General features: G+C 39.5%; 1 protein-coding gene across 1 annotated transcript; it reads right to left on the bottom strand.

The window, feature by feature from the left end:
* Positions 1-64118: 64118 nt before the first annotated feature.
* DNAJC15 (DnaJ heat shock protein family (Hsp40) member C15) lies at positions 64119-142975 on the bottom strand. The gene is made up of 6 exons (XM_032402952.1): positions 142798-142975; positions 115033-115084; positions 111993-112066; positions 102998-103074; positions 93989-94059; positions 64119-64341 (listed from the first exon to the last, which is right to left on the bottom strand). Exons 1-6 carry the CDS (start codon positions 142900-142902, stop codon positions 64271-64273), a joined length of 450 nt encoding a protein of 149 aa, XP_032258843.1. The 5' UTR covers positions 142903-142975; the 3' UTR covers positions 64119-64270.
* Positions 142976-144179: the final 1204 nt, after the last annotated feature.

The raw sequence follows: 144179 nt of genomic DNA, 5'->3' as shown, positions 1-144179 counted from the left end.
CCGTGCCAGTCTGATGGATGCCTTCAGAGGCATTTCTGCAGTATTCAGCTGCAGAAACACAGACCCAACTGGACAGCTTTCGAGGAGTGGCCCAATGTGACTAATCTGAAGGACCAGACAGCCTTCTGTGGCTCCTGAACCACCGACAAGTGTCCTCCCTGCAGTTGCTGAGCTCGGAGGAGCAGGCTTCCGCACCGGCAGTAAGCGACTTCGGGATTCTGGGCACCCCACCTGTTGCTGGATGGCAGGCCTCAAGTGGAGGTGGCCATCTGTTTATTTCATGCCCTACCCAGCCCTTTGAAATTCTTGGAATGTTGGAATGGAGGGATGCAAAAAGCTGGAAACTCCTGGAAGACGTAATCCAGGAAGGGAAGTGGTGGCTCTCCCCATTTATGTGATTTGTAAACTGGGTGATGACTTCCCCAAAAAAACGTAAACATCCTGTAATCTTTTCTTTCTTTCTTTTTTTAATGTCCTGCGATCCTATTTTAATAGCAACCCAAGAGTTGGCCTCTAACAGTTCAGGATGTTGTAAGGGCCTCATGGACTGGGCGGCTGAAACCAACGAAACATCTGCAGTACTGAGGTGGCTAATGTAGTCTGACCTGAGAAAGATGTGAATTACCTCATATTGTTTCATATGATTTCAAATATTATATTTATTTTCCCTTACAAACTGCTGATATTCAAGTTAGCTTCAGGGTCCACCTTGTGTTGTACACATATAACATTTTCGAAACCATATATAACATTTTCTATGGTTTGGCTTGCTTTAGAATCTTAAAAGTCCAAGTTCCAAGTTCCAGCCCCCCACCCCCTTTAATTTACCTTTTCCATTTTGGTATCATCTATTCCAGCATTTTAGAGCAGTGTAAAATGTAGGTGTTTTTATGTTGTTTACTTACTAAACGACATTTTCATGAAATGGCCAGTAGTCTGCCAAGAATGTAATATGTAAATTTTATAAAAAATTAGAAGTAGAAATTTGGTATGTCATTATACATCAATGGCAAACTAAAGAACAAATGCCTTTCCTTTGTCAGAAAGGGGTACTCTCCAGCTGATTGTTACATGCAGGCCCATTATTGTCAGATATATATCTGGGCCTGCATGTAACAATCAGCTGGAGAGTACCCCTTTCTGACAAAGGGCTGCCCGCATATATATATGAAGGCAGAAACCACGGATGTAAATGTAAAATCTCTGTATCTCTAGTAACAAACTGTGTGTGTTGCGGGATGGGGGTGGGTTAAAACTACCGTGGGCCAGACAAAACCACTGCAGGCCACATTTTCTCTGTAGGTCACCAGTTTGCAACCTCTGGTACAGACTCTGATTATAAAAGGCTAGTAGTTTAACAGTCAACTTCAAAATTAGGATATCATCATATACTGTAACTTTTTGCAGTTCTTTAAGCAGGTATGCTTAAAGTATGGTATACCCTTCTCTCTTATAAAGATGTAACAGGCTTCGTTACTGTTTTTCCCAAGGGGTTATGGAAATAAATATCTGAGACCTGGAGGGGAGAACAAAACAAAACAAAAAAAGACAAAATGTGATCATCTCAACAGATGCAGAAATTTAACATTCTTTCCTGGGGAAAAAAAAAAGAAACCCTTTGGTCAACAAAGAATAGAAGAGAATATCCTTTATCTATTAAGGACTATCTATCCAAACCAACAGTTATTATCACAGTTAATGGTTACTTTTTTAAAGATTTGGCTTTGAGATTTGAAATGAATCAAAGATGCTTGCTATTACCACTTAAATTCATATTTTAAGACACATTCTAGCTAGTACAATGAAGCCAGAAAAAGAAATATGTGAGTTTTAGAAAGGAAGAAATAAAAAACTTTTTCTCACATTTTTTTCCTCTTTTTTTTTCAGAAGGCAAGATTATATGTGTAGAAAGTTCAAAGTACAAATGCATTCTATTAAAAATTAAAATCACATTTATAAGGTGCAATTTTCATGGCAAGTAGGCCAACTGTCATAGTTAACTTTACCTGTCAACTTGACTGGGCTAAGGGATGTCAAAATAGCTTGTAAAACATTATTTCTGGGTGTGTCTGTGAAGGTGTTTCCAGAAGAGATTAGCATTTGAATCAGATTGCTTAAGGATCTCCTTTACCAAATAGGGCAGGCATCATTCAATCCTTTCAAGGCCTGAATCACACAAAAAAGGTGGAGGAAAGGCAGATTTGCTCTCTGAACTGAGACATCCATGTTCTCCTACCCTTAGACATCAATGCTTCTGGTTTTCCAGTTTTTGTACTCACACTGGGACTTACACCTTTGGCCCCCCTATTCTCAGGCTTTCAGATTCAGACTGACTACAACACCCATTTTCTTTGTTCTCCAGCTTGCAGACAGCAGATGAAAGGACTTCTTGGCCTCCATTAACAGCATGAGCAAATTCCTAAAATTTATCTCCTCATATGTATCTATATATATCCTATTGGTTCTGTTTCTTTGAAGAACTCTGACTAATAGACCAATTAATCATACTTCTTTACACCAGCCCCACCGCCAGAAAAAGGAAAATAAAATTTAAAAGGGATTCCACTTGCAATAACATCCAAAAGCATAAAATATCTATGAAAATAATCTAACAAAAGATATGCAAGACCTCTACATAGAAAACTATGAAATTATTACTGAAGGGAAACTGAGGAATATCTAAATAAATGGAGAGATATATACCACATACAGATACTAAGAGACTCAATATTGTCAAGATGTCAATTTCCCTAAACTGATTTAGTAATTCTGTGCAATCTAAAACAAAATCCCAACCATTCTTATTGTGTAAATTGACAAGGTAATTCTAAATATTACATGGAAATACAAAAGATCAAAAATCAGTCTTGAACAGCAAAAATATTAAAGTGCCTACTCTACTGGATATTGAATATTAAATATTAAGAGAGTGTGGTATTGGGGCTAGGATAAGCAAACCAATGAAATAGAATAGGGAGTCTAGAGATGACCTACATATATAAGTATACTTGATCTTTGGTGCTATTCATTTCTATTCTGTTAGCAAAGAGTTTTTTGTTTTTTCATTGAAAAAGTGTTGAATTTCTACATCTGTTGAGATAATCATATTTTTCTTTTCTTCTTGAATATGGTAAAATAAGTTGGCATGAACTTTTGTAGGTTTGTACCTTTCTTTACTATTCTAAGAATCTTTGTCTAAGATCACGTAGATGTTATCCAATGTTCTAGAATCTTTATGTTATCTTTTTAACACTTAGATCTATGATCCATTGGGAATTGATTTGTGTGTGGGGGGTTGGGAGAGGTGTGAGTAAGAGTCAAGTTTTATTTTCTACATGTACCTCCTACTTCCCCAGCACCATTTAACTCACTACTAAGCTAACTGAACAGACTTCGTGGCCACACATAACAAAAAAATATAGTCTTTACAAAATTAGTTCAGAAGTCAGGTAACATATACACAAGCAACATCAATAACAAGTAGCACGGGGCACCTGGATGGCACAGTCAGTTAAGCATCCGACTCTCAGTTTCAGCTCAGGTCATGATCTCAGGGTCCTGAGATCAAGCCCCACATTGGGCTCCACAGTCAGCGGGGAGTCTGCTTGAGGATTCTCTCTCCCTTTCTCTCTGCCGCTCTCCCCTCTAAAATAAATAAATCTTAAAAAGTAATAAATAGCAACAAGAACAAACTAAATCTCAAGTAGGAGGGAGAAATTGATTTTCAGAGTTGCCACATCATTTTATTTAAAACATCCAATTTTCAACAAATAATTATGAGATATACACAGAAATAAGGAAGCATGACCCATAAACGGGGAAAAGAGAGAGCAATAAGAAGTGTCCCTGAGGAAGCCCAGATATTGCACTTAATTAGAAAAAAAAAAAAACTTTACAATTAGGTATTTTAAATGTGTCCAAAGAACTAAAGGAAACCATGTCTAAAGAATTAAAGGAAAGAATAAGGATGATGTCTCACCAAACAGAGAATATCAATAAGGACAAAAATTACAAAAAGAACAAAATTCTAGAGTTGAAAAACAGAAAAACTAAAATGAGATTTCAGTATAGGGCTAAACAGCTGATTTGAATAGGCAGAGTAAGAATCAACACACTTGAAGATAAGTCAATGAAGATTATCCAGTATGAGTAATAGAAAGAAAAAAAGAATAGAAAAAAATGAATAGGGGGCACCTGGGTGGCTCAGATGGTTGAGTGTCTGCCTTCAGCTCAGGTCATGATCTCCAGGTCCTGGAATCGAGCCCTATGTCGGGCTCTCAGCTCAGCAGGGAGTCTGCATCTCCCTCTCCCTCTCCCTCTGTCTCTCCCCTTGCTTGTACTCTTTCTGTCTCTCTCTCTCTCTCAAGTCAATAAATAAAATCTTTTTAAAAAGAAATGAATAGAGACTCAGAGAAATGTGGGCCACATCAAGCACATCAATATATGCATAATAGGAAACCCAAAAGCAGAAGGGTCTAAGTTCATAAGAGAGATTGGTCTGTAGTTTTCTTGTAATGTCTTTGTCTAGTTTTGGCCTTAAGGTAATTCTGGCCTCATAGAGTGAATTAAGAAGTATTCCCTCTGTTTCTATCCCCTGACAGAGATTATAGAGAATTAGTATGATGCTTCCTTAAATGTTTGGTAGAATTTACCAGTGAACTCATCTTGGCCTGGTGCTTTCTGTTTTGAAAGGTTAATTATTGATTCAATTTTTTAAATAGATACAGGCCTATTCAGATTGTCTATTTCTTCTTGTGTAAGTTTTAGCAGATTGTGTCTTTCAAGGAATTGGTCCATTTCCTCTAGGCTATAAATTTGTGAACACAGAGTTGTTCACACTATTCCCTTATTATCCTTTTAATTTCCATGATATCTGTAGTCATATCCTCTATTTCATTTTTTATATTAGTCATTTGTGCCCCATCTCTTTTTTTCTTAGCAAGAGCTTATGGATTTTATTGTTCTTTTCAAAGAACAGCTCTTGGTGTCCTTGATTTTCTCTATTGATTTCCTGTTTTTAATTTCAATAATTTCTGCTCTAATGCTTATTTCTTTTCTTCTGCTTGCTTTGGATTTAATTCTCTCCTCATTTTCTGGTTTCCTAAGGTGGAATGTTAGATGATTGATTTTAGATCTTTCTTCTCTTCCAACATATGCATTCAAAACCAGACAAGGACATTACAAGAAAAGAAAATTACAGGTCAATATTCCTGATGAAGATAGATGCTAGAAATCCTCAGCAAAAGACTAGCAAACCAAATTCAACAAAACATCATATATAGTGTGATCAAGTGGGATTTATTTCAGGAGTATAAAGATGATTCAACATCCATAAATCAATCTGTGTGATACATTAACAAAATGAAGGATAAAAATTATATGATCATCTCAATAGATGCAGAAGAAACATTTGACAAAATTCAACATCTGTTCATGATAAAAACTATAAAAACTTAGATATAGAATGAATGTAGCTCAACATAATAAAAGTCATATATGATAAGCCCACAGTTAATACCATACTCAACAGTGAAAAGCTAAAAACTTTTTCTCTAAAATCAAGAATAAGACAAGGGTGTCCACTCTTACCACTTCTGTTCAACATAGTTCTGGAAGTACTAGCCAGAGTAATTAGGCAAGGAAAAAATAAATAGGGGCACCTGGGTGGCTCAGTCGTTAAGTGTCTGCCTTGGGTTCAGGTCACGATCACAGGGTCCTGGGATCGAGCCCCGCATCGGGCTCCTTGCTTGGTGGGAAGGCTGCTTCTCCCTCCCTCTCCTACTGCCCCTGCTTGTGTTCCTGCTCTCGCTGTCTCTCTCTGTCAAATAAATAAAATCTTAAAAAAAAAAAAAAACAGAAAAAAAAAAAGGCATCCAAGTAAGAAAGGAAAAAGTAAAATTGTCTCTCTTCACAGATAACATCATCTTATATATAGGAACCCTGAATACACCACCAAAACACTTAGAACTAATGAATGAATTTAATTAAGTGGCTTGATTCTAAATCAACATACAAACATACAGCATACAAAAATCAGTTGCATTTCTATATATCAACAACAAACTAGCTAAAAAAAGAAAGAAAACAATTACAGTCACAATAATATCAAAAAGAATAAAATACTTGAGAAATAAATTTAACCCAGGAGATGAAATATCTATGCACTGAAAACTACAAAGCATTGATAGAAGAAATTAAAGAAGAAACAAACAAATGGAAAGATAAGCCCTGTTCATGGATTGGAAGATTTAATACTGTTAAAATGTCCATACCACCCAAAGTGATTTACAGATTTAATGAAATCTCTATCAAAATTCCAATAGCATTTTTCACAAAAAATTCTAGAAGTCATATGGAACTAAAGACCCTGAGTAACCAAAGTAATCTTGAGGCAAGAAGAATACAGCTAGAGGCATCACACTTCCTGATTTCAAAATATATTACAAAATTTATAAAAGCTATAGAAACCAAAACAGTATGGTACTGATATAAGAACAGACATAGAGACCAATGGAACACAACACAGAGCCCAGAAATAAATCTACTCTTTATGGTCATTGATCTTCAATAAGGGTGCCAAAAACACAATAGGTAAACGATAGTCCTTTCAATTAATGGTGTTGGAAAAACTGGATATCCACATGCAGAAGAATGAAATTGAATCCTTTTCTCATACTATGCACAAAAATCAATTAAAAATAAAGACTTAAATGTAAGACCTGAAACTATAAAAGCACTAAAAGAAAACAGAGGGAAAAATCTTCATGACAATGGTCTGGGTAATGATTTTTTTTTTTTTTTTCGGATATTACCCCAAAAGCAATAATGGACAAGTGGGATTGCTTCAATCTAAAAAACTTCTGCACAGTGAAGGAATCAATCAACAGAGTGAAAAGACAACCTAAAGGACAGGAGAAATTATTAGCAAATCCTGTATCAGATAAGGGATTAATATCCAAAATATTTAAAGAAATCAAACAACTCAGTAGCAAAACAACTAAATAAACCAATTTAAAAATGGGCAAAAGACATAAATAGACATTTCTCAAAAGAAGATATATAAATGGCCATCAAGTATATGATAAGGTGCTAATCATCAGGGAAATACAAATCAAAACCACAATGCAATATCTCCTCACACCTGTTAGAATTACTATTATCAAAAAAGTAAAAGATAAGTGTTGGTGAGGATATAGAGGAAAGGGAAACTTGTACACTGGTGGTAGAAATGTAAGTTGGTACAGCCACTATGGAAAACAGTATGGAGATTCCTCAGAACTTAAAAATAGACCCCTCATATGACCCAGCAATCCCACTTTTTGGTATATGTCCAAAGGAAATGAAATCACTACCTTGAAGTGATATGTATACACTCCCAAGTTTATTGCAGCATTATTCACAGTAACCAAGTTCGAGAAACTTACCTAATGTCGATAGACACATGGATAAAGAACATGTGGGGGTGTGTGGGGGTGTGTGTGTGTAATAAATGTTTGGTTTGTTTGTTTGCTATGGAATACCATTCAGCCATTAAAAAGCAGGAAATCTTGCCATTTATGAGAACATGAATAAATCTGAAGGACATTATGCTAAGTGAAATAAGCCAGACACAGAAAGACAAACACTGCATGATCTCATTTGTATGTGAAATTTTTGTAAGTTGCACTGATAAAAGCAGAGTAAAATGGTGGTTGCCAGGATCTGGGAGATGGGGGTGATGGCCGAGATGTTAGTCAAAGGGTACAAAGCTCAGTTGTGCAAGATGAGTAAGTTCTGGAGATGTAATATACAGCATGGTGATTATAGTTAAGAGTACTGTATTGCATACTTAAACTTTGCTCAGAGAGTAGATCTTGTGTTATCACCTGTGTTAGGTGATGGATATGTTAATTAGCTTGATTGTGGTAATCATTTCACTATGTATATGTATATGAAAGCATCACATTTTATACCTTAAATATACACGATTTTTATTTGTCAATTATACTACAATAAAGCTAAGGGGGAAACCCCCCACAGCTAACCTCATACTTAGCAGTGAAGGCGCTTTCCCCCTATAATTAGGAACAAGAGAAGGATGTCCAATCTCACTACTGCTATTCACAAGCAATCAAAGAAAAAAAATACATAGGACTCCATCAAAATTGAAAACTTCTAAAAGGACACTATCAAGAAATTGCAAAGATAACTCACAAGATGGGACAGAATACTGGCAAACTGTGTGTCTGATCAGAGCCTAATGTCCAGAATATAGAAAGAACCATTGTGAGTCAACAATAAAAAGACAACCCAATTTAAAATAGGAAAGCATCTGAATAGACATTTCTCCAAAGAAGATGTACAAGTGGCCAATAAGCACATGAAAAGATTTTCAGTATCATTAATCATTAGGCAACAGCAATCAAGTCGGAGTGAGATACTACATACCCATTAAATGGCTATAATTTTTAAAATGGACAATGATAAGTCAGTTTGTGGAGAAGTTCGAGCCATCATCATTGCTAGTAAGAATGTAAAACAGCGCAGCTTCTTTGGAAAACAGTGTAGCAGTTCCTTAAAACATTAAACAGAATTGCCATATGACCCAGCATTTCCATTCCTAAGCATATACCCAAAAGAACTGAAAACATGTATAATAAAAAAATTGTGGGTCAATGTTCACTGAAGCATTATTTCCAATAGCCAAAAGGTGAGCACAATCTAAATGTACATCAACTAATGAATGGATAAGCAAATGTATATCCATATAATGGAATATTATTCAGCCATAAAAAGCAGTGAATATTGGTAAATCCTACACTGTGGATGAATTTTGAAAAAATTTTACCAAGTGATAGAAGCTAGACACATCATACAACAAATTATATTACTCCACTTATATAAAATGTGCAAAATAGTCAAATACACAGAAGCGTAGATTAGTGATTGCTAGTGACGATGGCGGGGAGGAAATAGGGAGTGACTGCTAATGGATATGGAGTTTTCTTTTGGGGTGATGCAAATATTCTGAAATTAGATAGTAGTGATATTTTCAAAATATTATAAATATACTAAAAAATCACTAAATTATACAATTTTAAAAAGTGAGTTTTATGATACATAAATTATATCTCAAAAATGTATATTTTTTAGATGGTTATCAAGGTCTCTGTAAGTTTTCTCCAGAGTAAACATGTCCAGTCCTGTCAATCATTCCTCATACCATTAATTCAAACTTCTACATAATGGTTACTGTTTTTCTTTGGGGATACTCCTAAAATTTAATCTGAGGCAACTAAAGAGTGTAGTATTGATCTGATCAGTATAAAATAGAATGGGACTTATATCTACAGTTTCAGACTCTGTATTCCTTTTAAGATAGCTGAAGATTATGTTGTATACTTTTATCATGTTAACTCATATTGACCTTACTGTCATGTTAAAACTTGAAGTTATTTTTTAGATGTCATCCATTCTATACTTGTAAGATTGACTTTTTGGATATAAGTGTAGGAGTTTCCATTTGGCCGTATAAAACTTTATCTTTATTTTGGCCCATTATTCTACATTTTTTAGTTATTTTTTAGATTCCTATGTTACCATCAGGTACACAAGGTATCCCTTCCTGTTGCCTATCAGTTTCTAATTTCGCCAACATACTACCAGTGTCCTCATCCAGATCTTCTTTTTTTTTTTTTTTTAAGGTAGGCTCCATGCCCAGTGTGGGACTCAAACTCATGACCCCGAGATCAAGAGCCGCATGTTCTACTGCCTGAGCCAGCCAGGCGCCACCTCATCCAGATCATTAACGGGTAGAGAGCAAAGCCCGAGCCATGTCATATACCACCGTACCCCTTTCTCCAGATAATAGGCAACAGTTCATTGACTAGTGCTCTTTCAACATTTTTGTACATAAACTAGGATATGCTGTTGTAACAAATAAACCCTCAAATATCAGTGACTTAGCAGAAATGTAATTCTTATTCATGTCTCGGTCCAGCGTAGGTTGAACAACTCTCCTAGGCAGTTTGCCTCTATGCACTACCCAGGGAACTGGGCTGGTTTCCATCTCTAAACCATGCATGTGGTGGATAGGGCACAGAGAAAGTGAGCCAAGATTCTCACAGGAGATTTTACGAGCCAGGTTTGAAAGTGGCCTATATTACTTCTGCCCACATCCTATGGGCTGTATCAGTTACATGGCCTCCAACTAACTGCTGGGAAACATAGTCTTTCCATGTGCCCAGGAAGAGGAAATAGTACTGATGAGCATCTAGCCATAATTTCCTTAATATAATAAAACCTCCCTCTTTCAAAGATGGCAATAACAAGGGACTTCCTGAGTGGGAAAGGGTGAATGACCCTTTCAGCCTTACTCTTCTCTCCTTAGGTTCTCCCTTCCTTTGGAGCTCTTTCATTTGCATTACTGCCATCACCACCAAGATGTCAGGGGCTGCTGAAACCCCTAAAATATGTCCACCGAAGAGAGACTCACTTTCCACCAACCCTAACAACGTGGAAGAGATGCTTTCATCAGTTGAGTTAGATGCAGTAGGCCAGCTTGTTCTTTCCACGGTCCAAAGGAATTTGGTGATGACTCCACCAATTCACAAGTTCTCTCTGCTGTGGATTCTTGGCCCCTCCAGGCAACAAAACAAGATGATCCCACATTGACTCTTTCTTGCAGGTGGTCCCACATCTGTTCTAAATAGAAACACTCCTGGATGTCTTGCCCTGAAGAACTATGAGAATATTTCCTGATAAATCACCTCATCTCCAAAAAATTGATATCTGGGAGGCCCTTCTCTTTTAGGGGGACATCCCAATCCCAGCTTCACAAGAAATGTAGTCTCACCTGTATGGTCTTAACAGGACAATCATAAGATGACCACATGTTCCACTTAGGGGCAGGTGGGATGATTCTAGGACAATTCTTTGTTGTGTGGAACTGTCCTAACAACCAACATGACATGCACCCCAAACAACTCCAGCCACTGAGTCTAACAAAAATGATTCCACGATTGTTGTATGTGTCCGAGGATCCACAACTGAGAATCACTGGGATTTATATGTAAATTTACCCAAATCCAACCCTTCAAAGAAGTGGATACATTTTCCCCCAGTGTTTTTGAGAAATAATTGACATACATCACTATATACACTTCAGGTATACAGCATGATGGTTGGATTTACGTATCTTGTGAAATGATGACCACAGGAAGGTTTGTTAACATCCAGCATCTCATATAGATCCCATAAAAAGAAAAGAAAACAAAAATATCCTTGTGACGAGAACGCTTAGGATCTGCTCTCTTAGCAGCTTCTCTAAACCTCATACAGCAGTGTCAGCTACAGTTGTCATGGTGTACATCACATCCCTAGTACTTATTTACCGAACAACTGGAAGTTTGTACCTTTCAACCACCTTCCTTCGATTCCCCCTCCCCAGCCTCCTGATTCTGGTAAACACAGATCTGATCTCTTTTTCTATGAGTTTGCTGGGATTTGTTTTTAGAGTCCACATATAAGTGAGATCACACAGTATTTGAAAGACACGGATACTTTAGCCTTCAATACCATGCATTTGAAAAAGGAAAAGAGGCTATTTATTTTGTTTCATGTGCAAAGAAGGAAACAGCACCATCAAATGCCTTTCTCCTACTCCTCCCCCTCTGTCTTCAAGACAAAATAGATTTGCCGGCTGATGGATGTGGTGTAAGTGACCATTCTTGAACTGTGATATGATGCTTCTGGATTCCTATTTTCAGTTGCTTATTCTATAGGAGAAATAAAAGGAGTCGAGTCATGGCATCACCTGAACAAACAGCCCCCACCCCAAAAGAGACTTCTGAATCAGCAGCACCCCCAAACTGAGTCTTCTTACAGAGCCCCCCTTCCTGTCCATCTCTCTAGGGCCAGCTCGCCACTGGCCCATTTCCCTTAAGGCCTGTACTGCAGATTGGGCCCTTCCTCATAGGCCTTTTCAGAGAACAGGGCTTCATTATTATTAAATCAATTGATTAAGTGATTGTAACATTTAGTAATTAATTTTTAAAAGATTTTTTAATTTATTTATTTGAGAGAGAGAGCAGAGCAGATGAGAACATGAGTAAGAGGAGAGGGACAAAGAGAGAAGGAGAAACAGGCTCTCTGCTGAGCAAGGAGCTCAACGAGGGGCTTGATCCCAGGACCCTGGGATCATGACCTGAGCCCAAGGCAGATGCTTAACCAACTGAGCCACCCAGGTGCTCCACATTTAGTCATTAATTTAGTGACAATGAGAATTAAAACATTCTTATAGCCAGGGTATAGTAACATGTCTGATTCATATGTGTATAAAAGCTTTTCTAAAGCCAGAGCATTTTCAATATGACTTTTACTTTTTTTCTTCTTTTGAGGTGAGATAATCATGATAATCATAACAGTATTATATTATAGCATAAAGTCCTCTGAGGACTGGTTTTTATCTTGCGTCATTTTACTAAGCCATGTGACTGTACCAACATGCGTTATTCCACCAGGCTATCATGAACAACTTTGTCAAATGTCAGGCTAATGTCCATGAGCACTTGTGTGGCATTCCCCTAATCTGGCCAGTATGTTAACTTTTTCAAGAACAAATGAAAACAAAGGCCATATCATACAAGCTTAAAGCTCTTCCAAATTTAAAAGCACACAGTAAAAACCAATCAGATATGGCTTTCATATGACCTTGGAAAACTCTTTATATAACCTTTTCTTCGCTATTATCTCTATGGGAGGCAGCACAGGCAGTGGATTTAGAGTCAGGAGACAGGCCTGGGCTTTGCCTCGTGTACCTAGTTGACCTTGGGAAAGTCATCTAATTCTTCTCTCCTTATCTCTAAAGATTAAAAAATAATGTTTTCCTTCTAATTAGAATCTAATTAGGAAAACACAATCCCCCTCAAATATTTACAACCAAGGGATTTTAATGTGAAGAATTGCTTACTTAGGTGCTAGAGGCTCTGAGACCCAAGTGATGTTACCATGTAAGGTAAACCACAGATTTGCAACAGAAGGAAGAGAAAAGGGCAAAGACACAGAATTCTCAAGTCCAGACACAGAAGGCATGTGTGGTGGGAGGTGGAGCCCCAGAGTAGGAACAGCCACTCACTGCTTAAATGGAGAAGCCCCCACCTCCCACCAGGGCTTCCCATTAGCCAACCCCCCACTGGAACCTGCTAACAAGGGAGAGGACATGGCCTGTAGGGTCAGGGCCCTGGCAGTACAGAGCAGAGCAGAGAACCAATGAGGAATAAGTCTGAGGGCAAACTAAGTACCTTTATAGGGTTATTGTGAGGATTAATAAAACCAGAAAATATATAGGAGTGACCTTTGTAACCGTAAAGCTTTACACAACACGACCAGATCTTGATTTATAAGATGCATTTCATTGAAAACATCAGGCACACCTCTTCCAATGTCCTATAACAGTTTCCCTTTACTTGCTTTCCAGTTATGGTTTTCTGCCTAGTTCTCTTGTTTTTTCGAGCACATGTCATGTCTTCCCTTGCATGACTGAGCTTCCTGAGGCCAAGTCCATGGATGATTCATCCTCATAATGCTCACCATACATTTCCTGTAGTAGATGTTCAGTAAGTATTGGAAAGAGGAAGGGAAGACAGGAGGGAAGGAAGGAAAGGGTAGAGGAAGGAAAGAAACATCATATCCAGGGGCGCCTGGGTGGCTCAGTCGTTAAGCATCTGCCTTCGGCTCAGGTCATGATCCCAGGGTCCTGGGATCGGGCCCCGCGTTGGGCTCTCTGCTCAGCGGGAACCCTGCTTCTCCCTCTCCCACTCCCCCTGCTTGTGTTCCCTCTCTCGCTGTGTCTCTCTCTGTCAAATAAATAAAATCTTTAAAAAAAAAAAAGAAACATCATATCCAGAAATTAAATTAACTTACAATATAAAAGATGACTCCCATCTTGGGCATTAATAGCATTTGAGCAGAATATTATTCATCAGAGGGATTGACCCAAGTGTTAGAGGATATTCAGCACCCTTGACCCCACCCATTAAGGGCCACTAACTCTGAGACCCACCCTCAGCTAAAGATGCTTAGACATCTCCATCAAACATGTCCTCAGGACAAGCTTAGGCATCCCTTCTCCCACGCTCCCAACCCACCATACCTCTCTTTGACCTTTTATTTGATTTTATGGTAGGATTATTCATCGTCTCCCGGTTGCGGGAGAGAGTAAATCAAGTATAAATGTTCTCAATACTCATTACCTACATGCAACACAAGAGCCATGAAGTGACTCAAAGGAAATTGGGGGAGTTGAGTGTTGTCATAAGAGAATCATTAGTTCAGACGAAAAGTACTTCCTTTGTCCTGTTGGCACAGGGCCATTCATCTATTCAATCAAGAAACCTATTAGTTAATTACTACATACCAGGCATTGTGTTAGATGCTGGATATATGGAGATAAATAGGGCAATCTCTGCTTGGAGTTTTTGATCTAATGATGGAGACTGAGAGGCAATCAGCAATTACAATATTTAAAAGCTTTGATGGTGGCAAAGACCTTAGGGACACAACTGACAAAACATTGTGCTCCATTTCCATTCAGGGACACTTTGAAAAGTCCTGGGCAATGACTTTGCAGACTTCCAGCAACTTCCCACCGTAGCCATGGCAGGGGCCCTTGAGGGCAGAAGGAAGCTGGTAAGCTGCCTGAGGTCACGGTGATACCTTGTGTTACAGCCAGGTTAAATTCAAGTCCTTGAACTGTGGAACAGAGAAACAGCAGATAGCCTGTGCCAAAGCACAGTCCATTTTACGACTTGACAAGATGATCCTTGTTTGTCTTTCCCACTAGGCCAGCTGAAACATTAGCCTCTCTGTTGCTTAATGATGCAGTTGTTATTGTTGTTTTCCAGAATGAAGTATCACGCAGATACAGACACGTGCGGAAAATATTTATGGCCTCTCCCAATGAAATACACATCCAGGCCAGCTCTTCCACTGAACGCATTCACTTATAAGTGTCACTCCATCCCCCATTTGCTAAGAAATAAGGGTCCAGGAATGGCAACATAACCCTATAAAGATGTGTAAAATGCACACTGTGAATTAGTCCTTAAAGATGAAAGGCTGTGTACTTGGAAGTACTTAAATCTTTGTTCAAACTTCAGATTTCTCCTGCTTGAGCTGTAGATGCTGAGTGTGATTCATCAGAGCCTCACTCTTGTTCAGGCTGCAGACATGCTGAGAAATGACCCAATAATCTCAGAGGAAGATGAGCCTATCCGTTCTCTGAATTTTCAGAAACTCAATACGTGTATCCACTAATAGAGCAGAGTTGTAATAGCTCTTGTGGTGGCCCACGGTGTCAGGGGGTTCCAGCCTCGGACTTGGGATCAATAGACACTGTACCAGTGACTTTGTCTATCTATTGATCAGGGCCTTGTCCCTCATGGGGCTTTATGTGAGCATCACAGAGTCCACATGTGTATGGATGCATGTGTTTATGGGTACTTGTGTGTGTTCCTCCTCTGGTATGAAGCCCTTATTCACGTAAACCTTCCAGGCATAAACAGAATAGGAAATTTATGCAAATGAGACAATAAAGAATTCGAAAGTGGTTTGTAAACTGTAAAACACATGCTAATGATAGTTGTTAGTTGCCATTTTGTTATTAGTGCCCATTTAAATCTTTACTTGTCACAACTAGTTATCATCATCAACATATAAAGAGGGGAATTTTTGATATTTTAAAAAGCTACAACTTGAGTTCCCCTTAGGACAACAGAACTATCTTTGTTCAAGAAAATACTGGGAATTTTGGGTGCAGAAGGTAAGACCCAAGGACTTTGCCCTAGGCACACAGAGAAACAAAGTGAAGAAAAGAGGCACTCAGTAAAGAGATGGGGAGAGGGCTGGAGGCTAGGGACTGTGGAGTTGAAAGAACTTTTCAGAACTGGCTGTCGATATTTACATGTAGGTTGTGTAGCACTGCATTATAAATCCCCCTCTCTGCCCTAAGACTTCAGGAAGTCCTCTGCATACACAGCCTTATAGATCAGAGGTTATTGGGCACAAAAGCAATCCGGGTGGCATGGAGCATAGGCGTGGCAGTGTAGAAGAAAACCAGAGAGCATGAGATGACCAGACAGTCCCTGGAAGTGGCCTCTTGTAGCTACAGCAGAAATCTGGAGCCATAGTTACTAGAAGAAATGTAACCTCACCCACAAGGTCTTTCCTTCTCATGAGGCAGAGCTAACAGTAACACTGTGTGCCTGGCTCTCTCCTTAACGATTTACTTGCAATAGTTATCGATTGTCACCCCACATTTATAAAGGTATTATTATGCCTATTTTACAGACAAAAAAGATAGAGAGGTTACGTCCTCTGCACAAGATCACACAGTAAGTAAAAAGAGTACCCAGTACTCTTTTTACTTACTGGGCAGATGGGTTTGGGCAGATGGGTTTTAGGGCCCATATTTTTTTTAATGTGCTTTAAAGCCAGTGTTATTTGAATCTCAAAGGCACAAGGATCCTAGTTGACATCTGGGCTGCAAATTCCTTGTATTTCACCTTTCAAACTAATGGATTCAGGGCTGTGCCATTTTGATGGTATTGTGAGTCTATTGGCTCTCTTGGAAACCAGTTATCAAATCAGGGCTCACAAGCAAGCCTTGGCAGCCCATGGAGGTAAGAGCCCATTGGGATGGCCTTGGCATGAAGGGCATGTGGCATTTCTATTTCTGGGACCCAGAATAGCACCGGCTAGGGTATGAGTGGGGAGCAGAGGAACTGACCATGGTTCAGGAAAGATGTAGACCAAATCCAATAAACTCCTGAGGAAGCCAGTTCAAGTTCCAAGATGCAGGAAGTGTTCACAACTAGGCTCCGTTTTTTTGGGTTGGAGTGATGGACTTGGGGAAGCTGATAGGCCAACGAGAGCAGTATGGGTCCCTAGGAGCCTAGAGTGGTCACTTGGTGGGGGACCCTGTGTGTGCCCACCCCCCACCCCCCAAGCACCAGGGAGCAAGAAATACATTGTGTCAGAGAGATATAGTTGAGCTAGGTCAACAAAGCCATGACGACCTGAGAAGGAAAGGGGAAAACAAGAGTGGTAGGTGGGCCACGAGAGAGAGAAGTGCAGGGGTGCAGAAGTACAAGCTCTTGTCTGCGTGGTCCCAACCCTTTGGCATAGGAAATCTGGGCAAACTGCAAGGACTCAAGTCAGAAGTGACAGTAATGATTACATGACTACATTTGATTCTTCAGGGTGCCTCTGAAGGCCTCTTGCATGTTCAAGCTTTCTAGTTTAGCCTTGTGGGTCCATAATCAGCCATCAGCCAGGCCTACTGCCAAAGGAAGTGTCTTCTGAAAAAGAAAGGATTTTTTTTTTTTTTTTTGGAAGGATTTACCTTTATTTTTTCTTAACTGAGTTGAGAACAGGAAGGAAGTGGAGGGGCATCTGGCTTTGGGCCCTCCACTGCTCTCCTGAAATAAAAAAGATTTGGATTGGCCCGGGAAGAGCCATCGTGATGGCTAGAGACTGTGCCCCAGATAAGAAGGGCCAGTTCTCTAAGTAAAAGATTACAAGGCAAGACAAAACAAACCACAAATTAAATACGTAACACTGAAATCACTTTGATAAGAAAACAACACAAAGATATTTTAAACTATAAATAAATACATTTAGCTATTTTCATTCAAGAAAGCCAGAGAACTGCTTTCAAACCCTTTAAGAATCCTGAGATTAAAAAAAAAAAAAAAACCAAAGATTAAGAAAATTGGGAAGATGAAATTTGAGTGAGCTGAGACTAGTGTTGTGGGCAGGAAGGAGGATGGGCAGCTTTACAAAGGTGTCATTTCTGGGATATGTAATGGCACAGTGCTCCCTAATAACCCACCTGCATCACTGGTGGCTAAATTCACTCCATCGATAAGGTAGCCCTCTCCAATGGCCTTCTCAGGACTCTAGCACAGAGATTTCTGGAACATGTCAATCCCCTGCCCTGAATTTGTAGCCTTAGCTTGCTGGTTGTGCAGAAACAATGGCAGCATGTGGGGGTCCCATGACTATTCTGCATTGGGGAGAGGTGCAGAGGTGGTAGAGTAGATTTGAGGTAATTTTCTCCTTTCTCCTATATTGCCAATACTTCTTATCCTAGGGAACAATCAGATGCCATCAAATGAGCAATAGCAACTAATATGGGTTTAATGAAATGAGGGCCTTAGATTGACAGTACTTTGTTTTAAGGACTCTCTGGGGCTCTGGCCGCATAATTTATTCATAACTTGCTACTCCCCAGGAAGGGAAAACAGATGGTTCATCTCTATTTTCAAATTGGAGGTTGAAGGACTAAGATCAATAGGCATGATCCCATGGCAAACACTGCTGTTTGGCTATCCTCCAAATCTGCCTTCCCTTTTGCCCTTCTCCCACTCTAAAGAGTGAAAATGCCAGAGACTCATGTTCTAAACCTCCTTTGCCACTGAAGTAGTGCTAACAGAATTACGCTGGGAGGACTCTGGAAGGAATTTTCCTCCCTGACAGAAGGTGGGAGGCACACAAGGAGAACACTTTTATGTGACCCTCCTTTCTGCCTTTCGGACATGGTTAGGTGAAGATATAGTGCCTGGAGCTGTGGCAACCATCTTGTGAGCATGAGGAGGGGGCCAAAAACTGAATGAGATGACAATCTGGTGTCTTGATGTCATAGAAATGCTAAACTTACCCAGTAACCACCTACCTCCAGACTTCTCGTTAAGCAAAAAAAGAAACATATTTATTGTTTAAGGCCCCGCATTTCAGGTTTTTCTGTTACTTGTAGCCAAACACATTCTTTTTAAATTTAGTTGAAATAAACAGAGCAGCACAAATAATATATCTGAAAATACAGAATGATGGAGTCAAGGGGGCGGTGGGGCCTTCCATTAGAGGCTGGGATTTTGGTAACACGTATTAGGTGGTGACAAGACATTTATTTCAGGCTCTTGATTTACACGCCTTGAGATTCAAACTGCAACAGGGAAACTAAAGGGACCCCTATTCCCTCCTTTTTCTGATTCCATTCTTGCTTAGGACCTACACCCCACCTTACACATGCCTTATAAAACAGATAAAGTAGGTCCTCCTTGTAAAGGTCAAGGAATTAACGATTTATTTGGAGTCTTCCATCACAGTAGATAACACCTAAGGAGTGACCGGGCAGGGTCACCATGAACATTTTTCAAGACAACTGACTCATCAAGACCCCTGGCTCCAGGGCATAAGTGACTTATGGAAAACACCGAAACACTTGACTTTGTTCCTGAATGCCTGAGAGGACATGTACACCAGACCACCATCCTCAATAAAAACCCCAGCCTCTGAGCAAAGATGAGAGTCACTTTCCTTTCCAAGATGCTCTGTCCGTATCTGTACTCTCTTTCCATGTGCTCAATAAACTCTGCTCTCACTTTCTCTCTGCTCATGTTTGATTTCCATCCTGCATGAAGCTAAGGATCCTCTTGGCTGGTCCCGCAGGACCGCCTCTGGGTCCTCGGACCCAGCCAGCCTGCAACATAAGCACATGCCTAGTGAGGCTACAGTGTGAAGGGAAATGGTGAGAAACACTGAATATATTGGGTTATGTTGGCTACTTCTTGCAGCTTTTGGCAAGGTCCTACAAGAAGATAAACATAGGTTAGAGAAGATCTGTCATTAGCGAGGGAAGAAAAAGATCTCTTCTGGAATGCTCTCTGCTGGTAACCAGTAATCTAAATTGACTGAGAATTCCACAATTCAGAGACTTGCTAGCTCGAGTCAGAAGCAGGGAAGTGTAGACAGCAAGAGATGAGACGGGCAAAATTAGAGCCCAACCTTTCAAACTCCTCCCATTCCGTTTTCTTTCTCAGGCAAAGAGGACACCCCTGCCAGCAAAGGTCTGATAAAAACGAAGCCACCCCAACCAACCCTCTTGTTTTGAACTACTTCACAGCAGCCACCATTAAACTAATAAAGAGAGGGCACAGAGCCGGTCAGCCATATCCTTGGCTGGGCCTGCTGCCGAGGTGCCCCACTTGGGCCTCCCTTCACTTTCTTGAACTTAGCTTCAAACTTCAAGTTAGTTAGCTGATAGCCTCCAGCTGTTAGCCCCCTTGGGCTCCTGCTCAGCTTTACATTGGAAGCCGCGCTCTGAGAAGCCTCTAGTCAATGACTAAGTATAGGAGGAGTAAACAAGGCTGACTATTTCTTTGCTCTGAAGCTCTCTGTTGAGTTAGCAAAGGCTTTCTCAGATCTGTAGCAAAGTCGGAGGCTTTTCCTGCCCAATCCTACTTCACCACTTTCTCTCACAGGTGTTAGATCTACAACATAGGCCTCCCTTGCCTTGCATCTTATTTTCCTCGCCTCATGTCGTATCTCCCTGCTCTGTATCATAGGCTGCCAGATAGGCTAACGGGAAACTGAATCCTCTCTCATTCTTAACCATTAAAGATCAACAAGACTGGGTATGTGCTAAAAACCAGGGGCCACTGTATGTTTCCCATTACGCCCTTTTCCAAATTCAAGATTTTACTGAAGGCATCTTCTTCCTTCTACGTCATTGTGTTTGAAGTGGCTACATTGTCTTTTAGTTATAAGCTGTTGCACTTTAAGAATCTACATTGAGACATGATGGAAAAGATTACCAACCACCCCAAGATTCGAGATTTGGTGCTAGCTAAAATAACTGGGTGATTCAGCACATTTGTTCTCCCACCGAAAATGGGTAACAGCATTCCACCCACAGTGGCTACTGGGGAGGAATGATGTCTAGAGATGGTGAGTGGCCAAGGAGATGGATTCTGGTAAACACTCTGGCAGGCCATCCACCAACATGCCCAATCTTCCTTTCCCTTGTATACCTTCCAAAGTAGAAGCTGAAAACAACAATGGATATTTTCTTTGTCAGCTTCCTTTGCTGCTGAAATAAAAGGGAAGTCTGCAGGGAAGGCTTCTGGGAAGGTGATTTTCTTTCTAATAAATGGAGAGAGGTACACAGGGCATGGTCTATTCTGCTTCCCTGCTTCCTTCTTGTGGTTACAGTCATGGGGGGAGTTGATATCTGGAGCTATGGTGGCCATTTTACAACCGAGAAAGCAAGAAAATGGCACAGATAGAAATCCAGGCCCTGACACCTGGAATCACCCACCTCCAGACGTCTTGTTGGGTAAACAACAAATGTTCTCATGATTTCAGTCATTGGGTTTTCAGTTACCTGGAACTGTGTGTAACTGATCTACTCTCAGAATTCTTTGAAAGAAGCATCTCCAGTGTCTCTAGTGGTTTGGTATCTATGTTCATCCCTCTAAAATTAAAAAAAAAAAAAAAATTAAATCTATACCTTCATATAGATTATATAAAATATTAGAAAGTAAATAAAATTTATAAGATTGTGAGCTTTATTTCCTTAAAGCTTCATAATTACTAGTTAAGAAATATATCATCACTTTCACCCAATTCCAAATCCCTGGTTCAGTTGAAAATGCCAAGAAAATAAATTTCCAGTCTTATGCATTAGATTTAAGATAGTATGCCAAGCCTTGAGATGTTTTCCCAGTTCCCTTTGCTTCTTAGTGACAGCACAGGGGTTGGAATTAACCCCAGGTCTCTTGCTCTCTCTCAGGTGCCTTATCTACTGAACTTTTCTTTCTAAATGGGCAAGGACAAGCATGATCTCTTCTTTTGTCTCATTCCTTCTGAAATATCTAATCCAGAGCTGTTATGACCTTATCTAATAGATGTTCAAGAAAAGTCTTATGGAAGGAAGGAAGGAGGGGAGGGAGGGAGAAGGGCTACAATGTAAACATGGGAGAATTGCTTCATGCGTGACTGCTCAAGTCAGACTTGGGAGCCCAAAATTGTTCTGAGATACTTTTTTTTATCCCAAATAATCCTGCTGAAATGAAACATTGTACTCCCACACCATGAGCCTTGGACATCATAGGCACTTAATTAACACTTAACTCAATTGAACAGAAGGAATGGAATCGATTCTTTATGAGGTCAAAAGTAGCACAGACATACATATTTAGATAAATTTCTTTGCTTTTGAATTACATTATTAACACAGACATTGGAAATTAAGTTTACTAAAAATATTGTTGATGGGAGAAGATGAAGAGTCTTACATTTCTCAGAAATACGGGAGAAAAGAAAATGCTTTCAAAAATCGTTTGAATATGACTTAATTCAATAAACTTAATACAGCACCTACTGGGGCGCCTGGGTGGCTCAGTTGGTTAAGCGACTGCCTTCGGCTCAGGTCATGATCCCGGAGTCCCGGGATCGAGTCCCACGTCGGGCTCCCTGCTCAGCAGGGGGTCTGCTTCTCCCTCTGACTCTACCCCCTCTTGGGCTCTCTCTCTCTCTCTCTCAAATAAATAAATAAAATCTTAAAAAAAAAAAAAAATAGAGCACCTACTATCTGTAAGTGCATGTTTGGGCATTGTGGGGTACTCAAGGGTGAAAAGGATACAATGTCTTCCTAACCTCAAAGAGTTTTTAATCTAGAAATATGGATAAGACGTTGATGTCTCTACCTAACAAACCCTTGTGTTACAAGAGCTGTATAGAACCATAGAAGATAATATGTGTATTTATGAGTTCCCAAGAGAAGGCAGGGTCCTCGCAAGCCATGTTAATGATTGATCTTCATCAGAAGAGAAGCAGAAAGCCATTGAAGAATTTTAATTAAGTGGTGTTTTGATGTGTATTTTAAAATGCATATTGGTGAGTTAAGGCTGAGATTATTTCACTACCTTGGCAAGCTAGCAATAGCACTGGGATACTGGTGATAGACTTTGCAAACTGTTCTCAGACGAGATTCCTTCTCCAGATTTGATGGTTGTGAAAAACCTCAGGTTCCCTTTGCTGTTCATCATCAGCAAACACTTGAGGAGCACTGACAGTGATCTGGTTGCTGATCTGGGCTGGAGGAAAGTCTAGTGCTGTGTTTGTATAATGATAGATTTAATATATGCTGGCTCACGGCATCAACGCTTTATCAGAGGAATAAATGGAAAGTTATTCTGGGCTGAGAGGGTAAAGAGATCAGTTTATGGAAAAGAGAGCCTCCTTATGCACATATTCTGTAAACTACAGATCAAAAGCCAGAAGAGGAGAGCTAGCCATGAATAATGAAATCATATATCCAAAGGTCTGGATGGAGTCAGACATCCTGATGATTTCTTTTTAGGGAAAAAATCAGGATTTTTGCCTAGTGTTGAATGCTTTGAAGATAAATGCTCTGAAGGCAGAGCAAGATAGCTATCATATTCAGCAGAGATGGGCGAACTTTCAAAATGGGGTTCATTTAAATAGCATGCCCTGGAGGATCCTGCCAGACAAGAAAGGTCAGAGTAGCTTTCACTGCTTTGGAGGGGCATTCTGATCTCCAGTAATTTGGTCGTTCCATGATGTCAGGTGGTTAGAGACTGAGCTGAACTTACCCGAAGACTTCACTTTGGACTAAAAACCTAAGCCCACATCCTAACCAATGAAATTCCCAAAGTAGTGAAATTGTCAGAAAAACACAACACAACCATGAGAGCCACAATCATACCCCTGGCAAATACATTTCTTAACTCCCACTCACTCCCCAACCTGTTAAACTTCATCCCTGTCTTCTCTCCACCCTCAGTGCCAAGTACCCACTTATGCTGAGGGAGGGAGACCGACCATCAGGGCCTGGTACTGTACTGAATGCCCTGCATCTAAGGCAGCCCCCAGCCCCCGCAGCCATGGGCAACCGGGGGTGATGGGTCACCCTACTGAGGTTCCCAGTACTCTGCAATGGACACATGAAGTGACCTGTTTGCACCCCTCACACTTGACCTCTCAACAGCTGTGGATGTGGGTTCATCCTTGTGCTTTGAGAAGACTCTCTATTCCCCTGGCTTCCTTGCCTCCTCCCTCTCTCACTTTTACTTCCTCTATCTCTCCTCCCATTTCTCTGCTGACACTTCCCTTCTAACCTCCAGAATGCTAGTGCCTCTCAAGATTCTGCCCTTAGATTTCTTTCCTTTTTTCTTCACCTTTGTACTGCATTGAATAGTGACCCCCTCAAATTCACGTTCACTCAGAACTTCAGAATGTGAGCTTATTTGGAACTAGGGTCTTGGCAGATGCAGTTAGCTAAGTTGAGGTCATACCGGATTAGGCTGGGTCCTAAATCCAGCATGACTGATGTCCTTATAAGAAAAGCACAGAACCCACAAAGAGAGACAGATGCAGAGGAAGGCCACGTGACAACAGAGGCAGAGATTGGACTGATGCAGTTGGAAGCCAAGGAACACCAACAATTGCCAGGTGCTCTCAGAAGGTAGGAAGAGGCAAGGAAGGATTCTTCTCTCGAGCCTTCAGGGAAGGCGTGGCCCTGGTGACCACCTGATTGCAGGCATCTAGCTTCCTGAACTGTAAGAAGAGAACACATTTCTGCTGCTTTATGCCTGCTTGTGATAATTTGTTCCAGCAGCCCTAGGAAACTGATACTTAAATATTTTATTCAGTCTTCATGGTCTCAGTTCCATCTACATGCCTGTGACCTCTAGCTCTTTCCGAAGTTCTAGATCTGTGTTCTAAGATCTGCAGCAACAGCAGGAACAGTGGACCCCGTGCCTTTCATGTACTGTCTATGCAGTAAGTCCAACTCTGAATGTATCTTTTACACGCCTGCTCTCCCTTCAATAATTTTTCATCTAGGCTAGTGGCATCACCAAACACCTGCCTCCTCAACCTTAAATCTTGATGTTACCCTTGATTATTTTCCCTCCTTCTCCTCTTCCTCCTCCTTCTACATTTATCTGACCATTGAAACCTCACAATTCTCCCTTAGAAACTTCTCTCTATGAAATATAGATGGTGTGTCCAGCCAGAGTCCAAGTGATCTCCAGGGCTAGGTTTTAGACATGGGTCTGAGCTTTTCTGATGCATTTGGGCATTGCATTGGGCATTCAGTTGGCATTTGGGCACCGGGCAGGTGGGGGAGATCCAGCCAGGAGTCAGTTTGGGTAAGAGATTTGCGTGAATTTATGAGAGTATAACCTACATATTTCCTGGCTTCGCCGGCCTATGATTACAAAACAAGGTCATACTTCCGTTTTATAATCCAAATTATTATGGCAGGAGACCTCATCCTGCTTGCCTGCAGGAAACAAGTCTTCCTCAAAGTGTCTTCATGTTATTTCCAGAAGTCCCTAGAGGGATGTCTCATCTGTATTCACAAATCAAACTGGCACCTGCTGGCATCAGAAAGTGCATTGGTCAGGGCCATTTTGCCATGTGTGTCCGAGGCCATCACAAACTAGCTTATGCAAGACGAGAGGATAATTGGCTCCCATTGTTAAGAAAAAGGCTGAAGATTTTCATGTAATTGAAGTAGCAATGGAGGGGACCAGGGCCCTGGGACCAGAACCAGTGCTCGGTGGCTCCACAATACTTCTCTTTCCTCCTGTTTCTCATTTCTGCTGTCTTTGCTCTTCTTTATGTATTGGCTTCATTTTCTGTCCTTACCCACATGGCATAGACCATGACACTGAAGTGAATCAATCCCAGGGACAGACTCTGATGAACTCTGTATGCCTCTCATGCCCTTGCCTGGACTCATCACTGTGTCCAGGAAAATGGAGGCAATGATTAGTGAGGCCCAGGTCACTTGCCCATTTCTGCAGCTAGGGGACAAAGTCTGTTACTAGGAGAAAGAGAGTGTCAGACAAAATCAAAGCCTACCCCAGGCCACTAGATAGTATCTTCCTTTGTCATCCATTCCTGCATGTCTGTGTCTACTGCTTCTGAAGCCTCATGGTAAGACCTCATCACTGCCAATGCCATCATGAGACCCAGAACACAAGCAACCCTATTTAAGGCCCAAATAACAAGCTGCGTCAGCAAGAAGAGAAGAAGGGCATTCTTTCATGTGAAAACTCATAGTCTGATACCCAAGATCCCCCAGTAAAATCAGCAATTATATCTAGCATAGGAGGAGGGAGGAAGTAAGATGAAGTAAGATGGTGACAATATCCAGGGTGTGAATCTACAAGAAGAGGAGGTGAAAGTTTTAGAATCAAGATCAGTGTCCCAGGGCTGGCTGTCTGGACATCTGTTCAGTGAGCACCAAATGAGATAGAGATTTGAGAACTCAGAGATCAAACCAGCAGGTGGATACTTACTGGCCCGGGGGTTTCTTTGAACGGTGTGTGTGTGCGTGTGAGTGTGTGTGTGCATGTGTTTATGTATCCATCCTTACAGGGCCAAATAACCCAAGTGAAAAAACCAGTTGTCCTAGACAGATCCAAGATTCAGTAACATTAGCACCCCTGCCTATGTCTTTCTCCAAACATCAGGTCGTGGAGGCTCTCCTGGATTCCCATTGCAAGGGTTCGCCTTCTGCTTTCAGGGCCCATTGCCTCCTCTCCTTAGTAACCACAGTGCAGCGCAATGCCCCATTTGGATTAGGGACAGCAAAGAGCCAGATGGGGTGGAAGTAGAGATTTGTGAGCAGCACCGCCTGCTCCTGGAGTGGGAGCCCTGACACGACCTGGGCCCTGGGTCGGTGGCCACAGGATGTGAGGCTGGTAGTTCTGCTGCAGCGCATTGTGGTCCAATACAGGCCGAGAGTGCCTGAGACTTGACGGTAGACAAGTCAATGGAGTCACGCTTAGCAGCCAAGGCTGATTTAAAGGTACCATTTAGACTAATTCTCACTTGCGGCGTGAAACACAAATGATTGTGCTTACAGAGCGAGGCTTGGGGAATAGAAGTTTGTGGCTTGACAGAATATAATTAACACATCATCTACACAAAACCCAAAGATGGACTCCATAGCACCACCGTGATTACTCCCAGGAAACACACTGTAATTGTATCATCCCTTCCAAATACACTGGGACAAGCATTTTGTGTCTGGATGAAAGTCAAGGCAGATTAAGAAGCGCTTATGCCAGAAGCAGCTTCCCTGACCAGCAGGAAGAGGCAAGAGGTGAAAGGAGCTAGGGCTGGTTAAGTCAATAATTCCACTGCCATACAATAGAATATGCTGCATAATTAGGAATTACATTGCAGAAGAACATAGAACAACATGGGAAATTCCACAATATAATATGAAAAGAGAAGAATATGTAACTGGAAGAAACCATAGAATCGTAAGATCCTCAAATGTTTATTATTTTTGTGTGCTTTTTATGTATCTCTAAAATTTTTCTTTGGATGGTTATTTGTATAAGGAGAAAATCCCAATTGGCATTATTTGAAACAACAACAATGGCAGTGAAGGTCAGAAAAACCTTTCTCAAACTAGGGAATTTTTTATTATTATTATCCCTGACCTTCTCTTCTTATTCCCTGGCTTGAATCCTACCCAGGAGTCTTGCCTGACACGTTGAGACCTCCTGTCCCCTTTACTACACCTACTAATAGTTGGAGCCACCAGGGAGCAGAAAGTCCCAGAGTCTAATCTGATTTGGGACACACACACACACACACACACACACACAGTAAATAGACAGCCATTCCAATGGAAACTTGAAAATAAACTCTTTAAGTTAACGATGTTCTATAAAACCAATTACTAAAGAAAATTATAACAAAAGCAACACCACAAAGGATGGCCATCTGCTGAAAATGTCATAAAGAAGATTTCTGCATGGGGAAGGAGGTTGAATCAAATTATCTCTTAAGACTCCTCTGAATCTCAAAGTCTATAAAACAAACAGTGAGCCCATCATAAAAGGAAGTACAGAGGGAAAAAAAGAGAAAACACCCCACTCTGCTTTGACATATCTTCTGTGATTTCTGCTCAGCCTGAGATTGGTAACCTGGCCCTTGTTTCATGTTCCCAAAAAACTCACCCCATAGGGGTCTGTTTCCCCTTGAAGGAAGCCTAGGGATCACCATGCTTTAGTCCGCTTCTCTCTTTCCCTCAGATAGTTCTGATGACAACCCTTCTTTCCCTCCACCAGCCAGCACGGCCTGGACCGTGATGGGAAGCTTCTGTTAACCACCAGGTGCCCACAGGAGGGCATCCTCTCTGCAAAGGGCTCAACTTCAGTCCTTCCCATGCCTCGTTCCTCATCCCTCTGGCTGAGGCATCAATCCGCATGCAGCTGGGGCGGTTTCTCACTGCGCTGAGCAACAGGAAAGAAACAAGCAGCGCTCCCACCAGAAGGGCTAGTGCTTGGTGCCACAGATTTTATGCCAGTGTGTTTATGTATAGTATGTGTGGGTTTGTGGAGTTAACAGATCTAAAACGGATTCTTCCCCCCCTACCCCCACTGGCTTGTTTGTGAGAAAAGAAGGATGAAAGGGGGAGCGAATATGGGCTGACCTCCGAGAGGCACACGTTAGGTGCTTATCTGAACTCATCTTGCTCCTCTCGAGAAGTCCATTTTATGGAGTGGGGTTGCTGTGAGTCCTAGAGTACTCAAATATCCTGCCCGGGGCGACACAGCCAATAAGTGGCAAAGCAAGCGTTAGAATTGGGTTTGTCCATTTCTTACAGCTTATTTAGCTGGTTGAAAACATCAGATTTTGTTAACTTTTTCTGAGTGTCATGTCATTTGAAAAAAAAAATAATAAGGAGTGGATGTAAAAGGTCATGCTTGTACCTCAACAATACTTCAGTTTAAATTTCAAGTTACATGTAATTAAATTGTATAATTTAGAATATAATGATGCCACTGTATTAGCAAGATAGATACACTTAGTGATGCTTACTACTGAACACAAAAGAGCCATTTAATTTAAACAAGATAATTCAAACATTTGTTTTGCCTAAAGCTCATAAAATGCCATTTCATTAAATCATGTTTTCATTTATGTAAGATGACTGTCATATCAAAGCTATTTTATTGTTATAGAAGTTAGAACAGTATGGAGCATTGTTATTAAATTATGAACATGTAATGAAAAATACTTTCTAGAATAAAATACACTTGGCTATATTAATTTATGTAGTCACCTGGTAAATAGCAGCCGAGCATCTGCTCTGTTGTGGGCACAGTTCTAGGTGCCTGGGGTGTGGCAGGTTTCCTCCACTGAGCAATTGAGGGAGATAGACATTGTGGGAGACAGGATAATGGCCCCCCAAAGACATCAGGCCCTAATCCTGAAACCTGTCAATGCCACCTTGCATGGAAAGAGGTGCTTTGTAGATATGACTAAGGGAAGGGTCTTGGTATGGGAGATGATCCTTGATGATCAGAGCGGGCCTCCAGGGCAATGACATGTATTCTTCTAAGAGGGAAGCAGAGGGAGGTGTTGACACAGACGTCCAGAGAAGGTGACGTGAACACGGAGCTGAGAGAAGATGCCAGCCTTGGAGGCTGGAGTATCGCAGCCACAAGCCAAGGAATGCTACTGGAAGAGGCAAGAACGGATTCTCCTCTAGAGCCTCCGGAGGGAGAGTGGCCCTGCTGACCGACACCTTGATTTTGGCCCCAGGATGCTGATTTCAGACTTCCGGCCTGCATAACTGTGGGAGGATACACTTCTGTAGTTTTGAGCCAGCAGCTGTGTGGTGATCGGTTTCCGCAGCCACAGGGAACTGCTACACACATGCACAGGTTAACACGAGGACACTGCTGGGGATTGGTAAGCCTAGGGATGCGACAGATGGTGACTAGAGGCGCCACCTCGGGTGACACGGCCCAGGCGGGCCTCTCAGCCCGCGAGCACGTCTGCGGGAGCCGGGGGCCTGGAGCCAGGCAGGGCCAGAAGAGCCGGCGCTGGGCGGCGGGCAGGCGGGGCAGGAGGGCTTCGCGTGTGGGGGGGGGCGGCTGCGAGATGGTGTCAGACAGACCAGCTGGAGCCACGACGGGGAGGGCTTGTCGGCCAGAGTCAGGAACCTGGACTTTCTATTTGTGAGCCGGGAAGCCACTGCAGGGTTTCACCAGGGCATAATGCGATCCGCTTTACATTAGGTAGAGCTCACCGTGTGAAGAGGGGTTGTAGGACAGGAGAAAGGAGGGAAGTATTCAAAAGGCTACTGCAGGGTTGCGGCAGCTCAGAACAGACATGCTGGTGCCTGGCACCATTGCTCCGTCTTGCTCTGCAAACCAGCTTCTCCTCGGGGCGCCCCATTCCCATGACGGTACCGCTATTTCCCGGAGACCTATGGCAAGAAGTTGGGCGATCCTTTTCACTTTTTCTTCTCCCAAGCCCACACCCCACCCCCTCCTGCCATCACACATGACCAGGTGGCCTCTGATTCCATGATAATCACAGCCTGCCTCCACCGCCCCCCACTTTTGCTCAGGCCCTCATTGTGTTTTGCCTGAATAAACAGATTAGTGCACCTGGCTGTACCCTGGGTCTTTCACCTTTGAGCTGGGTGATCCTGGACAAATGACTTAACCTCCCTGTCCCTTCGTTTGGTTATCTGTGAAATGGTGAAAACAGTAGCCTCCCTCATAGTGGTGTTGTGGGGATGGCGTGAGAGATGAAAAGTGCTTAAAGCAGTGAATGCCATTATAAGGCTTACCTGCCATCATCATCTTCCTCCTCCTCATCACCATCCTCATTCTCATCCTGACCATCCTAGCTGCTCCCCCTTCTTCTTGGCCCTCTCTCTCCCCCGGCCCCGACGACACCACCAGGGGATTCACTTCCTGAAGCCTGCTCTGATCCGATCACTCTCTTCAGATGCCTTCAATAGCTGCAGAAGCTTCTAGTATGAAGTCTGAACTCCACAGCCTGGCTTTCAGCCCCACTGCACCTGCCCATCTTCCCACCTCCCTACTTAACTTCCCCCACCACAGCGGTAAGCCTCATTTTTCCTGAACACACGGTGGACCTGTTTCCTCCCCTCCAGGCCTCTGCTCTCACAGTTTCCTCTGCTTGCACTTCCCTCCCCGAGTGGCCTCCAGGGTGCATCCTCTGCTGCCTGCCTGCATTTAAGCTTTTTAATCTTTGAAACCTTAAGAAGTTTCTTAGCATTTCGCATGGAGTCCTTGCCCTCTCTTCCCTGAGTAAGCTCATTTATCTACATGTCTGTTTGGGGGTGAACTAGAGACCCTGCTTCCAGCCTGCCTTTATCAGAAGAAGACCTGGATCAAGACAATTTCATCCGAGGCAGTGCACACAGCCTGGTGTCCCGGGTCCCTCTGCACCAATGAGCCCCTCCTGATGGCCTCAGGAAGGCCCAGGGCCTGGGGGGGTGGGGCAGGGAGGCACCCACTGTTCCTAAGAGACAAGACCAAAAGCTCGCAAATTGGAAACATGCCCCTTTCTCCATGTAGATTCTGGGATTAGGCTGTGTGGTCTCTAAGGAAAATCTGTGCTAGTCTTGCGAGGTACAACATCACGGATGACCCAGTAAGGCAGTCAGCCCACCCACAGGTTCCCCTGGGCCAGTCAGCAGTCCTCAGCCCACCCTGTCTGGCAGCTGTGATGACCGAGTGGGAAACATCATGGCACATGGAGGCAAAGCTCTAGGTTAGAAGATTCTTGAAGGAACCCTTTAGAAAGGCATAGCATTTTCCCAGTGCAGGTGGGGGGGTCCCTGCACTGAGATCTGGGGAGGTAACTGTAGGGTAGATGACCAGAGGGAAGAAATCTAAGACCAATTTCAATTCTAATTCTCCCTACTTATTTGCAAGTACTCTTCAGAGATTTTGCCTGGCAGTTTTTCATCTTGTCTCATTGCTGGGAACATTCTACCTCTTCCACCCAATGCACATACACATTTTCATGGAGGAAAGGGATTTCTACCCCAAGATCAGAAAGAAGTATTGGAATGCATATTTTGGTCCTCTTTCTCACCCTCTCTTCACTCTTCCCAAAGGAGGAGGAATTGGTCTGATTGACGAGTTGACAGAGGAACAAAGTCCTGGGATCACATCACCTATACCAGTGGGTAGGGGTACTTAACCTTAAAGGTGGGGAACAGGCTTGGCCCTGCTCTTGCTCTCCTGGCCCATCTGTGCTCAGGCTGAGGGGTCCCTTGTATTCCCAGGCTGCATGGGGAGGAGGTCACAAACCAGACGGGCCTGCTGTTGGGAGGCCGGGCCAGGTGTGTGCCCCTTAGTTCCTTTTCCTTCACCTGTGACTCAATGGGGAAGTCAGCTGGCCTTCACTGAAGGCCTTATAATTCAACTGCAGAAGGGAGTAAGAAAGTACAATTTGACCCTTCGTGCCCCACAATGCTATAGTTCCAGATTTGCCCAGAAGACCTATATTCTCAAGGTCAGTTAGCACTTGCTGGGCCCACAGTAAAGTGGATCCAACCTTTTAATTCCCAAGGTGGCAACTTGTACTATTTCTGGATTAGGTAGAACCTCCAAACCAATAAGCATTCAGTAAAGGATTTCACGCACCTACATTATAGTCTGAAGTATTAGACCTGGTAGAGGCTGAAGCAAAGGGTGGCCCAGGGAGAGATAGACCCAGTCCATCCCTTTGGGTGTGTTCCTTCTGGGATAAACTAGAAATCCAGCTGTGGAGGAGAGACTTATGACCCAGGAGATGCTAGATAAGACTCCAGATTTGGGAGGCAATATGACTAACCTCTTGATGGTCCTCCAAGGATTGGTAAAAATCAGCTTCATGAACAGAAAATGAAGGGACCCTACAATACCCATGCAATGCATCTAATCCCCCCTCCAAATTATAACCCCCTCATAATCTACAGCTATGTGTTACTTATCTTTGTAGTCAATTGTCAAGCCTTGAATGTGGCATAAGGTCGGCAATCACCCATACTTATTGGACTGAATTAAAGCCAGATTGAAGAAAATGTGCCTCTGGGTGATAAATTTAAGGATGAGGTTGGAGGGCATGGGCTCTGTCAGGATCAAAACAGGAAGTCCCCCAAACCATCACTGCTCATCTCATTTCAACAAGAAGTAAATGACACCACCAAATGGAAGTAGAATCTTTAAATACAAAGAACAAGCAGTTGTGAAAAGAGAAACAAAATCATTAAAGGAATTGAGAACCTCTCTGATTAGTTCAATTTTTCTTTCCCTTGCCTTCTGTATATTTTCTTCCACATTCTCTGTAAGATTACAGTGTGGGTCCTCCCCGGTCCTTTACCTCTGCTGGCTCTGGTTCATGCATGAACACACACACACACACACACACACACACACACGTGTGCCACTGTCCCGGTCAACTGAGTATCTGCTAAGTTACTATTCAGAAAAGGAATCCATGAAGAAATAAAGACCCAATGAGACAAACCTCACAAATCTCCTCCAAGGCACGGGTTCCTCCTATCATGGCCTCCTAGGTACACAGCAATCATCCAGACACCAGCTATTTCCTAGCAATTAAGAACAAGGTAAGTTAAATTGATGATCTGAGATTCTGCCTTGGGGCATTAACTTCAGTCAATTACTGAAGTTACTGCTAGTTCTGAAATAGCATTTGCTTTAAATCTCCAATAATGTAAATCTCATAGGCAGGAAGAGTCCCCCAGCAGCCATTCTAGCTCCAGTGAGAAACCGAAAAAGATGCTGAGAAGTTAAGAGGGGTAAAGACCAGGGTCTGTCATTTGACTAACACAACAGTCATCTTTAACACCCAGAAGGGAGATGAAGACTTCTGTTTTGTTTCATTCACATGGCAGGGAGAAGCCACTGATGGGGGTTTCAAATTTCAGCAAAATAATTCACTTGTGCAAATCATAAGTGAGATTATGTAACGCTGTTATGAATAAAATATACACACCAATCCAATGGAGGCAGGCATCTCTCCCTTGTTAATTCTTATATTTTAGTTGTATTAAGTATACCATTAAAGATCTAAACTCCTAATATGTGTTCATTCAGCCAATATTTACTAGCAGGCACTGTGATCTATGTTAGGAAGTGGGCGGGAGGGACCCTTAGGAGCTTCTAGTCTGCTCAGTGAGGTCACAAGTCAATGGAATTACCGTCCCGCTCTAAGGACAGTAGGAGATCGTACTGGTTTGCTAGGGCTGCAACAACAAACTACCACAAACTGGCTTACAGCAACAGAAATTTTTTTCTCTTACACTTCCAGAGGCTAGAAGTCTGAAATCAAGGTGTCGGTAGGGACCCAGCTTTCTCTGAAGACTCCAGGGGAGAATCCTTCTTTTTCTCTTCCTAGCTTCTCTTTGTTGTCAGCAAGCTTTGGGACTCGTCGTTTGTAAGGTGCATCAGTCCCACGTCTACCTTTGTGGACATAGGGTGTTCTCCCTGAGTGTTTTTGTGTATACATAGCCTTCTTCTTATAAGGACCCCAATCATATCGGGTTAGGGGCCCACCCTATTCCAGTATGACCTCAGCTGAACTGATTATATCTGTAATGACCCTATTTCCTCATAGGCCCCCTCTTCTCCCTCTTCCCTTTTTCTCTTCCCATGGCATCTTATTCTGAATCCTAGAATATACTTTTTGGACATTATCCGACCAATTCTTACCGGGGGACTTGAAACTTTTCAATTCCAATCACTGCCAATTGTCTATGTATTTTGAGGAAAAGTGTGTGGAGAAGCCTGTTCTGAGCAGACTTCTTGGTTAGGTGACTGCCAAGACAAAGAACTTTCTTGTGAATTGAAGGGCCATCTGGACATGGTCACCCAGGGAAATGCCTCAGCCCTGCCTACAAGTCTCCTAAGTGAGGCCCACTTTTAGACTTGGAACTAGAGCTTTCCTTGAGGGAGAACAGCTTATGAGATCAAGGAGAAAAGCACTTTGCAAACTCTGAACAACAACAGTGGGTTATTTCGATGATTTTCATTTCCCACAGCATCAGAAACAGTGCCGTCATTATTTCTGAGTAAGTGCTCCTGTTGAAATTACTGTCAGGGAACAGCTCAGTTAGGCCCAGGCCACGCAGAGGGTCCTAAAGGCAGATTCCAACGGCTCAGGTGGAAAAGATCTTTACCTCCCTTTGCTGCTCCTCTCCCCAACCCCAGTCCTGCTGGAACCCAAAGCAACAGAGCAGGAGGGAAGGGAGGAAATTGTTTACATCTTCCTTCCCTGCAGGTTTCTGAATCTGGCTTGAGCTAGAGGGAGGAGAGCAGCTTAAGTAAGATGAGAGATAACAGTTTTGATATCAGATTGTGTTGGAGTTTTTAATGTCTGCTAATAAGAATGAACATTATCACCTGGAAATAACCAGAAGAGCTATGCACTCTGCCCTAGGTATTGTCCAAGGGCAGGGAAGAGAGGGATTGAAAGAGAATGGTAAGAAAAAATTAAGAGGTACCCCACTGTGTGCAGCTGAAACATGTATGGTAGTAAGAGGATTATGATGGAACTAGTAAAAAGGTCTTTTTTTTTTTTTAAGTAGACTCCATGCCCAGTGTGGAGCCCAATGGGGGGCTTGAACTCATGACCCTGAGATCAAGGCCTGAGCTGAGATCAAGAGTCGGACGTGTAACCAACTGAGCCACCCACGTGCCCTGAACTAGTAAAAAGGTCTTTATTGAAGGGTCAGATATAGTTCACAGAATTACCATGAAGGAGAAACAGAAGTTCTTCGTGGATTTCATTTGAGCACTGACTTATCATGGAAGGAATGACTAGACTTGAGCCTGTCAAAGGTGCTGGTGGTAGGGGCACTTCCCATGGACGCCCTCCACCTGGCCTTCCTTCCTCTCTCTTGCTCCTCACTCTCCCTGTTGTCCCTACACAGCTCCCTCTTTCTAGCTCCCCAGTGTCCACGCCTCCCCCATTCTACCTCAGAAAACCCTATTCCTCTCCAAACCAGTTTCAACTCCTTGGTTTCTTCCCTTGTGTTGCAAACTTGAGTAGCCAAGGTTCAGCCAGACCCTAAAGGAGATGCCCATCTCAGTCCTGTTGACACCAGAAAGAAACGTTGTGTTTTTCTTTCTAAGTGTGAGGGAGAAGGTGGATCCTTGACGTGCAGCTTGAGTACCACCTGGGAGCTTGCTGGGAAGGAAGAATCTTGGGTCTCACCTAAACCTACTGAACCAAAATCTGCATTTTAATAACCTCCTGTGGGATTCATATGCAAATCAGCATTTGAGAAGCAAAAATCAAAAATGCGCTGAAATCTGGTTTTAACACATACCCCGGGTGATGTCCATGACATTAGGAGAGGAGCCCTAGGCCAGACACCACTTCCTACATCCTATATGCTGAGTGTGAGCCTGTGCATTCAAAAGAGTCTTGCCCCTCTGGGTCATTCTCTGAAGAGCAGCTTCTCAAAATCCATGTGATAATGATGAGGCTGCCGCTGCTGTGTGTGTGTGTGTGTGTGTGTGTGTGTGTGTATACATATATACATACATATATATGTATATATAAATATATATATATATCTTTTTAATTGAAATATCTAAGGTTTCTGCAGTCATAAGCCCTCATCCATCCTTGGCAAAGTCCATGGCTGCAACAGATGTGTAACCAAGTCCCTCGCAGGGCCCACAGCCCGTATTACCTCACAACAGGCTATTGAAATCCATTCTCTAGTAAAGTATTCAAATACCACTCAGTCAGCTGCCTTCCAAGCTCAGTAATTTGGAAGTGGCAGGTTGTAAGGAAGAAAGTTCTGGGCACGGTTGATGCCCCCAAAGCAGTAGAAACTGAACATATTGATTGGACGTTTCTTCAACACTCATCAGAGAATGCATTTCACAGAGTGACTCGTTTAAAAAACAAAACAGAACCTCTGGAGGGAAATGTAACATTCTCCCAAATTCAAAATGTGTACAAAATATAAATCTGACTAATTTTTGGAGGTTTTTTTTTTCTCAGTAAATATCCATAAAGCCCTCAAGATTGGAATTGAGAAATGTTCTCCATTTCCTCCCAGCATATCTTAGCACTTTATTTTAAAATCCTGAACTTTGTTGGGGCCTCCTCCCTAGCAACAAACAGCATTAAATCAACAGTATCAGACAGTATCAGAAGTCCCAGCCTCGAACCCCTCACACAGGATGGGGAGCAAAATATATCCAAAATCTACTCTAAGATAGATGATACACAAACACCCCTTGAATAATCTATGTTCTCGCTCTCAAAATGGCCTCTGACAAAATGTATGCCCAGACATAACGAGCTCATTTTTTCTTATCCAAATTGCAATTCAGGTCTAAGAAGTGTATTCGTTTTGCATGAAATATTCTTTCCAAGAAGTTCCTCCCAGGTGAGGAATTTTAAATGTGCTTGCCTTGACAGGGAAGGCAGACAAATGGCTTTGGCTGGTCAAGGGTATATTTCTCACAGCCAGGGTATTCCAAATGGTTTCTTACTCCATGGGATCAATAAATAGCCAGGCTCATATGCATAAAACTGTCTTAGCCTCACCAATGTTAACACGGACCATTTCTTGAGCTTCTCCCAACGTGGAGCCTTAAAAAAATCCTAACATCACTGAAATATGTACAGTAATGAAAACAATAAAAGGTTGAAGATGAGCGAGACAAACTCAGCTCTGGACATGCCCTCAAGACAGTTGTTCAGTGCAAGTCAGGTTTTCTTCTTGTGCAGAAGAAACACAGACCAAATTTAACTCTGTCAGCAAGAACAAGTCCAGATTTCTGTCACAGTTATCTTCGCCCCAGATAGGATCTATAAAAAACCAGCTGATGTGAAATGAATTAATGTGACAGGGTAATCACTGTGAGTTATAAAACCCCTTGAAGGACCTCAGACCTGCAGAAGATCACAAAGATGGAAAATGTTTAAATGCCACGATCTCCATTTATAGACCTCCTTAGTGCTTGATCGTCCGGTGGCTAGGCTCGAGATCTATGCCACCCCCTCAGCCACAGCCTGTCCGTGAAAATCAACTACCAGCCCCACAGCCTGTTCATCCCTGAAGGGCCATGGATCCACATCTCAGCCATGCTTCATGACCTACTCAAATCTGCCCCTCTTCTATGTGTACCACAATAACCCCTTATCAATACCCCCCCAGGCACCCTGAGGTCACCCTCTCTTGCTGGGAACTTGGGGAGTGTCTGCTCCTCGGTTGACCTTGAGTTGCCTTGTGAGGTAGTTTTCATGTTTCTTGGTCAGGTATGAAATGATGACTCTAAATCTACAGGGCAAGAAATGACTCATCCCTTTATTCTTCTACATCTGTTCTGAGGCCCCACTTGCCCAGCTGGTGGGAAAAGTCATCCCAGTGACTGTGTAGGTTCCCGCCATAGGACCACATGTGATGCCCAGGCTTGTAGCATGTATGTGTTTAGGGACAGGGTGGGTGAGGATTAGGGCAGGGAGTAGACGTTAACTCCAGTCAGTCTTCAAGTCTGAAAACTCACCCTGGTACACACAAATGTAACCTCCCCAATTACATGGTAGATCTGGCAACACCTCTTTCCATGGGAGAATGTGTTAACATGACTCAGCCTTTAAGATCCAAAGTAACATCTCTGATGAAGCATTTTCTGATTTCTTCAGAAAGAAGCCAACACCCTTACAAGTGCCTGTAGACCCTCTCTGATACTTCGTCCTCCCTTCCTTCTTGCTGCATCTCCCATTGCTTCCCCTTTGCTCACTCTGCTCCAGCCACACTGGCCTCTTTGCTCTTCTTCAAACATGCTGTGCATGCTCCCGCCTCATGGTCTCTACCTTTGCTGTTCCCTTTGACTGGAATGTTCTCCCGTCTCTTATTCACACAGCTCTCTCTCCCTTGTCAGGTCCTTGCTGTAATGTCACTCCTCAGCGAGGTCGGTGCTGACCGCCATCTTTATAATTGCCTAATCCTTCCCAGCAACCTCCATTCCTGTTCCTGCTATAATTTTCTCCTTAGCACTTATCATCAGGTAACACACAGATTTTTTACTAGCTTTTCCTATTTATTATCAACCCCCACACTGTAACTGCTGTAGCTCTAGTCCCAAAACCCGTTACAAATTCTGTAACTCCATCTAGTTTATTTTCTGATGTCCAGAGATTGTACTCCCCGCCTCCCCCACCAGAGCCTTTAGTGTACTCTAGTAAGTGAACAACAAACGTGCCAGGGAATTGAGGCAAAAGAGGTGCGTAACAGTCCTTAATGTGTGGCAAGTAATTGGCAAATACTTGCTGATTAAATGAAAATTGAACACTCCAAAAACACATGCACAATCACCTTCGAAAGGGTGTCACCTCCCAAATGTCACCTCCCAGGATCTAATAGGTAATCCTAGAGAAAAACCAGTGTTGACCTTTGTCCACCACACAGGGACATACATTTGTAGTGTATGTACAAAGTGTAGCTGCAAACACTACATCAAAACTGCCCAGCAAGACTGCCCAGGCTAGAATGGAATGGCTGTACTGGGAAAGAAAAGAAAACAGCTGACAAAGAGTTGGGCAGATAGTGGAAATCCTCGCAAGAAGTTTGGACTTGTCCTAAGGGCGATTCTCTGCTTTGGATGGCAGGGTTATAGCAGATAGCACCATGTCTGTTTCCCTTATGCATGTATATATGTACGTTGTAGCCATGCCAGATATAAAATACAGGAGACCCAGTGAAGTTTGGAGTTCAGATAAACAACAGATCATTTTTCAGCATAAGAGAGTAAAGGCACTATGGGGCATCGCCATTTCTCCAGGAGAGGTGGAGACGGCGTGTGGAACCATCTATCTCCTGCCACCCCCTCCTTTCTGTCGGCGTGCCCTTCGCCCAGCGTCACACGCACAGGCTCCAGCCAGAGTGGCTGGGCGCAGCCTCTGGCAGCAGAGCAGAGTGAAGTTAACTGGCCCCCGCGGGGACTGAACCCAGACTTTGGCCTCATTAGCACCAGCTGCCACCCACCAGTCGCACACAGACTCGGCAAAACAGAGAGATCACAGGATGGCTGGGGCAGGCACATGAATAAACCAACACACCCGTAAATAATGAAATATTCGCATGAGCCACAGGGTTTAGCAAGACTTCGTGAGGAGAGCATTGAGTGGGAAAGCAGGAGCATCGGTGTTCCTTCCTCTCAGCCAGGAAAGGCAGTGCCGCCTCTGTGCATTTTTAAAGTAGGCCTAAGTCTCCTCAGTTTGCTTACACCAGCAGTTTGTGATGGGCTTTTGCTGATGTTGCTGTCGCTCTTTGGATTATTAAAATAAATTTCTTTTCTGTTTTAAAAGAAACTAATTGCAAACACCTTGGACATAAAGAGGCTTAATTTTCTCCCAGTTCAATACATTTGTTGATGAATAAGAAAGGACCATTATGCTAATTCTTTTTTTATTATTATGTTATGTTAGTCACCATTCATTACATCATTAGTTTTTGATGTAGTGTTCCATGATTCACTGCTTGCGTATAACACCCAGTGCTCCATGTGGAAAGAGCAGAGATGCCCTTCAGCAAACAAATGGATAAAGATGTGGTCCATATATACAATGGAATATTACTCAGCCATCAGAAAGGATGAATACACTATTTCTTAAAAGCAAATAACCAATTCTTTCTAACGCCTCAGTCTTTAGGAAACTTGCAGCTTCCAGAGGTGGCTGTGAGTCACGAATCATTTAACAAATGAAAGGGAGGGTCTTTGGACTCACTCAGAGAGAAGGGCTATGCTTTTCACTGCCCATTTATTTGCCTGAAAGCTGTTTAGAGAACATTGCCACAGGCTTGAGTAGGACTCTTAGAGGTGATTTTCTCAGCCACATCCTGCTTGCAGAGCCTGAGGTAAGGATATAGTACAGCTACTTTACTTGGGAGTAAAACCCTAGAGCAGGGAAGGTGAGAAGAACAGGGGAAGAACGGCAGGAAGACAAGAAGCTATGTGATGTGATGGTGCTGCCCCAGGCACTGCTTCTTGCTGGGTGGCCAAAGACACGGGCTGCTCTGCGGTGGGTCCTTCAGCTCAAGGAACTGTTGTAGGTTTGCCAGCAGAAGCCATACCCCAGGGTAGAGACAGAATAGGCTCTCCACCTCCAGTTACCTGAGCCCAGGTTCACTGCCAGGGAGGCAACATTCTGCTCTTCTGGGTGTCATCTGGTCCCTCAGCAGCCACTCAGGAAACCAGGTCCCATGTCCGTGGCTGTGACATTCCATCTAACTCCTGGGGTGGAGAGCAACTTGGAATGAATGTGCTCAGCAGTGAGGCTGTGAGGCTTAGGGCCTCTGTTTGGCATTCGGGTAACTCCAGAGACTGGCAAAGGCAACAACACTGTTGGTGGGGATGTGGGGATGGGCAGCATCTTCGGAAGTAAGGTGGTCATGAAGGGAATCTGAGGAGATTCCAATACAATGAGGATCTCAAAAAGTTCTTCCTACTTCCAAACTTAGTACAAAGTTGCTTCACAGAACATTTTTTGAAATCCATTGTCATTCCTTTTGGCCCACTGGTTTGCTTAAATCCAAATCAGGTCAGAACTTTGCCTGGAAGGATTCTGCTACCTTCCCCCTCTTAGGCCCACGTTGTTCTGCTCTTTTTCAGTACCGTATTCCCAGATTCCTCTTGCGTTAGCCCAGGTGATGCCTTTTTTCTTTCCCATGTAGACCCCTTCCTCAGCAGAGGACTGCATTCTCCGAGATTACCACTGGGGACTTAGGCTGCAAGATGGTGACTTTGAATGATACACAAGCCTCAAGAAAGATTGCTCAACCTGTCAAGGTAGCAGTTGCAATTAAGTTGACTCCCATGGGAAATGATTCTGAGCTGGGATATGAGATGGGGAGAACGAGACTCAGAGGCAGCCCATCCAGGTTTATGGTCTGTCTCTCCTCATCACTGTCCAAGTGTTCCTTGAGGCTTGAGTGCCTCGTTTTTCACTTGCAGAGACTGGTGTTAGAAGTAAGGCCCCGAGCAGCGGCACAGCATCTACGCGAGGTGCTGTTGAGATGCTGCAGTGACATTTTAATACACTGACGTCTAAGGCTTCCACAGAACTCAAGATGTAAGACAAGAAGTGGTTTGGATCCATTTAGCAATTTCTTCCAAAAAGGTGATAGAAAATGCATATTTTCCCAGATAGAATATGCATTTTCCGCCATTTTCCACAGACCATTTACTATTTTGTACTTGAACACAGCTAAGGTAGGGGCGTGTGTGTGTGTGCATGTACACATGTATTAGGGGTCATGAGGCCAAAGAATGAGGCAGGAATAAAATCTGAAAAAAGTCTCCAGCCTAGCGCCATGACAGCACAAAGCAAATTAATGCAATGCAGTAGGCTATTTTAGAGGCAGTGGATGAGTAGAAATCTCTCTGCCATCGTCCTGTGCTCAGAAGAGACAGGGGCCCTTCCTGCCCTTTAACCGTTCTGTCCACAAAACCTGTTGTCATGCTTTTTCCAGGAGAAATTTGAATTTGGTTTCCCTGCATCTTGTCCTATTTTTATCTAAGTGCTAACTGTTCACTCAAAAATAAAAATAAAGGATCATGCAAGATGCATGCAACTGCCTTTTATACTTAAGGATGAAAAACTGGTTATGAAGGAGGTTAATGTTGTTATTCCAGAGAGATAACCCCGGTTGCTATGGCGAGGAATCTTCTGTCAATCACCCCGATGAAGTTGGCTCCTCTTGCGAGAACAGCTTCTATTAGAGCTGCAGTTTGAATATATTTGCCACTGAGCTTTGACTCAAATGTGTAACTTAGTGGACAGGTCTGTGTTTTATCAATTGGAATATTGTAGACTTTACACGTGGTGCCTATAGAATGTGGCTGCGTGAAACTGCATGCTCTCAGAGTGGGCCAATTTAACCACCAGGCTAGATATTCTTCCACCTCTGACAGAGTGTGTAAGGATTTGGGCAAGAATAGAGCTAACTGTGACCAACAAAGGAAAAGATCCAAAGAATATGTTACAATACGTGGTGTGATTTGGTTTGTAAAATGGGAGTTCTTCTTCATGGATTGGTTGATTGATTTTTTTTTTTTTAATTTCAATGGTTTTGATCTGTGGTGTTCACAGCTTAATGATCTGCCGTTCCTGCTGAAATTTATTCAGGCAATAATCCACAAGAAATTGGTTGTTTTCAGCAGTTTATGACTTGTTATTTAACATTTAACAGAATGGCTATTTATTGTGGAAACAACCAATTGTGAGAGGTTTATTGCTATTGTAAACCATAATCAACTGCTTGTATCATTACTAGTTTTGCAAGAGATAAAATGGGCAGCTGCAAGGGGAAAATTGTGGAGTAGCTTTAAACATTTGCATTTGCCATCGTACAGGGGAGCTACTTCACCTTGAAGTTCGCTTTGCATTTACGGCGACTGTGCACTTGCCTTCAGTATGAAATATTTGGTGTTCCGGTTAAAATCGGATCCAAATAAGATAATGCTCCAGAAGGTCTCTGCAATTTTTTTTTTTCCAATTACTTACATGGAAAAAGAAGATACGATTTGGATGAGCTAGGACAATGCTGTAGATTACATTTTGTTTATCCCAATATCATACCAGAAATTAAGTTTCATCGCTTTTAGAGAAACCCAAGTGTTGGAGTAATTTATTCCACCAAACCCTCTGAGAGCTCCTTCTGTCACCAGGGTTTCTGCTTTGGCTCTCGCAGCTCCGCTGTAAGATTCACTGCGGTGACTAAAACCGAGAACGTGATTAGATCTCTGAGCAGCACTCAGCCTGGAGCCCCAACCAGCTCCTGCGGCCCTAGACCAGGATTTATAGAGGACACCAAGTGCATCGAAGCCACACAGACTCTTTGGGGCAAGTTTGGTCTGAGTTGCTTGGAATGTCTGGTGGGAACGATAGAGTCCGCGAGCTGGGGGCATGGAGGGGAGTGAGGGCCTCAAGGTCCTCAGCGGACGAGGACCCTGGGACAATGAAACTTTGTGACAATGGGCAAATCATTATGTCTCTCTGAACCTCAGTTCCCACTCTTAAAAATGGAGACAATAATAATAATACCACCTCAGGGCGCCTGGGTGGCTTAGTTGGTTAAGCAACTGACTCTTGGTTTCAGCTCAGGTCATGATCTCAGGGTCATGAGATTGAGTCCCGTGTTGGGCAAAATCTCTCTCTCCCTCTCCCTCTGCCCCTCCCTACACTCTCTCTCTCTCAAAAATATGTAAATAAATCTTAAAAAAAAAATACCACCTCCCCTACTATAAAAAGGCTATCCTGAGAAACAAAGAGTGAGATAATATATCAAAAGATAGATTATGAAAGGGCTAAGATACATCACAATGCTGTAATTATAAACATTTTATTTTTTGGTATTCTGCATGCCTACAAGTAGACTAAACCAGTTAAACAGCCACAAAAATTTTGTTTCAATACATTTGATATTTAAAAGTTTGTTTTTTGACAGGACTTCCTCAACCAGAAGTTTTTCCAGGCAGGAACCCGTGTACAGTAATTTCTCTTTCGGAGAGAGGGCTGTAAGGTGGGGGGGGGGGGGTGCATTTTGATCTCCTGCCTAGGAAAGAGGAAGCCATTTTCTGATGGGCAGCCCCCTTCCTACTCCTCCCAACAGATGTCTACTGAGGGTGTGGTGGAGCTTGAGGGGGGCACAGTTTTTATTAGTAGTACCTGCATTCCAAACCACAGCCCCCAGAGGGGCTTTGAAGATTCGAGGGACACAAAGAGCAGAAGAGTGACAGGCAAGGGAGGAGGGACAGAAGCAGATGCACAGAAAAAGGCACAAATATGCATAGAGACAGAAAGAGGGAGGGAGGGAGGAGGCGCCTCTTTGGGTCCTCCCAGGTTGCTGACTGAACCCTCATTAATAGCCCCAGGATGTGAACAGAAGGGAGGAGACAGGGCAACGGAAAGAAAACCGGAGAGTGTGTTTGTTTGGGGTGGAACTGCTGTAAAGGGCAAAATCATTTGCAAAAATGACAGACTTGTAATTAAAAAAAAAAAAATCCCTCCAAACCTCCATGGCTTAAACCAAGAAGTGTAAAACGGTGTGAGAAGGTTGGCAGCATTCTCATGGGGTAAGCGGGCAATGGAGACTTAGCAGAGCTGCTCTGTGGGCAGAGGGCTGGGGCTCACGGGATCCAGAAGCCAACTCCAGGCTCAGCCCCTTCCCAGCCCTGTCCCACCGGAAAGGGGACCAAAGCCATAACATGATAGGGATGCCAAACATCCTTGATCTTTTATTATCCTGCAGATTTCTAGAGCAAAATAACAGTAATTGCCATCTTGTACTTAGCATTTATCCTGTGCCAAGGACTGTTCTAAATGTTTTTCATGCATTATCTCATTTATTCCTCATACAACCCAATGAGTATTCACTATTACTGCTCTTGTTTCACAGAAGGGATCACATCTGTCTGAACATATTCTTAACCATTCTGATATATATCATATCTAAGGAATTTTAAAAGAAAAACAAATCCCATAACTCCAAACATCTTCACACATGCAAACTATTTTTTCCATAATTCCAATTATAATAAATTTACACCCTAAACTCCCATTTTTTTCATACACCATCATGTCATCATTATTATACTGTCTCCCTCATCCCCTGAATGAAAGAATTTGGCATGACAATTATCTGACTGTCCTACATCAGGTCCCTGGGGGTCTGCATTTGATATTTGTCAACCCAATGAATGCTTGCTGGGTACTGCCAATATGCCAAGCACTGGGCCAGGTCCTGGGTAAACACCAAGCCCCCACCGCCAACACATGTCTCTGCATGAGGCAGCCTCTGTCCCTGCCTGGGTTGCAGAGCACAGTCCAGGTCCTAGAACCAGGAGAATGATGGGGAGACAAGATTCAAAGTTGCCTTTGCTTTTGTTTCCCTCTGAGGCGGCCAACAACAAGCAGTATACGGGACATAAACAAGACAGAGATGCAGGAGGGTAATCGGGGTTCCCCACATCTCCGCCACGTCTCACAGAGCACACCCAGTGTTTCCTGGTCCTGCCAGCTGGTATGGATTTGACGTCCCCTGGGATTGAAGCACAGAACTGTTGGCCAACTGCCTTTGTACTCCTAGCCTCATCAACCACCAGAAGTTGGAGTGACCAAACAAGGCAGTAATCCTGCCACTCAACCTGGAATCTAGGTCCTAGGCCAGCATGGTCCAATGGAACTTTCTGCAATGATGAAACTATCCCGTATCTTTGCTGTGCAAAATGGTAGCTACTAGGTGCAGGTGGCTGTTGAATACTTGATATGTGGCTAGTGCACCTGAGAAAATAAATTTCTAATTGTATTTAATTTTAATTAAATTCATATTTTAACAGCGACATGTGGCCACTGGCTACCATATTGGACATCACAATTCTAGGCTTTGAGATTCCAGGTGGGTCAGTGCTGGAATAGTCTCCCCTCATCTGTTCAATTCTTCTATCCATGCTTCTAGGGACTTACTGTGGGCAGACCTGGATTGTGTCCTTATGTTCTTACACAGCCCTGATTTTTATAGTCGTTTGACTTTCCCTTGCTCTGTGTGCAAGTAGCAGGAGGCAGAGTAGAAGAGCTGCATGAATCAGACAGGCTCTTTCTTGCAAGCGACTGGAACTAACTCAGGCTGATTTTAGCAGAAAATAAACTCATTACAAGGATACTGAGAGGTGCACAGAGTCACCAGGAGGGCAGGGGAACCAGGTTCAGGGTCCTGCGGATAGGACAGTGGCTTGGGTCAAATGGGGAGGTCACAGTCTCCACTAACATCAGTCACTGAGTGCCACCAGTCAAGGTGGGTGCCAGTGCTACCCTCAAAAGGTCATCCTTCTGCAGCTCCTGCCAGCACCTATGTTGTTGTCATAACTCTGGGGCAAGTTGGTGGTGCTCGGGTCACCTGCCCATCTCCCAGTTGCAAAGGACGCTTGCGGAGCAAGTAGCTACCACTTTCAGCTTCTACAATGGTAGGGAGGATCTATGTTAGCTCGGGGAATTCCACAAGGCTAGGAAGGGGCTCTGATGCTCAGTAATGAAGAGAGTGAATATCCTTCATGACCACTGCATAACCCTTCTCCAAATCTCCACTGAGGCCAGCAAGACCTGCAGTTCCTCTGATTCAGTAAAGCCTGTGAATCTAGCCAGGCCAACCGAAGACTGTGTAGCCAGATCTCCTTGAATGGGCCACTGAGCAGAATGGCTTACCCTGGAGGGCACTTAGATGTGATGCCATAGGTGGACAGTAAAGTATGTTTCCTAACACAGCCCCATGAAATGTATTATGTCCATTCTGAGGATGCTGCCTAGGACATTGTTCACGACCCCTCAAAGGGTTGGGTTGGCCTCTGTAAAGCTTAGGGCTGAAGCTGTGGCCCACCTGAAGCCTGAGTAGAAGACCCCAAAATGTGGATTCTATGCATAAACCTCATTCTCTGCTATTTCTTACGTTTTTAACCTTTATTTCCCTGTGCCCCGATTTTGTCACCTACTTTAAAGTATGTGGCTTATTTAACATTTTAATTGTATATTTGCAATCCACCTTACCTCCCTCTTGGAGCATGTCAAAATTAAAAATATATAATAATATGAACCCCCAACTATGCCAAGAGGTCATTTCAATATGCTAAGGCTGCACAAAGAAGCACCAGCTGGCTCTGCCTGGGGAGGTGGGGAGAGGAGGCAGTGCCGGGGAAAGTTCCCGAGGTGGGGTGACCTTTGAAGGATGGAGAGGTAGACATTTATTCACAGAGCGGACAAGACAAGGGAGAGCCTTCCAGGCAGCATGAGCAAAACCAATATTTAATTTTGATTTGCAGCTTTTTTCCCCCCCTAAAGAATTACTGTTGCAGTTTGGAGGTGAGTTTTTAATGCACAGGCTCCTGGATGGTTTTCTCTGACTCATGTTCTTGCCTTCCACAGATTTCCTATTTCCGGGGGCACGCAGAAGAGAGTGGGAAAGGACTCTGAGGCTAAATTAAGAGGCTATCTGTTGGCCTTGCTCTGATCCCACCTGCCCCATTTGACTGCCATCCTTTTGACAGGTGGGCCTGGCACGGCCAGCTCAGGCCTTTTGGCTAATTGTGGGCAGCTCTGAAAAGACCTGTTCACTCACTTCGGAAAGGAACACCCAAATAAATCCGCCCTTTTTAGTAGATTTAGCAGCCAAAGTAGCTTTCTGGAGAGCAAATGGTGCCAGACCTATTTAATTTCCTTGTCTGATTGAATGAAAGAACATACAGATAAGGAAGCAGAAATAGATGCAATCTCCTAGGGCGGCAAGAGAGCTTTCAGCTCTGCCCCGTGTACCCTTCTCATCAGCAGAGCGAAATGGCAGAGACACAGTAGAGCAAAATACGGAGCAGGGTCAAGTGGAGCTTGATGACCAACATACCTGAGGCCCCGAGATCTAGGGTGAGCCCAAGCTCTGCACCAACATCAAAGTGGGATGTTTCAAAGACTCTGCCGAGACTCGAGGGCTCTCTTCTTGGTGGGCTTCAAGCAGAGTACAGAGTAATCGCTCACACGAGGGGTTGATGTGGCTGCAGGGGCCCATTGGTGGGAGGAAGCGCCTTCTGTGGGAAGCAACACCTGTGTTTTAAAGAGCCTGGCCTTGATTGTCTCGGGTGTCAGGCAGACACACTAAATTTGGATGCCAACTCTGATCTTTCCTGCTAGCTGGGTGATGCAGGAAAGTCATTTACCCTCTCTAGACTTTAGTTTGCTTGTCTGTGAAATGGGCAGAATTCTTTTTGGTAATTACCTTTTTGTGCTCTAATAATTAGAGATTAAAATGAATGTAAAATGCACAGTGCCAAGCACTCAATAAATGTTATTTCCTTTCCCTCCTAACCCCAGGCTTCTCACTGCTCCCTAAATGGTCTGTGTCCAGTAAAACAGCCCAGTTTACATGAGCCTAGATATACCATTGTTGCAAAAGGGTCTGTAATGAAATAAAAATCTCTCAGGGGCCCAGAACCCCAGAACCCCAGGCCAGGAGCCCTGTAATGAAACATAACCAAGCAAAAAGTAAAGCACATGGGTACATAATCACAAATGGATAGAACCAATTGGACTTAATGGGGTTTTTTTGTTGTTGTTATTTCTTTAAATTTTATTTTTGTTCCAGCTTTATTGAAATATAATTGACATATAATGTATACATTTAAGATATCCAAGCTGATAATTTGGTCTCTTATATATAACCATTGCAAAATAATTGCAGTAGGCTTAGTTAACACTTCTATTACCTCATATAATTACCATTTTCTTTTTTTGTGGTAAGAACATTTAAGATCTACTCTCTCAGCAACTTTCATGTGTATAATATGGTATTGTTAACTATGATCACCGCAGCGCATTGGATCCCCAGAACTTATGCATCTTATAACTGAAAGTTTATGCACTTTGACCAACATCTCCCCATTTATCCCATGCCCCAGCCCATGGCATCCATTCTACTCTCTATTTCTATGAGTTTGGCTTTTTCAGATTCCACATATAAGTAAGATCATACAGTATTTGTTTTCTCTGCCTTAGTTCACTTAGCATAATGACTCAAGGTCCATCTGTGCTGTTGCAAATGGCAGGATTTCCTTCTTCCTCGTAGTTGAATTATATTCTATTTTATATATATATCACATTATATATATATATATATATATCTATATATATATATCTATCACATCTTCTTAATCATTCATCTATTGTAGACACTAAGGTTGTTTCTATATCTTGGTTATTGTGAATAATGCTGCCCCGAACACAGGAGTGCAGATATTTCTTCAGTATCCTGATTTAATTTCCTTTGGATACATATCCAGAAATGGGATTGCTGGATTATATGGTAGTTCTGTTTTCAATCTTTTGAGGAGCCTCCACATTGTATCCTTCATTGCTATATTTACACTCCCACCAACAGTGCACAAGGATTTCCTTTTTTTCCACATCCTCATCAATACTTGCTATCTCTTATCTTTTGAGGATAGCCTTTCTTTTTTTTTTTTAATAAAGATTTTATTTATTTATTTGACAGAGAGAGACACAGTGAGAGAGGGAACACAAGCAGGGGGAGTGGGAGAGGGAGAGGCAGGCTTCCCGCCGAGCAGGGAGCCTGATGCAGGGCTCGATCCCAGGACCCTGGGATCATGACCTGAGCTGAAGGCAGACGCTTAACGACTGAGCCACCCAGGCGCCGCTTGAGGATAGCCTTTCTATAACAGGTGTGAGGTGATATCTTGTGGTCTTTATGGGTTTGATGTGATGTGATTTGCATTTCCTTGATGAACCTCTTGGCCATCTGTATGTCTTTTTTGGAAGAATCTCTACTCAGATCCTCTGCCCATTTTTTAATCAAATTGTTTGGTTTTTGCTATTGAGTTATACGAGTTCTTTATATATTTGGGACATTAACCTCTTATCAGATATACGCTTTGCAAAGATTTTCTCGTTTGGTAGGTTGCGTTTTCATTTTGTTAATGGTTTCCTTTGTTGTGCAAAAGCTCTTTAGTTTATGTAGTCCCACTTGTTTATTTTTGCTTTTGTTGCCTTTGCTTTTGGTATCAAATCCAAAAAGTCATCGCCAAGACCAATGTCAAGGAACTCTCTCCATGTGCGTTCTTCTATAAATGTTTGTTGCAGAACTAAGAGATTGTAGGTGTTCAGTGAGCCAGCTGATATCACCTCTGTTGCCTTCTTGAACCAGGAGGATGCAGGAGCCCTTAATCTATCCCCCTACATCTAGATGTAGGAGTATACATGGCAATGTGAAGGTTGAATGCCTTCTTTCCCATCACTAGCTAGTGTGATTCTAGACAGCTTACTTCACCTGCACAGAGCAGACACTCAATAAGACATAACTTAAAACCAGAATTAATCAGAAAGATGCCTACAGAGAATGTTGACTAGACACAGTGCATGTGGAAAAGACTGGAGGATCCTATGATCGGCTGTAGGACAAAGCATGATGATGTTGAGGATAGAAGTCAGGGTGCTGTTATTTGCATCTCTGCTAAGTGTTAGACACATTGGATTCCCTTGTTTAATCATCACAACTTGCAAGCAGGAGAAGGGTTTCTTAAACTTTTTTGTGCCCTGAGCCACTGAACCCCTTTTCAGAATAAAGTTTTCAAATGCGTACATTAAAAGATAAATAAAATTACAAAGAAAACCAATTAGTTTAAAACACAATTTTCATAAACATTAAAGTATTTATGATGGAGTAATGTAAGTGCCACATTATTAATACATTAAATATCACAATCTAGTAGCAAGTCTAAAACTGTAATTTTGAAGTAGATGAATACAAATGTATGTAGAGATCTGCAACAACTGTAACATGATATGCAAACTTCCGTAACTTCTACTACTGACAAAGTAGGTTGCTCAAACTACCGTGATTTGTTGCTGACATTCATAATTAAACAGCATGCTAAGTTTCAGTTACAGATTAGTGAGAATTAAAATGCTTTCGTTCCCATCCAAGTCTGTAGACCCTCCCCCTCCTTGATTCCATCCACAATTCCCTTGGCAGTCTGTTATTAAGGTAAATGTTTTTATCCCCAATTTTCAGAAGAGGGAACCAGAGTTCGGAGAAGTTAACTCTTCCAAGATCACACAGTAAGTGAAAGAGCCAGGGTTCAAACTCAGAAGCACTGCTCACCTCTAAAACTTGTTTTATTTTCACTATAGTAGTGCCTCTCAATCTTTAATGAGCATCAGACTCACTTGGGAACCTTGTTACTTGCATAGTCCTAGGCCCCATCCCTAGGGATTCTGCTTCAGGAGGTTTGCAGAGGGGTGGGGTCTGAGATTTTGCATTTCTCATTGGCTCCTCAGTGATACTGTTGGTCCTGGAACCGACCATGCTGCACTTCCCGATATGATTTGGGGAGACCTCATTCAAGTAATAAGTCCATCGGTCCTTGACGCCGGAGGGAGAAAGAGAGGGTAACTCTGGGCACCTTGCACTGAAAGTCAGAGTGCCTTCGTGGTCAGGACCTGCAGGTGCAGGCTCGCTCTCACCATCTCCTTCTGCTGCCTCTTCTCCCACTTTGCATGCCATTTCCCCTTAAGCAGTCTGTTTTGGCCATGGTTCTTTCCCCAAGATGCCCTCAAATTCCATTTTAAGCTGGTTTCACTTGGATAACAATGCTACAGGGGAAGGAGCGGCCCCCGGGTGATTAACCTCGGCCAGGCCCTGGGAACAGCTCTGCCCACAGCTCCCAGGGAGAGCTGAGAGTCCCTCCCACACGGCCCTGTGGCCCTCAGTCCCCAGTGCCTGGTCCAGCTGTGCTCCTGCAGAGCCCATGCAGACAGGCTCAGCCCTGTGCACCTGCTGGGTTACTCACACTGTATCCAGTCCCGGGATATCCAACCTTGACCAGACATGGATGTACCAGAGGGATTTTGAGAAAAACCTGCCTGGCTCCCACCTCAGAAGCTGATGGTCTGGGACGCTGCCTGGACATTAAGAGTTGTAAAAGCTACACAGGTGATTCCAAGAAATAACCAAAGTAGAGAAGCTGTGGCTTCGTGAAAGGAAATCAATCACATACATAGTTAGGGAATGTTGGCTACGCGCCAGGCACTATGTCCGATATTTGACTCATATCATTTTTTTTCATCAGCAATTCTGTGAAGTGGTGATACAATCCCCATTTTACAGATAAGGAAACTGAGGGCTCATAGAAATTAAGTAACTTCTTATCACGATGAGCACTGAGTAATGTATAGAATTGTTGAATCACTATATATTGTACACCTGAAACTAATATAACACTGTATGTTAATTATACTGGAATTAAAATTTTTTAAATAAGTAAATAAGAACCAGTCAATAAACAAGAGTGATATAATGGTAACTATATCTAGCAAAGCAGTAATTTGTTACCCATTTTTACTTTACAAAGAAATAATTCCTTAAAAATAATATAGACCCACATCTTAAAAAAAAAAAAAAAAAAAGTAGTTAAGTAACTCGTCTAAAGCCACACAGCAAGCAAGTGTATGAGCCAGAATTTAAACCCACATTAGTCTGTCTCCAAAGCCTGAGTTCTTGGAAACCTGACGTTTCCCAATGGAGGGGACATAAAAGAGTAACATTCTCTTTTGCCCCCAGGCCTGATGCTATCCCTTTTAACGCGAAGTGTTTATCCTCTTTGCTGTGATCAAATACTTAGAAAATGCCATGGATCTGGAAATCCATCAGACAGTGCCTGAAGGAGGCCTGCAGATCTGCAAGGTCTTTTCCAGCTCCAACTCAAGCTTCATAAGTCTATTTGTCACAAAAGGGCCTCTGTTCATTCGCTGGATGCCTCCTCTGGCACCCTGAATGCAACATGGCAAGTGACAAATGTCTTCAGAGGTAGGGAGGTCCTTGGACTGTGATCATGCTGGAATGAATGGCCACCCTGAGGAGACTTAATAAAATCCCCAGCATCCACTCTAAGCCAGGAGTGAAGTTTTCAGGTACTTGGCTGAGAACACTCCCTGGGAGGCAGCCGGATAAGGGAAAGAGGGCGGGCATTGGGGTTAGTGGACCTGGGAGCAGATCCAACTCCACTCTTTCCTAATTGGGATTCTGAGCAAGGTGTTTAAGCTCTTGAACCCCCCTCTTTGTGGATGAAATGGGCATAAAAATACCTAGCTAACTGGGTTGTTTTGAGGAGTAAAGACATCATGTATATGAAGAATGTCTGGCACAAATATCAGGCACTTGATAATTGACAGTTGTCATACCTTGCTTTGCCGTATAGCTGGCCAAAGGACTGTTCTTTCTCTAAATTCTCTTTGATCGATTTTTCAGCTGTTAAATGAATAAGAACAAATATTCTTATTTAGTCACTAATATTGATAATCAGTTTTTCATTTTAGTAAAAACATTCTAATTTTATTACAATGTCATTGTAAAATATTATAGTTTGATTTCCAATTTAGACATCTGTGTATTTGTCCACAGGCATTTTCTGTAAGATAAATTCCCAAGATCTCTATTAAGATGCACAGGAAGGGGCCCCAGAAAAAAGAAAATGGTTGATGTTAGGATGTTGGAATTACTGGTAATTTGTTATTCATTCTTTTAAAAATTGTTTAATTGTTGGTATATTTGTGCAGTACTTGAAAAAAAAAAACCCAGTAAAGCCAAAGAGACAAGCAGTAAAAACAAACATTTGTGGAGAAGCTACCACGCACAGGCACTGTTTTAAACACCTGAAATAAGCCTCTGAGGTACATATTATTATACCCATTTTATGGGTCAGGAAACCCAAAGAGGATACAAAACTTCCACAAGGTCACTCTGCTAATCAAAGGCAGATCAGACATTTAAACTTAGGTCTGTGTGACTTGGGAACAGGTGCTTCAACAGATTGCTTGCCTCTTAGAAAGCAGCTAGTTCAAGTGGCTCAGAAAAGGCTGTGTCCTGCCCAGAGTCACACAGCTTACTAGCTGCACAGCCAGGGGATTTAAACCCAAGTGTTCAGTCCCCACAGGAACTCGGGTGTGTTCTTCCTTTGAGGAAAAGTGTCATCTTTAAACATATTGTTAAAAAAGAAAACACAAGATCCTCAAATAAATCCTTATTGGATAATTTAGGTTAGACATGCAGGATTATCAGGAAATGCCTTGATAATAACATAAAGATTTGTTGTCCCCTCCCCTGTGAAAGCACTTTGGATGGGTAGTTTTCCAAGAGGCGTCTGCATAAATATTAGCATCAGGAAGAGAAACTCTAGGCACCATCCTCCTCTGAAAGCAAATCAAATCGGTAACATGTGTAGGTGTGTCTGCTTAATGGAGTGGGTGGAGAACAAGACCAAAGATGACTCTGTGTCGAGTGAAAAACATCTTCATATAGGGCTAAACATATGCAGATCCCATTAGAGTAATGCAAGCCACTTACAGATGTTACCTGGCAGCTTTGCACCTGGCTCTGTGAAAAATACTAATTGGCTCCAAGGTATAGTCGGACACCTGATTGGCTGGGTTGCAAAGGAAAATTTGAAATCCATCAATGTGCTAAGTCTGCACAAAGAGCCTGTACAGAGCATCCTCTGCACGATGGAGTATGTGCTCAACACTGGCTAACTCATACACCGAGCTCCAGGTAGAAAACTTAAAATAATGCAGTATTATCTCCCAGCCACCTATAAAGTGGAGCAGAGATTCATGCGTGGAGGTGGAAATAAGAGATACCAACTTCAAAGTCTGTGCTATTAGGCTGTGGGTGAGGCATTTCGCCCATTTACAAGAGGAAGGTTCAACATTCCAACTCTGTACACATGAAGAATGGTTCTCAGATGAAAAAAATCGATGTTGCCATTCCTTGCAAAAATATTAATAATGCCTTGAACAAACACCTCTTCAAGGTGTCCAGAACCCTTGGTGTGGTTCTCATTATTTCCCACTCCTTTCTCATTAGTCTCACCGTCTCACTCTGTGGGCAGGTAGGTGGATGGTATTCCCAGGAGCAAACACGGTGAGGTGGGTTGGGGTGCTGGGCTATGGGCCCAGAGCTCACCGATGGCCCAGCAGAAATCACGCGCGCCCCAGTGCCCTGAGGCTGTGGAGTCTCCCAGCCTGATGCAGGTGTGGCCAAGAGTAGGCGAGGACAAAGGCAGATGTGCCTTCTAGGAAAAAGAAAAACTCCAGCTGCCACATCATGGACTTCTAACTCCCAGAGAGCGAAACACCAAAAGCTCGGCCTCAGGCTAGGCCACTGAACAAACAAGAAATTCTTGCCGTTGGGGTTTGAAAGGGGGACACAAAACCTAAAGTTAAGTAGTCAACTGCTATGCATTTCCTCATTGGATCCAGAAAGTCGGAACCCTTGCTGTAACCCCAACACTAAAAATCTTTAAACCTCTTTTGGTTGATCAAATTGTCCCCTGAAGTCACATTATACCATGGTAATTCCACCACCAGCCATGAAGGAGGCTCTGAACAATGCCTAACCTCCTGCTGATCTCCACTAAGTACGCATGGGTGGCTCCTACATAGTTCTTTCAGACTGATGACAGATCGGTCAGCCAAGTTCTTCTTCTGTCCCCAGGAGTAACTTTCAGCCCAGCTTTGGGGGAAAAGCGCACAATTTCCTTGTTATCAAGGACAAGAGGCCCTCAGACCTCCTGACACCAGACACTCTACTCGGAGCCCTGAGGGCAGAAGCTGTTGACCATCGGCATCACTGAGCCATCCACCAGACCCGAGGAACTGCCCGTTAGGCATTCTTGCTCTGTTAAAAAACTTGAGTCCAAAAAGGAAGATGGTAACACATTAAACTAATTTATTTGTCTTTGTATTTCTACATGGAATATATGTACTTCACATATATCTTGAGCAAAAACTTCAAGTTAATAATTTCATCAGTTGCGTTGTTTTCAGGTTTGTCTGATTTACCTCTTCGTTACATTTTTTAAAATTTAACATCCTACACAACTGTATGTATTCTTGCAGTTTTCATATCATGGTAATATGTACTCAATTATGTCTGTACAGAAAATTGATGTTCCATACATAAATCCTATCAACAGAGTCAAATATAACACGTTCACCGTAGGACTCTGCATATTTTCTTAATTCACCAGACTGCTATGGAAAACATTCCTCCCCTGACAAGACAAAACTAAGCTTGTATTTTATGACAGACACACACTTTATGTTATGTTAGGCCAATGCTATCAGTCCTCCTTCCGCTAGCGGTCTGCAAACAGATCACAGGATGGTGTCTCATGACATGAGACCCTCCCAGGCCAGGTAAGTGACTGCGGTGTGCGCTGTCCCCACTGTCCAACTGGCCTTGGGAGATAATTACCACATGACCACTTTAGGGGGCATGGTGTCTGTGTGGGGCCGGCCAGATGATGAAGGGTGGGAGAGGAGAAACAGGACACGCCTATCTGTACTCCCCTCCTGCTAGAAGTTGGACACCGAATAGTAGCCTATCCTTCACTTACACTAAGCATGGGATCCAGGCATTTGTGCAGACATATCCAGGAATACATTCCAGGGGTAACAGTTTGGTTGTGTCAGCATTCCGATTACCAATGCCTATGTTTAGAGTTCTTTATGCAGTCAAAAGTGCTTCAGGCCAAAAGCTGCTATGGATACACCTGAGGCAAGAAAGAAGTAAACCAAGGAAATAGGCACTTTCTTTGGTATTTCCATTACAAGATAAATACAAAAATCAATTTTAAAATATGATTGGGCTGATTTCTATTTTTTCCCCTTGCTTATTTTGGTATGAAGAGTAAAAATCCAAGTTTCACCAATGGCTTCTAAGAAAATCCACGTGTCTACAATTTTGGTTTCTGATAGCTGCCCTTAGAAGTGAACCAATCAATACTGTGTCCTGAGGGGCAACTGGGCCAAGCATCTCCTGAAATAGAGGTACAAAAGAAATAAAAGCGGTGCCTGCATGAGAGCTCACGGTGAAAATGAAGTTACATAAGACATAAGATTAGTGTCTTCGAGTTGTATGACAGAAAAAATTTAGTGTAAATTCAATTTTAGCAATTCAGATTTAATTTTAACTGTGTTGGGAAAACGAGACAGACAAAAGTACCTTACAGTTTATCTTTCACAATTTTAAAGCAAAACAAACACAATAGTATATATGTATCTATGTGTGTATGTATATAATTTTTACATATTGGTTTAAAAAAAACCTGTTTGCAAGGGGGAAAAAATGCCCAAACAAGTATATAGTATCTGAGTGTAAAATAGAGTAGAATAAAATGCAGATTGAATACTTAAGTACCAAGAAGCTGAGGAACAAACATACAATCAGATCTGAGTGGGGCTAATTAGGGAGGGCCGCATTTCCTTGTGCAGGCTGCTCTCCCCCCGCACTGCGCTCTACAACGTTCCAGGACAGCCTGACAGATGCTGACAATGCAGGTGTCTGACGTCTCACCACCACAGGACAAACATTATTAGATAATTTCATCCCACTCCAGAGGCATAGAAGCCAAGATGCAAACACTTCTAAAGTCAACTCTTGATTATCCACATTTACAGAAGGAAAGAGCAAAGGCCCTGGTAATCTAAGAGTAGATAGATGGAAAGATCATGGAGCTGGCTTTGGAATGCACTTATTTGTGAATATAGGTGTATCTAACATTCAAGAAACTCACAAATCAGCTATGAATATTATAGTTATGCAGAGTTATAAATCTCTGGCAGTTAGAAACCTTTTCACCGTTTGATTAGAGCAGCTGAGAGCATAGAAAATTAAGTGATAATCTTTTTTTTTTGTAAAATATATCATTTTTTAAAATTCTTTTTTTTTTTTAAGATTTATTTATTTATTTATTTATTTATTTGCTAGAGAGAGAGAGAGCATAGGTGAGAAAGAGTGAGCGAGAGTACAAGCAGGGAGAGCTGCAGGCAGAGGGAGAAGCAGGCTCCCTGCTGACCAAGGAGCCCGATGAGGGACTCGATCCCAGGACCCTGGGATCATGACCTGAGCTGAAGGCAGTTGCTTAACCGACTGAGCCACCCAGGCGTCCCTAAAATTCTTTTTTACTGTTATGTTAATCACCATACATTACATCATTAGTTTTTGATATAGTGTTCCATGATTGTTTGTGCATAACACCCAGTGCTCCATGCAGAACGTGCCCTCTTTAATACCCACCACCAGGCTAACCCATCCTCCCACCCCCCTCCCCTCTAGAACCCTCAGTTTGTTTTTCAGAGTCCATCGTCTCTCATGGCTCGTCTCCCCCTCCGATTTACGCCCCCTTCATTCTTCCCCTCCTGCTATCTTCTTCTTTTTTTTTTAACATATATTGTATTATTTGTTTCAGAGGTACAGATCTGTGATTCAACAGTCTTATACAATTCACAGCGCTCACCATAGCACATACCCTCCCTAGTGTCTATCACCCAGCCACCCCATCCCTCCCACCCCACCCCCCACTCCAGCAACCCTCAGTTTGTTTCCTGAGATTAAGAATTCCTCATATCAGTGAGGTCATATGATACATGTCTTTCTCTGATTGACTTATTTCGCTCAGCATAACACCCTCCAGTTCCATCCACGTCATTGCAAATGGCAAGATCTCATTCCTTTTGATGGCTGCATAATATTCCATTGTATATATATACCACATCTTCTTTATCCATTCATTTGTTGATGGACATCTTGGCTCTTTCCACAGTTTGGCGATTGTGGACATTGCTGCTATAAACATCAGGGTGCACGTACCCCTTCGGATCCCTACATTTGTATCTTTGGGGTAAATACCCAGTAGTGCAATTGCTGGATCGTATGGTAGCTCTATTTTCAACTTTTTGAGGAACCTCCATACTGTTTTCCAGAGTGGCTGCACCAGCTTGCATTCCCACCAACAGTGTAGGAGGGTTCCCCTTTCTCTGCATCCCCGCCATCATCTGTCGTTTCCTGACTTGTTAATTTTAGCCATTCTGACTGGTGTGAGGTCGTCTCATTGAGGTTTTGATTTGGATTTCCCTGATGCCGAGCGATGTTGAGCACTTTTTCATGTGTCTCTTGGCCATTTGGATGTCTTCTTTGGAAAAATGTCTGTTCATGTCTTCTGCCCATTTCTTGATTGGATTCTTTGTTCTTTGGGTGTTGAGTTTGATAAGTTCTTTATACATTTTGGATACTAGCCCTTTATCTGATACGTCATTTGCAAATATCTTCTCCCATTCTGTCGGTTGTCTTTTGGTTTTGTTGACTGTTTCTTTTGCTGTGCAAAAGCTTTTATCTTGATGAAGTCCCAATAGTTCATTTTTGCCCTTGCTTCCCTTTCCTTTGGCGATGTTTCTAGGAAGAACTTGCTGCAGCTGAGGTCGAAGAGGTTGCTGCCAGTGTTCTCCTTTAGGATTTTGGTGGACTCCAGAAAATTAAGTGATAATCTTAAGACACATTCTTAGATGGGCGACTAAAGATCTATGGGTTCTACTAGACAAGCTTTAACTGTGCAAAATGTAATTCTGGAATTTGGCATAAAAGCATGGCATGAACAAATAACCCAGTCCACAGTTGGGAATATTGGAAAGTGATTTTGAAAAATTCTACTGAGCACTGGCAATTCTCTTTCAAATGCTGTAAGTGATCTCTTCTTGGTTCAGCTGTCTCTCTTGTTACCCTTAATTTTTTCACTACCTCTCTGTTCCTTTCAATAAATTCAGCCTTCTTATTCTCATCTTTATTATACTGAGCAATTTCTTCATCTCTCCCAAGGTCTGCTGCTTCAGTTTCATGAGCCATCTTCTGAACTTTGCTCTAGATTTTTTCCTAGGAAGTTTTTGCCCATGAAAGTTTCAAATAAAATCTCTTCCAAGTTTTATCAATCCCCACTCAAGGCAGAGAAACCGACGCTGCTAAACTCTACAAGTGAACTTTCGCTATGTGCAGCTGGATGGGCATCATAAGCTTCTAGGGCAGAATTCAAGCCATTAGGCAGTCCTTGTTCATAGTGCCAAATGACATGACCCTTCCATAAACATTTTACAATCTATAACCCGACGTTCAGGGTTATCAAAGAATGAGTACCGGGCCAGGCAAGCTCCTTCATTTTACAATGATTCCCACATGTCTAGAATTAGTGCAGTATAATGTAAAGGTAAACAGTATGTGCTTCAGAGTCAAGCCAAACTGGATTTGGATCCTAGTCCCACTACTTATTAATTACATAATTTTGGCAAAGTTCCTAAACTCCTCAGACATTACCTTTCTTTCTTCATCTGTAAAATGGGGATATAAATAGTACCTATCTCTTAGGGGTACTGTGAAAATTAAAAGATAATGTAGGTAGGATGCTTGGCACAAGGTGCTCAAGTATTAGCTATTATTAATAAAATCTCTTGGACTTCTGATAACAAGCTGATTCCAATTTCTTAGTCTTTAGCACTACAGCTTAGATGTCAATATTGAACTATTATTTCAATGTGATTTTCATCTTGTCAAAACTGAATTAAGTTTCCCACTGTTGATTTAACTTTCCAGGGGCATCTTCCCCCTCTAAGCTGAGGTACTTATGTGAAATTTACAGCTGACATCTAGGGTGAATGATCATATTATGCCCATGTGAAATAAAACTCTCTTGATGTTGGAGATTGCATATCTCTATTATAGTCTGTTCAGACTTAAAATGTTGACCAGTGCGGCTAGGCACTATTGAATTGAGCAGAGGGGGAAAGGGTTATTATGGCAGGAAGAGAAATGAATAGTACTTAATGAACTTGCATTTCAATTGAACAGGGTTTTTAATAAAAAAAAAAAAGCTTTTTATAAAGTCTTTTGCTCAGCAACAATAAAAAAAAGGAAAAGAGCACTCAGCTGGGAACAATAGCTACTCAGCTCATAAAAATCATTAGAAGGAACATTTTCTTTGTCTACCATGCCCAGCAATTTCACTGGTGGGCAATGATCCAGATCACTTAGATTCTACCTAAAAAATGAGTCCAGAGAACTTCTCAACTTTTCCAGCTAATAAATTAAAATTCTAATTTTCTAAGGTGTCTAACTCTACCATAAATAAAATTCGGCCCATAATTCATGGAATGCTTTTGACAAGTAGATGATACTGATCTAGTGTTAATGGGATATGCTCTCTGGGTTGCCTTTCTGTTAGGAGGGAGGTACACTGCTGACACATTCCCTCACTGCCATCAAATCCTCCTTGGAGCCAGAGGCCTTTAAGGAGGTGACTGTGGGTGAGGAGCTGAGTGCCTGTGGATGGTATGGTTCCCACTGTGCAAAATGAGCTGCCCTACTTGGATATTTAACTTTGCACTGCAGCCTCTGTAGCTCATCTTAAGTGAGTTGAGTCAGAGCAACTTCAGTATTTTTGACATTAAGGGCCTAGCTGATTCATCTCCTCCCACAAATGTCAGTAAACTACCTTAAGCTAATTGCCAAATGTGTTGAAGATACGTCATTAAAGGCTCTTTTTGTATTCAAGATTCTCCATGACAACCAAAGGATTTCTGTCCTTGGATAAAATACCTTATTTCTAATAACCAAGCTGGGTAATCACAAGCATGCCTAGTAATAAAATTCAGTATTTCTTAATTCAAAAGTATCAGGAGAAAAAAAAGTTCTCTATATTTAAGAATCTGTTTTTTTTCTATTTAGTTTGAGCATATTACATATTTTAAGAATGTACTTATTTTATATCTTTACTGCCTGCCATAGTATTTAATATTAGCTGACTTACTACAATGCATTTCAAACCAAATAAAGGGAATGGTTTGAAGACTAAATAAAACAACGTCTTCCACAATCACCATAGTTTTTTCCTTACTGAACTTTTCTCCACTTTTGACTTTATGCTGGAGATTGGCGCCACCAATATGGTCTAAATGGCATTCTGTGCTCCCTTTAATTAACTGTCCATTTGACTTACACTTTCTCTGGAATCTGGGAAGTAATTGTTTTATTTTTAAAAGGTCTTTCCCGCTTTCTCAGATTGCATCTAAGTTGTAAGAATAAACAGAAACTGCAATATCAACAAAGAACTTAATTAAGAAGAATATGCAATGACAGCAAATATGTAAGAGCCATCTTTACTGAGGATAGGTAACCATTCAAATAAGCTTTTTACAGATAATAAGGAGATGAGGGTGGGTAGTTTTTAAAATCCAATTTTGTAAGTACAACGCCTTTTATAGAATGACTACTGAATTAATATCTACCTAGAGTAGTACTTGAGTCATCTGAAACTACTCTAGTTTACTTGAGTTCTACACTCCTGACAAAACTTTTAAAGCAATGCCTTAACTGATTTGAGTAAGGGGGGAAGAAATCTAAACTCTGCCCTGCTACTTATTAAAAATGGCCACCGATTTTTTTCATGATCCTCTGTATCCTCTCCCTTTGAGTCTAGGCAGGCTCAATGCCTATCAGAACCACTGCCAAGACCCAGCTTGAGTTTGCAGCTTCCACTTCCTGTCTCTTCACTTCCTCTTGTAACACAGCCGCCATAGTGTGATGATGCTTCTCTCCACAGCCCTGTGGAGAAGCCTATGTGGAGAGCAACTGAGGCTCCTGGCTGACCGCCCTGGTGAACCTCCCAGCCAAAGCCAGTACTGACTTGCCAGCCACATGAAGTGGCTTCTTCACAGTATTTTAAAAGTATTTTAAGATAGACAAAATATAGTGGTTCAGTTTACCTGGGATGACCCAGGATTTGTAAAGGAGTGAGTACTGGAAAATTATGCTGGTACCCTGTATCTGAATCTGGTTTCTCAGCTTTGGGATAGTAATGTGATGATGACTGGAGGCGACTGGGGAGATGATATGCAGTGTAAATTAAAGGGCTGGTCCTTCAAGATCATGTGTCCATCCATTTCTTTTGAAAAACCCCGTACTCTAATCACACTAATAAATCCTATTTCTGCTAATTGTGACTGATCTCAGGGGAAACAACACTGACTCACCAATCATGGTGGTATATCTCTTATTAATTGTACTTAAAGCCCAGCTCTCATGCCACTTATTCTATGAACCGCCTCCTTTATGTTTTCAGTTTAAAATATTCTTTTCTTCTTTGAACTTCTTTAACATATCACCTGTACTTCTCTAATAGTGTGATTTACCTTTCCTCTAAATGTAACTTCTTTGGGGTCATGATCCATGGTTGGTTCACACCTGTAACTCTCAGAGGACCCACTACAGTGCCTTATACATTATAGGTGGTCAATAAATATTTGCAGAATGAATAACTGAATAAATATACAGTACTGGAAGGCTATAATTAAAGACAAATTCCTCAGACTTCTTCTACCTCTTTTTCAGCCTTTCCTCACAGGGCTCATTTTACAAATCTTTAATCATTTTAGGAGCTCTCCAAGTTCTCATGCTTCAGTTATAGGGTCTCAGACAGAACACAGTTCTTGAACAAGTCCTAACCACTATTTTACAAAACACCATTTAGTAATTTTGATTGAGTTTCCGATCACTTTCTTATGGGATGGCAGTGTTTGATCTCAAAACCTTACAAAGGCAGAGTACTTAAGTCCTCTAAGGAAACAAGGGACAATGTAAATAAAAGTATCAGCAGTAAGAAAATTTCTACTTATTGCTCATAATTCCCACATTACTGATGATGATACTTGAGTGAGGGCAGGGAGCTGGGGGAACTTAGGACTAATGGAACAAAAACTTAAAATGTATGACTATCACAGAGAAAGAAAGTAAAGAAAGAAGATCAGTTATAGAATTTTAAGGTGTTCCTTTAAAGATAATAAAAAGATAGGGGCGTCTGGGTGTCTCAGTTGGTTAAGCATCTGCCTTCAGCTCAGGTCAGGATCTCAGGGTCCTGGGATCGAGCCCCGCATCGGGTGCCCTGCTCAGTGGGGAGCCTGCTTCTCCCTCTCCCTCTGCCGCTCCTCCTGCTTATGCTCTCTCTCTCTCAAATACATAAAATCTTTAAAAAAAAAAAAAAAAAAGGATAATAAAAGATAGATTGTTAATCTTTTATTATTATATACCTTAATAGTGGAATAAATGATTATGGTCAGTACATGTATGAAAATTATGAACACCGTGGTTTAGACTACTTTGCAGGACTTTTTTGTTTTATATTCCCCCTTTTTTTCCTTCAGAATGATTCTTAAGCATCAGTCAATGTTTCGTGGTTGCTTCTAGCAAGTCTTTTGCTTCATTTATTTTGGTTGCTAAGTAAGGAGATCCACCTGAGAGGACAAAGAAAAAATAAATGGATTAAAACACACCTCATTATTGACATTTTTTAAAGTCTCAAATAAAGAAAAACACTCTTAATTAGAATTCTCTGATATTTTCCCACACATTCATTCTCTTGACAAATTATTTTATAAGCTAAGTAGAAATCACAACAGCATAAATTAAATTTTAGTGAAGCACTACAGATACCCAACAATCAAAGATAACCTCTGATAAAAATAATGAAAGAAAAGCTATGATCAGGAATAATTTGAAAAACACTCAAACATTTCACTGGTCAGACATTGCCATTCAAATATTTGATCAGAGAATTTTTTGAAATTAAGTGGATGGTTAGGTAAATAAAATAATGGTCTCACTCCAAGACTTTTTTTTCTGTAAAGGGAAGAATATTCAACTATGAAGGAGGGTATCCTGAAGGAGGTAAAGCAGTCCAAGGGACCTTTCAGAGTCCTATCAAACATTACATTTCCAAACACACACACACAAAAATGTTAGAAAATGCAACTATGTACTATTCAGTTATAAAAATCATATTTATTAATATAGGTGAATGAACTAATAAATGATAATAAAAATATTAAAGGAAATGCTCCCTGTTCTCTGAAATGATCCTAATTAGAATACTTAAGTAGTAGTCTTAGATTCACTGTGCCCTAAAATAAAATTACATCAGTTCTTTTTTTAGAATTCTGTGCAATGAATTCTTTCTAATGCAAACAGCAAGAGAGAAGGAAATGGAGCTGAATTTCAAATTCAGAATCATTATAAATCACAAACAGAATCTGACATACAAAAATACTAGCCCCAAACAGTCACATTAAAGCTATTTAAGCATTATATGCCTTCTAACTTCTAGTCCTGAACACTTTCACTGCTTAACACTTGAGCTAACAATCAAATTACGGTTCACCAGTCTCTTTGTGTTTGTTTTTATTTTTTTATTCTCCCCATGAGTACAAACCATCTATGGCTTTTGAAAACCTCATAAGACCTCAGTAGCTTACAACAAACCAAAACACATCTAGATAGCACTGGTGTGTAAATTGTCCAGACGATATCCAAGCCTTTTATTAATATCATACCACTCACTTTATATAGGAGGAAGAAAGCAGGGAAAACAGATCAACAAACATGGTGTTGTAGTAGAAAGGGCAATGCTGGAGGAAGCTATATTTAGCTTTTTGCTTTTTGCCCTTGAGGATACTACTGACATTTCCATATCAAGATCTGAATTGCTATAACCACTTATGGAATGTATCATGGAGTGACCTTGAATATACAGTAGGAATTACAAATGAAGTGGATGAAAGTTTCCATATGCCCTTGGTTATGTAATAAATTGATTTCATGATTATCTTTGAAAATGATCTTAGAATTAGTTAATGTCAATCTTGGTAAGATGTTTGAATGTTTAGAGCTACCAAGGTAATGCGAGGCATTTTCTAAGTCCTCAACAAATATTAAAATATTAATTGAACTCAAATATAACCTGTAATTGATTATATGCACTCTGGGTATTTAAATCATAGGCCATAATATGATCATTTAGCAGATAGAAAAAAAACAAAGGCACTTAAGATTAAAAGTTGCATTAAATATTACATTTATTGATGGCAAAGCTAGGGAAAAAGAACTGACAATTTATTTAGAATACTGCTGAATTACCACTCACCCTCTTTAAGTTAGAGGAACACTGGACTTCCGATTTATGTGCATGGTAGAAACTTTGGTCTGGCTCTCATTCTACCCGCATTTTATCTTCCTAAAACTTGGAAAACTACAACTGCTATATTCTCTTCAAGTAGTGTTTGATTAAAATTAGGATCTATCCGTGAAGGGCACCATCTTGTGAGATCTGGAAGGCTCAAGTGATAGAAAGACTTTCTTGCTGGAAGTTGTACAGTTCTAGTGACAGTCTACGAAGTAGTAGCTCCCTGACAGAGCAGCTCTATCATTATTTGGGGAGTCATTTTTGTAGGCCAAGTCTAGAATTTACTCCATCAGACCTTCCAACAATCTGTAACTACTAATTCATTGTACTCAATGCTCTCCTCTTTAGAACATCCAGTTTCTGGCACTGAAACTTGACTGATATAATAACAATGTAGGATACATATCCTATATTTAATGGACACAATCTACTTTTGGATCTTTCAAACCTGCTCAAATTTCTTGGGAGAGTCATCTGAATTCCATTTGGTTAGAACACTCACCCTCACACTTGATCGCTATACCACTGTACCTTAACTAAATACTGCCAGAGCTCTTCTGCCTTTGGCTACCATGAACTATTGTTTTAGATCAACCATCCCACTGACACCAACTAGAAGAGCTGAATAAAATACAAACACATCCGGGGTGCCTGGGTGGCTTAGTAGTTAAGCATCTGCCTTCAGCTCAGGTCATGATCCCAGGGTCCTGGGATCGAGCTCCGCATCGAGCTCCCTGTTCCATGAGAAGCCTGCTTCTCCCTGTCCCACTCCCCACTGCTTGTGTTCCCTCTCTCACTGTGTCTCTCTCTGTCAAATAAATAAATAAAATCTTTAAAAAAAAAATACAAACACATTAGTATGAAAGCACTGGAGTTCTACCAAGTCAGCCAGGTCTTGAGAGCCAAGATCCTAGAGATAAGGAAAATGCATTGTGATGAGCCCAACATCTGTGATGAGCCCACTATTTATATCCTTCACAGAAATCAGACACAAAATAGTACATACTACACAATTCCACTTATATGAAATGTTAGAAAAGACATATCTAGGGGCACCTGGGTGGCTCAGTCACTTAAGCGTCTGACTCTTGATTTCAGCTCAGGTCATGATCTCAGGGCTTGGGAGGTCAAGACCCACATCAGCCTCTGTAACAGGAGTGGAGCCTGCTTAAGATTCTGCCTGGGTGGCTCAGTCGTTAAGTGTCTGCCTTCGGCTCAGGTCGTGATCTCAGGGTCCTGGGATCGAGCCCCGCATCAGTCTCCCTGCTCCACAGGAAGCCTGCTTCTCCCTCTCCCACTCCCCCTGCTTGTGTTCCCACTCTCGCTGTGTCTCTCTCTGTCAAATAAATAAATAAAATCTTAAAAAAAAAAAAAAAAAAAAAAAGATTCTGTCTCTCCCTCTCCCTCGGGGACTCCTTCCCCCTCAAAAAAAAAAAAGACATACCTAATCTAATCCATAGTGGCAGAAAGTAGAATGGTGCTTGCCCCAGTTGGGGTTAGGAACTGGCAATGGCAAGGGGCACCAAGGAACCTTTTGAGTTTTAAAGTGTTCTGTCTTAATTGTATTAGCAGTTACATGGGTGTATACATTTGTCAAAATCCATCAAACAGTGCATATCAACAGACATATTTTATTGCATGTAAATTATATCTCAATATAGGTAAAAAACATGATGAACAAACAATCTAAGTGACATACATAAAACACTCCACCCTGCAAGTATAGAATATGCCTTCTTTTAAACTGCATGAGGAACATTTACTGAAGTTGACCACGTGCTAGGTTATAAAGCAAGTCTCAACAAACTTTGAAGACTCAAATCGCAACAAGCAGTGCAACTTGGAAGTGTGTTCCATGCACTAGTGCTGGTTCACAGGTGTTAATGGACCACAACTAGATAGGTTTAGATATTGAGAATAAGTGTTTGGAAAATATAGCCATTTGATATAGTAGTGTGTATCTGTAGAATCTAATAACAATAAAAAAAAAAACCTGGGGCTTTGCTCTTAAATATCTTTTTACTTCAATTTTCTAATAAATTCATTTTTATTATATTTTTTAAAAGTTGCTAGTCCAACAGAGACTGGGAAAAAGAAACAAGTCCTCTATCACAGATAGTTTGAAAAGTACTATATGAAGTATGCTGACTTTAGTGGAATTAAGCTGGCAATCAATAATAAACACACCTAGGGGATCCTAATGCTTGGAAATTAATCACTATATTTGTAAGTAACCCATGCATCAAGGAAAACATCATAACAGAAATTAGCATTCAAGAGAATTAACAGAGTCAAAGGTTAGTTCTCTGAAAAAAACTGATCAAATTCATACTGAAGCATTTGAAATTTAAATGAAATAAACTCCAGGAAAAATGTAATGTATCAAAACTGATACAAGAAGAAATGGGATACCAAAAGAATCCTATCTTTTTGAGAAACTGAATCTATAATTACAATCTTCCCACAAAAAAAAAGCCTGGTCAGGATGGTTTTATCAGTGAATTCCTCCAAAAACCTTTAGAAGGGAAAAAAAACCACATTTCAACTCTTTTTATGAGGCTAGCATATCTTTGATAACAAACCCTGGTGGAAGAATCACAAGATGAACATAGATGCAAAAACAAACAAAATATTAGCTTATCAAATCAGGCTAAATATCATGACCAAGAATCCAAGACTGGCTTTAACATTAGAAAATTAATTAATGTAATTCATCACATTAGTAGAATAAAGAATAAATATCCTATAGTCATCTCAATAGATATAGAAAACTCAATGCACATTCATAACAAAAACTTTTAGTAAACTAGGAACAAAAGGGAACTTCTTTTATGTAACAGAAGTTACCAAAAAATATAGCAAACATACTTAGCAGTAAAATATTGAGACCTTTGGCTCTGAGATCAGGAACAAGAAAAGGATACCTACCATCATAATTTCTATTTAACACTATATTCAAGGGTCTAGCCATTTTAATAAATGCTCCCCTCATCCCCCCCGCAAAAAAAGAAATAACGATTAGAAAGAAATTGTCATTCTTCACATATGACATGACTATGTAGAAAATCCTAAAGGATCTAAAGACAAAATTATAGAATTAAATGAATTTAACAAGTTGCTGGATACACAACAGCAATATATACAAACTCAATTGTTATGTCCTAGAAAAAATAACTATACAATATAAACTTCTGAAACAACACAATTTATAATAGCATTTAAGAAGTTGATACCTAGGGATAAATTTAACAAATTAAGTATATGACTACAACCCAAACACTGAAAAGCCTTATTAAAACCAATTAACAGCTAAATAAATGGAATGATATGTCTTGTTCCTGGCTTGGAAAATTCAATATTGTAAAGATCTCAATTCTCCTGAAACAGATCCACAGATTCATGGCAATCCCACTCATAATCCCAAAAGGTTTCTGTGTGAATGTGTATCTGTGCACTTGCACCTATTCACATGCAAATTGATGTGATAATTCCTACTTTATATTAAACTGCAAAGGGCCAAACACAGTAAAAAAATCTTAAACAACAAAAATTTGAAGGATTTACACTACCAAAAATAAAGATCTGTTATGAAGCTACACAAATTAAAACAGTGTGGTATTGGCACAAACACAAAGAAATTAACCACCAGAAGAAGAGAGAAAACACAGAAAGGTCTCCATAAATACCTAGTTACTTGATTTATAACAAGGTAATACTATAGTTCACCAGGGGAAAGAATGTCCTTTTCAGTAAATAATGCTGGACCACTTGGATATCTATATTAAAAAAATTGAAACTTTACCCTTATCTCACATGATATACAAAAATTGATTCCAGTTTATTATAAATATAATTATGTAAGATTAAAATAAAGGTTTCAGAAATTATCTTCATGACCTTCAGACAGGCAAAAATTTCCTAGACAAAACAAAATGCACTAAGTATAAAGGAAAAACTGGATAAACTGGGCTATATTAAAATTAAAAATTTCTGTACAATGAATGGACACCATTAAGAGGCAAAAGCAAGTCACAGAGAGAAGATACCTACAACACAAAGACTCACGTCTAGAATACCAAAATATATGATGTTCTCAAAAGTCAATAAGGAGACAACACAACAGAAAAAAATGAATAAAAGCAGGATATTCATATCATGGAATACTCTACAGCAATAAAAACGACGGAATCATTACTACAGCATTCACTGCTACATAAATAAATCTCACAAAAATAATAAATGAAAGAAGACAAATACAGAAGACTGCACGCTATATGATTCTACTTACATGAAGTTCAAAAAACAGGCAAAGTTGATCTATGGCAATAAAAGCCAGGACAGTGATCACTTTTGGGGAATGGGATTGACAGGAAACATGCCTGAGGAGAGGTTTTGTATGGTTTTCTTAATCTGGATAATAGCTACATAAATGGGTTCACTTTATAACAATTCATTGAGTTGTACACTTATGATCTGTGTACTTTCATGAATGTATATTTCAATTTTTAAAAGTTTATTGAAAAACTTACTGAAATATGTTGACCTCCTGCAGTTCGATGACACTATAAATTCATACTGTCCAAAAATCACTAGGGCTCAACACACCTATGATCAAGACCATAATGATGAGGACAGTGACTAGGCATTATTCTACTTTTCTACTTTCTTCAAGCCCATAATCTCATCCCAGGTCTCCTTCCTTCTGGAGACTGAAATCATGGCTGTGATTTGTCATATAAATATGTCTATTTACCCATTAGATAATAAATACCTTGAAGAGCAATCTTGCCTTAGATATCTATGTATTATCAACACACCTCTGAGTATACAGATGGGGCTTGAGATACTCTTTTGGAGGAGTAGGAAAAGTGATGAGTCACTATTCCATTGTTTTCCTGCATCAGGTACCAACTTCTCAGAAGTAAAACCACTCCAAAGACACAGAAAACAGGTAAACAAGAGTGTTACAAGTAGGTGCTTTAAAAAATAAATTTGGAGGGGGGGCAAAGATGGCGGAGGAGTAGAGGACCTTATTTCAACCGGTCCCCTGAATTCAGCTGGATATCTACCAGACCACTCTGAACACCCACGAAATTAGCCTGATATGTAAGAAGACATATCTGGATCTCTACAAACAGAATATCCCTGGCGGTTGGTTTCGAAGTATGAAGCGGGGAGCTGTGATTCTGTGGGCAGATGTGGGAAGATAAACGGAAGGGGGAGCCTTTGGGATCCAGCACCACCAGAGCATGAAAGCCTCCCGCACTAGGGATTGGGCACAGACTCACAGACTGGTAGCAATGGGGAAAGGACTTTAGGGCACCCCCCGGACTGAAACCTGGAGCTGCAGGGGCGCATGTGTGAACTGGGGGCGGCTGGTGGTTTTAGAAGCACAAAGGGCAGAAACGTGCCCCAACCTGGAGGCCAGGACTGGGAGCACTGCTGAGGGGCGAACAACCCAGGTCACTGTAGTTTTAGCCGCACAGACAGAAACAGAGATAGTATGGCCTGGAGAACTCACTGAAGAACAGACTGTGATCTCTCTGCTTTGAGGCAGAGGTTTGGAAACGGTCACTTCTCTGACTCTCTGAAGAGATGCAGAAAGCTGCCAGGGAAAGCCCCCAGAGAACAAAAGCCCCAAAAAACTGGTTTTCACTGAGCCCATCCCCTCCCACAGGGGGCAGGGCAACTCTGCCCAAATAGGGTTGCCTGAGTAACAGCATGGCAGGCCCCTCCCCCAGAAGACAGGCTGAGAGAACAAGAGGCTGACAACCCTAAGGTCCCTAGAAAACAGGTGCATCTTGCTTGGGTTGTGGTCGATAATTTGGACTCTGTACATTCCCTCAACCATCCCTCAACAGAATGACTAGGAGGAGGAACCCCTAAAATAGGAAAGACTCATAGAGACTGTGACTTATGCCACAGATTTACAAATGGATACAGATATAACCAAGACGTCGGAGATGGAATTCAGGGTAGCAATTGTGAAGACAACAGCTAGAATGCAGAAATCAATTAATGGCAACATAAGAGTCTCTAGGGGCAGAAATGAGAGCTGTTCTGGCAGAACTTAAAAATGCTATCAATGAGATCCAATCTAAACTAGATACTCTAACAGCTAGGGTAAACAAAGCAGAAGAACGAATTAGTGACCTAGAAGACAAACTGATAGAAAAGAAGGAACAGGAGGAGGCCTGGAACAAACAGCTTAAAATCCATGAAAACAGAATTAGAGAAATAAGTAATGCCATGAAACGTTCCAATGTCAGAATTATTGGGATCCCTGAGGGGTGGCGAGAGAGAGAGGACTAGAAGATATACTTGAGCAAATTTTAGCTGAGAACTTCCCTAATCTGGAGAATGAAACAAGCATTCGTGTCCTAGAGGAAGAGAGGACCCCCCCACCCCAAGATCAAGGAGAACAGACCAATGCCCCGGCATGTAAGAGTAAAACTCGCAAATCTTAGAAACAAGGAAACCATCTTAAGGGCAGTTAGGGGGAAGAGATTCCTTACGTACAGAGGGAGGAATATCAGAATACCATCAGACCTATCCACAGAGACCTGGCAAACCAGAAAGGCCTGGCAAGACATATTCAGTGTATTAAATAGAAGAACATGTAGCCAAGAATACTTTATCCAGCAAGGCTGTCATTAAGAATGGATGCAGATATACACAGCTTCCAGGACTGGGAGAAACTGAAAGAATATGTGACCACTAAGCCAGCCCTGGAAGAAATATTAAGGGGGGTTCTATAAAAGCAGAAAGACCCGAAGAGTGATATAGAATAGAAATCTACAGAGACAATCTATAGAAACAAGGTCTTCACAGGCAACATGATGACAATAAAATCATATCTTTCAATAATCACTCTCAACGTGAACAGCCTAAATGCTCCCATAAAATGGCACAGGGTTGCAGACTGGATAAAAAGACAGGACCCATCCATATGCTGTCTACAAGAGACTCATTTTGAACCTAAAGATACATCCAGACTGAAAGTGAAGGGATGAAGAACCACCTGCCAACGGACCTCAAAAGAGAGCTGGGGTAGCAATTCTCATATCAGACAAATTAGATTTTAAGCTAAAGACTGTAGTTAGAGACACAGAAGGACACTATATCATTCTTAAAGGGTCTATCCAACAAGAAGATCTAACAATTGTAAATATCTACACCCCCAACATGGGAGCAGCCAACTACATAAGCCAACTGTTAACCAAAATAAAGAGACATATTGATAATAATATGTTAATTGTAGGAGACCCTCAACACTCCACTCTCAGCAAGAGACAGATTATCTAAGAAGAAAATCAACAAAGAAACAAGAGCTTTGAATGACACACTGGACCAGATGGACCTCACAGATATATACAGAACATTCCACCCTAAAACAACAGAATACTCATTCTTCTCGAGCACACATGGTACTTTCTCCAGAATAGACCACATACTGGGTCACAAATCAGGTCTCAACTGATACCAAAAGACTGGGATTATTCCCTGCATATTCTCAGACCATAATGCTTTAAAACTGGAACTCAATCACAAGAAAAAATTTAGAAGAAATTCAAACACTTGGAAGCTAAAGACCACTCTGCTCAAGAATGTTTGGGTCAACTAGGAAATCAAAAAACTTAAAACAATTTATGGAAACCAATGAGAATGAAAACACATCGGTCCAAAACCTATGGGATACTGCAAAAGGGGTCCTAAGGGGGAAATACATAGCTATCTAAGCCTCACTCAAAAAAACAGAAAAATCCCGAATTCACCAACTAACTCTACACCTTAAAGAACTAGAGAAAAAGCAACAAACGATGCCTAAGCCATGCATTAGAAGAGAAATAGTTAAGATTAGAGCAGAGATCAATGAATTAGAAACCAGAAACACAGTAGATCACATCAACGAAACTAGAAGCTGGTTCTTTGAAAGAATTAATAAGATTGATAAGCCACTGGCCAGACTTATCCAAAAGAAGAGAAAGGACCCAAACTAATAAAATTATGAATGAAAGGGGAGAGATCACAACTAACACCAAGGAACTAGAAACAATTATTAGAAATTATTATCAACAAATATATGCCAATAAATTAAGCAACCTGGAAGAAATGGATGCCTTCCTAGAAACCTATAAACTGCCAAGACTGAATCAGGAAGAAATTGACAACCTGAATAGACCAATAACCAGTAACGAGATTGAAACAGTGATCAAAAACCTCCCAAAAAAAAACAAGAGTTTAGGGCCTGATGGATTCCCTGGGAATTCTACCAAACATTCAAAGAAGAAATAATACCTATTCTCCTGAAGCTGTTTCAAAAAATAGAAACAGAAGGAAAGCTTCCAAACTCATTCTATTAGGCCAGAGTTACCTTGATCCCCAAACCAGGCAAAGACCCATCAAAAAGAAGATTTCAGACCAATACCCCTAATGAATATGGATGCCAAAATTCTCAACAAAATCCTAGCTAACAGGATCTAACAGTACATTAAAAGGATCATCCACCACAACCAAGTGGGATTTATCCCTGGGATTGCAAGGGTGGTTCAATATTCGCAAATAAATCAATGTGACAGAACACATTAATAAGAGTAAAGAGAAGGACCATATGGTCCTCTCAATTGATGCAGAAAAAGCATTTGACAAAATACAGCACCCTTTCCTGATTAAAACTCTTCAGAGTATAGGGATAGAGGGAACATTCCTCAAGTTCATAAAATCAATCTATGACAAACCGACAGCGAATATCATTCTCAATGGGGAAAAGCTGAGAGCCTGTCCCTTAAGATCAGGAACATGACAAGGATGCCCATTCTCACCACTATTGTTCAACACAGTACTAGACGTCCTGGCAACAGCAATCAGACAATAAAAAGAAACAAAAGGTATTCAAACTGGCAAAGAAGAAGTCAAACTCTCTCTCTTTTCGCAGATGACATGATACTTTATGTGGAAAACCCAAAAGACTCCACCCCCAAATTATTAGAACTCATACAGCAACTCAGTAATGTGGCAGGATACAAAATCAATGCACAGAAATCAGTTGCCTCCTTATACACTAACAATGTAACTGTAGAAAGAGAAATTAGAGAATCGATTCCACTTACAATAGCACCAAAAACCATAAGATACCTTGGAATAAACCTAACCAAAGAGGTAAAGGATCTATACTCTAGGAACTACAGAACACTCATGAAAGAAATTGAAGAAGACACAAAAAGATGGAAAAACATTCTATGCTCATGGATAGGAAGAATAAACATTGTTAAAATGTCTATGCTACCCATAGCAATCTATACCTTCAACGCCATCCCAATCAAAATACCAATGGCATTTTTCAAAGTGCTGGAACAAATTACCCTAAAATTTGTATGGAATCAGAAAAGACCCTGAATCGCCAAGGAAATGCTGAAAAAGAAAAACAAAGCTGGGAGCATCACATTGCCGGATTTCAAGCTACATTACAAAGCTATGATCACCAAGACAGCATGGTACTGGCACAAAAACAGACACATAGACCAATGGAACAGAATAGAGAGCCCAGATATGGACCCTCAACTCTATGGTCAAATAATCTTTGACAAAGCAGGAAAAAATATGCAATGGAAAAAAGGCTCTTCAATAAAAGGTGCTGGGAAAATTGGACAGCTATATACAGAAGAATGAAACTCAACCATTCTCTAACACCATACACAAAGATAAACTCAAAATGGATAAAAGACCTCAATGTGAGACAGGAATCCATCAAAATCCTAGGTGAACACAGGCAGTAACCTCTTTGACATCAGCCACAGCAACTTCAAGGGAAGGGAAACAAAAGCGAAAATGAACTTTTGGGACTTCATCAAGATAAAAAGCTTCTGCACATCAACGGAAACAGTCAACAAAACAAAGAGGCAGCCCACAGAATGGGAGAAGATATTTGCAAAGGACATTACAGATAAAGGGCTAGTATCCAAGATCTATAAAGAACTTCTCAAACTCAACACCCAAAAAACAAATAATCAAGTCAAAAAATGGGCAGAAGACATGAACAGACACTTCTCTGAAGAAGACATACAAATGGCTAACAGACACATGAAAAAATGTTCATCATCATTAGCCATCAGGGAAATTCAAATCAAAACCACACTGAGATACCACCTTACACCAGTTAGAATGGCAAAAATTGACAAGACAAGAAACAACAAATGTTGGAGAGGTTGTGTGGAGAAAGGGGAACCCTCTTACACTGGTGGTGGGAATGCAAGTTGGTACAGCCACTTTGGAAAACAGTGTGGAGATTCCTCAAAAAATTAAAAATAGAGCTACCCTATGACCCAGCAATTGCACTACTGGATATTTACTCCAAAGACACAGATGTAGAGAAAAAAAGGACCACATGCACCCCAATGTTCATAGCAGCAATGTCCGCAATAGCCAAACTGTGGAAAGAGCCGAGATGCCCTTCAACAGATGAATGGATAAAGAAGATGTGGTCCATATATAAAATGGAATATTACTCAGCCATCAGAAAGGATGAGTACTCAACTTTTACATCAACATGGATGGGACTGGAGGAGATTATGCTAAGTGAAATAAGTCAAGCAGAGGAAGTCAATTATCATATGGTTTCACTTATTTGTGGAACATAAGGAATAGCATGGAGGACATTAGGAGAAGGAAGGGGAAAATGAAGGCGGGGAATCGGAGGGGGAGACGAACCATGAGAGACTATGGACTCCGAGAAACAAACTGAGGGTTTTAGAGGGGAGGGGGGTGAGGGGATGGGTTAGCCCGGTGATGGGTATTAAGGAGGGCACGTGCTGCATGGAGCACTGGATGTTATATGCAAGCAATGAATCATGGAACACTACTTCAAAAATTAGTGATGTACTGTATGGTGACTAATGTAACATAATAAAAAAATAAATTAATTAAAAATAAACAAATAAATAAATAAATAAATAAATTCTGTAAAACATCTGAGTAAAAAATCCTAACTAACAAAAGAGAAAATAAGCAAATATTCTATAATTAACAAGTGTTTCAAAGTTAGGCAGAATTATTAATAATTACATATAACTAATAATATTAGTTGTAATTTTATAATAACTATAACTAAATAAGTAATTGTTACTAATGTGAGTTTTGTAATTAGCATACCAATCTGAGGAATAAGAAGATACAAGTTGCTTTATATCCTTGGGTCTTTCTTAGATATTTTCATGGATTTTTATATATTCTTTAACTTTCATTAAAACTTATGAATATCTACATCCCAAATCTGTAAGACAGAAGTAAAAAGTATTATCATCTGCTGATCTGAAGGGTTCTTAAAGGCCACTCACATTTCTTAAAAGAAAGATGTTAAAATCATGTGGAGGCAGACAGACTGACTTCTGGCATGAGGAGTTCCACTGATCTGCTCCCCACTGGAACTGGTGAAAACTATGTAAACAAAACAAAACAAAACAACCAACCCTTAAAGCCTCTGAAAATGGTCTTAAAAGCAAAAATGAAAAAGAAACACCTATTCAAGAAAATCAATGAAAAATTCAGTAAGAAAGGCAGGAAACTGTGGTATTTGAACCAAAACAGCTTCCTCCTCTTCTCCTCCCAGCTCAGCCAGGCAGACTCAGCTGCAGTCAAAAACACAGGGCTCCCTCTCTCCCCAGCTCCTGGACAAAGGACTTTCTTTCTGGGAGAGCAGGATCTCCATATTTCTCTTCCTGCCCCAGTTGCCTGATGCTGAGGCTAAGTCCTAAGCAAGTGATATAGAAGTTCTACCTTAATTGTGGCTCCCTTAGAATACTGGGCCTCAAGAGCCCTTTTCCCAGTCCATAAGGCAAGGTAGTTCCACACAGGAGAGGCAAGCCAAGAAGACTACTGCTCCATGCATTGCATGCTTAGCTCCTACAGTGGGGGTTTCACTTGGAGAGAAGACTGCCATAGTTTCCACTCTAAGCCCCAGAGTCCTGGCAGAGATTCTGTGAAGTAAACAGGCCATAAAACAGAGAGTCCCTAATTTCTTTCCAAAGGAACTGACTTCAGTTACAACAGAACATAGAAGGGGCTCTCAAGGACAGTACAGGGACAGCAGAGGTTCTGAAAAACAATTGGGAGGAGATTCATAAATCTAGTGAACATACAGCTTAGACCGTAGGCCAGTTCACAGGACAGAACCAGGGAACAAACAGCAGAGAGGAGCCCTCCTGGGGTCAGAACAAATATAAAACGCTAACCCCAGAAACTATTCCATCAAAGGAGCAACTATTTGATAGCATTAGTTTGTAGAGAAATATATAAATTTCTAATATCTCAGGACATTGTTGAGAACGACTGAGTAACTGGTCAGGAATTAGGGGCGCTTACAGTTTGGTGTGATCAAGAAAAGAGAGGAAGAATGCCCTACCATTACCACTGTCATCCCATGGTGAATGATGGCATACCCAAAGCTATGCCTCCTTGGGGAGCAGTGTAAGAAGCTGAACATTGCGGGGTGGGGGTGTTGACTTCACTAAAGTAATACAGACAGTTCCTAAACAAATAAAAATAATAAGCCCTCCCTGGGGTGGACAAGTACCCAGAGCTGCTACAACACATAAGCTAAAATGTTCAACAAAATACTGCAAGGCATGCAAAGAAACAGGAAAGTATGACAGTATGACTGATTCATACATAATGAAAAAAGCAGCAAGAGAAACTACCTGTGACAGTGATCAGATGTTGCATTTATGGGAAAATATTCCAAAGTAGCCATTATACATCTACAGAACAAAATTTAAAAATCACTAGAGGTGCTCAAGAGTAGATCTGAACTGGCATAAGAAAGAATTAGTGAACCTGAAGATAGAGCAATTGAGATTATGCAAGCCAAAGATCTAAAAGAAAAAATAAGAAAAAAGAACAGAGCCTCAGAGAAATGTGGGACATCATTAAACTCACAAATATAACTGTAATGGGAGTACCAGAAGAAGAGGAAAGAAAATGAAAAAACCCTTTGAAGAAATAATAGTTAAAAACTTCCAGTTTATTGAAAAACAAAAACCTACACATCTAATGAGCTCAACACACCCCAAGCAGGATAAATAAAAAGAGATCTAAAAACAGATAAATCATAGTAAAAATGCAAAAAGTCAAAGACAAGGAGAAAATGTAGAAAGTAGTGTTAAATTAATTAAATAAAGGAGGCCATTAGACTGAAGTGGCTTTAATGCTTTAGTAGCCTATATAACCAAATCAAAACCTAAGGCTGTAAATCTCTTAACATTAAGAAATTGAAACCTGGGGCGCCTGGGTGGCTCAGTCGTTAAGCGTCTGCCTTTGGCTCAGGTCATGGTCCCGGGGTCCTGGGATCGAGCCCTGCGTCGGGCTTCCTGCTCAGCAGGAAGCCTGCTTCTCCCTCTCCCACTCCCCCTGCTTGTGTTCCCTCTCTCACTGTGTCTCTCTCTGTTAAATAAATAAATAAAATCTTCAAAAAAAAAAAAAAAAAAAGAAATTGAAACCTGAGGACAACTAATCATAGTCAGTGAGGCTTTTCCAAATAAAGCAAATGCTTAAGCTGTAGCCAATCAAATTTCTTTGCTTGGCTTCTGCCTCTTCTCTACAAAAATATTTCCCCTAGCTCCTGTCAGTGGAGTGCTCTTAACCAATTTCAGTTTGGCGATACCTAATTCAAATAGATTTTTTGCTCAAATAAACTCTTAAAAAAATTTTTTTTAAAGATTTTATTTATTTATTTGAGACAGAGAGAGACAACGCACAAGAGGCGGGGTAGGGGCAGAGGGAGAGGGTGAAGCAGACTCCCCACTGAGCAGGGAGTCTGACTCAGGGCTCGATCCCAGGATCCTGGGATCATAACCTGAGCTGAAGCAGATGTTTAACTGACTGAGTCACTCAGGTCCCCCAAAGTCTTAAAATTTTTAATATGCCTCAGTTTATCTTTTAAAAGTAGCAAGAAAAAAAAAATGTGTCATTTGTAACAAGACTCTCCAATAAGATTAATAGTTGACTTAGCAGAAACAAGGGAGGCCAGAAGGCAGTGGGATAATGTAATCAAAATCCTCAAAGAAAAATGGTAGACCAAGAATACTGATTTCAGCAAAGCCTTCCTTCAGAAATGAGGGCAATACAAACACTATCCCAGATAAACAAAACTGAAAGAATTTGTGGTTAGCAGACCCACTTTAGAAGAAATACTAAAGGAGGTTCTTTAGGCTAAAAGGAAATGATCACAGATGGTAATCTGAATTCATACACACAAAGAGCACCGGTAAAGATAACTGTAATTACAAAAGACAATATAAACACATATTTTTCTTTTTTCTCTTAATTGATTAGAAAGGCAATTACATAAAATAATATGTACAGAATTATTGCTGGACCTAAAGCATTTAGAAATATATGCATAATATATTTGCTAATAACAGTACAAAGGAGGTGTGTGGGAACAAAGCTGTAATGGACTAAGGAAATAACAGCAGATGGTAAAGTAATAATTCTAACAATGTACTGTTGGGTTTATAACATTAGTAGATATAATATGTATAACAATACCACAAAAAGGGTGAAATGGGAATAGAGCTATATAAGACTGTTTCTATGTATTACTGGAATCTAGTATAAATATGAAGCTGAGTCTGATAAATGAAGATATATATGATAAATACTAGAGCAATCACTTTTTTTAAAGATTTTTATTTATTTATTTTTTGAGAGAGAGAGAAAGTGCGTGAGAGAGCACAAGCAGGGGTGGGGGGCAGAGGGAGAGGGAGAAGCAGACTCCCTACTGAGCAGGGAACCCAATGCGGGGCTCAATCCCAGGACCCTGGGATCATGACCTGAGCCAAAGGCGGACATTTAACCAACTGAGCCACTCAGGCACCCTAATCACTTTTAAAAAAACCTCAGGGACGCCTGGGTGGCTCAGTCGTTAAGCTTCTGCCTTCAGCTCAGGTCATGATCCCAGCGTCCTGGGATCGAGTTCCGCATCGAGCTCCCTGCTCCGCGGGGAGCCTGCTTCTCCCTCTCCCACTCCCCCTGCTTGTGTTCCCTCTCTCACTGTGTCTCTCTCTGTCAAATAAATGAATAAAATCTTTAAAAAAAAAAAAACAAAAACCTCAAAAACCATGAAAAACTAATTAATGAAATTAAAAAGCTACTTAGAAAATATTCACTCAATGTAAAAGAAAGTAGTAAAGGAGGATTAATAGAGTAAAAAAGACATGAGACCTAGAAAACAAAAAGTAAATCAGATAGAAATACAACAGAAACATAGAGTTGGAAGAGTCTTAAAGGGTTCTACCTAATTACCCAATAAATGAACACTTCCTATGACATCCCTAACAAATTGTCCTCCAGCAGTTCTCAATCTCAAGTTACCTTCACTGCTCTGCCTGAACATCACTTCTTCCACTGGGGCAGCTGCAGTGCCTAGAACAGGGCCTAGCTCCCAGAAGGTACTCCGTAATTACTAGCTGACTGATAACTTGTGAAGGGGAACTAAGATAACTCCATCTATAAGAAGAGTCTTCCACATAGAGCTCCAATATTCAAACTGCTCATGGTTTTTTCTCAGTAAACATACTTCTGCCCTCACAAAGGCATAGAAGACGGACTTCACATATATGTGCAACATTCTAAATATTATATATTGCATAGAAGCCCTCTAAGTTTCTCATTATAGCAAGGTTTCTTGTTCTTTACCGCTTTGGCCAAAAACCTAAGTCATTCTTCCTCACTTTTTTCTTACCCCCCAATCCACCAACTTGTTGGCTTCACTTTCAAAATATATCCTTGAGTAGACCACTCTTTACCTCTTTCATTACAAAAACCCCAGTCTAAACCAGTATCATTCTTTCTTGGGTTACAGTATTCTCTACTAACTTCCTTGCTTCCACTCTTGACTCCCTATTTTCTCCATACCTGCCAAAGTAGTCTAATTATTATAAATCAAGTAACACCATTCCTAGCACACTTGAAAATAAAAGCCAAAATTCTTAGTATAGCTTGCAAGCGACTCCATCATTTGGCCCTGGGTGTCCTATCCAATCATACTTCCTATCATTCTTCCCTTTGCTCATTATACTCTTGCCAATCTCCTTATAATCCCATAAACATATAGTATGCTCTTTTTTCAAGACCTTTGTACTTGATGTTCTTTCTGCCTGAAATACTCTTTCTTCAGATTTTTGTATAACTTAATCCCTCAGGTCTCTGCTCAAATATTATCTCATTACAGAGAATTTCTAAGATGCTATAAGTAATACTGCAGTTACAGGAGGTACTTGCCTCTCTCCAAACTGCCAATCTCTATTCCCCCTACTTTATTTTTCTTGAAAGCACTTACCATCATGGGACATTTTCTATATTAGCCTTTTCTGCATAACAAACCACGCCAAAACTTAGTGGCTAAAAACAATGGTTTTTTTATTCTTGCTATTATATAGATTAAGCTGGGTGGTTCTTCTGAGTTGGGTCAGGTCCGCTAGGGCTGGATGGTCCACGATGGCCCCACTGGGACCTTGGCTGGGACAGCTAGGCCACTCTCTCTCTCTTAGTCTTTCATCCTTGAGGAGGTGAGCCTGGTTTTCTTCATATGGTGGTCTCCAGGTTCTAAGAGGGTAACAGCTGAAGCTGCAACACTTCTTCAGCTCAGAATTTACACTTGTACTTCTACTATACCCTATTGGTCAAATCAAGTCACAAGGCTGGCCTAAATATAAAGGGTAAGGAAAAAGACCATCTCTTGATGTAAGGTGCTGTAAAGAATTTGTAGACAATTTTAACCTACCAAATTACCTATCTATTGTCTCTCCCAGGGGAATATAAGATCTGTGAAGGCAAGACTGGCTCTCTTGTTCAGTGTCTAGTATACTGTCTGGCTTGCATTAGATACTCAACAAATGTGTGTTGAATGAATGAATGACCATTAATATGACATTGCTTCCAGTTCTTTACCATCCTGTTTGCTTTCCTCTGAATACTTAGTTTCTCAGTATCCTTCAAAATTTGGGCTCTAGAAAGGGATACAAAATTTTACACAAGGTCTAACTGCCTAGGCTCAGTATAGCTGGAAAATAAATATCAGGTGAATGAATGAGTAAGTACAGAAGACTGTAGTCACATTCAGCCTTATAACACTGATACTGTGTGTCCTTTAAGGCAGCTTAAGAACCCCCTGACATATTTTTTAGTGGCTTTTACATTGTTCAATCTTATAGGCTTTGAGATCAAATATACCCCCATGGCTCCTTTACATCTGAAACACTGCCAAGTCTCTGTCCTGTATTTACACAATTGATTTAGGGGACCTAAAAGAACATTACCTCTATCCCTGTTGAATTTAAATTTAATCTCTTCTAAATCATTGATCTCTCTAGCTGATCATTTCCACTGGCAAAAAAACTTGCTCAAAACTGCTCAACAAGCTTCCAAAAAGTATATTTTAAAAGTAAAAAACAAAGAAAACGAAATTCTTTCCCTTAATGCCACATCCCTGTCTTCCAGCTACTACTCCATTTCTCTCCTCCTCTTCCTTACAAAACTTCTAAAGAAAGTTGTAAGCTAACTCAACTTCCTCATCTTCCTTTCACTCCTCAACCCACCAACAATTAAACTGTTTTTTAAGGTCATCAAAGTCTTCCAAAGCTGTAAAAATACTATGGATCCTCTTCTCTATCCTCATCTTGATGGTTCTCACAGCCAATATTCAGCACAGCTGATCACTGGTTTCCTGAAATATATTCCTCTTTTTAGCTTCTATGTCACCATTCTCTCCACTCTACTCATTTTTTTTAATTGTTTTGGTAAATGCAAATTTTTATAAAGGTTATGCTATTTATATTAAAATGCAACACGTTTAATATTTTATAATGAATTAACATATATCTTTGTATATAGATATAAAGATAAAAAAGATAAAAAATAGATATATTTTATATATATATATATATATAAATATATATATATATATCTTTAAAACTTTCTCAGTTTTACTCATACAAAGACTTTTTGGATCTGAGACCAAAAGTTTGACAACTGTTGCTTTCATATAAAACATATGGCATTCAAGAAAAAAATTCCTTTGCACCCAAAAGAAGACTTGAAAACCAAAAGGGGGAAATACAACAGAAAAAGAAACAGAGGTGAACTGGACACTGGAAGGATTAGCACAAGGATCTTAAAATAACTTTGAGTCATATATTTAAGAAAATAAAGATGGGGCGCCTGGGTGGCTCAGTTGGTTAAGCGACTGCCTTCGGCTCAGGTCATGATCCTGGAGTCCCTGGATCGAGTCCCGCATTGGGCTCCCTGCTCGGCAGGGAGTCTGCTTCTCCCTCTGACCCTCCCCCCTCTCATGTGCTCTCTCTCATTCTCTCTCTCTCAAATAAATAAATAAAATCTTTAAAAAAAAAAAAAAAGAAAGAAAATAAAGATGGAGAAGATAAATAAAGACACAGAGAATTTCAAAGTGATTGGGATTCCATCAAAAAACAATTGGAAATTTAAAAAATTAAACTAAGGGCGCCTAGGTGGCTCAGTCGGTTAAGCGGCTGCCTTTGGCTCAGGTCATGATCCCAGGGTCCTGGGATCGAGTCCCGCATCAGGCTCCCTGCTCGGCGGGGAGCCTGCTTCTCCCTCTCCCTGCCTCTCCGCCTACTTGTGCTCTCTATCTCTCTGTCAATAAATAAAATCTTAAAAAATAAATAATTAATTAATTAATTAAACTAAGAAAAGGCTTAAAAGCAAATTAGACAGGGCAGAGTAACAATAAACTGGAAGAAATTATTAACAAATATCTACAAAAAAGGAGGGAAATATAGAAGAGAGTATAAAAGACAAATGAGACAGTGAAAAAAGTGGGAGCCAAAAATGCACATAATTGGAATTTCAGAAGAAAAGGAGAGAATAAAGAGAAGAGGCAATATTGTAAAATCTTCTAAAACTAATGAAAGATTTTATCCCACAGATCCAAGAATTTCTACAAACCACAAGCAGGATATATGCACAGAAACCTATACCAACTCACATCATAGTAGAATTGCTGAAAATCAAAGATGGAAAAATCTTAAAAGCATTCTATGGTCCTAACATTATCTGAGGAGTGACTGCAGCAATATTTTACTTTAAACTGTAATAAGTCAAGTAGGTATGTTGTATTCTTTGGGTAATCACTTGAAAAATAGGTTTTTATTTTTAAGTGTATCTATGAAGTCACTAAAGAAAAAGACATTTGAATGAGCCAAAAGAAGTAAAAAAGAAGGAACATAAAATAGGTGAGTCAAATAGAAAACAAACAGTAACATGGTATAAATATATTCAAATATCATTAAGTACATTAAAAGTAAAAGAACTAAACAGTTGTATTAAAAGTCAAAAACTGTCAGACTTCATTAAAAAAATAAAACCCGGGGGCACCTGGATGGCTCAGTCAGTTGAGCAACTGATTCTTGGTCAAACTGCAGCACAATCAATCGAGCAACTGCTCCTGAGCAGGGCCCAATAAGCAACAGAACTGGCGAGACCCCCCCTTTCCTCCCCTGGGAGTCTGCAGGGTTTGGAGGCTCGAAATAGGGTCATGTGCCTAAGAAAGAAACGCTCGGTCACAGGCCGGGTGAGCATGGAGTGCCACCAGAGACAAGGGAGGCAGGAGTGATTGACTGCTTTTCTCTGAGGGCTCACTGAGGAGTGGCAACCTGAGCTCTCAGCTCCAGGGTGGAGACTGGGAGGCCGCCATTTTCATTCTCATCCTCTAAAGCTGCACAGAAAGCCTTCAGGGAACAAAAGCCAAATAGAGCAAACAGGAGCAGATTACTTAGCCTGGCCTCCTGGCAAGGGTGGTACAATTCTGTCTGGGGCAAACACACTTGAGAATCACTGCAACAGGCTCCTCCCCCCAAAGATCAGCAAGAACATCCATCCAATACCAAGTTTACTGATCAATGAGAACTGCAAAACTCGAGCACTAGGGGAATACAACACATAGAATCCATGGCTTTCCCCCCATGATTCTTTAATCTATCAACTTTAATTTTTTTTTAATTTTTTTCTTTCCCTTTTCAACCAATTTATTTTATCAACTCCTTTTCTAAGTCTTTTTTAACTTCCATTTTTACAGTTACACTCTATCCCTTCATTGTATTTAATCTTATTTTTGTATGTATATATATAATATATATATATATGTCAGTTTTTCTTTTTTTACCTTTTTGGGATGCAGTTTATTCTAACAGACCAAAATATATCCAAAATCTAGTGTATGGCACTGTTCTATTCACCTGTCTGATCATATTCTCTTTTTTGTTGTTTTTGTGGAGTTTTTTTTCTCCTTTTTTTTGTTTTGTTAAAGCCTTTTTAATTTTTCACCTTTAGGGACACCTGGGTGGCTCAGTCAGTTAAGTGTTCGCCTTCGGTTCAGGTCATGATCACAGGGTCCCAGGATCAAGTCCCGCATTGGGCTCTTTGCTCAGCAGGGAGCCTGCTTCTCCCTCTGCCTGCCACTCCCCCTGCTTGTGCTCTTTCTCTCTCTCTCTCTGACAAATAAATACATAAAATCTTTTTTAAAAAATTTCATCTTTATAGTTCCATTCTATCCTTTTGATATATTTAATCTTTGTATATATAAATTTTTCTTTCTTTACAATTTTGAGAGTAGTTTCTTCTAACAAACTGACCAAAATACACTCAGGAGATAGTGTATTGCTCTGTTCTGTTCACCTGTATATTCATAGTCCTTCCTTTGTTGTTGTTGTTGAGGTTTTTTTTTCTCTTTTGTTTTTTCTTTTAATTCCATTTTTACAGTTACATTATATCTTTCCTTGTATTTAATTTTACTTTTGTACATATATAAATTTTTCTTTCTTTACAATTTTGGGATCTAATTTTCTAAAAAACAGACCAAACTACACACAGAATCCAGTGTACTCCTCTATTCTGCTCACCTGTCTGATTATATTCTCTTTCCCCCCCCCCCAGTTTTTCAGTCTCTTCTGATTTGTTTTGTGTATATTTCTCTGGGGTCGTTGTTGCCATTTTAGTATTTTGTTCTTTTGTTCATCTATTCTTCTCTGGACAGAATGATGACAAGATGGAAAAACTCACCTCAAAAAAGAGAACAAGAGACAGTACTGACTGCCAGGGGCCTGATCAGTATGGACATAAGTAAGATGTCAGAACTAGATTTCAAGAATAACGATTATAAAGATGAGCTGGGCTTGAAAAAAAGCATAGAAGACACTAGAGAATCCCTTTCTGGAGAAATAAAAGAACTAAAATCTAACCAAGTTGAAATGAAAAAGGCTATTACTGAGATGCAATCAAAAATGGAGACTCTAACTGCTAGGATAAATTAGGCAGAAAAGGGATTAGTGATATAGAAGACCAAATGATGGAGAATAAAAAAGCTGAGAAAAAGAGGGATAAACAACTACTGGATCACAAGGGGAGAATTCAAGAGATAAGAGAAACAATATTAGAATAACTGAGATCCCAGAAGAAGAGGAAAGGAAGAGCAGAAGGTATACTGGAGAAAATTAACAGAGAATTTCCCTAATCTGGGGAAGGAAACTGGCATCAAAATCCAGGAAGCACAAAGAACCCCCCTCAAAATCACTAAAAATAGCTCAACACCCCGACCTCTAATAGTAAAACTTACACATCTCAGAGGCAAAGAGAAAATCCTGAGAGCAGCTTGGGACAAGCTGTAACCTACAACAGTAGAAACATTAGACTGGCAGCAGACCTATCTACAGAGACCTGGCAGGCCAGCAAAGACTGGCATGACATATTTAGGGTACTAAATGAGAAAAATATGCAGCCAAGAATACTTTATCCAGCTAGGATGACATTCAAAATAGGAGTGATTAAAAAATCTTCCAGGACAAACAGAAACTAAAAGAATCTGTGATCACCAAACCAGCCCTACAAGAAATATTAAAAGGGATCCTCTAAGCAAAGAGAGAGCCCAAAAGTAACATAGACCAGAAAGGAACAGAGACAATATACAGTAACAGTCACTTTACATGTAATACAATGGCACTAAATTCCTTCCTCTCAATAGTTACTCTGAATGTAAATGGGCTAAATGCCCTAATCAAAAGACACAAGGTATCAGACTGGATAAAAAAGTAAGACCCATCAGTATGCTGTCTGCAAGAGACTCATTTTAGACCCAAGGACGCCCCCAGATTTAAAGTGAGGGGGTGGAAAACCATTTATTATGCTAATGGACACCAAAAGAAAGGGGGGTGGCAATCCTTATATCAGACAAATTAGATTTTAAACCAAAGACTATAATAAGAAAGGAGGAAGGACACTATACCATAATTAAAGGGTCTATCCAACAAGAAGATCTAACAATTGTAAATATTTATGCCCCCAGCATGGGAGCAGCTAATTATATAAGCCAATTAATAACAAAATCAAAGAAAAACATCGACAACGATACAATAATAGTAGGGGACTTTAACACCCCTCTCACTGCAATGGCCAAATCATCTAAGCAGAAGATCAACAAGGAAATAAGGGCTTTGAACGACACACTGGACCAGATGGACTTCACAGATATATTCAGAACATTCCATCCTAAAGCAACAGAATACACATTCTTCTCAAGTGCACATGGAACAGAATAGATCACATACTGGGTCAATCAAAATATTGGGATCACTTTGCTAAGGCTGCTATATATCCATGAGAATGAACACACTATTGCTCCACATTACAATATGGATGATTCTCACAAGGATAAATATTGACTGAAAGCAACCAGATGCAAATGACTACACATATTCAAAAGAGGCAAAACTAACTTATGATATTATAAATCAAGATAGTGGTTCCTTTTAGGGATGAAGTAGACTTGGAGGGCTCATGAAGGGGATTCAGAGGTGTGATGATGTTCTAGTTCTTGACCTGGAGGCTGGTTACATGGGTGTTTGTAAAAATTTATGTAGATATATATTTAATGATTTGTCCACTTTTCTGCCTGTATACTTAATACGAAGTATATTTAAAAATAAAAAGAATAAGGAGAGATTGAGGAGAAAAGTGGTTTCTTAAAAGTAAATTAAATTACATCACTCTACTGCTTAAAAGCTGACAAAAACTTCCCACAGTCTTTAGAATCAAGTTCAAGTATTACATAGCACATATAGCATTTCATTATCAGAAAGCATACCTGCAGTCTTCAAACTGTGAACACCACCTCATTTCAGGGTATCTCTCCCCTTGCATATTACACCCCATCAAGCTAGTTTTCTTTCAAGTCCTTAAGCACATTATATTCTGTCCTCCCTTAGAGCCTTTGCATACGCTAGTTCCCCGACCTTCAAACCATTCTTCACACAAATACCTTCTTTCCATCCTTTAGGTTTCTCCTCACAGACGTCTTCCCAGTCACTTTATGTAAAGCTGCCTCTTTTTCATATTCTATATCTCTGCCTGCTGCACCCTCTTCTACACTTACTACGACGTGAAATAGGTTTACTTAATTTTTTGTCTGTCCTTCCATCAGCATAGATGCTCTATGAAGACAAGGCTCTAGTTGCCCTGTTTTACAGTTAAAGCCCCAAGATTTACCACAACATCTGGCACCTTAGAGAATTTGAAAAAATACTTTCTGAATGAATGAAAGAATAGTTATAGGTAGTTTCATATCAGCGTAATGAATCTTTAAAATTTTTCATATGATCATTATGTATTAGTTATCAATCCCAATTCTATTTTACCTGTACATTTTATTTGTATGCCTTCATTTTATCCATTTGCTTATTCATTCACTCATGAAAAAAAATTAAGAGTTTAAACGTCAGCCATAGAGATTATAAAGACCATGTTCTTTACCTTTTAAAGATCACACCATTTATCAAGGAAAATCAATGTGGATAAAACTAAATTATACTTTTACCAAAAAAGTTATTAACTCAAATACAAAGCCTTAAATCTAATTAAAATGTTGAAATAAGGGGAAGAAAAGATGAGACCTTTGAAACAAGTAATAGTGTAGTTACATCTATCAAAAAAGGAAATCAAGCTAATTAGGCATAACTTTTTCTTAGTGAATTCATTTTGGCTCTCGGTGGTCATGTCTTTCTTTTTGTAAATGTTTACAATACATCTTTTAAGTGTAATATATCATAATAAATTGTAATATATTATTACCAGGACAATGCAGTTTCTTTTACAATGAGAGCGATTAGGGAAAATCCATTCAATGGTATACTTTGGTTTGTTTTTAGTCCCAATATTTTTTATTTAAATACTATTTTTTAAAGATTTTATGTATTTATTTGAGAGACAGAGAGCGAGAACATAAGCAGGGGGGAGGGAGAAGCAGACTCCCCACTGGGCAGGGAGCCCAATGTGGGACTCGATCCCAGGACCCCTGGGATCATGACCTGAGCCAAAGGCAGATGCTTAACTGACTGAGCCACCCAGGCGCCCTACTTAAATACTATTAAAAAAGAGTGAGAGTACTGAATGTTTATCGAAAGGGGGCATAAATGAAAAAAGAATGAGAATCTCTGCTGCAGGCAGGCAGATTTCAGTTAAATAAAGGAAGAACTTTCTAGTAGTTAGAGCTGCCTACAAGTGGGCTTCTTGTCAAGCAGGAAGCTCTCCATCAGTAAAAAAAAATCTTTAAGGAGAGCTAACAGGACATTTTCCCCAGGATAGAGCAGAAACAGTCTTGATTTAGCAGGCAGCATTGATCAGATCTTCACTACGGTGAAGAAGCACTTCTAAAAAAATTTCCAGCTCATAGTGGACCAATACATTTACAAATTACAAAAGTAATTTTGTAATCACACATTTGGATGTTGCCACAATGTCAAACTGCTATAAGGGTTTCTAAATGCTTACTTTTGATTTCTGTTCTTAATTCATTGCATACAGGTAACAAACTGGCCCACATGAACAAGCAAACTATACTTTTGAGTAGCACTGAATTAGAAAGTTTATAAGAGATTGCTGAGGTTCTATAGCTTTTCAAATTTACCTAGTCTGCCTTCCTTTTATATTCATTAAGCATAATATCAACTGCTTATTTCCTAACAACTAACCTCTCTTCAGCAATTTAAAAAAGCATAATCTAAAAGATATTAATCTGAAAGCATTAGATCAACTGAGATTTTATCTCACTAAATTAAATTGAATAGCAAACTTTACTTTTTACCCAAACACATCCGAATGCTCATTTAAAACTGGTTACAAAAAATTTATTTCAGCCATCCCCACACCTAATTTTTTCGTGTCACTTTCTTTGCATAAGTTGATAATGAAATGTGTGACAAATTATAGTTGATCACACATTTGAAGTTCCAACTTTGTTTTACTGGCTGGCAGCAAAACCAGCAGAAATGTGACTTGGGGATGAAGTGGGGGTACATTCATGAATTTAAGAAGCATGGAGTAGAGGATTTAAGTTTTTGCAACTACCTATATAACACTCAGTCAGTGCTGACCTGGCCAAAGCAAATATGATAAGGAATTAGAAAAAGAGGAAACAAAACTGGGGCGCCCGGGTGGCTCAGTCGTTAAGCGTCTGCCTTCGGCTCGGGTCATGATCTCAGAGTCCTGGGATCGAGCCCCGCATCAGGCTCCCTGCTCCCCCACTCCCCCTGCTTGTGTTCTCTCTCTGGCTGTGTCTCTCTCTGTCAAAATAAATAAAATACTAAAAAAAAAAGAAGAAGAAGAGACAAAATTAAGAGTTCCCCATTCTCATATTTCCCCAAATACTTCTAGCTTTCTCTCTCCGAAAACAATGAGACATTTTTGTTGAAAATCTGTTACCTTCCTCTCATTAAAAAGAAAACAAAACGACCTTCCTTCCCAAGAGACCATTTCAGGATTTATGAGTTATCATCTCCCAACTCCATCATCCATGAATACTTTCCCTCCAGTGATGGCAATATTCCTTAATTCACCCTACTTTTATTAGAGCAGGAGTACTTAACTGTGAGCATACACATGGGTGTTGGGAAATCTATGAACTCTCTGAAACTCCAAATGTTTTTAAAATTGTGGGTGAATGAGCAATTATATGAACAAAATGTCCACAGTTGTCAATACATTCTTAGAGGGTACAATAATCCAAAATGATTAAAAGCATCTTTCTTGAGTGAAAAATGTGATCTGAATAGAAATATAGGGTACAGGTTCTTCATTAATTGAATAGGCATATAAAGATATTATATCACTTAACAAAAGGACTTTAGAAATAAATCCCTTCAGGGGCGCCTGGGTGGCTCAGACAGTTAAGCGTCTGCCTTCGGCTTGGGTCATGATCCCACGGTCCTGGGATCGAGCCCCACGTTGGGCTCCCTGCTGAGCAGGGAGCCTGCTTCTCCCTCTCCCTCTGCCTGCTGCTTCCCCTGCTTGTACACTCTCTCTCTCTGTCAAAAATAAAAATAAAATCTTTAAAAAAAAAAAAAAAAGAAAGAAATCCCTTCATTTTATAGAAGATAAAATTGACATTTTGAGAGGTAAAGGGAGTGTTCAAGGTCATACTGCTAGTTAGAAGGCAGAAGCCAGAGAAAAACACCAGCCTCCAGCTTCCAGGTCCATTCCCTCACATCCTGCTACCTACGCGGGGCCAGACAGGATATCAGTAAGCATACTACAAGCAGTCAACAATCCCACCTCTGATAAATATATGACCTCAGAGTAAATCAAGTAATTCTGTAAATACTACTGGCTCATAGGAAATACATTTTCTTTTTTTACTAAATGTATCTAAAAATACATGTTCTCTTAGATACATTTTAGAACTTGCTTCCTTGCCAGTAGGCACAATCAACAACTTGTCAATCATCTGAAAGACATGAGTGCCTGATCCTACTGCAATCAATCAGAGAAGGGCATACACTTGACCTGGAAGGGACAAAGGATGTTTAGTAGGAGACAGAGGGCTTCAAGGAGGCACTTTAAACACATTTCTTTCTGAGTCAATTACTCTGAAAGCCCACAATGCGAAGTAAATTAGTTGAGTGGATCTTTTAGTGACTGTTGAAGCTATTTAGAAATTTTAAGCAAAATCTGTTTTCGAAGTTTATTCTCTTATTTATTCATACTAAAGAAGAGCAAATAAAAAAGCCAAAGATGATGTTTAGTGAAAAGAATTTTTATAGTACATAATTAAGTGAGGAAACTGAAAAAGAATGCCCTACTTTGGTGTCAGTTAGGATGTGTAGAAATCCAAAATTTGTTTTTAATTTTTTTCAAAAAAATTGGAAAACTGGAAGTCTGTAAATAAGAATCCAAAAAACGCTTCATTCTCCTCCCCCACTGCACCCTTGACTTCTGAAATACAGTGCAACTTTCTACCATCTGCTATTTTAGAGAAGAAACAGTAATGAACATATGGGCTTTCTCTCTCAAGCAGCTGTAGTGTAGTTAAAGTAATAATAATTGTCTTTCTGTAAGATAAATTTACATTAAAAACCTGGCCAGTTAAAAACAAATGGCTCAGCCTCAGAGCCTTCCAGAATAAAATTAAGAAATTCAGAATTATCTATGACATAGTACAGAGATTTAGAAGATACCCTCTAAATCTTATGCTTTTATGTTTAAGGTTAAACAAACATAATTCATGACGCCCATATCAATTCACACAGAGTCCACAACTCATGTTTTCTCTTTCCCAGTCAAAATGCTAGGAGCCTCAAACAGGGGCTAGGTACGCATATATAAAAATCAGTAACTAAGTTCTTGAAAGCTGATAATATGAATCCACCACCTCTGTGGGTTACTGAACTCCAATCCAAAAGCTTATTTATTTGTAAGAAAAATCACAATACATGTGGCACATAAACTTCTATTTCAACAATATATATATAAATATCACTTACATATATCACTTATAATGAGTTTAAGTAAATTGAAAGGAATTCAGAGCAGACTCAGATCCACATATTATGAAAAATAGAAATTTTACCTACCTTTATCTGGGTGATTCAAAATCATGATTCTCCTATGAGCTGTTCTAATCTTGACCTTGCCAGCAGATGGGCTGTAAAAAGAAATTAAAGTGCTTATAATAAATAGTGTCAAATGCAGATTATAAATTGACAGTTTATATGGGTTTCAAGGAATTAAAAACTAATGAGAATTTCACCATCTTGTGGATAAATATGAAATTACAGCTTGTCACTGAAGTCTACTAATCATCAAAATAAACTGTTGATTCAATATTGCATGTATTTTTCTTCCTTTGTAATGCCAGTCTCTATTTTCAATCAATTTAAAAAATAAAACACAATAGGGGCGCCTGGGTGGCACAGTCAGTTAAGCAACCCACTCTTGGTTTCAGCTCAGGTTGTGATCTCAGGGTGGTGAGATCGAGCCCCGAGTTGGTCTCCAGGCTCTTCGTGAAATCTGCTTGAGATTCTCTCTCCCTCTCCCTCTGGCCCTCCCGTTCATGCTCTCTCTCTTTAAAATAAATACATCTTTAAAAAATAAATAAATAAAATAAAACACAACATACAGGGTAGGAGAGTCATAGTCTATAGACTATACTGAGTTTGAAAACATATGCCTCAAGTTATTTGGGGGGAAGGCAGTTTACATAATGTAACCGACAGGTATCTGGACTCCAGAGCTACTAGACTGCCAGATTTCATTTCCATTGCTATTTAGGATGGGGTTAACTCAGTCAAAATTTTTAACCTCTCTGTACTTCAGTTTCCTCATTGTAAAACAGGGCTAAGAACAACATATTCCTCATAGAGCGACTGTAGGGATTAAATTAGTTAAAGCCAACAAAGTGCTAGAACAGTGCTCCAAAATAGTTAGCTTTCATTATTATTATTATGTTTCAACAGAGCATCTCAAAACTCTTCATAGCTCATAATTTATTTAACTTGTGAGAAACCTATGGGAAAAGCTGTAACAAAAATTGAGAAAGTTAAATGAACTTAAAATTATTTCAGTAAAAACTAATTTATCCAGTATTGGAAAAGTTTCTGACTAGCACATTTTCCAAGCAAGGAAACAAAATTAACAGTTAACAACAACAAAATTCTGGTATTGCTGATTAATAGCTATACTATCTTATCTAAGTTATTTAACTTTTCTGGGTCTCAAATTGGGATAATGTCAGCTGACTTAAAGTACAGAGTGGTTGTTGTAAAGCTCAAAGTAATTTAATTTGTATGGATGAACCACACTGTACTGGATAAAAGCAGGTACTTTTAGAGATATTCAAACATAGGTTCAACATCCTGATTCCACCATACATTAGCTGCAAAACTCTGCCTTGCTCACTTAAACTCTCTGAGTGAAAATTCTCTCATAAGTAAAATGGACATACTAAACTACCTCCCACAGGGCACTTGGGTGGCTCAGTCATTAAGCATCTGCCTTCGGCTCAGGTCATGATCCCAGGGTCCTGGGATCAAGCCCCGCATCGGGCTCCCTGCTCTGCTGGAAGCCTGCTTCTCCCTCTCCCACTCCCCCTGCTTATGTTCCCTCTCTCGCTGTGTCTCTCTCTGTCAAATAAATAAATAAAATTTTAAAAAATAAATAAATAAAATAAACTACCTCCCAGGATTATTTTAAGAATAAATTAGATAATGCAAGTAAAAGGATCAGCATAACCTAGCACAGAGTTAGTGTTCAAAAATAACTAGCCTTTAGTTATTATTATAAAGATAAAGCATGCTTATGAAAATATATTACGTATTTCCCACTTTTAAAAATGTAGTATAAGTAACCTAATTTAATGTTTCTTGAATGAGTCAAAAGTATTAACCTGAGTATAAATTAAGTGCAAAGAAATTCTTAAGATCTGCAGAAATTTGTTCACCCTTGTCTTAAAAGAGTCCTCGAATGCTTTCCATTTAAGTTCTTCTGTCTGTTTTTAGCACTGCCTCCCTTGATATCAGCTGTGAACCCTTGATTCTGCCATTGTTCCAGTCTAGCTATTCCTTGACAGTTACTTATACTTCTAATCTTTTGAGGTTAAGTAACAGATCACCAAGTATGTTAAAACACACTATCAACTGCTGAATATAAAATATTCTTCTATGAATAAAAAAATGTCTTGAGTCAAAGACAAAATCAAAAGAGAAAAAAAACATCTTGAGACAAATGCAAATGAAAATGGAAATATAACAACAAATTTATGGGATACAGCAAAAGCAGTTCTAAGATGGAAGTTTACAGTCAGTTTATAGTAATAAATGCCTATATTAAGAAAAAAGAAAGAGCTCAAGTAAACAACTTTATTTATGCCTCAGGGAAGTAGAAAAAAGAAGGATAAACTAAGGCCAAAGTTAGTTGAAGGAAGGAAATAACAAAGATCCAGAGTAAAAATAAATGAAACAGAGATTAAAAAGACAATAAAAAGTTGTCTTTTATTGTCTTAATGAAATGAAGGGCTGTGTTTTTGAAAAGATAAACAAAACAGGCAAACCATTAGCTAGACTCACAAGAAAAAAGCAGAGAGAACTCAAATAAAATCAGAAATGAAAGAGAAGACATTACAACTGATACCACAGAAATACAAAGGATCATAACTATTATCAACCATTATACACCAACAAAATGGACAATGTAGAAGAGATAAATCCTACAGACATATAAACTACCAAGACTGAATGAGGAAGAAATAGAAAATCTGAACAGACCAATTATTAACAATGGATTGAATCACTAATCAAAAACCTCCCAACAGAGAAAACCCCAGGACGAGACACCTTCACTGAAATCTACCAAACATCTAAAGAATACCAATTCTCCTCAAACTTTTCCAAAAAATAGAAGAGGAAATACTTTCCAAACTCATTTTATGAGGCAAGCATTATCCTGATACCACAAGCAGACAAGGACACTAGAAGAAAAGAAAATTACAGGCCAATATGCCCGATGAACATTGATGCCAAACTCATCAGCAAAATATAAGCAAACCAAATTCAACAAAACATTAAAAGGATCATACATCATGAACAAGTAGGATTTATTCCAGGGATGAAAGGATGGTGTAATATCCACAAATCAATCAATGTGAAACAACATAAATGTGAAACAAAATAAAGGATAAAAATCATGACATTTCCAAAGATGTAGAAAAACATTTGACAAAATTCAACACCCATTCATGACAAAAACTCTCAACAAAGTTAGTATAGAGGGAATATACCTCAACATGATAAAGGCCATATGACAAATGCATAGCAACTATCATACTCAATGGTGAAAAGCTCAGAGTTTTTCCTCTTAGATTAGATACAACACAAGGTTGTCTGCTCTCACCACTTTTATCCAACATAGTACTGGAAGTCATGGCCAGAGGAATTAGGCAAGAAGAAGAAATGAAGGGCATCCAAATCGGAAACAAAGAAGTAAAACTGCAGATGACATGATATTACATAAAGAAAACCCTGAAACTGTTAGAACTAACCAATCAATTAGGTAAAGTTGGAGGATACAAAATCAATATACAAAAATCTGTTGCCCCTCTATACACTAATAACAAACTATCAGAAAGAGAAAGTAAGAAAATCGCATTTACAATTGCATCAAAAAGAATAAAATACCTAGAAATAAATTTAACCAAGGAGGTTAAAGACCTATACACTGAAAACTATAAGACATTGGTGAAAGAAATTAAAAACACCAATAAATAGAAGGATATCCCACACTCATGGATTGGAAGAATTCATTTTGTTAAAATGTCCAGACTATTCAAAGCAATCTACAGATACAATGAAATCCCTATCAAAATTCCTAAGGCATTTTTCACAAAAGTGGAACAATCCTAAAATTTGTATGGAACCACAAAGACTCCAAATAGCCAAAGCAATCTTGGGAAAGAACAAAGCTGGAGGCATCACACTTCCTAAATTCAAACTATATTACAGACCTATAATAATCAAAACAGTATGGTATTAGGTTAAAAACAGACACATACATCAATGGAACAGAATAGAGAACCCAGAAACAAACCCATGTATATATGGTCAATTAACTTATGACAAAGGAGCCAAAAACAGAAAACAAATAAACGATAGTTTCCTCAATAAATGGTATTGGGAAATCTGGACAGCCACATGCAAAGGAATGAAACCGGACCCTTATCTTACACCACACATGAAAATCAACTCAAAATGGATTAAAGCCTTGAACTAAAGACCTGAAATCATAAAGCTCCTAGAAGGAAATACAGGGGGTAAGCTCCTTGACATCAGTCTTTGCAGTAATTTTTTAAATTTGAAATCAAAAGCAAAGGCAACAAAACAAAATTAAACAAGTGGGACTACATCAAACTTTAAAAAGTTTCTACACAGTAAGGAAAACCATCAACAAGATGAAAAAAGTCACCTATGGAATAGGGAGAAAATATTTGTAAATCATATATCTAGTAAGAGGTTATTTCCAAAATAAAGAACTCATACAATTCAATAATATAGCATAGCTAGATAGATAGGTGGATCTGATTTCAAAATGAGTGGAGGATCTGACTAGACCTTTTTCCAAAAACATAAAACGGCAAACAGGTACATGAGGTGATCAGCATCACTAATCACCGGGGAAATGCAAATCAAAACCACAATGAGATATCACCTCACAGCTTGTAGAATGACTGTCATCAAAAAGACAAGAAATAAACAAGTGTTAGAAAGATGCAAAGGGAACTGTTCACGGAAATGTAAACTTTGCAATCTATACGTATTATACATATAGCAAATCAATATGTTTTACATCCTACATATACAATGTTTTTTGTCAATTATATCTCAATAAAACTAAAGGAGAATTTTTAAAATTAAAAAAAAATTAAAAATAAAAAAGTCTTTTAGTGTAAGGACTATTAGGGTATTCCTTTTTGCTGTTTTTTGAAAGTCCTCTGGGGGACCATTTCAAACTTACTTTTTGTTTTGTAGATACTTCCCAGATAGCCAATCAAGACACTGTCTGATTCTAAAGACTACTAAGTTTTGAAAAAGAAGTCATTAAACACTGCACCAGGGGTATGAACACTTTAACTGCCTATTAAGAAATGAAAAACACATTATTTTTTTTTAAATTCCAATATGTTTAGTTTCCTGTAGTAAGTCTACATTTATCATTCTCTTTCCTTTATTAGTTATGTTTCCTAGCTCTTCTGTAGATATTTGACATGTCTCCTTAGTTAGATACTAATGAGCAGAAGATATGTTTTGTATCTTAAAATAGTATCTAGTATTAAATATGCAATAGATGCTTAATGCATTTTATACAGCCCTCCAAAAGAAAATGGCTATAAAGGGGCACCTGGGTGGCTCAGTCGTTAAGCATCTGCCTTCGGCTCAGGTCTTGATCCCAGTGTCCTGGGATCGAGCCCCGCATCGGGCTCCCTGCTCCTCGGGAAGCCTGCTTCTCCCTCTCCCACTCCTCCTGCTTGTGTTCCTGCTCTCACTCTCTCTCTCTCTCTCTGTCAAATAAATAAATAAAATCTTTAAAAAAAAGAAAAGAAAAGAAAATGCTATAAAAAGGTAAACTCCTTCAAAGAATAATGGCTCTCTATTAGTAAATACTAACACTATAAGGGTTGTATTACAGAACATTTTAAAGTAGAAAAAGAGGAGCTTTAAAAAACATTTCATAAAGCAAATCAAATGTGGACCACTACATAATGAAGATGTAAGTTCAGTAAAATACAAATTCGCATTCTATGTGTTTTTGGGGGGAGTTTATATGGTAGGTTGCATCTTATTCTGGATATTAAACTTTAGCACACAGGACAAAATCTGAATATTATCCTTGATCATTATACCTGATAGATTATCCTTGATAATCACTTACATTGCCTATAAAAAAACAGTCCACATGGTTTTGTACATAAAAGTCCATAAAGCATTATGTACAATGAGGTCTGCCAACCACCGAACTAGATAGATTGGAGGAAGTTAAGAAATGCAAGGAGAGTTTATATGTATAAGTATGGCCATTCAAAACATTCTGCCTTTAAGATAATAATTATCAGGACATCTGGGTGGCTCAGTTGGTTAAGCGACTGCCTTCAGCTTAGGTCATGATCCTGGAGTCCCAGGATGGAGTCCCGCATCAGGCTCCCTGCTCAGCAGGGAGTCTGCTTCTCCCTCTGACCCTCCCCCTTCTCATGTTCTCTCTCTCTCTTCCATTCTCTCTCTCTCTCTCCAATAAATAAAATCTTTAAAAAAAAAAAAAGGTAATAATTATCAGACTCATAGTGGTGAACTTTGGGAATGAGGGAAGTATTCTTGTGTGCCTACAGAGTTTATTCCCTTTTCCTTATTGCTATATTAAGTCTCTAGGAACTTAGTACATTTTAATAAATTTATTTGTTGTTCTAAAGATTAAACAAGATGGGAGAATCGTAGTTCTTAAACATAGTATAAAAATTAAATAAAGAGCAATGGATCTCCAGTACAAACAATTTCACCATGAAATTGAAAGTATAACTTTAAATATCCTAGATCAAGGAATACACAGTGTTCCCTGGAATGTGTACCCAATTTGACTGGGACTGGGAATTGGGGTGCATGGAACTCAGTGGTGTTCTCTAATCCTGTGGCAAATGGAGCAGTTTTGGTTTCATCATTTTTACTATTGGTCTTTTGAATAACATTTAGCTTAACACAGTTCCACAGAAGTTTTCAAAAAGTATGAGAATCACACATGTGCATCACTTCAGAGAGTAACAGGTACAATAATAGTTTTTCTGGGCAGCTCGGTAAAATATATTAGGTTTCATGAAATATGTAAGAATGTACAGGATCATCTAGTAGCACACAGAATATTTTTTAATAGGTCATCCATACAGTCAGCTCCATTTTGCCTTTACCTACTTGTTATATAGTCTATATAGTTTAGATTCATTGATCAGAGAATGGAGCCACGGCCATGTATTCACATCTTAAAGAATCTTCTCAAAATCAACACTACCTGATTGAAAGAAAGGGCTAGAGGAAAGCAAATAAGGCTTACCCTTCTATTTAATGTGTTAAGAGCAAATATTTAGCTTCTGCATTTGTGATACAGATAGGAAGAAAGAGGAGCCAACATTTATTTAGCACCTGTTATTTGGTAGGTACTTTTATAAAAAGGTATCCTCCTATCATTTTACATTATTTCAACAAGGCTAAATAGCATTAATTCTATTCAAAACTGAAGAAACTGAAGGGCAGAAGAACTAAAAATAAGTTGACCGGGGGGCGCCTGGGTGGCTCAGTCGGTTAAGCAGCTGCCTTCAGCTCAGGTCATGATCCCAGGGTCCTGGGATCGAGTCCCGCATCGGGCTCCCTGCTCAGCAGGAGCCTGCTTCTCCTTCTCCCTCTGCCTGCCACTCCCTCTGCTTATGCTCTCTCTGTCAAATAAATAAATAAAATCTTTAAAAATAATAATAATAATAACTTGACCGGACTCGTACAATGTGGTGCTTTAGTGATAGAACCGGGACAAGGATCTGTTTTGCTGGTATTTGTTGAGTAGTTACTAAGTGCCATGTTTATATTAAGAATTATCTATGTATTAGTCTTCACAACAGTCCTAGGCAATAGAAACTGATATTATGTTTATTTTACAAATGATGACATTGAGGTCACACAGCTGGTAAATGGTAAAACCGGTATTCATACTCAGACTCACATTAGAGGATATACTCTTAACCAGCAAATTATCCTTGGGAAATTTTCTACAGTTTCTAGTTCAACAGGATAAAACTTTATAACCATAAATCTTAAGTTCTAATTATCTGTCTCAATAACAGGAGTGCCTTGGATGATGTTAAATGATATTCTCAAAAACCTTTGTATATTCCTATTTCAAAACTATGAATGGGATGGTGTGGGGACCCAATAAAACTTCAAGAAAAATAACAATGCCATCCTGAATAATATTAAAGCAAATAATAATCAGCAATATAGCCAACTTCCTAATTTGGTTCCCCTACCTAAAACCTATTCTCAGTGAGATATTTCATCTTTTATTTAATAAAGCACCAAGCTGAACTGAGCTGTTTCCCTTGCTTCTTCACCCCTTTGTTTTTCTTGCTAAGGCAAAAGAAGTAATTAAATGTTTTGGCCTTAAAAATCTGCTAATCTACAAGAGATTTAAAAGACTATATCAACATAGGGCTTTATGACCTATATTGCTTGTGTTGATTAAATCGTCAGAAGATCTGTTGTGGATGACATACTATAACCAACCCCCACAAAAATTTGAGTGAGTTCTAAAGGAACATAAAGTAAACAAATGAATATATCGACTAGCAAATCTATAGCAGGGGACATCACTTAACACTAAAGTTAGGAAGATATCACAGAGCAATCACACAACAACATTAACTTTCTCCTATGCTGTCCAAAGTCACACAATAGATACTAAGGTGAACAATTATAATAAAATATGCTAGATCAAATTATGGAAATAGAATTGTGAAACAGATCCCATGTTATAACAGAAAAATGATTAGATAGCAAATTAGAAAACTAAATCCAGAAACAATTCAGTGTCACAATAAGGGATATTTTGATAATTGCTGTGAAACTAGTATTAAGAGTTCCTTGTTAAGGAATAAAGACACATCACATCATGCCTGATATTTTTAGGGGGAGTAGGATATTCTCTTAGATGTGAAGTTTTAAAATGTAAAAATTTTGGGCGCCTGGGTGGCTCAGTCGTTAAGCGTCTGCCTTCGGCTCAGGTCATGATCCCAGGGTCCTGGGATCGAGTCCCACATCGGGCTCCCTGCTCCACGGGAGGCCTGCTTCTCCCTCTCCCATTCCCCCGCTTGTGTTCCCTCTCTCGCTATCTCTCTGTCAAATAAATAAATAAAATCTTTAAAAAAAAAAGTAAAAATTTTGTATTTTCTTCCTCTGCCTCCTATTCATAACTTAAAATATAAGGATAACTTTACTGTAACATTTTCTCCTTTTTCCAAAACAAGCTTGGCCACAAACAAAATAATACTTATTCAGCACACCTACCTTATACCCAAAATAAGACTAGCTTCTCGCCTACTCATTTTCTGTTCAAATCCTCCTTTATAGTAGGATGAAAGGCTCTGTACAGGAAAGAAAGAGCATGATACAATTAGTTCCATGTATGAGGTGGCATGACCTCAATCCCATCATAGCTGCAGTAAGAGCAATGCATTTTACTAGAAGTCAACTTGAAACTGTGAAGGGGCAAGCACTAAGCAATGATCCTTTACAAGAAACCATGACCAAGATGAACTTAAAATTTCACTTTCAAATACATTAATTTTTCTACACTAAGATATAACAGAATAAAAGAAATCAGTAGAAGCAAAAGGCTTGAACTTTTCCTAAACTCTGCAGTAATTTTCTCATTGGATAACCTTGATAAGTCATTAATGTTGATATGACACACATCTTTTTTACCTCCAGGACTGGCTGATAGAGAAGGAAGAGGAGGAACTGACAAAGTGGGGAGGACATCAGGATAGCAGACAGGCAGGCCAAGAGAGACCAGAAAACAACTGCAAGGTCCCTGAAAGGTGGCTGGAAAGGCAGGAGCCAGGAAGAGAGTAGTATTAGAGAGGCTATTGGGCCAGACTGGCCGGTGGGTGGGGACAGGCCGTAAGCAATAGAAATAATTTAGGATTCTATTCTCAGAGCACTGGAGTAATGTCATTTGACTTTCTTTTGAAAGGATTACTCTAAATGCTATGTGGAGAATAGAAAGAGTGGTGCAAGAGGGAAGCAGGAGACCCATTAAGAGGACATAACAATAATCTAGGCAAGAGATGATGGTGGTATGGGCCAGTGTGGTAATAGCAGAGCTAGTTTAAAAGTGATCAGATTCTAAATGTATTCTGAAAGCAACACTAACATTTTCCTGGTAGATTAAACAAGGGATATGAGAAAGAGAGGGATTAAAGATGATGTAGTAAACACTACCATACACTGCGCAGCTTCTCCTTCAGAAGTGAAGGACTTACACTTTGGGTGCTGGGGCTGTTGCTGGCAGATGGCAGTGAGCCGTCAGACTCTTCAGGAATTGCCTTGGCTGAAGAAAGTCAAGTTCAGGTCCCCTTCCCAGAGCAGTCTCTATTTAATGACTGGTTGATATGGGGGTATAAACATTGTAGTTCTCTAGAGCTCAGTCCTTAGACTTCGTATCTACAATTCACTTATCAGGTGATATCATTTAGTCTCATGGCTCCTTGTCCCAATCTGGGACAACCACCATGAGCCATCTGGGCTTCAGAGCTTGGCATGGGGTTGGCTGAGGCCTTTGTTACGACTGTACTGCAGCCTAAATTGTCCCTTTGTCCTTCTTCCTTCTCTTCCCTTCTGGAACTGTCGATCATACGAGCACTCCCTAATGAACTACTGTTGTACGATTTCTATTCCTTTAGTGCCCACGGTTCGTGGTCATGCTGCTTCGAAGAATGAAGAGGGAGACCAGACGAAGAGTGGTGGACAGCAAGGCAAAGTTTATTGAGTGATAGTACAAAGCTCCCAGAGAGGGAGGAGACCCAAGAGGGTTGCCATTTTGACATTTAAATCCAGGGGTTCTTATGAGCTCTTTTGTGGAACTATCTTAAGGATCCTAAGTGTGGGCCCCCTGTGGATTGGCTGCTAAGGCATGCCAATCAGGGCTTTGATCACACACCCGTCTACCTACTGGGTTATTATTCGCATGCTGGTGGTCTTTTGGGTTAAATGGAGATATCCATATCTAAATGGAGAAGTGTGACTTGGAGGTAACATTTAGGAGTCATGAGTATGTATACAGTATGTAAAGCCATGAGACTGAATGAGATCACCTAAGGAGTGAGAGAAGAGAAGAAGTCCAAAGACTGAACCCTAGAGATTGCAAGTCTGAGGGGCAGAGAAATGGAGATGAATCAGTAGAGCAGACAGGAGGCCCAGCAGTGAGGCAGAAGGAAAAGCAGACACCAAAAGTAAGGAAGGGAAAAACAGTTTCAAACACTTCTGATAGGTTAAGTTAGATGTGAGCTGAGACCTGACTGCTGGATTTATCAAAGAGGTCAAAGTCGTTGACAAGAGCTGCAGGGAGGGGCGCCTGGGTGGCTCAGTCATTAAGCGGCTGGCTGCCTTCCGCTCAGGTCATGATCCCAGGGTCCTGGGATCGAGCCCCCACATCGGGCTCCCTGAGCAATGGGAAGCCTGCTTCTCCCTGTCCCACTCCCCCTGCTTGTGTTCCCTCTCTCACTGTGTCTCTGCCAAATAAATAAATAAAATCTTTAACAAAAAAAGCTCTTTTTTAGAGCTGCAGGGAGTGGGAGTGAGAGTCTGATTAGAGTGGGTTTAAGAGAGAACAGGAGGGAAGGAATGGGAGACAGCAAGTACAGACAATGCTTTAGGAGTTCTTAACGGAGAAACAGGATGCATGAACTCAACTTTGAAAAGGAAAAAATACATCAATGATTGTACTGCTTGTAAGTTTTTAAAACATGGACCCCTATTTTTGTAAGGAAAAATAAGTAAGTGTATGTTTACATAAAACAACATCAGAAAGTATATACACTAAAATGTTATTTTTGGTTGGTGACATCATGAGTAATTTTTTTTCTTTATGTTCATTTTTACTTTCTAAATTTTCAACAATGAACACAGGCTACCTGTACAATTTTTAAAAGAGAGAACTAAATAAAAGACCAAGGAAATTATTAGAACTTAAAAAATGAACCAGATCTGGTCATTTATATAAGCTGTTGTCTTTGAACAGCTTGTTAAAAATTTCTACTTGGTAATAATTCCCTGGCAATTAATTCATTTAAACAAGCACTTCAGCACCTAGTACATGCCAGGAACATTTCAAATGAGACAGGTCAAGTTTTGTCCTTCATCACACAGATGATAACCTATCAATGTACCAGTGTTGTGAGGAATATGATAGACGATTTCAAGTTTCAAGTAATTAACAATCTAGAAAGAAAACTAAAAATAATACCCTTCTCCAAGGTTTGAGTGGAGGAAGAGAATCAAATTATTTAAGTACACATAGTAACCTGGACAAATTATACACACACACACACACACACACACACACACGGAGGGGAATATATAAAAGACTAGGGGATCTAACAGAGGAATAACAGCTGGTTTTAAGTTTTCTCTCAGCAGACTAAAATTTTTACTAGATGCATACCTTTCTCCCTGAGATTTCTATAAGTATTTATTTACCTTAGAGAGCTCCAAAATGTCAACATAATAAACATGATAAATTGATGTTTCATGAAGTGTCACTCCCACTAGCCACAAAGCTCATTAACCCTAATGGCAGGTATTGTATCTGAGCAATTGTTTACTTTTAGTTTTGCACAGGTGGAAAAGGAGACCCAGAACTTAAAATCTAGCATTTGGATGAGGCTCACACCCTAAAACACTGACCTGCTTATGAGTAAGTGAATCTGTGCATATCTGTAAGGAACAACTATAGATCAACTACATCAAATAGAGCAGATGGTTAAACATCTTTTTTTTTTTTGGTTATACTTTTCTAATAGAATTTCTAAGAACAGAAACAGTATGATTCCACTACTTTTATGCTGCTATTTGAAATATACCCTGAACCTTACAAATTATTATTTTGTATTATTCTATTCATAAAGTATATATATAAACAACATACCTCAAAATCATTTTCCATCTAAAATTAGCATTAAGGGTGCCTGGGTGGCTCAGTTGGTTAAGCGTCTGCCTTCAGCTCAGGTCATGATCTCAGGGTCCTGGGATCAAGTCCCACATCGGGATCCCTGCTCAGCAGGGAGTCTGTTTCTCCCTCTGCTTCCACCCCTCCCCTGGTTCATGCTCTCTTGCTCTCTCGCTTGCTCTCTCTCTCAAATAAATAAAAATCTTTTATAAATAAATAAATAAAATTAGCATTAAATGCTATGGTGCCATATATTATCAAAGGAAATATGAAATGAACCAAGTTAAACAAAATCTTCATTAGAAAATTTACTCAACCAAGAGCTGGAAATACAAAAGCCCTCCAGACAACCAAAGAAGAACTGTGTCATTCCATAATCTTAAGAAATACACTTACCATAAACTATAAATTCCTATTATTTACAATAATCTATTTCATTTAGAGAGCCACAGAGGGATGATTTTAATTTGTGCTGTTTCCATGAATTTCACTTAACCATAAGACAAAGGAAATCCAATTTTTATTTTTATTTTTTTATTTTTTAAAGATTTTATTTATTTATTTGACAGAGAGAGACACGGAGAGAGAGGGAACACAAGCAGGGGGAGTGGGAGAGGAAGAAGCAGGCTTCCTGCTGAGCAGGGAGCCTGATGCGGGGCTCAATCCCAGGACCCTGGGATCACGACCTGAGCAGAAGGCAGACGCTTAACGACTGAGCCACCCACGTGCCCCAGAAGTCCAATTTTTAAAAATTATATTCAAATAAAAGGACATTTTCACAAATAGAAAAATAAAAGCCTTAAAAGAAGATGAACGACTTGGGTTTTTTCCCCCCAGGAAAAAAATAAGGGGTAGTTAAACATTAGCTGAGTTAATAACATGTTAATATATTAAAAATCAAGCAAAAAAGTACTGGTTCAAAACAGAAGATTGCATACAGAAGGTCTTTTGCTTTCTAAAGTGCCTTTGAAATGAGAAGAGAGATGTTTTTAAAAGGAAAAGTCCATTACAGGCCTAGAAAACAAGAGATGATACAAGTAACTTTAAAGAAATTCTGAAAGGTTGAAAACAGGTAAGACTGCACATACAGAAAAATAACTGCAGCTTCAAACACCAGAGGAAAAAAGAAAACCCTTCTCAGGAAATTAAGAAGAAAACCCTACCTTTCGAGTCAACAAATACAATAACAACATCAGGATAATTAATTAAACCAGAACAGCAGAGATGACCATTTCTAACTCCAGTAATACAGAGCATAAGGGGCCTACCGCCTGTCATTTTGCCCTCAGGCTAAGAAACACAACTGCATGCCTGGGATGTATCTCATTGTTGGGGGTAGGTCCCAAGAGAAGCCAAGGAGAGTACTAGCAGATCACATTTCAGAACCCAGAAGGCTGGGGAGGGACACAGTTATGCTAAGGAATAAAATATACATGGTACTCAATCTCTCTTCAATCTCCCTCTGGAGGTCCCAAGCCTGCCTCTGGGCTCCTTGCTTTGGAAGACATGCTGTTGACATAACCCATCTATGTATTCACAGCCCACTATCAACCCTCTCATTCAATTAAATTATTGAAGTGAGTCTACCAAACTGCTGAGGAAGGCCACTTATATTAATCAACTTAGTTCCCACAAACAGAAACCAATAACCAAGGATTATCAGACATTTGAACAAATCCAGTATCACGGGGGAAAAGCAGAACAAAGATGAACAAATAACAACTGGCTTTTGGAGGAAGGAGATAAATCAGGAAACAGAAGAGGATTTAACCAAATTTGAATTAGTATCTTACAACCATAAAGGGTAAGTTGCTATGAAAAACAAGAAAATTTTCAGATATTAAAATATTACTGATGTAAAAAATTTAGCAGACGGACTAAATAACAGAATGGCCACTGCTAAAAACCAACCTGGTGATCTGGAAAATAAGCTGTGGAAATACTGTGGAATGTAAAACAAAAAGATAAGATGGAAAATAAGAAAGATACACTTAGAGGTCCAATGTGTCTCTAATAAGAGTTCCAGGAACAGAGAAGAGAGACAGTGGAAGGAAAAAATAATTAAAGAACAGCATAAGAGAATCTTCTAAAACAAAAGATAGACAATTTTCACTTAAGTCTCACTAAGAATACCTGTGAAATTTCAGAACATCAATAATAAAGAGAAAACCCCCAAAACTTCCAGAGTTAAAAAACAAACAAAAATCACCAAAAAACTAAAGTTTGTGTTTTAGACACAAACAACAAAAGAAAACCAAAACAGGCTGCTTACAAAGGAACAATCAGAACAATCAGAAATGAGAAACATCAGAAATTCTGGCTAAGAGTCTTAGTGTACCAGAAACTGTGGCTAAGAATATGCAAGAAAGCATGTATATGGGCACTGAGGTTCATTCAGTCTGAGCAGATTTTTTTTTTTAAAGTAATCTCTACCCCCATCATGGGGCTTGAACTCATGATGCCAAGATCAAGAGCTGCAGCAGGCTCCACTGAATGAGCCAGCCAGGAGCCCCCTGAGCAGAGACTTCTGTCCTCCTCTCATACTGGCTCCACCAGATTCCAAAGAGCCAGCAGCTAACTGATGATTAACAGTGAGAGCAAAAGAAACAAACTGTTGGCAGAGAAGAACTTAAGACATTTACCATCCATGCATTCCATATGAAAAAATTACTCCAGGCAGTATTCCAGAAAAATGGGGGGAAAAAAGATATGAAAAAACAAAGATGAGATTTAAGAACAAGATGATGTTAAAGCACAGAGAAAGCAAACTTCAAGAAAAAATTTAAAAAGAACCCACAGGAACTTGAACCTTGCAGGCCTTCTTTTGAGTCACAGATTTAGTGGCACACGATTACAATTCCCATTTTTTACCAACTCCATTTAGTTTCATAATGAATCATATTTACAACATCAAAACACTGTAAATGCCGTTGTTTTGTGAAGTTTGACACTTTGAAATCATTAGTTTGCCAAGAGAAAGTATGTATATATTTATTTCTCAGTTTCCCTAGAATTACTAATATTTAAAGAATTGTTTAAGACACTCTTATCGTCAGAGAGGTATAATTACGATGACGATGATGATGATAAAGATGTTCTAAGAAATATTTTCACTGCAAATTGCAGTAGCACTTCGTCGGGGAAAAAAGGGCCAGATTTATATAAAAGTGTTCCTTACCTCAGGTCCACAAAGGAGAAGGAAAGAGGGATACATCATTTCTCTCCTTAAGAAATGCAGGTGCCAAGTTCAGTATACCTGTGACAATCTCTTAAATTATTCTACCTTATCCGTGAGCCTCCACAGAGCAGTGAAAATTTTCTCATTTTCTTGCTCTCTCTTCCTTTACAATGTTAAATAATGTAGTTCTACAAAACTTGTCTTTTGTTTACAATATAAATATATCTACTGAAGATCACCTTAACAGAAGAGAAATAATTTCTGAAATTTGCTCCATTCGTTATTTATAAACATATGGAAAGACATAAATAACAATCCATTAAAGAACTACGTCACTATTTCCATTCCTATATTTCAAGCCACTATTATCTATTATCTGCACTATCTCAATACCCTCTTAACTGGATTGATAGCTTTTACTCTGGCTCATTCCCGTCGACACTCCATGCAGCGGGCAGAGTGATAATCTAAAATGCAAATCACATCGCCCCCATGCTCAAAAACCTTCCGAAAGCTTTCCATTACACTGAAAGTAAAATTTGCAGTCTATTGGGCTTGAAATGATCTAGGCCCTACTCTACCACTATTCTCTTTGCATACTCCTCTGGAGTTATTCTCGCTGCAAAGCTCATTTCCACCTCAGGACCTCTGCAGTGTTCTCACTGCCTGGAAAGCTCTTTCTTCAGAGATTCACCTGGCCTTCTCCCTCATCTCAGAGAGGCCTTCCCTGACCCATCTAATATAGATTCCTCATTGCTTTTATTCTTTAACCTCTTACACTGATTTAGTTTTCTTGAAAGCAGTCAACACTTCTACATATTATGTATTTTACTTATTTACTTGTTAATTGCCTGTGTCCACTAAAATGTACGCTCCTAAGGGCAATGTCTTTTTACGGTTCCCTGACCACAGCCCACTCCCCACAATAACGTCTGGCATGTAGTAGGAGTTTAATGAATACTTACTGAATGAATGCTAAATACCTATTAATACTGCAGCCAAATAAAATATAAGTAGGAAAACAGAAGGAAAAAATAACCCCCCCAAAAAATGTTCCCTCTAATCACACAGACATACATTTATAGGTCTACAATATCACTTGCACTTCTTTTGAACCTGAGTTTAATTATTTGTCAGTATGTCATCCTTTGAAAGTGTGGTCATTGTTCATGACTAACTAAGCCTCACAAGCCTGTAATGCCTTTGCTAAAACAAGCCATTCATTCCCAAATTGCTGCAAGCCAAGTTGATCTATCCCATATCTGTTTCTATTTCCCAGAAGTCAATGTTTATGCTGTAATGCTTCAGTGAGTTTTCTCTGCATTGTGTCCAGTGTTACAAACCAGTGCACTACACTGCAGTTTTTTAGATACCTACTATCATTCATTCTTCACTTATATTCAGCTCAGGAGAGTAACTACAATGCCTGTAGATGAATGTATAAGCCCTACAGATTTCAGGATTGGAATCTTATCATTTTATGTTTGAGATGACCAGGTGGTGGTACAAGGGGACCAGTCTCAAATTTTAGGATGAAATAAATTCTTGGGTAAGCTCCATCAGGGTAGGGACCATGTCTATTTTGTTCATCAACTATACCCAGCTTCTACCACAGGGATTCGTATAGAAAATCACTGCAAGAATAAATAATATTAATTAAACAAAAAAGATAAATTACCTCAAAGTTGGTGTGATACTACTAAAAAGAATATAGTAATTAGGGGGCGCCTGGGTGGCTCAGTCGTTAAGCGTCTGCCTTCAGATCAGGTCATGATCCTGGAGTCCCAGGATCGAGTCCCGCATCAAGCTCCCTGCTCAGGGGGGAGCCTGCTTCTCCCTCTGACCCTCACCCCTCTCATGCTGTCTCTTTCTCACTCTCTCTCTAATAAATAAATTAAAAATCTTAAAAAAAAAAAAGAATATAGTAACTAGATGTCAAAAGCAGGAATGAGGTTAGAAATAAAAATAATGTGGCCAAGAAACTAAAACAAATCAATAAATTAAACAAACCGTCCAAGGATATAATCAAGAAAGTAAACCATAAATGTTGGAAAATCCAAGACATTTTCTGAATTACTATCAAATACGGCATATAAACAAAAGTCAAAGCCTTTTGATGATGATGAGCCTTCTTACTAAAGCCATCTTTAACTCACAGGAGTGGAAATCTTCTTTGCCGTTTCTGTGATTACTTGTTCTAGAGGCTTCCAGATTTGAAATGCATAGCGACCTAAATAATAACAGGAATAAAACCAAATATATTTTCTATAATTGAATACAATACCCACGAGGTACTAACCACAATATTTACTGATAGCTTCTTGTATATATGTTATTTCAACAACCATTTCAAAATTTACCAGAAAGTACTATTTTTTCAAATTTCTAGTTTATTAAATAGAGGAAGCATTTCATTTTAACATCATTAAAAGAGTTACTAAATTTATCAAGTTCTAATTCATGATTATAAAATTAGAAAATGTCAATGTTTATGTATCTTACATTTATACAATATGCTAGGTAACAAAAAAATAATATCCTAGTACTCCTTCCACCACAAACTATAGATAAAGTCCTCTCACGTATGTATATTCACATATCTGGTTATTTGTACTGTTTTCTCAGTGATAATCACTTTGAAATATATAGAAAACAAAAACTACTTATGATCTGTACAACACAGGAGTAATTTTAATGGAGTTACCTCTAAAGTAAAAAAGCAGTTATGTAAGAAATAGTCACCAATAGATATTTACTGTCAATTTCTCACTGAGGATGACTATTCTCCTAAAAACATATTTTATTTTGGTGCTTTCTTTTCTTAGGTATCCTACTAATTAAAACTCCTCTGTCTTCAACAGCAAAACAGGTTCCAAATTGTTTCGAGGGTATGGAACAAGAATAAAATATTACCTGGCCAATTTACCTTTTGTACCCTAATCAGCATATGTATCTACTAACAGTAGTGTCTTTCTTCCCAAAAAGTCTTGCTAGAAAACCCATTATGACACTCTGGACTTTATTCAATTTCCAGCCATAACCTTCACAAATGAAGATTTCCACTGGGGAAGTTCAATTACAAACACCTTTTAGAAAAAGTTACTATCTAAACATACCGTTATTCCTGTGCAAACAACATGTGAAAGTGAGAAATAGAACGCTAGAAATGGAAAATGGGAAGTAGTCAATCCAAGTAGAAGACAAAAAATTCTTGAGATCAAGGAGAACATTAAATAAAGGGAAATTAAATAAATTAAATAAGTGAAATTAAATAAGTGAAAGCCTAATTCATCCAAATCTCTTATCCTAGAGATGTCAACGTCCGTCTGATTCTACAATGGTACAAAGTATAGCTTTTAAATTACCGTAAAATTCCTTTAAAAGCACATATAATCAGGCAGTCTCAATGAAAACAGCAAGCAAAGCCTTCAACAAGTGACATCTGGAGGTTTACTTGAATCATAAACCAGAAGACCTAGTTCCAACAAGTGTAAGTATACTTTCTCCTAAATTCTATTATTCAGTTATTTTTGGCTCCCGAAGAAATGTTCCTGCTATTTAATATTATAGTTAGTAATAAGAACTTGGCGGGGCACCTGGGTGGCTCAGTCGTTAAGCGTCCGCCTTCAGCTCAGGTCATGATCCCAGGGTCCTGGGATCGAGCCCCACATCAGGCTCCCTGCTCAGCGGGAAGCCTGCTTCTCCCTCTCCCACTCCCCCAGCTTGTGTGTTCTCTCTCTCTCGCTGTCTCTCTGTCAAAAAATAAATAAAATCTTAAAAAAAAAAAAAAAGAACTTGGCAACAGCATGGTATATACACAGTACACATGCCAATTCTTCTCATTTTAGAAAGAAGAACCTGGCAAAAAACTACAGCATCTTTCTTTAATTTCAAATAAAAATCTTACATTTGAATTTTAAAATAACTATGCCAATAATAGTTAATACTGTAACAGTTAACACTAAAATTGTTTCATGTTTATGGGCCAGTTTGTCAGAATTCCTTTTTGGACATGATAGTCTCCTCGTGAAACCTCAGTATAGTTATAATGTCAAGATACAAGACCCTGATGGCACAAAGACCAAGAGAATCTGAACCACTGATCTTCTTGATTTTAAAATGTTTATTGTTAAGGTGCTTTAAAAGAGAGTTGTGTGAAATTAAGTACCATATTTATAAAACAAAACAAAAAATTTTTATGTCTCATTTTTTTACTGGATTTTACTAACTCCATATAACCACAATGGAATGTAGCTTCACTTAAAAAGAAGATCCAAGAAACAAAATCAAACCCATGGAACTTGAGATACAAATGCTAAAACAAAAAATGTAAAGCTTTATCAACAAGGAGATGCTCCCAGATTAACATATGATTAGGAAATAGCTATGTAATTTAAAACTATAAGTTAATGACTGGAAGAGAGAAATTTTGCTTTAAATTTTTATAACTATTCTTTGGTGATTTGGGCAGTAAAAGAAATTCTCCTGAGTTTATCAAAAAAATTACACCAATGTGTTAAAAATGAAGTAACTAATACATTACAGGGAAGAACTATGCTCATCAGAAAAAGTGACAGCTCAGGAAATGTGTAATCTAATCCTGCAAGAAAAAAATCCAACATGGTAGAATAAAGGAACCCCATATCACTTACATTGCTTCATATTAAAGAATTTTTTTAAAGTGTACTATATAGCTCAAATAAAAAAATGCCAGGAAGGTCAACTATTATTGGGGCTAGTTTTCCTAGCTTCATACATTGTTTTTTTTGTTTTGTTTTGTTTTTTTAAGATTTTTATTTATTTATTTGACAGAGAGAGACACAACGAGAGAGGAAATACAAGCTGGGGGAATGGGAGAGGGAGAAGCAGGCTTCCCGCTGAGCAGGGAGCCTGATGTGGGGCTCGATCCCAGGACCCTGGGACCATGACCTGAGCTGAAGGCAGACACTTAATGACTGAGCCACCCAGGCGCCCCAGTAGCTTCATACATTGTAAATTTTCTTCACTACACAGTTCATCTAGTTTTTGCTACATTGACAAATGTTCAGTGACTATAAATGGGAGGAAAAAATGAGAATGTATGTCTTAAAACCCAAACCTCAGAATACGGAGGGTCTCCTCATGAATCACTATAGAAACTATTTGAAAATATTTCTTCTGCAACATTTATTGGTAAGTATCCTTTATTTATCTCACCTGCAAACGCAAGAGCTGCAACACCCAGTCCTACAGCTATCAAACTTCTTGCCTGTGAAGGAAAAAATGATTATCACTTACACAGTCTTACACACTAGCTTTTTTAAAGTAAACCATTTTAAATAATGAAAATAATTACGTTAAATACATTTTCCTCAAGCTCTGCTGTGAAGAATAGAATTTTTTTTTAATCTGCAGTGTCTATGGGATTCTACCTATTGCATACTATATCAGCTAATTTTCAGTAAACCAAAATTATCCTAGGTATCATTTAATTTCCATATATTTGAATTCATTCTACCCAAGAGCTTGTATGTTACCTATTACTAAAATATTTTCTGTAGATTATTCTTTTTTTTTTTTAAGATTTTATTTATTTATTTTGGGGGTGCGGGAACAGAGGGAGAGTGACAAGTAGACTCCACACTGAGTGCGGAACACAACATGGGACCCGATCCCACGACCCCAAGATCATGACCTGAGCGGAAACCAAGAGTAGGATGCTCAAATGACTGAGCCACCCAGGCGCCCCTGTAAATTATTCTTAATAGTGGGTTAAATATACTTATCTTCTACAAAGATAAAAAGCACATATTCCCTTTATATTTACAAAGCTCAATGGCATTTGCTATACTTAAAATTTTGATAAAACATTAGATCTACGTTTAGTAAAGAAGTCAAACTGCCAAAAATTAGTAAAAATTATGAATAATTTAAAAGTTAATTTACTTCTACCTTTCTAGGCCAATGTAAAAATTTTTAAGTAAGAGCCAAGAATTCAGAATCTAAAATTATGAGCTCATTCTGATAAAAATCTATTTTAAATTGGTTATGTACTACATATTATTCTATGCTTTTCTCCTTTACCATCTCAGAAAAATATTTAAGTCACAACAGAAAAGGTTTATGTAGCAGAGATCAATGGTTTCCCCCCAACATCCATTCTCCCTTTCTTCTCTAGGATCAAGAGTTCCTATTTTTAACCAGACATATTTCCAAGCCTCCCTTAGACTATGGCTATGTTAACTAAGTGTTGGCTTTTAAGATAATAAGCAGGGTGGTGGTATGTGCAACTTCTGAGAAGTCCTTTGGGGATGGAGGAAATGTCCTTCTCCTTTTCCATTCCTGCTTGCTGGAAATGTAGACATTCTACCTAGAGCAGCCATTTTGGATAAAGAAGGAAAAACAATGGGATGAAAGAAGACTGTGTCCTCGATGATTATGGAGCTGCCATAGCACCCCTGGACTGCCTTTATTTATATGAGATAAAAATAGAATTCTATCTTCATAAGCCACTATAATTTCCAGGCACTTGCAACCAAGTCAAATTTTGATGCATACAGAAATTAAGGAGAGACATCACAGAAATGTTTTTGTCTGATTAGTGGTGAGAGAGGTAAATCCACTAGATCCAGGAAAGACCATAAAAAGAAAAATCTAGAATAATCTCAGTAGGAAACAGAATGGATTCATTTCACATTGGTGCAGAAGTAGTTAGATGGAGGCTGAGACTAGAGGGATGATAAAACCAAAAAGCCCTACAGACATCAGCCTACAAGTTCCATAAGAGAATACAAGTCTTAGGAAATCAAAGCCCCAAATCTTCAAGGGAAGACTCTATCATGAGAAACACCAGGAAACAAAGAGCACCTGTATGAAGTGCTTTAACTTTAATATCCAATTAGCTTTCTCTTAGAAATCTAGAGCTCTTCATGGACAAGATGAAGTTTATCTATAGTTCTCAGTTCTAGTTCTAAGATAGACCTTTTCACCAGGCAGTAACACTGTTGCACTTTAGGAAAGAAGATTCTTTCCCTGGCAGAGGAGAGGAAGCCTAGAGCTAGCTATCCAGAGAGGCAAAATAGTTTCCCAAGTTCTTTCAGGTTGTGTAGACAGGTTGTCCTGAACAGAAGGGAAGTGAGTACTGATTTAAAAGAAGATATTCTGTTGAGGTATATTTTTGCCATTTTCTAGAGCTTCCCTGAGGCTATATAGTTTGAAATTTCCAGGCTTATCTTCCACTGGTTCACTTTAATGAACCTCAGTCCAAACAAACTACTCAACTGTTTCATGTGTGAATTTATTTCCCTTCCTTATAACCTTGTTTATTCTTTCATCTGACTAGAAATATTTGCCTTTGCCTACCCAGATAGTTGTTCTTAACTCTTCAGCCTAAATCTGCCACAGAATGGGAGAAGTCATTAGCAACACGTAACGGACAATGAGCACATATCCAAAGACACATATAGGATTCCCTCACATCAATAATAAGACGAGGGACAATTCAATAGAAAAATGGGCAATGAGGTGCCTGGGTGGTTCAGTCGTTAAGCGTCTGCCTTCGGCTCAGGTCATGATCCCAGGATCCTGGGATCCAGCCCCGCATCGGGCTCCCTGCTCAGCGGGAAGCCTGCTTCTCCCTCTCCCACTCCCCCTGCTTGTGTTCCCTCTCTCTCTCTAATAAATAAATAAAATCTTTAAAAAAGAAGAAAGAAAGAAAAATGGGCAAAAGGTCACGGGCTTCATAGAAAAAAATCTAAATGGTTAATACACATAACAAGTACTCAACGAAAAGAGTAAGTAGGGGATACTAACAACAACAACAAAATGGTGCAGAAATATTAATACCAGCATATAAAGATCTCTAGCCTTTGTGGAACTTGTTCTGTCCATTGAGGCATCCCAAGCACCAAGCAATAGTATCTGTACTTCCTAGGGTTATTGTGAGGATAAAATATAATAATGTATATAAAGGACTTAATATAGTGGCTTGGCACATAGTAAACAGTCAGTAAATGTGAACTGCTTTTAATATTATCAATAAAAATAACTAGCTATTATTGAATATAAGTGGTATGACAGAAGTATGAACAGTGTTCTGTAAACCCTGAAATTTGTCTAAAGGAAGATTCATATAAGTAATTTTTGAGGTAGGCCCTAGAAAATGAATTGGTCTTCTCTAGATTAAATAATTCAAATTTTCACATTTCGAAAAATGCATATTTAAAAAATATAAAGTCTTGAAAAATTGAGTTAGTCTATATAAAATTTCACATTTTTATAGATTAATAATTATTGTGTCTTTTTACTACTTCAACTACTCAAAATACAAATAGCTGCCTCTACAATTCCAAAGAGATTTTAATTTAAAGGTATTTATATCAGAAACATTAAAGCATTAGGCATTTGATCATTTTTCACTTTAATACATAAACCTAAACTATGTTTAACAATAAAAATTCAATTTAATTCAACAAATAAGTATTAAGCACTCTGCTGATTATTCTCCATTTGTCCCTCCAGATTCATTCTTCACCCGTAGGACTTGCTCTGTACTTCTGCCTTCCCTTATCTCTAACGACCACATTATCCAAGTCCTCACTTGCCCTTTAGTTTCTGGGTGGGTTTTGCCAAGGAGAGGAAGTGTCAAAAAGAACACCAAGCATAGGTTACCAATCACAGGTGAGGACTCCAGACACTTCTGCCTGTTGCATCTTCGTATCAAAGTTGCCAAGGAAAACACTGTAAAAGTCAAGCACTGGATAATGCTTTACTTACATTAGAGAAGATAAAGATCAGTTCCAGTTGTATGCATCAGTCCCTTATGGCTAGTGGGTGCCCCCAGCAGCTAGCTGACTAAAGGAAATGGGCCTACAAGCACCCACCCCTCTGGTGGTACAATAGAAGGACCTTCCCCCTCTCTACCCCACACTGTCCCTGGAGTCTGAAATACTGATATATCTGAGGGCATATGTAAGAGCCATTGACTATGCTTAAGCAGAACAAAGAAACACTCAATAAGCATGAAACCAGGAAAGATAATGCCACAAAGGTGGTAAACCCAGCACAGGCTATGTGAGCTCCTCTTCTCTTGGTAGGGAAGTATTCTGAGCCCAAGGCCCGCTTTTATGTGGCCAAGTGGGACTGAAATACTGTGCATAAGAGACAGTCCTTCCCAACAGGAAGCATCAGCAGAAAAGCAAAAGGTGGAAAGAGATAGAAGTAATGGTACAATTTACTCCCTGCTATGTTACCTCTTTGGCCACAGCTCCTGTTAAAGGGCTCCTCTTCCATGCCTACAACTCTTATTGGGTTCTGGAACATAATTCCCATCCTCTTGCCCCTTTCCCTGGGTGGATAAATTTCCAACCACTGCCAGGCCCTGGGTGATTCATCATTCATTTCTGGTTACCTTAAAGCATGCCCACCTCTGCCAATAATCCCTTCATTAAACTATCTTCAAAAAAAAAACCACCCATTACTACCTGACCCTCACTAATAAAAACATTACATACACCAGTCACTATCCTATGCACAGGGCAAAGACCTATATCAAATGAGTCCTATGTAGGACACTGAACATGGTGGGCCTCCAATGTTTACATTCATCTCCCAAAGACCTTTATTTTTATCCTTATTACAACATTTATTACACTAATTTATAGTTAAATGTGTTGTGTCTCCTTTAGCTTTTCTAGAAACCAAGGGTCTTTTAAAAATCTAATGAAATCAGGGCGCCCGAGTGGCTTAGTCGTTAAGCGTCTGCCTTCGGCTCGGGTCATGATCCCAGGGTCCTGGGATCGAGCCCCACGTCAGGTTCCCCACTCGGTGGGAAGCCTACTTCTCCCTCTCCCACTCCCCCCGTTTGTGTTCCTGCTCTCACTATCTCTCTCTGTCAAATAAATAAATAAAATCTTAAAAAAAAAAAAAATCTAATGAAATCTATGGATCACCCCAGAAAACCATAAATATATATACACAGCAAAATTTTTATATAGTTTGAAGGGATCCAAGGGTTTCTCTGAAGCCCTTCAGTTTACAAGTCCCAAAATGAGAATCTCTGTAAAAAAATAAATAAATAAAGAAGCTCACTAAACTAAAAAAGGGTATATCAGTTATCTTTGTGCTCCTAGAGCACATCAGAAACCTGCCATATGTATTTCATTTTTCATTCATTTAACAAGAAAAATATTAATAACATAACAAAATAATAATAATACGAGAAAAATAATGTTGATGCCAGAGTTAACCTCTATTTCTAAAGACTAACTTTACAAAAAGATAAACACTAAAGGCCTTGCAACCTTTAAAAACAACAACAAAACCAAACCCAAATTAGGTAGATCACTGGAGCAAATAAAAATACTCAATATATGACCAAAAACTGTGCAATCAAATCTTATTTATCCACAGTGAATGGACAAAGTATAGCACAGCTCATCAAAAACTCATTTTCCTTATTGGAATTAAAATTCCTTACTGGAAGGAGTTATATCTTATTTACCTCTTCAATGGTATTTGCAATTAATTTGATATTAAAATAATTTATACTTTTTAAGCATAGACAATTGATAACAAACAAAAATATATTATTTGGGAGCTGAACTCAACTTGAGATTTTCAAAAAATACCATGTATCTTACACAATCAGATTTTGTACTATGAAATAAGAACAAAGGTCTTTCTCATAAAGTTTTCGATGGAAATACTAAAACTATTAGATATAAGCAATTAAGTTTTAAAACTTTAACCTTAACTGGTCCAGAATAAGAATACGATCAATTTCCCAGAAAAACATATTTATCTACTACCTAACAGTTTTCTATTCACTAAAAATTCATTGGTATTTTTCTTTCAGACACAAATTGAGAGAGCTCTAAAACAACAATAAATTCCCCCAGCCCTCCACATATGTGAATGACCCCAATGGGGAAAAGAAACTATCTAATTGCAAATATAGAAAACAGGAAGTACAGGAGAGCGAATCTGAAATCTCAGCAAGTCATTCACACAAAACTCTTAACCATACCTTTATTTGGCTTTAATTTTTAAAATAAAATAACTTCTAAAACATACTGGGGCTTTTAAATTGTCCATGGTTCATTTAGCATAACTGTGTAAATATCAGAGAACTCCATCAACATCTTCTCTAATTTTCCACTGTTGAAAAAAATTTCACATACGCTTTATTACTATGCTATTTCACATTTACTTAAACTTCAGTATTATAACTTCAGGCTAACCAGATCTAATTTATTTCTTTTATATATGCAACATCATATCTGATCCAGTGTCAAGCACATGGTATACTTCAATTTTTATTTTGAATGTTTTTTAAATAACGATTCTTTAAAACTAAATTGCCGGTAACAGAACAACAAAAATGACACTGAAAACACAATTTAAAAGCAAAATGGTGAATCAGGCTTAGTGTTAGTACCACAAGGAAAGTCATTTTCTAACAATGAGGCAATAACCAGGTTAAATGTCTAAAATTGCTCATGCGACTGGATTAGCACCATGGTACATCTGTGATTTTACAGAAACTAGAGAAATGTTATTTCTTTGACTTAGGAAAACTACAATATGTGCTGAAAATAAAAGTAATCAGGCAGTGGTATTTAAAAAGAAAGATGTGTATATACCTGTACTCTGGCCTAGCTAAAATTGCCATAGGTGTCATACACACATAGGAAAGAGAAGATGGTAAATGCGGATGCCATACAAGGGTTTTTGTTGTTGTTTTTAAAAATATCCACAAAGCTGCCTTCGGCAAGTTTTAGTTTTGAAACATTTTCTTTGAAGACTCAGATGTATATGGGTTTGGAAAGTAGCTAACATTATCTAGGCCTGCAGAAGATCTAAATAAATTCTTAGATACATTTTTCTTCTCTGTACAACATTAGGCTAGCACATACTTAAACGAGCTGATCTTTCTATAAAAATGTGCACATATAAGAATGACAAATACCATATGATTTTACTCATGTGAGGAATTTAAGAAACAAAACAAATGAACATGGGGGAAAAAAAGAAACAGACTCTTAACTACAGAGAACAAACTGATGGTTACCGGAGGGGTGGGGGTGGGGGGATGGGTGAAATAGGTGATTGGGATTCAGAAGGGCACTTGTGATGAGCACCTGGTGTTGTATGTTAAGTGATGAATCACTACATTCTACACCTCAAACTAATATTACACTATATGTTAACTAACTGGAATTAATTGGTTATAATAAAAACTTGGGAAAAAATGTGCATATATATATATAGAGAGAGAGAGAGAGTGCTAAGAACAAATCAGTTACACATCAGTTAGAAATTCTACCAACTAATTCTTTTACAACTAGTCCAGACTGGTGTTTGGGAACAGTGGTCTATATAAGAAAAATAGAAAACATTCTATTTGCCCCAAATTTGGAAATTCAGTTTTTAACAATTTCATTATGGTCACCATGAAAAACAAAGACAATATGTATACACATAACAAATTTATGTGATATTGGCCAATGGTATTTAATTCTTAAAAATTCATGACAATTTTAGATTTTATCTGTGAAAAATGCCAAAAAAACATAGTTTTCACTGTATTACCTTTGACCATACACAAAGCATGAATATTTTAGATATTAAAATATCCATGCATATGCATAATAGCACTGCAGAAACCAATGAATGATAAAATCTCAATGAAATTGATTGGCTTCAAAATGGTTGGAGAGTTACCACAGAGATTCCTTTTCTTACACTGCTAAGTCTGGCTGAAGAAAAGTCTTATGTCCACATAAATGGCATCAGAAGAAAATTATGGCTTCTGATGTCTGCTGGCCTTCAAATCTGCTCAATATCATCCTCCTCCTCATCCTTAATTCATACCATTCCCCATTCCTCTTTGCCTTTAGTATTCTAAATTTGTACTTTTTTTTTTTTTTTTTATAAAACTTCATGTTTTTCATCCATGTGGCAAGCATGAACTCCCTCAATCTTCCACCCTGAGTATCCAAATCAACATTTACCGGTTCTGTTACCCTAAGCTGATCTGTCTGGGCCCATTTCTTCATCTATAAAATGGAAATGTGAATACCTATGTTATAGGATGCTCAAAATGATTTATCAGACAAGGTTATGAAAAATGACCAGCACACTGTGTAAACATGGCAGATCTCTGCTAGTCCTTCTTTACTCCCACGTCTTTACTCTTACTCCTTTCTATTCCTCTCTGTTCAGTCCTCCTGGAAAATTCCTACTTATTCTTCAACAAATAGCTTCAAGGTCATCTCCCAGTGAAGCTTTCCCCATCCATCTCCTCACCCAAGCAAACCTCTTTAGTGCCCCCACAGTATTTAACAGATCTATTATAATACATGGTACATAATTTAATAATGGTTTTACCTATTTCAAACTTCTAAAATGTGCGTTTTCTGGAAGTAGGGACTGTTTATCTCTTTGGATTTCCAAAATCTAACAAAGTACCCAGTACATAGTAGCTTTTCAAAAATTTGTATAATGAGATGAAAATGACCTTAAGAAGCTTCCCCACTATCCAGATAGCTTTTAGAGTTTGTATGACTTATGTATTGTACTGTGTGTTGCTAGTGAATGGAATTATATTTGAAATGGGAAAATGTAACGGACAGTGGTCATCAAATTTAACTAAGACACTAACACATAATCATGTCTCTAAACATCCCAGACCAGGTAAATATATCCAAGAATCTCACAGATGACCAAGAAAATGAAATAAAGAGCCGTGTGTCGGGTAAACTTCATCACAAAAATGAAGATAATCCATAAGTCCATGTAGGAAAACATGAAGAAAAGATTGAATTGTTTTAAGAAGAAAAATAAAGAAACTTCCAATAAAAGAGTTAGGTATTTTTCAAGTAGCTATTTGGAGGCTATCTCTCATCTTTGACTGGTTGACTGATTTCAATAAATACTCAGTGAGCGCCTACTATATTATATGCCAGTCAGAATTCTAAGTTCTGATGATTTATCAGACAAAATCCTTATCCTTCTGAAGCTACCTTTTAGCACAAGAAACAGACATTAAACAATATAAATCAGGAAAATATACAATAGAAAGTGTTATGTGCTGTGGAGAATATTAAGCAGGTAAAGAAGTGGGTGTGTATTTGTATACCAAGAGCGTCAAATTTAGATAGAGTAAGCAGGGAAAGCTTCACTGAAAAGGTGACTTTTGGGGGAAAAAAAACTGAAGAAAGTGGAGAAGCCATGCCAATGTCTAAGTAAAAGTGGCAGGCAGATTAAGTATGAAGGCCCCGAGGCAGGGGTATGCCTGGTGTGTTTAAGGAATACCCAGAATGCCAGTGTGCACAGAGCAGAAAGTGAGAGAGTGGGAAAGGAATATGGAATGAGGTCAGAAGGTAACATGGGAACAGATCATGTCAAGCCTTAGGGGTCAACATAAGGACTTAAACTTTGATATGAGACATGATTGTTTTGAGAAGAAGCCTAACATTATCTTATTTAGAATTCTAAAATGATCACTAGATGTCATGTTAAGAACAGACATGTCGGGACGCCTGGTGGCCCAGTCGGTTAAGCGTCTGCCTTCAGCTCAGGTCATGATCCCAGGGTCCTGGGATCGAGTCCTGCATCGGGCTCTGTGCTCGGTGGGGAGTCTGCTTCTCCCTCTGCCTCTGCCCTGCCCCCTGCTTGTGCTCTCTCTGTCAAATAAATAAATAAAATTTAAAAAAATAATAGACATGTCAAAGCCAGAGGCATGGAGATGACTTAGGAGTCCATTAAAACAATCCAAGAAATAATAGTAGCTTGGACCAAAGGGATTGGTGATGAAGATGGGGAAAAGTAGTCTGCTTCTGGATACATTCTGAAGATAAAAACATTAAGATTTGTTGAGAGATTGGAAGTGAAGTATGAGAGAAAGAAGAAACAGAGTCCACTGACAGATGAATGGATAAAGAAAATGTATGTATATATACACTGGAATACTATTCACCCATAAAAACAAAGCAAATTCTGGCATTTGTGACAACATGGATGAACCTGGAGCACATTATGCAAAGTGAAATAAGCCAGACACAGCAAGACAAATACTGTATAGGATCTCACATTTATGTGGAATCTAAAAAAGCTGAACTCATTGAAGCAGAGAGTAGAAAGGTGGTTGCCAGGGCTGGGGGTAGGAGAAATGGGGTGATGTTGGTCAAACATGTAGTATAAGATGAATAAGTTTTACACTTGAATTTGCTAAGAGTATGTCTTAAGTGTTCTCAACACACACACACACACACACACACACGAGGTGATGGATGTGTTAATTAGCTTGATTGTGGTAATCATTTCACAATGTATATGTATATCAAGTTACATTGTATACCTTCAATATATACAATTTTTATTTGTCAATTATAACTCAGTAAAGCTGGGGTATAAAAAGGGATGTCAAGGTTATTGCCTTACACAGCTGGAAGAATGGTGTTGCCTAAGAGAAGAATCTGTGAGAGGACGAGGGTCAGAAGAAAGGGAGGTCATCAGCTCTCTTCTGGACTTGTTTTTCTAAAAACATGCCATCATGAAAATGATAAATAAAGCCCAAGCAAAGAAGTACGTGAATTTGTAACACCTGGGGAGAAAAAAGGTCTCATCTAAGAATGGAAAAGAAGAATGGGCAGGTTGTCTCAAAAAACATTCTTTCTTTGTTATCTTGCAGTGACTCAATTCTCAAGGGTTAATCACAAGCAAATCACTTTCTGCTGAACTCAGTGTTTTATGCTGCCTTATTATTTGGTTCAATTTCTACAAAGAAAGCTCTTTGAATTTAAACAATGTAAGTGGAAAAGAAAAAAGAAGAAATAAGAAAGACTGTTGGCAAATCAGCAGAATTTGGGAAAGAAAGGTAATGCACATTCAGATCAAAAGAAAGAGGGGAAGAGAATTTATATTTAAGAAAAAGTGTCAGACATGATAAAATGACATCAGGAAGACAATTTTTACAATTATCCTTCCCTAAAATCTTCAAGCTGGCAGGAATTTCACAGATTTTCATACCTAAATTGGACTAATCCGCATTAATCTACCTGGCCTTTACCATCCATTGCCAAAAACAAATACATTTGAAACTCTCTCAAAACACTAATTCCCCTGAAAACCTTAAATTAAGTAAAAAGGAAAGGCAAAGCTAACTACATCTGTATTTGCTCCACTTTAAAGTCACTTGATTTATTCTTAACTGCAGGCAAGCATTAATTTCTACAGCAAGACTAGATAGTAAATAAAAGGGCAAAACAAAAACAAAGCAAAAGAATAAAACCAAAAGCCAAACATAATAAAAAACAAAACTCTTAGGCTTAGCCCAATTGAATATTTCCCTAACTTCTAATAAATAATTAACAAAATTCCCCAAACTTAAATCCTTGCTATACATAGTTATTTCTTTTTTTCTTTTTTTAAATTTAGTCATTTGAGAGAGAAAGGGCACAAGCCGGGGGGCGGGGGAAGGTCAGAGAGAGAGGGAGAAGCAGACTCCCCACCAAGTGGGGAGCCCGATGTAGGGCTCAATCCTAGGACCCTGGGACCATGACCAGAGCTGAAGGCAGATGCTTAACAGACTGAGTCACCCAGGCGCCCCTACATAATGATTTCTTAAAAATTTCTTTTAAGTACTGTTTTGCATTTCTTCAGTGACCCACTGATGTAAACCTTGTCTCCATTTTCTCCTAATAAAATAAGCAGCTTTCTTTGTTCACATTAAATGTGGCTGGTCAAAGTCCTACCTCCATATCAACTTAGCCCTGGATGCTCCTGGGTTCATCATAGCTTTGCCAAACCAGGCCGTACATTTGGTTCCAAGTCCTTAAACCCAAAGATACTGTGATGGTTCATTTTCTATGTCCATTTGGTTATGTCAATGAAACACTGATCGAGGTGTTGTCGTGTGGATTATTTGGTACATGTGGTTAGTGTCTACTATCAGTTGCTTTTAAAGGAGTTTATCTTTGATAATATCGTGGGCCTCATATAATCAGTTGAAAGGCCCTAAGAACAAAATTGAGGTTTCCCTGAGGAAGCAGAAATTCAACCTCAAGAATAAGCTACTGTCTAAAAGTTTCCAGCCTTCAGGTTTGCCCTACAATTTTATTTTTAAGATTTTATTTATTTGAGAGAGAAAGAAAGGATAAGCATGGAAGGGAGGGCAGAAGGAGAGGGAGAAGCAGACTTCCTGCTGAGCAGGGAGCTGGATGGGATGTGGGGCTCCATCCCAGAACCCTGGGATCATGACCTGAGCCAAAGGCAGGTGCTTAACCAACTGAGCCACCCAGGTGCCGCTGCCCTACAAATTTTAGACTTGCCAGTCTACATAATTATGTAAGCCAAATCAGCAAAATAAATACATAAATAATACATACTACTTGGTTCTGGTTTTCTGAAAAACCCTGACTGATATAGACTTCTGCTGTGTTTCAGTACCAGAAAATAAAGCCTTTAGTCATATCCCCTTGATTCACTCATTATTCACTAATTAATTCAACATTTAAACGTTTAATCCGGGTGCCTACTACAGACCAGGCACTGCACTAGGGGTAAAGAAATAGATCAGTAAGATGACCTCACAAAGGTTATAAACTGATTCAAAATCTTAGAACAAAACATGTATGTCTTCAAATTTTGCTAGCTTGCTTTAATTATTTTAGATTATCTATAACTGTATCTAATTCCTTTGAGAACTTAGTAGATTTTCAGCTAGAAATACTTCTTGGAATAATAAGAGTATGCTAATACTATTTGTCAATGATTCTCAAAAGTTGACACACAGGACATTTCTATTCTTAGGCTTCAGATTTTAAACCAGATAAAACATACTCTAGGTTATTTGCAAAGGCACATAGTTGTAAATGCCATCCTTTTCTCATCTTGCTATATTAATGTGCAGGAACACTGAAGTTAAGATCCACTGCTTTATACAATTATACTGAGATAACAGTGTGCAGAGAATAACCTAGTGCACAGACTTTGCTAGTGTTAACATGGTTCATCAGTCAATTCTGGAACAAGGATGCACTAACTAAAAACTCTAAGTATATAAAATTATAATAACATAGTAATTGGAATTATTTAAAAATTTGTAAAAACTTTCACTTTCGCTTGAGAGGGGAAGACTTCATTTTTATATCTTTATTACAATTTAGTCAATGTAGTAGGGAGCAGTGGAATTGAGAGGCTGAAAGATGACTTCAGCAGATATTTGACCAGGGGCCGTCAATAAGACACCTGTACCTACTCTTAAACATTTTCCCGGGGAGCTGGTCCCAACCCTATATCTGGACCATGGCATTTTCTCTCAAAATAAACTCTCCCTCCTCTGAAGCTTCTGGCTGTGAGGAAGGGAGCGGAGGTACCTGAGTCATATCCCCACAACCCTCACTGACTCTATTAGTCCCTGCCCTTCTGTTTCCACCACCCTTCATGAAAAGACATGATCAATCCCTATCCCTAACACAGAAGGGTGTTTGATATATGGCTTTTCAGCTACTAAACAGCAAAGAAGAAAAATGGAACTACTCTAGACAGGCAGCAAGATCAAGTAAACTCCCAAATATGAAAGAAATCAACGCCATTGGAATCTCTCCTATTCCAGTATCACCACCTCTCCACCTCCCAGTTTATTTCACTGCTGTGATCCCAGACTACAGCTTCAAAATTTATCTCCCCTACTCAACTGTGAGCCTCTAGAGAGCAAGAAGTAGGCTTTATTCATCTTTGTAGTCCCAAAATATAGTATGGGCTAAATAAAAGTTAGTGGTTAATTGACAGGATGGATGCATATGGGGATAGATGGTTAGACAGACAGATGGCCAGCTGGCTAAGTACTCTGCTTCTGGGCAATAGATGGCTTCTGAGAAAAGTCCAGATAAAGCTGAAGGACAGAGTCAAGGTTAGGTCAAGGAGGAAAATGGGACAGTACTGGGACAAAATAAAGGTTAGAAGATGGGAAACTTGAATTCTGATTAAGGTTCCCTTAATTCACTGTGACCTTAGGTCACCACAAGTGACTAGGAGGACGGGGATCATCTATAGACTATGTTAAATATCTATAAAATGTTAAATATAGATTAGACTAGTTACCTGTGGAATATTTTAAACAGATTCAACCAGACAACTTATATAAAGTCAACTTCCATCTATTTAACAATATGGAATCATCTCAAGATCAAGCAACCAGACCAGAAACAGGCAAGATCTTCAAAGCAAATTTCTAATTAGAAAATTAACTCAGAATGATACTGAAAAACAACTATTGCATTTGGAAAATATTTGTTAGGAAGTAAGAACTAGTGTGGGCTCTGCATCTTTGCTTTGTGTTTTCCAATGCTAAACATGTCAAATCTATAAATGTAACTTCTGAGACTTGTTCTTTGGTCTGAAGCTTCAGATACACCTGCTCTCAAAAGCTGGCTCTTTTAGGGAAATCCCTTTTACGAAGATGGCGCCGAAGGCTAAGGAAGCCCCTGCCCCTCCCAAAGCCGAAGCCAAAGCAAAGGCTTTGAAGGCCAAGAAAGCGGTGCTGAAAGGCGTCCACAGTCACAAAAAAAAAGAAGATCCGCACATCACCTACATTCCCACAACCCAAGACACTGCGTCTGCAGAGGCAGCCCAAATATCCTCTAGAGCGCCCCCAGGAGAAACAAGCTTGATCACTAGGCCATCATCAAGTTCCCCCTGACTACTGAGTCAGCCATGAAGAAAACAGAAGACAACAACACACTTGTGTTCATTGTGGATGTCAAGGCCAATAAGCACCAGATCAAAGAGGCTGTGAAGAAGCTCTACGACATTGACGTGGCCAAGGTCACCTTGATCAGGCCTGATGGAGAGAAGAAGGCATATGTTCGACTGGCTCCTGACTATGATGCTTTGGATGTTGCCAACAAAATTGGAATCATCTAAACTGAGTCCAGCTGGCTAAATCTAAATATAAATTTTTTCACCAAAAAAAAAAAAAAAAAAGCTGGCTCTTTTAGGCACTTCAAGGTTCATTTAGGTCTAAGAGTTAGTTTCTTTAACTTTCATCACTGCCCTAAATTTCTCTCTTTCAAGTTTAAGGAGTATCCTTAGTTCTGTTTCTAAAATTTGGAAGAAAGGGACTTTTTTACCCAATGGATATGCTTTACCATTTTATTATTATACTTTTATTAAATTATTTCTTTGTCCAGTGACTTCCTGAATTAAGAATTCTAAACTATCCCTGAATTAAGTTCTAAACTTTTAGCCTTTCTTCAAATGAGCTTTCCCCTCCCTGCACCTCCACACTTCATACCTACTTCTCCCCTCAATATATTTATTTGTTGTCTCTTTCTGGAAAATTTCTATTGACTGTTTTAAAAGATGCAAGAGAAATACACACATTATTCTAGATACAGAGACACTATACTTTTACACAAAAAGATGTATTTCTGTTTTATTTTCAACAGCTTCCTTAGGATGTGCAATGTTTTGTTGGCATTTCTGACTGCAATACAGTAAGTCAAAGTCACAATCATAGAGGTGAAAGAAATGACAGAAAACAACTAGCATAGAAAAACCCACATTTTACAGAGGAAGACATTGAAGTCCTGAAAAGTGACATTCCTTGTCCAAGTTATAGCAGTGGTTATCAGTGTCTGCACTTGAACTAAAATACAGGTATTTTAATTCCAGACTGGACCCTATGTCTTCAAGCAACAATTTAAAATTATTCCCACTCTTCAAATTATAAAAATCTGTCAATCTTTCCAGTGTGAGCTCATATTCAATGAAACATCCCTATCTGACTTTAATGCCCATTCACAAAAGCCTTATCATGTCTTATCCTATTTATTAGTTTTTTAATTACCTAGAAAACATAGTATCATTTAATTATCTAATGCCAAACTAGATCCTAGCACCAGTCCTTGATGCCCTTGCTCCTTATAATTCCCTTTTCCACAAAATTTTATCTTCCCCCACCCATCCCCAAGAAGTTGTATTTTCAATATTCCTACATTTAATATAAAATCATTCAGTTTGTTAAGTATAGAAGTAGATTAAATTGACCATTTTAGTAAGTATGTAAGTGGAATTACTCATATTTCCTTCAACTTTTCTTCTGGATAGGGACATGTGGCAATCTTGTCAGTCTTCAGGTATGAAGGCCATTACTAATGAGAGCATACATTTTAGCCAGCAACTCCAAGTCTTACAAGTTGTTGAGGGAGTGATTCAGTGAACAATCTCATGAACTGATGCTGAGAATTCAAATTGGGACAATCTGTCTTGAGGGTAATTTCATCATTGGAATCAACAGCCTTAAATATATTCAAGTCATTAGGCTCAGTAAGTATAATTTAAAAAAATTATCCTAAGAAAATAATCAGAGAGGTGCATAAAAACTTACATATGAGAATATTCATCACTGCACTATTCATAATATAAAAAACTGGAAACAATTTGAATACCCAGCAATAGGGGGATAATTAAATAAATTAGGGCATATCTGAAATATGCACTGACAAATAACATAATGAGGAATGGTTATAGATGATATAATAAATGATTATAAACCAGAATGTACAGCATATACACAGAAGAAAAAGGAAACAGAATGAGATAAACCAAAATTTAACTGTAGTTATATATTCTTAGTACCTAAATTTTATCATTTAAACAAAGTCCTAGAATTATAGATTTTAAAATCAAAGAAATATGGTTTGACTTTTGGATCTCTACTTGTCAGCTCCATGACCTCTGACAAACTACTTAACCTCCTCATCTGTAAAATAAGGATAATACTTATAGGTCAGTATGAATTTTTATAAATTAGAAAATTCACATACATCACTTAGTATTTCAGATGTGATAAACATTCAATAAATGGTAGCTATTACAATTACTATATCACATTATTACACAGTTGTTTCTTTCAAAGTCAGAGGAAAAAATAAAGGTTATTAAGAAAGAAAAATCTTGCAAAAATCCTACTTGGTCAGAGGGGCTTAAAAACTTAATTTCTTAAGCCAGAAACCCTCTGACCTATCACAAATTCCTCCTGGCACTCTTCAATAAAAACAAATGCACTGATCTCTGGCATCTCCCTTTTTATCGCTACACTTAATTTTGCACCCTGATCATAAAAATGATCTTGCTGCATCTCTAGCTAGCCTCTTCTTCTATCATCTACTCCTACAAGCTTTTATTACACTGACTTTAGAGTCCCTGGCAAGTACTCCCTAAACTCTTTTGGCTTACATCTGATGTATACCTTACCTGCAACAACACTGTAGCTTTGCTTATTCTTTTTGCTTGGGAAATCATGCCATTTTCTGAAAACTACTTTTACTCCCTTACAATAACCTATTTCACTTTAGGCAACAATTCCTTAGAGTGGTAATGCTTACAGCTTAAATTTCATTACACAGTATTCTTTTCTTCCTTTCTGAGTTAAGGTGAAATAAAATTAACTCTGCTTCAAGGTTTAAGAATTTTTAAACATATCTTGAAGTATCTAAAGACTCTGAAAATTAGCACAAATACCAGGAGTATAAATCATTTCTCGGAGTTGGATTTCATCAATTTCCAATATCTAAATGATGGAGCAGCAATATCATTCAGTAAAAAGTCAAGGACTTTTCAAGTCAAAATTGGTTTCATATCTTAGACCTGCCACTTACTAGCTATATGACCTTGACCACTTTGGTCCTCAGTTTTCTTATATGTGAAATGGTGAAAAGTAATATCTAACTTTTCAGAGTTATTATGAGAAATGGGAAAATGTAATCACAGCATCTGGTAATTAGCAGACATTGACTAAGTGCTAGTTTACTTCCTCAATTATCTGCATGCACATCATGAACTCAGTATATTCATGCCTATCATTCTGTTTTATTTTTATATATTCAACAAATAAAAATAGAAAATATTACTAATATTATGGAAGCAGTAGACAGGTATGAAATTTTTCACTTTATAAAATAACATATTTGAAAAGATTAAGAAGCAGTGTTTTGGGGCAAACAAACTTGGAAAAAACTTGTACTGGCCAAAGGTGAATTTATAGTACAAGGACCTAAAGTGATACTCTACAAAATCTCAGAGTCAAAAAGCCCTAGGATACCAATGCAGACAATAACATTAGTGTCAGAAACAGATCTGTTGATACTTAGAAATGAGAATGAATGAATCATGATAGTCCTACATGATATTCTAACTGTTCTAAACTACATGATATTCTGCTTTTAAATAGTAGAATAGCACAAGTTTTCTAGAATGGAAGGAAAGGCTGAAATGGGTTACCCCAAATCACTTAAAGGAAGTATATAAATTAGGTATCAATTCATGGCACTTTTTAAAACTTCTATTTAAAACTCTTCACAAAAGCCATATAATATACTTAGAAATGCTATTTTAAGTATTACATAGTTATGAAGTTCTTGGTGAGTAAAACTTTAACATCATTGCAGATAGAAAATAAGGGAAAAGGGGCGCCTGGGTGGCTCAGTCGTTAAGCGTCTGCCTTCGCCTCAGGTCGTGATCCCGGGGTCCTGGGATCGAGCCCCGCATCGGGCTCCCTGCTCCGCGGGAAGCCTGCTTCTCCCTCTGCCTCTGCCCCTGCTTGTGTTCCCTCTCTCGCTGTCTCTCTCCCTCTCTCTGTCAAATAAATAAATAAAATATAAAAAAAAAAAAAAAAAAAAGAAAATAAGGGAAAAAGTGCTGTTTACAGTACCATCTGTAACTGATCTCAAGGCTGTTTTAGTTCTTAACCCTTCAGTTCTACATATCTGCTACACAAAATTATTTTTTCAGTTGTGGTGATAGTGATGGTTGTTGTTAAATTCCAGGTATGCCAAGTGGAAATTATTCCTTGGAAGATCATAATAAATCATTTAGAGGAATATGCAATATTTTACTTTATACCTGGAGATAGGCACTTCTGTGCACTGACTTAGTAAGATTCTGTAACAAACCTGAAATATAATGATAAATACAGGAAGATTGATGAATCTCTCTCTCCGTCTCTCTCTTTGATTTCACAGTCCCCTGGCATCCTCTATTAGCAGTCCCTAATAGCAGATATTGAAAAATAAAAATAAAGCCAAACCAACAAAACAAAAAAGAGCATGGCTGAAGCTGTAGGAGAAATGCTACATTTTCTGGTGGACTAAAAGCGCAGCCACTCACCCCAAGACAAGGAAATCTTTTACTACCATACTTCATCAGCTATACAAGGGGAAGATAAGGAAAATGGGGACAAGTTGGGTAAGAGGATAAAAATGAAACTATTAGGATCCAGAGTTGTGACCCAGAATGAAGTTTCCCCTAAGATAAAATGTTATACACACAAGGCTTCTTAGAGAAATGGTTGATTCTAGGACAGGGACAAAAAACATACAAAATGAGCCTAGAGCACCTTATAGTGCCAAAAGTAAGGAAGTGTTCAAAAAAACCCTACAGCAATGGGGTATGTCAAAGGTGCACAGGAGCCAACTGAAAGAGATACCAAAGCCAAAGGTGGAACAATTTGAGCAACAAGATAAACAATACTGGGTTATAACCCAAAGTGTAAATATCCACAAACCCTGACCGATATAAATAAATGATTGAGAAAATAAATAAATGGGGGAGAAGAGACAGATCTCCTGTGCAGAAAAATTCCAAATAATTTCATAAAGAACTCCATCCTCAAGGAGGGGAAGCGCAACTCCCCACTCCTTAAATGTGGGCCACACATAGTGACTTCCTTTCAAAAAGTACAGTATAGAAAGGGGAAAAATTAACTTTACAGTGGAGAAACCAGACAAATACTACTTCATCAGATTAGATCAAGGTTAACCTATATAGTGAGAGATCATGTTTATAGCATGTGCCTTTTATACGGACAAATTCCAGGGGAGGCGCACTCTGCAAAATATCTGACCAGCATTCCTCAAATCTGTCAGGGTCATCAAAAACAAGGTGAGTCTGAGAAACTGTCACAGCCAACAGGAGACAAAAGAGACACGAAAACTCAATGTAATGTGGTATCCTGGATGGGATCCTGGAACATTAAAAGGACAGTACGTAAAAACTGAACAATCTGAAGAATCTGAAAGAAGTACGGACTTTGGTTAATAATGTATCAAGCAGGGGCGCCTGGGTGGCTCATATGGTTAAGCGTCTGCCTTCGGATCAGGTCATGATCTCCAGGTCCTGGGATCGAGCCCCACGTCGGGCTCCCTGCTCGGCAAGGAGTCTGCTTCTCCCTCTTCCTCTGCCTCTCCCCACTGTTCCTGCTCTCTCTCTCTGTATCTCTCTGTCTCAAATGAATAAATAAAAAAAAAAAAATTCCTTTAAAAAAAAAATAAATAAAATAATGTATCAAGCAATACTGGTTTGTTAATGATAACAAACATACCAAACTAACACAAGATGTTAGCCGGGCAAATTGAGTGAGGTGCATGGGGATTCTGTGTGCTATCTTTTCGCTTTTCTATAAATCTAAATCTATAGTTGAAAAATAGTCTATTTAATTTTAAAACGAAAAAAATGTTACACATGGTGGTTAGATTTTCACGAGAGCCAATAATGCTTATTTAATCCCTAATAGCATTTAAGTAATATTCAGAGAGCATAAGACGGTGAAAATGGAGTTCCTGAAAGAATACTCTGCCTTACACTGTGAGTGAAATAGATTTCTGTAGGGTAAAGGAATACACACCATTTATAAAATAGTGTTTTGTAACAGTGTTTTTAGGAGACTACGCTTTCAAATTTCTCAACATCTGTGGAATTCAAATCGCCTCACAGCTGAAAACAGCCAAAGTGAGTGTGTTGGTCCCAGACCTGTTCGTATTCACTGATCCATTCCCCGGCTTTTCCCTACTCCGCTCTGTTGGGAGAACAGCTAAGTCCTGCAGCCTCCTGTGTCACGTGGCTCCAGCTGAGTCCGACCAATGGGATGCAATAGTGGGAGACAGGAGGGTGGTAAAAGGGGAAAGGCCAGGGTACTTCTCCCCTTTCCTCCCTGTGTCTCCGTGATTGCAGCTCCCCACTGGACACACCCCCATGGTCCAGTTACCGAGCAGTGGTTATGAAAACACCACCTCTTCCATTTGACCCCACGGCCGTGAGGCGGCCAGTGGCTTTTTACTCTTCTCAACGTCTTCACTGCCTCACAATCCGGCCTGGCTTCACAACAACTCCTTCACCTATAAAACCAACTCTCTGTGCTACATATCCTTTGTTTTACATAATTTAGATGTATCTGTTTTCCTGGTTAGACCTTCACTGACACAGTTAGGAAGGCTGAAGGGGAAAGAAGATAGAATATATTCTGAGTAAAAGCAGAGGCAAGAAAGCAGAATACCTTTGGGGTTCATCCACACATCAACTGTGTGACCTAGGGCAAATTATTTCATTGCTTTAAGCCTCAATTTAGTCATCTGTAAGTGGGGGATTATAACAGTATCTACACCTCACAGGGTTATTACGTGGACTAAATGAGTTTACGCATTTAAAGAATTAGCCTAATGCCTGGTATAAAACATTTGGCTATCACTGCTTTTACTGCTGCCATTACGGCCTCTAGACTCCAGAGGACTGCCCACTCTAATACAATCTTAACCGGTCCTGCCCTCTTCTGCTTCTCTATCCTCTACCCTTCTTAAACACTTCTCTAGGCTTAATATTCATGAAGCCCGCCATCGATCACATAGCTCCTACAAAACTTCAACTGCCTATAGACATGGTCCTCACTCCTTAACTTGCCATTCAGGTATATCCACAACCTTATCCCAACATATTTTTCCCCTTGATAATAAGTTACATTTGTTTTTCTCTCTTTCTAAGCTTCTCTTGAAAAATCAAATATTTTTCAAGCCCCTTGAGGACAAAACCCATGTTTGATTCATCTTTTAACTACAGCACTTAGCCTCAGTACCTTACCTAATAAAGTGGGACTCTAGATCTCACATTTAGGAAGTACTGTTTTTGTTTCCTTTGCCTGAGGAGACATACCTAAGAAATGTGGCTAAGGTCAGTATCAAAGATATTAATGCCCTTGTTTTTTTCTAGGAGTTTTAAAGTGAGACTCAATAAATAAGTGTTGAATGAATGAATGAACAAATAAATGACAGTGCTTAACAGAGCCGGTCTTGAATTAGGTATTTAAATTTGATCCAATTTACCTTCTAGAAAAGTGGCTGGCAAATGTACAGCCCCACACACCAAATCTGGCCCTCCAACTAATTTTGTAAATAAAGTTTTACTGGAACACAGCCACATTTACGCATTATCTATGGCTGCTTCTGCTTTACAGTGGCAGAGTGCAGTAGTGTAGCAGAGACCATATGGCCTGCAAAGCCTAAAATACTATTTAGCCCTCTACAAAATAAATCTGTTGACCTCTGTCCTTGAGGGTGGCAATCCTGGTTTATCTATATCTGACCCACAGACATCTAGTATATAGCCTCCATGTTTTTGGTATTCAAAAAAAATTTTCTTTTATTAAACTGAATGCATTGACAAACTTTAGAAAGAGATTTGGAGACTGTGTTATTGGATGTAATAAGCAATAAAATGACCAAAACCTGGAAAAGCACATCAAAAGTCAGATGTGTACTGTGACAGCATATAAAATGTATTAGATGCTTATATTTTACCCTTTACCATTAAAAAAGTCAAAAAAGAGAGACAGTCTCATTTGTCTTACTCTTTTTATTCCTCAGGGCTATCAGTTCATAATTCTATAAAACATTTCTCGAATCCTCTATTTTTTTCCTATCCAGTTGTTTCATTCAACTGCTAATTTAACCATTTAACAAAAATTTATGGAGCAGTAATCATGCGACTGGTACTATGTTGAGAGCTGAGAGAATGAGGATCCTTAAAACATGGTCCCTGCCTATAAAGAATATCTAATTTTAGTTTAAAAGACATATTTTAGGGGTGCCTGGGTGGCGGAAGGTTTAGGCATCTACCTCAGGTTGTGATCTCAGGGTTGTGAGATTGAGCCCCACATTGGGCACTGTGTTCAGCACCGAGTCTGCTTTGGGTTCTCTCTCCCTCTCCCTTTGCCCCTCCTGCTCGTGCTCTCTCTCTTTCTCTCTACAATAAATAAATCTTTAAAAATAAATAAAAGACATATTTCAAAAAGGAGAAGCACTATTTATATAATACCAGCAAATCAACAAATGGGCCAAGTCTGGTATCTGTTACTGCCACCTAGTTTCAAATATCCACCAGAAAAAAACAGGGCCCCTGGGTGGCTCCATTGGTTAAGCACCTGCCTTTGGCTCAGGTCATGATCCCAGGGTCTTGGAATCGAGCCCTGCATCGGGCTCCCTGCTCAGTGGGGAGTCTGCTTCTCCCACTCCCTCTGTTCCTCCCCACCCCTTGTACACTCTCTTATCTCTCTCCCTCTCTACAAATAAGAAAATAAAATCTTTTAAAAAAAATATCCACCAGAAACAAACAAACCAGAAAAATTAAATGTTCCACTACTACAAATCAAGGAATTTCTGAAAACTGGGAAAACAGCCCACTCCATCACAGCTGCTACTGCTTGGTGGAGCGGGGGATCAAAGTTGTTTACAAATACCCTAAGGCATTTTATTCTTCCAAAACAGTAAATAAGCAGTAAATAACCTTCTCGATAAATATAAATTGGCTGAAAGCATTATAAAAATGCCAAAACTTCTATCTCAAGACTGTAATATTTAAGTTCAAGATAGACAATAGTTGTACCAGTTGGAAATTAAGAAGGAAAAAAATTATTCTGCCTCAAAAAGATAGTTGTGATGGAGGAAAGATGGAGACTATTCACTCACACCACAAATAATTTATTTAGCATTTACCATATACATATACAAATATTTATTCAGCATGCACCAGGCCTTGTGCTAAGTTCTGGGGAAAGAATAATGAGTAAGAAAGACACAGACTCTCGTTCTCCTTTAGAGGCTAACCTAAGGGAGAAATCCTACAGAAAAAAATACCTCATCAATATGTTAGAATCAAACAGTCATGTTTAAGTCACTCAATAGCAACAGAAGTTAATAGCTGTTCATTTAATGAACAATTAAGTGACTCCCATGTGTCAAATACAGTGCCAATCACAGAAGCATATAAAAGTTCTTGCCCAGGGGCACCTGGGTGGCTCAGTCAGTTGAGCATCCAACTCTATTTTGGCTGGTCATGATTCCAGGTCCATGAGATAGCCCCACCTTGGCTGTGAGGCCTGCTTAAGATTCTCTCCCCTGCCCCTCTTCCCCCTAGCTCATGTTTGCTGTGGCTCTCAAAAAAAAAAAAAAAAAAAAAAAAAAAAGAAATAAAAATCTGTAATCCATGTGATTTCTTCAAAGGAAGCTTCAAGGTAAACATTTTAAATGAAAAATAGTAGAAGTGCTTTCTTTTGTTTTGGTAATAAATAAGTACTTAATAATTTACATGTTTGATAGGTTTTAGTTTTCATGTTATCAAGTTGGCCTATAACTGAAATGTATATGTAACTAATTTTCTTATATGTCACACTATCGTACTAACACTAGGAGTTACACTTTTTGGGCACGTACTGAAAACTAAAGGCTATCATTTCATACAAACTGGGTTTTTTTTCAAAATGCTTTAAAATTTGATAATATTCTCTTCCTAACATTAAAGTGTCTTCTCTACTTTTCCATGAGAATCGGATTTGCTAAAGCAAAATATGACCATGACCTCTGACTATTACACAACTAATTGTAAGATACTATTTTATTCAAGGTACTACCCAAGTATCTTGACCTACATTTTTATCTTTTTAATCTCCTAAACTGGTTAATGCACATGAATTCTTAGTCCCTAAGGGGAAGTTTACCTGAGAAAGAGTTATTTAACATCTACAACTGCAGATGCTATATTTCAAAAACTTCAAAATAAACTGCATCTTTTAAAAAAATGATGAGAAAAATCTTTTCTTCAAGTCCTTGACACTTTATTTTCTACTATTTTCAGTAAGATTGCCAATATGTCCCACTCCTGGGTCATTTATTTTTTCCTAACACTTACCCTTTGTCAGCTTTCCATCATTTTCAGTACTTCCAAGCTCCCCCAAAATTATTATTATCAGTTCTCTTATCTTCTAACTCAGCACTACCTGGACCAATGATTCCAACAGAAGCAGAATAGGCCCTTAGGGACATTTTGAAAATTTGTGAGGACCTTTTGGTTGCAGTAATAATTTGGATAGGAGGGAAAGTATTTGGTGGATGGGGGACTATACATCCTAAAAGGTATGAAACAACCTTGTACAACAAAGTACTACCTGCATCTCTCAGAGTTTTAAAAGATTCTACTGGACATTAAAGTACGTAAAAAGCCTATCTGTGATCATCTTAGTCTAGAACTTTATATAATACAGTATATATAAAATGTATCATTTTCACACTGTTTTAAAGACTGAATTTTTCAGAAGCGCAAATCTTATATAAATTGAGGGAAGATTCCATTTTGTTTTATTCAAAATTTTACCAAAAATTGTTAGCAATTTGGGAAAAATCAGTTTGTCAATGACAATGGCCCTTACAGTATCTGAAATGCCAGTATAATACATTTGAAATAGGTCTGCATTTATAGCTGTTACACTCATAGGGCTTCTTTGCACTGGTGCAACATGCCAGCAACTGATTACTTCATTATGTCTTCCAAAGTAATCATGTCCAAACATTTATATACTTAAATAGTAAACATGTTATTTTCTAATAAAATACTTCACCTTTATGTTTCAATTAGACCATTACATTGATTTTTAAGTTATTTTTATGAATAGATTTCATTGCCTATGAATATCATTTTAGGGTATCACAGGAGACTTTACAGAATATTTGTTATAAAAAGGAGGTACTAGGCTGGGCAGGAATCACTTTAGAATCACTGGCCTACACCTTAGCCTTCATGTGACTGGACTACTAAAGATGTCTCCTAACTGATATCTTAAATTCTACACATATCTTCTTCCAAATGAAGTACCTACAGATGTAAAAGATTACCAATATTACTTCTACCTTCAAAATACCACAGAGCTCCCAACTGCCTTGCAAATCAGTCCAGTATGGAGATTTTTACAACTCTCCATAAAGAGATTTCTTCTACCTAACCTAATAATTTATCCAGTCTACATCACAGACTGAACACTCCACTCAGAAAGCCATTTTTCTAAGAAGTGAGCAAGTCACAGTGGAAAGGGTATATAGGATTTGGAATCCTAGGTCTGTCACTTTATTAGGAGAGTGATCCTGAGTAAGTTACTTACCACTTTGAGTCTCATTTCTTTTTTTAAGATTTTATTTATTTATTTGAGACAGAGATAGCAACAGAGAGCACAAGTGGGGAGGAGAGGGAGAAGTAGGCCCTGGAATCATGACCTGAGCAGGACCCTGGGATCATGACCTGAGCCAAAGGCAGATGCTTAACCAACTGAGCCACCCAGGCATCCCTGAGTCTCCTCATTTCTTAAGTGAGAATTAAAAAGGACTTGCCTCACAGGGCTGTGGTAAGGAATGAATCAGACAAGCAGGAGCTCAGAGCTTGCTACTTCAGACTTTTATCTGTTTTGTTTACTTATCTATTCCAAGGTCTTAGGATAATACCTGGCACCTAGCAGTATTCAAGAAATGTCTGTTGAATGAAAGCATACTGCTTTCTGAAACCTTCCCAGGCAAGCCCATCTGACTGTTGCAGAAATTTACCCGTTAATCAAGTAATGATAATTGAGTGCTCATAAACTGGGTGCTTACTAGAAGTAAATCCTCAGTCCCCGCTCTTAGGAAACTTAGAAAATGCTGGAAAATGACAGGTCAACATAACAGATGTCACAATACAGTGTATGAGTAGTCAACAATTGGTATGGATAATAAGTGCTATGCATCTAAAGACAAGGTATGTATCACTGTGGGCTGGCAAAGCATGGAATGCCGCGTGAAAAATAATTAAAACAGCCACATTTCTAGACTTTCTCCAACTAATTCATTCTTCTTACACAAAGCCTGAGAGAACTTGGTAACAGCCCAATCTGTCACTTCTCAGCTTAAAACTCATCAAAATGGTACCACTGCCCTCAGGATATCCCAACTCCTTCAGGTGCTTTACCAGATGCTTCATATGTTCTAGTCCCCATTAATCTTTGGGAACTGCAATGATTAATAATGTAGCCACTAGCTACATGTGGCTGAGCACCTGAAATGTGGCTAGTCCCAAGTGAGCTGAGCTGTTAGTGTAAAAGACGCACTGGATTTCAAAGATTTGGTATAAAAAAGGAAAAAAAAAAGGATGTAAAATATATCAGTAATTTTATACTGATTACATGTCAAAATATTATTGTGGATACACTGGGTTAAATAAAAATACACTTAAAATTAAATTCACCTGTTTTTCACATTTTAACTATCGCTACAGAAAACTTAAAGATATATGTGAGGTTCGCATTATGTTTCTATTGAACACTTAACTTCTCCCAACGCTGCATTTCAGCCCGAATAAACCACCTGCGATTTCCAACCGGGCCCTGCTCCTCCGGCCTACGACTTCGTAACTACTACTGCTGGTGCCTGAAACACTTTTTCCTCTTCCTTTCGCTGAGTTCACTGCCACTCATTCTCCGGAGTTCCGTTTTTAATCATCCCTTTCTCCAAGAAGCCTCCCCTGACCTCACTCCCTACCCTGCAAGAGTGGACCGGGGTCTCCTCCTCTGAGAATCCCCCCTGTAGTACTTATCACACAGCAGCCGCAACTGCCGGTCTCCCGGGCCGTCTGCCCGACAAGACTTTAGCTCCTGGAGGGAACAGAGACTCTGCACACGCCCACTCGTCAACGCCTGGCGCGGAGCACGACTCCGCGGGACGCCGGAGGAGATGGGACAAACATGTGACTACCAGGACTACCACGGTTCGAGGGGTGAGAGGGTCCGGCCCACGGGAATGCGGGGGTGCTAGCAGGCCGGCCCGCAGAGGGGCGGGGGCAGCCGGCGGGACTCACCAGTCCCTGGTCCACGTCCGCGTCCGGCCGTTTGGTCGTCGGCGGCGAGTACTCGGCGTAGCGCAGACCCTCGCCGGCAGCGGCGACGCCACCACGGGCAGCCATGGCAATGCGACGCGGGAGACTCGGTGCGCCGCGGCGTCGCCTACGAGAGGGCCGCAGGGACAAACTAGTTAGGGCGCTTCACTCGCGGGTTTAGCTGGCGCCGCCCCTGCCTCGCGGGGGGAGGGCAGGTCTCCAGGAGATCTCGTTCTCACCCAGGCTCGGGCCACTTTGTCCCCGCGAAGCCAGGGTCAGACTCAGAGCTGAGGCCCCTGGCACGTGTAGGGTTTTTTGTTTGTTTGTTTTAGATTCGCAGGCCCAAAGCCAGCATTGGGTCTCCTGGGCATCGTGCGGTGGAGCCTGGCTCCTCCCCAGCCCTCTTCCGAACCAAGGGCCGGGATTTGAGCCCTATGGGCGGATATTGGTCTCATCAAATGGCTATCAAGGGGAGACCCAGAGGCTCCAGCTGCAGTTCCTGAAGGTCCCTGACCCACACCAGACCATTCTTCCCACCCCAACTACTGATCATACATCTCTTTAATGCCTTAATCTCCCACCCATGAAAGCAACAGAAGTGGCAATTTGCTTATTCTACCCCTTCTCTCCACATGAATGGTTATACTTAAGATGAAATTACAAAGAAGAAACTTACAAGGAAGTAAATAAACCTCTTCCCACAAATGGTTTTCTGCTGACTTGGATGTAGAAAGACCCATTTTATTTTATTTTATTTTTTTTAAAGATTTTATTTACTTATTTGACAGAGACACAGCAAGAGACAGAACACAAGCAGGGGGAATGAGAGAGGGAGAAGCGGGCTTCCCACCAAGCAGGGAGCCGATGCAGGGCTCGATCCCAGGACCCCCAGGATCATGACCTGAGCTGAAGGCACGCTTAAGGACTGAGCCTACCAGGCGCCCCAAGACCCATTTTATTATTATTATTTTTTAATAAAGCCTTTTGGAGCAAAAATTAACCAACAAATGAAGTCAGTGAAGTGCTTTCCAACTGCTGAGCCAACTTGGCAGCTCTTTTGCCCTTTGTATCTATTGTAAGAGACGTGAGTTATACTGTGTGTTCTATCATGTTCTAGGCTTGTGTCCCTGAAAAGCCCATTTACCTCTCCAAATCTCCTTATCTGTGGAAGGGGAAGACCATTTGTCTAACATTCTGACTCAGGCAAGTTGCAAGGATAAAATGAACAAAAGGGGAAGGGGGAGAAGGGTATGGAAGCAGTTTGTACGATGCACTTACTATACACTGTACACAGTTACCACCACAGTGCTGTTGGCATTTATGGGAGAGACCGATCACTTTTAACCAGCGTCTTCAGAGAAGGG

This window comes from Phoca vitulina, unplaced genomic scaffold (genome assembly GCF_004348235.1).
Source record: "Phoca vitulina isolate PV1807 unplaced genomic scaffold, GSC_HSeal_1.0 scaffold5, whole genome shotgun sequence".
Classification (NCBI taxonomy): domain Eukaryota; kingdom Metazoa; phylum Chordata; class Mammalia; order Carnivora; family Phocidae; genus Phoca; species Phoca vitulina.
Note: the sequence above shows the minus strand (reverse complement) of the source record. Positions and strands in the feature narration are given on the sequence as shown.

What these genes read in the sequence shown, in the direction of transcription:
- DNAJC15 (XM_032402952.1), bottom strand. Translation starts at nt 142,902, where the DNA reads ATGGCTGCCCGTGGTGGCGTCGCCGCTGCCGGCGAGGGTCTGCGCTAC. An exon ending in TGCAGCTCTTGCGTTTGCAG is followed by an intron (nt 112,067 to 115,032) that starts GTGAGATAAATA and finishes GTTATTATTTAG; the next exon opens with GTCGCTATGCATTTCAAATC. An exon ending in TTTGAATCACCCAGATAAAG is followed by an intron (nt 64,342 to 93,988) that starts GTAGGTAAAATT and finishes TTGTCCTCTCAG; the next exon opens with GTGGATCTCCTTACTTAGCA.